The sequence below is a fragment of the Symphalangus syndactylus genome, chromosome 19 (genome assembly GCF_028878055.3).
Source record: "Symphalangus syndactylus isolate Jambi chromosome 19, NHGRI_mSymSyn1-v2.1_pri, whole genome shotgun sequence".
NCBI lineage: Eukaryota > Metazoa > Chordata > Mammalia > Primates > Hylobatidae > Symphalangus > Symphalangus syndactylus.
In genome coordinates, this window is record NC_072434.2 from 75,660,951 (window position 1) to 75,803,758 (window position 142,808).

Consider the following 142,808-nt stretch of genomic DNA (forward strand, 5'->3'; position numbering starts at 1 on the left):
GCTGAGATCGTGCCATTGTACTCCAGCCTGGGTGACAAGAGCAAAACTCTATCTCAAAATAAAATAATAATAATATATATATGTGTGTGTGTGTGTGTGTTCTTTAAAAAAATGGATGGTTGTGTCTGTACTGAACATGTACAGACTTTTTTTGTTACCATTTCTTAAACAATACAGTCTAACAACTATTTACATAGCATTTACATTGTGTTAGGTGTTATAAGTAATCTAGAGATGACTTAGAGTATATGGGAGGATGTGCATAGGTTATATGCAAATATTGTGCCATTTTATATCTGGGACTTGAGCATCTGTGAATTTTGGTATCTTCAAGGGGGTCCCGGAAGTGCTGGATGATATGGTAAATCTATGTTTAATTTTTCGAGAAACCACCATACTGTTTCCATAGTGGCTGCATCATTTAAAATTCCCACCAACAGTGCACCAGAGTTCCAATTAATCCACATCCTCACCGATGCTTGTTATTTTCTGAGGTTTTGTTTTTATATAGTAGCCAACCTAATGGGTATGAGGTGGCATCTCATTGTGGTTTTGATTTGCATTTCCTGAATGATTATTGATATTGAGCATTTTAAAAATTTCTGTATTGCTCATTTGTATATTTTCTTTGAATAAATGTCTATTCAAGTCTATTGTGCATTTTTAAGTGAGTCTGGTATTTTTTGTTGGGTTTTAGGAATTCTTTATATACTCTAGATATTAACCCTTTGTCAGATATATGATTTGTAAGTATTGTCTCCCGTGCCATTGATTGCCTTTTCATTCTGTTGATTGTGTCCTTTGATACATAGAAGTTGTACATTTTAGTATAGTCCATTTTTTCTGTTTTTTTCTTTTGTTGCTTATACTTTTGGTGTCATAGTCAAGAAATCATTGCTAAATCCAATGTCATGAAGCTGTTCCCCTATGTTTTTTTCTAGGAGTTTTATAGTTTTAGGTGTTATGTTTAGGCCTTTAATCCAATTTTGAGTTAATTTTTGTATATGTGGTAGAGTAAGGATCCAACTTCATTGTTTTGCATGTAGACATTCAGTTTTCTCAGCACTGCTTGTTGAAAAGACAGTCCATTCTCCCCTTTGAATGGCCTTGGCACCTTTGTTGAAAATCATCTGACCATCTATGCGAGGGTTTGTTTCTGAGCTCCCTGGTCTATTTTAGTTGTCTGTAAGTTGATCTTTCTGCAGGTGCTACACTATTTCGATTACTGTATAGTAAATTTTGAAATTAGAAAATTTAAGACCTTCAACTTTGTTCTTTTTCAAGATTGTTTTGGCTATTTGGAGTCCCTTGAGTTTCCATATTAATTTTAGGATGAAGTTTTCTATGTCTGCAACAAAAACAACAACAAAATGTGGTCAGGCATGGTGGCTCATGCCTGTAATCCCAGCACTTTGGGAGGCCAAGGCAGGAGAATTTCTTGAAGCCAGGAGTTCAAAACTAGCCTGGGCAACATAGCAAGACTCCGTCTCTACCAAAAAAAAAAAAAAAAAGCCAGATGTGGTAGAGTCCAAGCACAGGACGACTTGAGCCTGGAAGTTCAAGGCTGCAGTGAGCTATGGTCAAGCCACTGCACTCTAGCCTGGGTGACAGAGTGATAACCTGTCTCAAAGAAAGAAGTTTCTAATGCCACTGGAATCATGATAGGGATTATTATTTAATGTGTAGATCACTTTGAGAAATATTGACATCTTAACAATATTGTCTTCCAATTCATGGACCTATTTTTCCATTTATTGGTGTCTTTAATTCCTTTCAGCAACGTTTTGTAGTTTGCAGTATACAAGTCTTCCACCTCCTCCTTGGTTCAATTAATTCTTAAGTATTTCTGTCTTTTTTATCCTTTTGTAAATGGAATTGTTTTCTTAATTTCCCTTTTGGACTGTTCATTGTTAGTGCATAGAAATGCAGGTGATTTTTACATCTTAATTTTGTATCCTGCAACTTTGTGAATTTGTTTATTAGTGCTAAAAGGTTTTTAGTGGAATCTTTAGGCCTTTCTACGTAAAAGATCACGTTGTCTGTGAAGAGAGATAATTTAACTTCCTTTTCAATTCAGATGCTTTTTGTTTATTTTTCTTGTCTAATTGTCCTGGCTAGGAATTTCAGAACTCTGTTAACTAGAAGTGATGAAAGTGAGTAAGCATCCCTGATTTGTTCCTGATCTTAAAGGAGAAGCTTTGCATCCTTCACCATTAAGAATGATACTAGCTGTGGGCATGTCATGTAAGGACTTCATCATGTTGAAGTAGTTTCCATCTCTTCCTACTTTATTTAGTGTTTTTGTCATGAAAGGGTGTTGAATTTTGTCACATGCATTTTCTGCATCAATTGAGGTGATTATGTGGTTTTTTCCTCTTTATTCTGTTAATGTGGTATATTACACTGATCGTTTTCATATGTCGAACCATCTTTACATTCCAGGAATACATTCTACTTGCTCGTGGGGTATAATCCTTTTAATGTATTGTTGAATTCTGTTTGCAAGTGTTTCACTGAGGAATAATACCAATTATTACAGATATAGAAATTGAACTCCAAAGAGATTTCCCCAAGGTCACTCATCTAGTAAGTGGTAAGAGTTGGGGTTCAAACCTAAGCCTGTCTGATCCCACAATCTGTGTCATTTTCAATATACCATGCTGTCTCGCATCACCCCACAGTGGGGTAAGGGAGCGAAGTGTGGCCTACTAACTTTATGACTTTAGAAGAAAAAGAAAAATGTAGCCATGCCTGAACCTCAGTTTGCTCATCTGAAAATAGGGATCAAAATGCCAGTTTTCCAGAGTTATTGTAATGTTTAGACAAGGTAAGGAATGTAGCACCCCTGGAACATCATGAGCTTTTCAAAAACTGTGGCACGGGTGGCCTTCAGCCCCATGTTGGGCCTCCAACCTCCAATGAAAGTTGCTCTGTGACCTTGGACAGAGGCTTCATGTGCAGCCTTTTGGCCAAACCAGTTATTTCTTTTCTCTGCTATAAATACTTGAGAACATAAGGTCTTCAATAAGTTGTCCTGTGGCTTTATTTCCTGGCCAACAGGGAAGTTTTCATTTCCTCTATGACTCATCTATTCCTTTTTGCATCTTTCCTCTAAATACCTCCAGCCAGTGACATTTCAAATATCCTTGCCCCTTGGCTTCCCTTCAGCAGCCTCAACTCATGTCCAGAATTCTTTCTCTTCCTTTTCTTCTTTTTACTTTTGCAAGCTTGATGACCAGAGTTTGGCTGGCTGAGATACCTAGTGTTCATAGGAGAATTTCCTTCCCTTCAGTGGAACATCCCCCTGCAGACCGTTTCCGGGCCCAGTGTGTAGACAGACTTCATAATGGTGGTGAGATTTCCCAAACAGCCTAAGGGGAAGAAAAGGAAGAAGAGAATGGCAAATTCCCCAATCCTACTCTTGGCTTTCTGGGTTACATGATCTTCCATTTAACAAGAACTTTTCCCTTTCCTGGGAAATGAGAAGTGCCATACAAAGCACGAATTCTGAGGATGCCCTCACTCTATTGCTTTGGGAACTGTGTGCTGTGTGCTGACCACAGGGAGCAAATCGTGAGTTTCTCTACAAGGGCTGCAGTCAGAACTGCTAATAAGCTGTACTTCATGTGAAGTACATCACAGACAACTGGGCTCCAAGAGCTAAAGTTTACTTAGTGCTTTTCACCCCAAAGGCCCAAAGCCCTCACTAAAGCTATAAATACCAGAATCACTTCATCTTTGAAACACAGCCAGAGTTCTAGGCCTTGCTTAAATAGCCTGGAGCCTGGACATACAAGGCATGTGTGTGTGGTGAAAGAGGCCCTTATGGATTTGCCGCTGCTGGAGGCCAAAGAGAAGGGTGAGTGGAATGTACTGGAATGTCTGGCAAACAGCAGAGGCAGACTCTGTGGCTAAGCTGCTTGGTGGGCCCTGTGGGGTTGAGTTTTAATCTCTGTCACATGTGGGACTGTAGGATACCTGCCCGCCCAGCCTCTGTAGCTGCCTTCACAGCCAGAAGAATTTGGCTTGGAAATAGGGACTCCCTTTGGCGAGATCTAGATCCAGAGAGAAGTCAGAGTGTGTATTCTCTTGCCCCCTTGAAGTTTGGGCATTCATACCACTGGTGTTTGCCCTGGCACCCTTCCAAGCTTGAGAGAGGCTTCTCTCCCTCCTAGACCACATCCCAGCCTCCCCTTTGTGTTCAGCAATGTGAGTGATGTGCATGTCCTGAGCAAGGTCGTAGGGCCGGCATTTCCTCTTGCTTATTCATCTATCACTAATTCATTCACTCATTCAATTACAGTTTTGAGGACCTACTATGTATAACACACACTGCTGGGCTCTGAGGATAGAACAGTGTGCAAGACTGACATGGTCTTCACCCTTAGCACTGTGCTTTCTGGCCAGGCAGCAAACCACAGAAAAGTAAATAAACAGAAGGTGAGAGAATTGCAGATTGTGAAAAGTTATTTCAAGAAAGGAAAAGAACCAAGGAAAATAGCAGTAAAGAGAAAGGACTGTGACACTTATATGGGTGGTCAGAGAAGGCTGCCCCAGCAGCCAGGTGGGTGATGTGCGTGGGTGGGGTGGGTGTGGGGAGCATTCTGGGGAGCAGGAACAACAAGTACAAGGGCAGAGTTTGGAAAGGGCTTAGTGTATTCTGGGAGCAGCAAGGAGGCCAGAAGGGCTGGAGCCAGTGAGCAAAGGGAAGAACATGAGATGGAGAGTCAGCAAGGGCTATGTCCTCACAGGATGCAACGCCCCTGGTAGGAAGCTGTTTATTAGAAGATCAAGGGGAAGCAATAGAAGAAATTGAAGCAGTGATTAAGAAGGATAGTTGTGTGTGTGTGTGCGTGTGTGTTGTGTGTGTGGTGTGTGTGTGTGTGTGTATTTTAAATCACTGTAGATCCAGGAATCCCATTACTGGGTATATATCAAAAGGAAATGAAATCAGCATGTCAAAGAGACATCTGTACCTTCACGTTTTTGCAGCATTATTCACCATAGCCAAGAGATGGGAATCAACCTAACTATCCATCAGATGAATAAAGAAAATATGGTATGAATAAAAGAAGAACAGATGAATAGATAAGATGAACAGATGAAGAGACAAATAGGTAAAGAAAGTGCAGAAGAAAATGGATAAAGAAAAAAATATATATATATATGCACACACAATACTATTCAGCCATAAAACAGAATGAAATCCTGTCATTTGCAGCAACATGGATGGAACTGGAAGCCATTATGTTGAGTGAAATAAGCCAGGCACAGAATGACAAACACCACATGATCTCACTCATATGTGGAATCAAAAAATGTTTATTTCACAGAAGTAGAGAGTAGAATAGTGGTTCCTACAGGCTGGGGAGGGCCGTGGGGAGAAGGGGACTGGGAGAAGTTGATCAACAGGTGTAGAGTTAGAGTTAGATGGAAGAATAAGTTCTGGTGTTCTATTACATGATATGGTAACTGGTGACTACAGCAAGTAACAAAGTAGTGTATATCTCAAGATAGCTAGAGGATAAGATTTTAAATGTTGTCACTACAAAGAACTGATAAGAGATTAAAGTGAGGAATATGGTAATTACCCCAATCTGATCATTATACAACGTATTCATGCAATGAAATACTACACTGTACCCTATAAAATGTACAATTAATATGTGTCAAATATAAACAAACAATTAATTATAAAAAATTTAAAATTGTAAAAATGTACTATAGCTGCTGAATGGAGAATGGATTAAGGGGGTAAGAGTTAAAAAGGGAAGATCAGCAAAAGAGAGTATTGGGATTGTCCAGGGGAAAGAGGATGATAGCCTGGACTAGAAGGGTGAGGGTGGAATTGGACTGATTAGAAATCAACTCGTGAACCAATAGGACTTGGTGGTGAATTGGAACACAAGGGAAGAGTGAGACATCCAAGGTAAGTGCTGGATATTTTACTTAAGCAACTGGGTAGTAGATGGTGCCACTTTCTGATACGGGAAAACCTAGGGGAAGGAATATATCTTAGCAAAACAGTGACTAGGGACATGGCAGCTTTGGGGAAGAAAAATGGGATTCAAGTCATCAGTGGCTTCCCCGGGTGGGTTCTTTACCCAACCCCACCCTTCCCTCCAGCCAGACAGGGTGTTTCCCTGTCCTTCAATGTACCTGGGCTAAGCTCTCCACCTTGAATGTGCTTCCCCTTCTTGCCCTCTCCTGAGAAGCCTCTTCCCTCCCTTCTTCACCACCCAATGTACCTTCCCTGCACTGTCTCTCCCGAGTGAGGAGGAAACCTATAGGTCCTTATGCATGTTGGTGTTGCCTTCCCTTGCTTCTCAACCTTCAGCTATCAGAACTCAGGCTAAACCATTCTGAGATCTGGCAGTGCAGGATGGAGAAGGAGGGAAAGAAACCAGGGCCAAGCTAACCCTATGTAGAAAAGTCTTCCCAAAGTACAATCACATGCAGAGTGCCTTAGGATCCCAATGGGTATGGAAAATTCCAGCCCTAGAACTGAGGAATCCAAACCAGTTGATGAAGCCAAGGTCAAGATGCAGCATCCTTGTGGATCTGAGTGACAGTCTTATTGGAAAAAGGACACTAGCTATCAGCCACATGGACAGGGGATGGGGTCCAACCCCAGAGGAAGAGGAAAAGGGACAAGCAAGAGCTGAACGGGGCCTATAGCTAGCATCATTATCAATGGTGAAAATTTGAAAGCTTCCCCTGTAAATTCAGGAACAAGACAAAAATGTCCATTCTCACTACCTCTGTTTAACACTGTACTGAAAGTCCTAGCCAGAGCAGTTGGACAAGAAAAAGAAATAAAAGGCATCCAAATTGGAAAGGAAGAAGTGAAATTATCTCTGTTTGCAGACAACATGACCTTATATGTAGAAAATCTTAAAGACTTCACCAAAAAAACTGTTAGAACTAATAAACAAATTCAGTAAAATTGCAGGATACAAAATCAACATACAAAAATTAGTAGTATTTTTATACACAATAATCAACTACCTGAAAAACATACCAAGAAAAAAATCCCACTTACAATAGCATCAAAAATTAAAATATTTAGAATAAATTTAACCAAAGGGATAAAAAAAATTATACACTGAAAACTATGAAGACACAAATAAATGGAAAGATATCCCATGTTCATGGATTGGAAGAATTAATGTCATTAAAATGTCCCAAAGTGATCTACAGATTCAATACAATTCTTATCAAAATGCCATTTTTCACAGAAATAGAAAAAAATTCTAAAATTCATGTGGAATCACAAATGATCCCAAATAGCCAAAGAAAGCAATCTTTATCAAAAAGAACAAAGCTGGAGGCATCACACTATCTGCTCTCAAAATCTACTGCAATGATATAGTATCCAAAAAAAGAATGGTACTGGTACAAATACAGACATGTAGACCAAAGGAATAGAGGACCCAGAAATAAATCTATGTGTTTACAGTCAACTGATCTTTGAGAAAGGTACCAAGAACACACAATGGAGAAAGGACAGTGTCTTCAATAAAGTGTTGGGAAAACCTGATATCCACATGCAGAGGAATAAAACTAGACTCTTATCTCACCCCATATACAAAAATCAACTCAAAATGGAATAAAGACTTAAAGGTAAGACTTGAAACTGTAAAACTACTAGAAGACAACATTGGGAAAAGCTTCTTAACATTGGCCTGCGCAAATATTTTTTTGGATATGACCCCAAACGCACAGGCAAGAAAAGCAAACATAGACAAATGGGACTGCATTAAACTAAAAAGCTTCAGCATAGCAAAGGAAATAATCAACAGAGTGAAGAGGCAGCCTACAGAATGAGAGAAAATATTTGTGAACCACATATATAATGAAGGGTTAATATCCAAAATATATAAGGAACTCAAACAACTCAATAGCAAAATACAATAGTAATAACCTGATTGTAAATAGGCAAATGATCTGAATAGATTTCTCTCAAAAGAAGACATATATATGGCCAACAAGTAAATGAAAAAATGCTAAACATTACAATCATCAAGGAAATGCAAATCAAAACCACAATGAGATATCATCTTACTCCAGTTATAATGGCTATTATCAAAAAGTCAAAAAATAGCAAATGTTAGCAAGGGTATGAAGAAAAGGAAACTCTTATGCACTGTTGGTGGGACTGTAAACTAGCACAGCCATTATGGAAAACAGTATAGAGATTCCTCAAAAAACTAGAAATAACCAGGTACAGTGGGTCACATCTGTAATCCTAGCACTTTGGAAGCCTGAGGCAGGAGGAATGCTTGAGGCCAGAAGCTGAAGATCCATCTAGGCAATATTGCAAGCCTCCATTTTTACAAAAAAAAAAAAAAACCTAAACTAAACTAAACTAAAAATAGAACTACCATATGATCCAGCCACACTACTGAGTATATATTCAAAGGAAATGAAATCAGTATGCTAAAGAAATATCTGTACTTCCAAGGCTGGGCGCGGTGGCTCATGCCTGTAATCCTAGCACTTTGGGAGGCCAAGGCGGCGGATCACCTGAGGTCAGGAGTTCGAGACTAGCCTGACCAACACGGAGAAACCCCATCTCTACTAAAAATACAAAATTAGCCGGGCATGGTTGCACATGCCTGTAATCCCAGCTACTAGACAGGCTGAGGCAGGAGAATCGCTTGAACCCAAGAGGAGGAGGTTGCAATGAGCCGAGATCGTGCCATTGCACTCCAGCCTGGGTAACAAGAGTGAAACTCTGTCTCAAAAAAAAAAAAAAAAGAGAAGAAAAAAGAAATATCTGCACTTCCATGTTTATTGCAGCACTATACACAATAGCCAAGATATAGAATCAACCTGTGTTCATCTACAGATGAATGAATAAAGCCTCCATCCCTGGGTCAGGGATTAAATGGACCATTCAGGCATTTTCCCAGGAACTTGACGTGACCCAGACCCTATTCCTTTATATATGGTGCTAGTTGCCATGCTCTCCCCTCACCCTGCCCACCGTCTCTTTCTCTCTTTCTACCTGACTCTTCATTCCTACCTCTCCTGACCCAGGGATGGAGGCTGCCCTCCTGATCATTGTGCTCTTCCCGCCCAGGAAAATGTTTGAACTTGTTTCCTATTGTGATGGTGTATTGATTTTATGCCTTCCATCTGAAGAACCAGGGGCTGTCCCTGGCTGGGTTTTCTCTGGGACACTGGGAGAACACAAGGTCAGGCTCCCAGCATGAGGGCAATAGTCAGGCATAAACTAGACACAGTTCGGACAAGAGCCACAAGGGCATCTGCCTGTATAAACACATTCCCCAAGTGAGGGACCCCCTTGGTTGCAGGTTGAACTAGGCATTAGGCTATTCACCAGGTAAAAGAAGGATCCCTCGAAAGGCACACAGTAAATACCCATGTTCAGCTCCCTTTCATTTCCTGTTAGGGCAGATTGCTAGCTGCTCTGGGACCAGAAGCCCAGTTTAGCTGGGAGCTGTCAAAACACCACCTCACACCATCTATTGTTCCGGGCAGCAACTTCCTATCATGGTCATGGCAACCATTTGAGGGAAATGACGAGCAGTCCCATTTCACAGATGTGGATGCTGAGACTCAGACAGGTTTTATAAATTTGCCTGGAAGTTCAAAGCTGTTATGTGGTAGAATCGGGAAAGAATCCCAGACATGTCACAGTTCAGTATCCACCCTTTCCACCATAGCTCCTCGCCTTGACCGAGCTGAGCTCAAAGCCCACTGTGTAGGCTGACGCTCATGGCGGCCTTGGGAACAGTTGAGCCAGGCAGCAGGCAACTCATCCTTCAACCTGCTCCATGGTCTTGGCACAATCTCCGCCCAGTTCCTTCTTCTGTGGTCTGCAGTGGGGGAGCCTATCAAAGCCCTGGGTCCTCCAACTCCTAAATCCTATCTACTGCCTTATAGCATAGAAAGGATACGCCAAGCACTTCGATAAGACTGCAGGACAAATTCCCACCCCAGAACCATCTCCCATGAGGCACGCTTCTGTCCTGCCTCAGTCCTTTGCATTCTTTCTTACGTCTACAGGAGCTATGTCTTATACCTCAGACTAGTGCTCTGTGCAATCTTTTACCTGACAGTGCATCTTAAAAATGATGACACGGATACAGCTTGCAGGGGTAGACAGAAGAGGTTTGTCCAGTGACACTATGGTTGCGAAGCTCTGCCCCAGACACCTAAATGGAGACTAGTTATGGATTCATCACTATAACCCCCACATTTTTGGTTCTCCTCTTTGCCTTATTGGGGACAGAATCTGAGAATGGCCCAGCTGTGCATTCTGACATTCACCACCCGCCTCCAACACTGTGCACTGGAAATTATGTCTACCTCCCACCCCTCTCTACTTCAACCCCCACCATTTCCTTTGAATCAGAGGCCGTTTGATGCTTTATGTATGTAAAATGTCTAGCATGTGTCTGGCACGTGGGTAAGCATTCAAAACCTGCTAGCCTAGTCCCTCTCTGTCCTATTCTAACATAAGTAGCAGGAAAGTAACTAGATCATATGGCAACAATATATCCCAGATTTTCTGGGACAACATCAAATTTAAATACAGTCATGCACCGCATAACGAGATCTCAGTCAATGACAGACCACATATACAATGGGGATCCCATGAGATTATAAAACCACATTTTAACTGTTCTTTTTCTATGGTTAGGTATGTTTAGATGCACAAATCCTTACCATTGTGCTACAGTCACCTACAATATTCAGTATAGTAATGTGCTGTACAGGTTTGTAGCCTAGGAGCACAGGCTGTAGGTAGCCTAGGGGAGTAGTAGGCTATACCATGGAGATTTGTGTAAGTACCCTTTATGATATTTACACAAAGACAAAAATCACCCAACAACACATTTTTTAGGACATATTCATATTGTTAACATGACACATGACAGTAATTTTATCTTTTTCAAAAAGGTATCATTTTCAATATATAATTATACGAAATTTAATTTCTAAAGGAAGATTTCTGCAGATATTGTGGCAGGCAGAATTCTAAGATGGCACCAAGAATTTCTGCTCCTTACTTCCTGTATATTCCCTGCCTAATCCCAGGCCTGTGTATATGATGGATTTTACGCTCATAATGAGGTTGTGTTATATGGCTCAGTTGACCGCAAAATAGGGAGATTTTCCAGGTGGGCCTGACCATATCACAGCAGCCTTTCAAGGCTGGGGGTTTTCTCTGGCTAGTTGCAGAAGAAGTCAGAGAGTCAAAGTCCAAGAAGGATTCAATGTGCCATTGCTGGATGGAAAATGAAGAGGGCCATGTGGTAAGGAATATAGGTAGCCTCTGGGAACTGAGAGCTGATCCAGACAAGAACACCACCTGATCAACACCTTGGTTTCAGCCTTGTAATACCCTGAACCCAGAGTCCAGCAACAGCCTACCAGGCTTTTGACTGACAGATCTGTGAGCTCACTGAGTATTTTAAGCTGCTAAATGTGTGATGATTTGTTACATAGCAAAACAAATGAATACAGGTGTAAAATAACTTATAAATAATATTCAATATTTTATTACATAAAATAAGTTCACCACTTTTAAGTGGCTAGCTCAATGAGTTTTAACAAATTTATTAGGTTGTGCAACCACTGTCTCAATCAAATATAAAGCATTGCCATCACTCCACAAGTTTCCTTGAGGGACACAAGGGGACTTTTGGAGTGATGGCCATCAGTTCTCTCCCTCAATCCCTGGTCCCTAAGCTACCTACCTATTTTCTGTTTCTATCCCTTTCTGCCTTTTCTAAACTCTATATAAGTGGAACACAGTGTATGTAACCTTTTGTGTCTGATTTCTTTCACTTCACATAATGCATTTGAGATTCATCTGTGTTGTTGCATGTGTGTGTTAGGCTATTCTTGCATTGCTATAAAGAAATACCTGAGACTGGGTAATTTATAAGAAAAACGGTTTGGCCAGGCACAGTGACTCATGCCTGTAATCACAGCACTTAGGGAGGCCTAAGTGGGCAGATTGCTTGAGATCTGGAGTTCAAGACCAGCCTGGCCAACATGGCAAAACCCCGTCTCTACAAAAAATGCAAAAATTAGCCAGGAGTGCTGGTGTGCATTTATAGTCCCAGCTACTTGGTGGGCTAGGGTGGGAGGATTGCTTGAGCCTGAGAGGTCAAGGCTGCAGTGAGCCATGTTCATGCCACTGTACTCCAGCCTGGGTGACAAAGTGTCTCAAAAAAAAGAGAAGAGGTTTAATTGGTTCACAGTTCTGCAGAGTGTACAGGAAACAGTGTCAGCATCTGCTTCTGGGGAGGCCTCAGGAAGCTTGTACTTGTGGCAGAAGGCAAAGCGGGAGAAGGCACTTCACATGTGAGAGCAGAAGCAAAAGAGAGTTGGGTCAGGGGCTGGGGAGGTGCCACACACTTTTAAATGACCAGATCTCTCAAGAACTCACTATCGTGAAGATAGCACCAAGCCATGAGGGTCCCACCCCCATGACCCAAACACTTCCCACTAGGCCCCACCTCTGGCACTGGGGATTACAATTCAACATGAGATTTGGGTGGGTACAAATATCCAAACTATATCATTCCATCCCTGCCACCTCCCAAATCTCATGTCCTTCTCACAATGCAGAATACAATCATGACTTCCCAATAGCCTCCCTAAGACTTAAGTAATTTAGCATGAATTCAAAAGTCAAAAGTCCAAATTCCAAAGTCTCATCTGAAGCAAGGCAAATCCCTTCCACCTATACGCCTGTAAAATCAAAAACAAATTCGTTACTTTGAAGATACAATGGGGGTACAGGCATTGAGTAAACATTCTGAAAGGGAGATATTGGCCAGAAGAAAGAGGCTATAGGCCCCACACAAGTTCAAAACCCAGAAGGGCAGTCATGAAATCTTAAAGATCCAAAATAATCTCCTTTGACTCCATGTCTCACATCCAGGGCACACTGGTACAAGGGGTGGGCTCCCAAGATCCTGGGCAGCTCTGTTCCTGTGGCTTTGCAAGGTTCAGTCCCTGTGGCTGCTCTCACAGGCTGTTGAGTGCCTGGGGCTTTTCCAGGTGCAGGGTGCAAGCTGCCAGTGGATCTACCATTCTGGGGTCTTAAGGATGGTGGCACCCTTCTCACAGCTCCGCTAAGCGGTACCCTGGTGGAGACTCTGTTGGGGGAGTTCCAACCCCACATTTCCTGTCTGCACTGCCCTAGTAGAGGTTCTCTGTGGGGGCTCCACCCTTGCAGCAGGCATCTGCCTGGGCACCCAGGCTTTTTCATATATCCCCTGGAATCTAGATAGAGGCTGCCAAGCCTCCTTAACTCCTGCATTCTGTGCACCTGCAGGCTTAACATCATGTGGAAGTCACCAAAGCTTATAGTTTGCATTCTCCAAAGTGGCAGTTTGAGCTGTACCTAGGCCCCTGCCCCTTTGTGCCCTGGATGGAGCTGGAGTGGCAGGGATGTGGGAAGCAGTGTCCTCAGGCTTCTTAGAGAAGCAGGGCCCTGAGTCTGGCCCATGAAATCATTCTTCCCTTACAGGGCTCTGGGCCTGGGAGGGGCTTCCCATTAAATCTCTGAAATGCCTTCTAGGCCTTTTTCCCATTGTCTTGGATATTAACACTTGGCTCCTTCTTAGTTATGCAAATATTTCTAAAAAGTGTTTGTTCCATGGCCTGCCTGTATTCCCCTCCCCAGAAAAGTCTTTTCCTTCTTTGCCACATGGCTAAGCTACAAATTTTCCAAACTTTTATGCTCTACTTCCTGTTTAAATATAAATTCCAACTTTAAGTCATTTCATTGCTCCCACATCTGAGCCCAAGCTGTTAGAAGCAGGCAGGCAAACTCTTGAATGTTTTGCTGCGTAGCAATTTCTTCCACCAGTTACCCTAAATCATCACTCTGAAGCTCAACTTTCCTCAGGTCCCTAGGGCATAAACATAATGCAGCCAAGCTCTTTGCTAAGGCATAACAAGGGGGGCCTTTACCCCAGTTCCCAATAAGTTCCTCATTTCCATCTGAGACCTCATCGACCTGGACTTCACTATCCATATCACTACCAGCATTTTGGTCACAACTACTTAATAAGTCTCTAGGAAGTTCCAAGCTTTTCTTACCTTCCTGTCTTCTTCTGAGCCCTCCAAACTCTTCCAACCTCTCCTGCTATCCAGTTCCAAAGTCGCTTCCACATTTTTATGTATTTTTATAGCAATGTCCCACTCCTCAGTACCAATTTTCTGTATTGGGTCATTCTAGCATTGCTATAAAGAAATACTTGAGACTGGGTTATTTTTAAAGAAAAGAGGTTTAGTTAGCTCATAGTTCTGCAGGCTTTACAGGAGGCATGGTGGTGGATCTGCTTGGCTTCTGGTGAAGCCTCAGTGAGCTTTGAATCATGGCAGAAGGTGAAGTGGGAGCAGGCATATCACAAGGCAAAATCAGGAGCAAGCACATGTGCTCATGTGTGAGAGAAAGAAAGAGAGAGGGAAAGAGAAAGAAAGAGAGATAGAGGGAAAGAGAAAGAGAGAGAGTGTGTGTGGGGAAAGGGGAGATGCGACACACTCTTAAATGACCAGATCTTGTGAGAACTCATTATCACAAAGATAGCACCAAGCCATGAGGAATCTGTCCCCATAATCCAGATACCACCCCCAGGCCCCACCTCCAGCACTGGGGATTACAATTCAACATGAGATTTGGGCTGGGACAATTATCTAAACTATATCAATGTGTCTGTAGTTCATTCTTTTATTGTGGAGTAGTATTTCATTGTCTTATTATAATTTGTTTATTCACCTGTTGATATATACTTGAATTGTTTCCAATTGTTGGCAATTATAAATAAATGCTCTGAGCATTTACATAAAAGTCTTTGGAGGCCAGGCGCGGTGGCTCACGCTTGTAATCCCAGCACTTTGGGAGGCCGAGGCGGGCAGATCACGAGGTCAGGAGATCGAGACCATGGTGAAACCCCGTCTCTACTAAAAATACAAAAAAATTAGCCTGGCGTGGTGGCGGGCGCCTGTAGTCCCAGCTACTCGGAGAGGCTGAGGCAGGAGAATGGCGTGAACCCGGGAGGCAGAGTTTGCAGTGAGCAGAGATTGTGCCACTGCACTCCAGCCTGGGTGACAGAGCGAGACTCTGTCTCAAAAAAAAAAAAAGTCTTTGGTGTGGATATCTAAGTAAATATGTAACTGTGAAATTGCTGGATTCTATGATGTTTGTGTTGTACTTACGAGAAACTGTCAAACTGTTTTCCAAAGTGACTGTTCCAATTTGCATTCCCATCAGAAAATTTTCTGTCTCACCAATTAATGGCCCAGCACACTTGAGCAGTTATTTAATCTTTTCCATCTCTTACATTCTCATTTATAAAGTGAGATTATCATAATCCCACTTTACAGGTCTGTTGTGATGATTAAATAATGAAAGATACAAATCAAGCACGAATCTCATCCCACAGACCTAGGGTTACAAGAAACGTAACTTTATTATTGTCTCTGCAGGTGAATTTAGCTTCTATTTCAGCCACCATTCTGCTAGATGATGGAAATTTATTAACAGCCAATTAAGTGTCTGGGTGATTTCCAGGCAAACCCTCAGCCCTCCCTCCTCACCCCCCTGCAGTAAACCTCAGTTCTAGAGTGTTTTCTGTTGTGAGAGCATGTGTCTGTGTAGGTGGACTAAGTATCTAGGTTCGTATCTAGGTACCTATCTAGGTTCCTGTCACTGTCACTGTCATCCTCACACACACTGACTTCTGCTGAGATAGCTGTTTTTCAGTCTGGCTTCTGGTCATATGGCTTTTATAGACCCTGACTAAAAGGCTGCTGTAGGTTTTCCAATTTTCTGGGCTAGGTCTGAGACACAGAAGAAAACATTCAGGTGCTTCTGGTGCACTTGTGGGGAGTACAGGGACCCAGCTGGGCTGCCCTGGCCTGCCTGTCTGAACACAATGTATAGCCACTTCAGGTCCTCCGTGAAGCTTGTAGCTTTTCAAGACTTGACTCTCTTCTTTCTCTCTGGTTCTACTATGACAATAAGAAATTATTTTTAAAAATTGAAACTATTTTGATTAATATATCAAAATATTATCCAGTTACATTATATAAATTATGTGCAAGTACTACTAGGTCATAATGTCTTTTTCTGGCATTCTTTCACTAAAGGCTTTAAAATCAATGTTCTTAACCCTTATCCTATAGACTGCATAAATATTTAAATGTATCTCTTTGTTTCCTTTGCTTTTTTAAAAAAAAAGCTTGCTCTCTGTTTTTTGCAAGTTCATTATTTCCATTTTTTTTTGCCTCTAGCCCTGATCATTGCTTTGAACATTAAGCTCCTCTAGAGCAGAGATTGTATTTTTTCTAGATATTATAGCCATTTCCTGATAGATGATTCTGATTGCTCTTCCAACTTCCCTTCTCACAAAAGACAAGCAGCTCACTCTCTCCACTATTCTCAAATACAGCCTGACACTCCAGCCAAAACAGTCTGCTTGCGGTTCACCTATTCACAAGTATCTGTTGAGAATCAGCCATTCAAGGGTAACCAAGTCCTGTATTATGGGGTCAAGGGGCAGAACATTTAAAAAGTAACAACACCTAATGTTTGTTGAGCACTATACATTGACTTTTCTAAATGTTTTACGTGTGTTATTTTATTGGGTAGTCCCAGCTCTTTGAGGTACGTACCTTTATTATCTCAGTTTTACAGATGAGAAATTCAAGTGGCTGAGAGGTTAAGCATCTTGCCAAAGTTTTCTCAGCTAGTAAGCAGTAGAGCCAGGATTCTAACCTATGTGGTCTGGCTTCCAAGCCAACACTCCCAACCACCGTGCAGAACTCAGGAGGTCTGTCAAGTTGCTACCAAACCTAAGGGCTCCTTATGTAGAAATCAGTCAAATGTGGTTGCTGGTTGCTGTTAGGAAACTGTAGTCACTGCACTTGAATAGTAATTTCCACATTATAAGTAACACTGCCGGCTAGTGAATTGGAAGGTGACGTGGTTCTCGGTGGTTTATAGCACGTTGCCATGTGAAAGGTGCCCTGTCTTGTGGCATGAGCGTTTTTTCCCTGGTGGTAGAGCCTTAACAGAGGAAAGGGCTGAATAAGGCTATCAGAGTTTGAAAGCACTTTTCATGCCCTGTTCCACAACTTGTGCTCTGATCTCTTATACTCACCAAGTAACAAGTAACTTGTTACCCCCAGTATAGCACTCTACAGTTTACAAACCTCGAGGGTTTGCTCTTTGTCTTAATATGAGAGGCCGTTGGAGTTACATGCACCATCGAGTGCAATCTAACATTGATTTCCTGTTCAAGAGAATACTGAGTGGAGAGAACAAAGGCATCATGGAGCCATGGCTCTTGCTGTGGTCGGGGAGAGGAAGCAGGAGCCCAGGGAAGGGAAGCAGATGGCTCATTAGAGTGGGTGGTTAGGATGAGAGCAAAGAGAGAAGTGGAGCTTAATGGACCAAAGTGGTCAAGCTATGAGGAGAAAATAGCATCCAAGAAGGACAAGGGCAAAACCAACGAAGAGTCAAGGTCAGAATTCAATAAAGAGAAGCTGGGGAGAAGAAATATTTCAATGTCGCAACAGAGGTGACTAAAGTGTCCAACTAAATAAGGGTGTTCCCCTAATTGTTTGAATAGGCCAATGAGTCAACCAATCTTATCCTTCTGAACTACCCCCTCATCTCCCCAGCTAGTTTTGGAATAGAAAGAGGGTGGAAGGGTGGTGGGGGGGTGGGGGAAGAAAGAGAGAAAGAAAGGAAGAAAAATAGGGAAAGGAAATTATATTTTTCCTAAGGGTAGAAGGGAGTTTTATTCATGAATGTAGCCAAGTCTCAGAAACATGCGTGGTTCTGAGATCTCAGGAGGGGTCTTCTCTTCTTTTTCTGCTTTTCTGCTTTATTCTTCACTCTCTGTTTCTTTTTCTTTTCTTTTTTTTTTCTTTTTCGGGACCACAACAGTTCCTTAACATCTGTGTTAGAAGCCCATCCAGATTCTTTCTCTGGTTTCCGATTCTACATTTCAGGAAGAAAAGACTCTGGCTGGCTCAGCCTAGTCAGTTGCCCACCCATGAACTAAACAATTGTGCCTAGATTTGGGATGAGGTTGTATTAGCACGGCTAGTAGAAACCTACCATGTGGGTCAGGGTTCTTTCTTCATTTTCATCATCTCCCAGGTCAACCCACGTTGCTGTGAGGATTAAATTAAATAATGGGGCCAGGCACAGTGGCTCACACGTATGATCCCAGCACTTTAGGAGGTCAAGGTGGGAGGATTGCTTGAGGCCAGGAATTCAAGACCAGCCTGAGCAATGCAGTAGGACCCCATCTCTATGAAACATGTTTAAAAAAAGAAAAATTGGCTGTGTATGCTGGCATGCACCTGTAGTCCTAGCTACTCTAGAGGCTGAGACAGGAAGATCCTTTGAGCCCAAGAGTTCAAGATTGCAGTGAGCCATAATCACAACATTGCACTCCAGCCTGGGCAATGAAGAGAGACCTTGTCTGAAATAAATAAAATAAAATATGTGAAGGGGTGCCATGAAAGTGTACAGCACTACTGCAATTCTTATAGCTGAAATATGCAACCAGAGGAAGTGCCAAAAATTGCTTTTGTGGTAATAGTATTAGTTTTCATGCATTACAAAGATATCCTGGGTATATAAAGAATCCTCTAAATTGAAATCAATTTTCTTCATCTGGGATTTGATTCTAAACTATTTGGTTTGCAAAAGACGCAGTGAGGCAAAAGCAGGCTTTCTAAGACCAGATCACCTGATCTGTACAGAAGATGAATCTCAGAATTAGAAGGGGGTGGTCATCACTTGGTATTCAGAAATTAAAACGAGGTTGTTAAGCACCAATCAAGGATGTTTGAAGGGAAAAGTGGCTAGATTTTAAGATTACTCAATAGAATGTGTTTTCTGGAAAAGAAGCCAATTACACACCCTGGGGAGAGTGCTTTATGTTGTTAGTTATAATTGTTCCTCATTAACTTTGCTGCAGAGACACTTTGGTACACTATGCCTAGATGTGGATATGGTCACTTTCTTTGGGTTAAATGCAAACTACTTTAAACCAGATGGCTTCTGGTCTGTAGATTTCTATTGAATTTCCTGAATTCACCTAAACTGTTAAAAAAAAAACTCAAAAAACTAAAAGAAAAAATATCGTAAGCTTTCATTTAAAAATTTGTTTTAGAGATTCTTATACTTGAGATTACAGCATCTGATTTTAGCTGATAAAGGCTTAAATTCCATTCTGCTTCATGCTTGAAATTCGAAGCGTTCTGAAAGGAATGCAGATGATTTACTTCTAACTTGCTGTGTTAGCTGGAGTAAATTATTTAACTGATCTGTGCTTTTTTTTGAGGAGAGTTACATTAGTCAGCCTCTTGAGTGTTTCTGGGACACTTAAGTGTCAAAACCATCCTGCAGTACATTATCCAAAGTAACTCATGGCAGAGTCTGTTTTTCTCTGCCTTGATAGCAGTAGATTGTGGAGTCTTAATTACTAATGTACTTTCCATGAGTCCAAGTGATGATAAGATGCACCATCAATTTAATAGGAAATTTTCAAAGCAACTGTAGGGAGAGCAGAAGTATGTATCAATTTGTAGTATGCTTTTTAATTTCAGCAACATTAAAATGTAAACATATATACATATTAAAATTGAGGAAATGTGGTGACGCCTAATTCCCAGAGTTGTTCTGAAAATTAAATAAGGTTCTCATTCCACATTGTTAAGTGTTACAATGCAAATATTATTACTTGCCTCACCCATCCCACAGCCCAGCCTTTAATAATATACTAGGGACTTGAAAAAAAATGGATATGTCATTCAATTTGGGGATCAAATTTTTTCATGAGTGTCATTTTTTAAATGGAGGATATGTTATTCGTTTGTTTTTTTTTTTTTTTTTTTAGACAGGGTCTCCCTCTGTCACCCAGGCTGGAGTGCAGTAGCGCAATCTTGGCTCACTGCAACCTCTGCCCCCTGGGGTTCAAGCAATTCTCGTGCCTCAGCCTCCCAAGTAGCTGGGAGCGTGTGCCACCATGCCTGTCTAATTTTTCTATTTTTAGTAGAGACAGGGTTTCGCCATATTGGCCAAGCTGGTCTCGAACTTCTGACCTCAAGTGATCCACCCGCCTCAGCCTTCCAAAGTGCTGGGATTACAGGCATGAGCCACGACATCCAGCCAAGGGATATGTCATTCTCAACAACAGCTAATACACAGAGACTCTAGAACCAGAAGGAATTTATTTTTTCTGAGACAGAGTCTTGCTCTGTTGCCCAGGCTGGAGTGCAGTGGCACCATCTTGCCTCACTGCAACCTCCACCTCCAAGGCTCAAGCAATTCTCCTGTCTCAGCCTCCTGAGTAGCTGGGACTACCAGCACCCGCCACCACGTCTGGCTAATTTTTGTGTGTTTTTTGTTTGTTCGTTTGTTTGTTTTGTTTTGTTTTGTTTTTTTGAGGCAGAGTCTCCCTCTGTCGCCCAGGCTGGAGTGCAGTGGTGCGATCTTGGCTCACTGCAAGCTCCACCTCCTAGGTTCACACCATTCTTCTGTCTCAGCCTCCCAAGTAGCTGGGACTACAGGTGCCCGCCACCACACCCGGCTAATTTTTTGTATTTTTAGTAGAGATGGGATTTCACTGTGCTAGCCAGGATGGTCTTGATCTCCTGACCTCTTGATCCACCTGCCTTGGCCTCTTAAAGTGCTAGGATTACAGGCGTGAGCCACCGCACCTGGCCAAATTTTTGTATTTTTAGTAGAGACAGGGTTTCACCATATTGGTCAGGCTGGTCTCGAACTCCTGACCTTGTGATCCAGCCGCCTCGACCTCCCAAAATGCTGGGATTACAGGCATGAGGCCCCAGAAAGAAATTTAAAGTTCAGTGAATTTTATCCCCAAAGTTTATAATAGGGAGAAACAGAGGTTCAGACAACTAAAATGACTTCTCTATATGCATATGGTTCATGGCACAGTTGAGACAGAAAGAGGACTTTTTATAGGTAATGTTGACAATTGTTAGTAATTATGATTATATACAGTGAAGCATTGAAGCTAGCTTTGTAACTTCAGTTCAGACAAAGGAGTGGTAGGATGCTAATCCCCCAAATGCACAATGTTTTAGCAAAAGTACAGTGCGAGGATAAGCTGATTTATGTCGTAGAATTGAGGTGGTGGGGATTGAGAGAGTGAAAGCTGTCAGAATCAAAATGGAGTCACTAATGTTAAAAAAAAAAAAAAGAAAAAAGAAAAAAGGCTCTGACAAATAGAGCCATGAAGGGAGAATTTTCATGCATAAATGCCTCGTAACAAAAACGACCACAAAAGACTCCAAAACCTACAACCTTGCACAGAGGCCATCACAACCCTACACCAAAAAATACTTCTATCAGGACATCTGCCCAGCAACTGCCTGTCCAGCCTTGAACTGGCATCACCCTTGTTATTGATATTTGTAGCCAAAGGTAATTATTTCAAAACAATTATGCAATCTTCCTCATTTTTTTCCCTTAAAAACCTCTGTCTTCTTTACCTCCCTGAATACACACAGAGTTTACTATGGCAAGCATCTTTCCATTGCGGTACTTTTTTCCCAAATAAACCTCTCTTCTTTTAGAGAGCCTGTCTCTTTGTTATGACAAGGTGACAAGAGTGCATGAGAAATGCATAGGTGTAGAATTCTGATGTACTAGATCACCTCCTCCCCGTGGAAAACAAAACTACACTCAGCCTGAGTGGAGGAGTGCTTGAACTGTAAGTCCTTCTGTACAGGAAAGGAGTCACACACCCCTCCAGGACGCCACCCCTACCCCCAAGCAGTTTGTTTTGGTCCAAAAATGACAAAGGAGACTGGACCTCAGCTATATGGCTAGTGGTCTGGGGCAGACCTGTTCACAGTAGAACCATAAGAGGTTACGACTTCCCTTGTGGTCACCAGGAGGCTGGGCTGAGCCGGCGTAAATGACGGCACTTGCTAGGGTCACAGAAATGCATCTTTAAGTGCATTCAATTACAGACCTACCCATACACTGCGTTTCTGACATGACCCTGTAGATTCCACAGCACATTTCTGGAAGGCTTATCTGAGAGTTGCAGGCAGGATCCAGCTCATTGTGGCTTTATCTACACAAGGCAGATGAGGACAAGGCTGTTACCATCTCCCATCTGTGGCTACTGATGCCTGGTTAAATAATTGTTCCAAGCCCCCTACCTGAGGGGAAGTAGAGTCAGGTCTCTTAATGGTGTGCAATGCTCTATCTGGCCTTAGCTTGGCCTGCTCTTCAACTTTGACACAAACTGGAAGCAAGCTGCAAAGCCGGACTAAAGATTCATAGGATTTTAAAACAGCCTGGCGTGGTGGCACAGGCCTGTAGTCCCAGCTACTTGGGAGGCTGAGGTAGGAGGATCGCTTGAGTCCAGGAGTTCGAGGCTGTAGTGAGCTATGATCGTGCCACTGCACTCCAGCCTGGGCGACCCAGCGAGACTCCAACCGCCGCCCCCACAACAAAAACAGAAAGTAGGAAACGCCGTCTGTATTTACAACTAGCTCGTTTAGTTCTCAGACATGAGTATTATGACAATATTCATTTGGCAGTTCAGGATCCGAGCGAGGGAAAGCCTAAGCGAGCTGCTGAGTGGGGCCAGTGGTCCCGGGGCGTCCTGACTTCCAAGGCTCTGGGCCTTCGTGCTGCGGCCAGGAGCGCCTCGCCACGCCCCTCCCCAGGGGTCCCCCTGCAGGGGTTCCTGTCCCCTAGGCACCGAGCCCCAAGCCCCGGGCGCAGGCTGCAGCTTCCGCCTGCCTGACCCCGCCAGCCTGCGCCTCCTCACCCGGGGACTAGCAGAAGCCTGGGCCCGCGCCTGGCGCTACGACTCCGGTCTTTAGTCTTTGTTTGGAGCACGGGAGAACCTGGGAACGGAGGGAGGCATGACTTCAATATTCATATCGTTGTTAAATAAACGATTTCCTAATTTGTATCTGTTTCATGCCAGCGTGAAACTTCTGTAGGCAGAGCCGGCTGCGCTGCCAGCATTTCCTTCTGCTGGTCCCCACCCACCTCTGCCTCCCCCACCTAGCGTTCCCTCGGCCGCAGCGGGGAAGAACAGCCAAGCAGACCAAACAGCCGGGGCCGCGGGTGGGAGGCTGTTCCCGCAGCTCGTGGCTGGCGTTGGAGAATGTGGAGATTTTCCCATTCATAAAAGGAACGTCCCCGTTTGCCGCCTTCCCTCCCGCCGCACACCGCCACATCCGCAGCGGGGTAGGGCTGGGTCTGCGGGCGCTGGGTTCCCAGGGGCCTACCCGGGCGCGCTCTCGCCTTTCTCAGGAAGCCCCATTTTGTGAGCGGCACCGCGTGTCCTCGCTCAGTCCGTGCACACAGTTGACCTGGAGCGCGGATGAGCACCCTTGGTTGAAACGAAGAGACAAAATGGCTTGTGGTTCAATTCATAAATAAAACCTCACCCTTGGACTTCAGGCTGCCCGACATTTTGGGACTTGGATTTTTTTTGCTTTATCATAGTTTTAGGAAGCGACTGTCAGGCCATGTTGCCTATCCATTTCTAAACGACTGGCTTTTTAGGATCCCGTTTTCACCCTTCTATGGCGGTGGGTTGGGGGTGGGGGGTGGAACTGGAGTGGCCCAGGGAGACGATGGCAGGGACGGGGCGGAGCAGGGCGTTGTACTAATTCAAGATGCAATCTCCATCCAAATAATGGATTGTTATTAACAATGATCCTCTCTGCAAAACCCTTAAAATTGCCCCTTGATTCCCTAGCAGCAAGAGGCGAGCCCTTATTCGCTGAGCTGAAGCCTCCTCCCCCCTCCTCCCCATTACTCTCTGCTCTGGAAATTACAACTCCTCGGCGCGCGGCGCGGGGAGGCAGCGGCAGCGGCGGGAGGGAGGCGGGGAGGGGATTCCCGAGCCAGCCGGGCGCTCGCCCTCCGCCGGCCGGCTGCAGCGTCTCGCGGCCAAGGTCAGAGGCGCCGCAGGAGCAGCAGCTGGGAACCAGGGAAGCGGGTCAATCCCGGCCGCAGGGAGGAAACCCCAGGGCGCAGTCAGCCGGCGTCCACAGCCGCCGAGGAGGAGGGTGAGCGGCTGTCTCCGGGCCAGTCGATTCCCGCCGAGGTGGCCGCGGCCCCAGCGACCCGGCGGGTGGCGGCCCAGGGGTCGGCGAGCGGGCAGCTGGAGCCCCACCTTCGGCTCCCGGGCGCTGTCCGCCGCCTCGTGGTGCTGATCCCAGCCCCACGGCTGAGCGGCCTTCGCACCTGCCTGCTCACCTCGCGATCACCCGGATAAGGAGCTGGGCGGGGGCAGAAGGGTGGCCTCGGGGTAGCCGCCCACCGGAGCCAGGGGCTGAAGCAGCGAGCGCACAGCAGCCCGGCCGCTGGTCCTGGGGTGGAGAGGAGGCGCGCGCTGCAGCCGGCGGCGGCGCTGGTGCTGACTCATCACCTAAAGCTCCTCGCAGGCCACCGCGAGGGCAGCCGACCGGCTCCGGACTCTGGATGCAGGTTGAAGCCGCTGGTGCGGGAGCCCCGCGGGCAGGAGGTGAGGACCCCCGCCCTTCTCTCGCCCCCCAATCATCTTAGGGCGGTGGCTACAGGACAGAGAGAGGGGCGTGCCCCTCGGCTGTGAAGTGGGCATGCCCGTGTGATGCCCCCGCCCGCCATCTCACCGGGGCGCACCACGCTGGTCCTCCTCCGCCAGTCTCCCGAGCTCCGGCCATTCATCCCCAGCGCAGAGCAGCGTGGGCAGCAGGCGCCGCGATGGAGGAAGAGCTGAAGTGTCCCGTGTGCGGCTCTCTGTTTCGGGAGCCTATCATTCTGCCCTGTTCCCACAATGTCTGCCTGCCTTGCGCTCGCACCATCGCGGTGCAGACCCCGGACGGTGAGCAGCACCTGCCCCAGCCGCTCCTGCTTTCCCGGGGCTCCGGGCTGCCGGCGGGCGCCGCCGCCGCTGCCTCTCTGGAGCACGACGCTGCGGCGGGCCCGGCTTGCAGCGGTGCAGGCGGGAGTGCAGCTGGCGGCCTCGGCGGCGGTGCGGGAGGTGGCGGAGACCACGCGGACAAGCTCAGCTTGTACAGCGAGACAGACAGCGGCTACGGGTCCTACACCCCGAGCCTCAAGTCCCCCAACGGGGTTCGAGTGCTGCCCATGGTGCCCGCACCACCCGGCTCCTCGGCTGCGGCGGCTCGGGGTGCTGCCTGCTCCTCGCTGTCCTCGTCTTCGAGCTCCATCACGTGCCCTCAGTGCCACCGCAGCGCCTCCCTGGACCACCGCGGCCTGCGCGGCTTCCAGCGCAACCGGCTGCTCGAGGCCATCGTGCAGCGGTACCAGCAGGGCCGCGGGGCCGTGCCGGGTGCGTCTGCAGCCGCGGCGGTGGCCATCTGCCAGCTATGCGACCGCACCCCGCCAGAGCCAGCAGCCACGCTCTGCGAGCAGTGCGACGTCCTCTACTGCTCTGCCTGCCAGCTCAAGTGCCATCCATCCCGGGGACCCTTCGCCAAGCATCGCCTGGTGCAGCCGCCGCCGCCGCCGCCAGCGCCCGCCGAGGCAGCCTCCCGGCCCACTGGCGCCGCCCAGGGCGCCCCCAGCGGAGGCGGCGGCTGCAAGAGCCCGGGAGGCGCGGGGGCCGGGGCGACTGGGGGCAGCACGGCCCGCAAGTTCCCCACGTGTCCCGAGCATGAAATGGAGAACTACAGCATGTACTGCGTGAGCTGTCGAACCCCGGTGTGTTATCTGTGCCTGGAGGAGGGCCGGCACGCCAAGCACGAGGTGAAGCCGCTGGGGGCCATGTGGAAGCAGCACAAGGTGAGCCCGCGGGACGCGGGAGTGCAGGTGCCAGGGAAGAGGGTACGAGGAGAAAGGCTCTTGGCCTCTCCCTTGGAGAGCTAGCAGAAAGTCGGTCAGAGGGTCAAGCAGGAATTACCTCACTCATTAGCCATTCATTCCATCAGATAGTCATTTGACAAACACGTAAGGGACTCCCGGTACTTTGGACTGGATGCTGGAGATGGGAAGGGTATGGAAAGATGACTTATTAGGTCCCCACCCACCTGAGGTTTTAGGATTTATGTAGGCACAGGGCACGCAAAACGCAGACACAGAGCTCTTTTACTCCCAACGTCTGACTAATAAGTTACCTTGATGGTCCCTTTTCAGTTAAGGCATGCAGGATCTTCTTTTCCCCTCTGCCACTCTCAGCAACTTATGGCTGGCCATGTGTCCTTGTATCTGATACTGCGAGAAAGAGAGGAGCCATCAAAATCTGGTCAGGTCCTTGATCAGACCCCAAGTCAAGACTAGAGTTGGTTTTTCTAACATTCACCTACATTTCCCATCCAAAGGCCAAAGATGAGCAATTGGACTCACTTCCCCAGAGGTCAGTGAACTAGGCCTGGCAGAGTTAGAATCTTGTGGGAAGGACCCCTAACCGCCTCTGGAACTTCAGACACCAATTATTCCTTGTAGTCTTACCAGTAAACTCTCACTGCAGAAGCAACAGGTCTCCACACAGCCCAGCCAGAAATATATATTTGAATTGAGGAGGAAAATAAAGTAATTGGCCAAGGCTATCCAACTGGAAACAAGCAAAAAGTGAGCACAGATGAGAGGAAGAGACTAAGAGACTAACCATTCCTATATAGATTTGTTGTTCATATATAGTTACTCTATAGTATTATCTGCTATAATGAGCATATGTTATTATAATTTAACATTTTAGAATAAAAGATTAGAAAAAACAAATGTGAAACCCTTTAGGAATCCACCTTTAAGAGGAGAATTTGCATAATACATAGAAAAAAAGATAAATATGTAGTCAAATCCTTAGTTCTAGAGCAGCAGTTCTCAACTGTGTCCAATTTTCACCCCTTACCCCAACCCCTCCCCAACATTTGGCAATGTCTGGGGACATTTTTAGTTATCACACCTAGAAGGTGCCACTGGAATCTAGTGGATAGAGGCCAGGGAAGTTGATAAACATTCTACAGTGCAGAGGAAAACTCCCGGAAACAATTATCCAGCCCCAAACGTCAACAGTGCTCTGGAGAGAAACGCTGCTCTATAGTTAGTTACACAGACCTGTATCTAAATCTTAGGACTTGTAATTTACTAGCTGTATGAGTCTAGGCACAATTTAAAACGCATTGGAAAAAATTACCAAACTTAGACAATTGTGGTAAGGATTAAGTATATTACTATATGTTTAGCCTCTAGCACAGCACCTTAAATATAATTGATAAATAACATTAAATGTTACTGCTTATCGTATAGTCCTAATACTTAAAACCAGTGAATTTGCAAAAAGCTACAGGGCAGTAGCAAAGAGTGCTTATTTGGCCTTATTGACTTGGTTAGCTGGAGAAAACATGAGCTGGCAACTTTTGGTAGTGTTTATGCTGAGTCCTGAAATAGCTTGGAGCTGAATCAGAATTGTTGCCTTGAATTAGTTATCATTCATATGATATTTTGTTGCATATTGCTTCACAGTAATTGGAGCTATCTTGCTTATTTCATCTTTTAAGTGAATAAACGTCATTTTACAAATAAAGAAATTATTTGTAAAAAGGGCTGTGACCAATTACCAAGACAAGAAGTACAGATTCCAAATCTCACATTCAGATTTCACAAACTGCTAAATCTTCACAGCTTAGAGAGCCAAAACTAATTCTGAATGTTGCCACTCAGATGTTCAGAATTAGTGAAGAGTGGAAACCAAAGAGAGTTGAGATGAGAATTTGCAATTGTAAGAGAAATTAAGTGTCTTACATAGAAAAGTGAGTTGGATAATGAGCTATGGTTTAATGAACTAAGGTTATACAGGAAAAATCATTGGTCATCCCTGGCTTGGTGTCAACCGCAGTTTTATAAAATTTCTATCCTCAGCCAACAATGCAAAGTTATGAGGAAATCTGGGAAGCACATGTGATATCTGTCCCCTACAGTGGGCAGTGTAAACTGTGGGAATATGACTATGCAGGATCTCAATTTTGTGACATCCTCCTAAATCCAGAAGGAACACTACGAGATACTTTTGTGAACACCTGTTTTCAAGAATGAATAGAAGTGCTGCTGTTCTTCTTCAGCAGCTGCTGTTGATTTCTACAGAAAGGGGAATTACTGAGTGCTTATTATGAGCATTTCACCTGGGGGCTGGCAATCAAAAGAAACGATAAATGGGAGAGCCCTGGTCGAACACTGTTGGTCTTGCTTTGTGGCTGGGCATCTAGATCAGCATGTATGCTGTGAGGGTGGCTACTTTTGAAAGACAAACTAGAACATTCCATTAAGACTCCCACTGTTGGCAATTTAAGTTTTTCAGTAAAACATGAAGTCTCTGGATTTTGTTGTTGTTATTGTTATCTAAAAATCTCAGAATCTTGACAAAGCTTCATTGCATCACCAGAACTAGAATTGGGACAGCAACATTTCTCTAACATTCCTGTGATTAAAGAAGCCATCATCAAAGCCTTGCTTTAATTTTTCTCTGGCGTTACTGCAGCTTGCCTTCTGATTAGTGATTCTTTTTTTTTGTTTTTTGGAGATGAGACATATATGTGACACTGAAACCTATTTTAAAATAAGATTATCACCTTTTAAAAGCAGTGTAAAAAACTTGAGGTTTTGGCTAAACACATTTCTGTATGAATTTCTTGGGAGAGCATTAACTGTTTCAAAGAGCTTCTGATGTGAAGATGGGATAGGGAAGGGTAACTGTACAGGAGAGCTTTTGGTTTTTTGCTTCTTGATTATGAAAATCTGTTTTTCCTGAAGCTGGAGGAAAGGGTTACTGTGTACCACAGCCCTTTCCTAGTGTGACATGCCACAGAATGTCAACACCTATAACTCCTAACTCAGGGAGAACTCTGACCTGCTGGGTGCAGATGGCCAGCTCTGAATTAAACTGGGTAGGAGTTGATTCCCAAGTTGAGGTTAGAGAATAATTCTTTTTTCTTTATAGCTAAGCTCTTCTTCTGGAGTTCTTTGAGAGCCATGGTAAATAGAAGAGCCTTAGAAGCAAATCTCACTGATACTCCAGGAGTACTATTCCCACCGAGTCAGCGCCTCACAGCAGCAAGGGAGAGGGCGTGGCCTGGAAAGCTCAGGAAAGACAGGACTTTTGATCACTCGAATGTCTTTTTTTTTTTTTTTTAAGAGATAGGGTCTTACTACATTGCCCAGTCTTGTCTCCACCTCCTGGCCTTAAGTGATCTTCCTGCCTTGGCTTCCCAAAGTGCTAGAGTTACAGGTGTGGGCCACTGCACCCAGCCAACTCCCACGTCTTAAGGCTCTGCCAAAGGGCAGGTGGCTTCTCAGCCTGCTGTCTTACCTTATTTTGTAAAAAGGGTATGTTAGGCTTTAAAGGCTCAGAGGAAACACCTCTTCTATTAAAAGGGATAATACATACATGACAAAGAACATGTAGTCATAGTTGCACTGTGATCACAGATAAAAATATTTTAATATTTGTAATTTTTTTTTAAATATTTTGAGATAGGGTCTCTCTCTGTTGCCCAGACTGGAGTGCAGTGCTGCAATCACAACCCACTGTAGCCTCAACTTCCTGGGCTCAAGTGATCCTCCCACCTCAGCCTCCCAAGTAGCTGGGACTACAGGCACAACCCACCACCATGCCTGGCTAATTTTAAATTTTTTTGTAGAAATGAGGTCTTGCTCAGTTGGCCAGGCTGGTCTCAGTTGAACTTCTGGCCTCAAGCAATCCTCCCACCTTGGCCTCCCAAAGCCTGGGATCATGCCTGTAGGTGTGAGCGACTGCACCTGACCAACGTACATCATTTCTGACGGCTGCCTGCCATTTCATCATAGGCATTTATGTTTTATTTCATTAACACCTTAATACTGAATTTGGGTTGCTTTCTGTCTTTTGCTGTTACAAATATTTTGCTTGTTAAATCTATGCCTACACTCTTAATTATTTCCTCAGGTTACATTCCTAGATATGGAATTGCTATGTCAAAGGATACCTGACTTTAAGATATCTAATTAATGTTTCCAAATTACCTTTCATAAAGATGACACCTACTTTCTTTTTTAATAACAAAATTATGTAAACAATTAAAAATTCACAGCCGGGCGCGGTGGCTCACGCCTGTAATCCCAGCACTTTGGGAGGTCAAGGCGGGCGGATCACGAGGTCAGGAGATCGAGACCATCCTGGCTAACATGGTGAAACCCCGTCTCTACTAAAAATACAAAAAATTAGCAGGGCGAGGTGGCAGGCGCCTGTAGTCCCAGCTACAAGGGAGGCTGAGGCAGGAGAATGGCGTGAACCCCCGGGGGCGGAGCCTGCAGTGAGCCGAGATCGTGCCACTGCACTCCAGCCTGGGTGAAAGAGCGAGACTCCGTCTCAAAAAAAAAAAAAAAAAAAAAAAAAAAAAAAAAAAAAAAAAAAAAAAAAATTCACTTGGATAGAGACCACAGGAGAAATGATAAGGTGGATTGTCTTCTTTCTAGTAATTATTGTTTGTTATTTTCTAGCAAACAATATTTTTTTGTTAGAACTATTTTTAAGAAGAAGATGACGTGTATCTAGATTTTCATATTTTTAACTACTAGTTAGGGATCTTCCCTCAACAATTGATTTAACATGTACAGATATTGCTCACTATGACCTCTTGGATTTTAAGGTCCATAAAAAGACAAGGCCTTGGAGGCCCACCTAAGGCATTTTTGGGTGGGGTTGGGTGGGCAAAAAGAGTTAGGTAGGGAGAAGTGTTTGGTAAAAACTTTCCAGGGGGCCTGAAGTCTACAACTCTATGGCTGATGATTGTACACTTGCCACCAACTTTAAGCAGAGCGTTCGGAGTCCAAACTGAGAAGAGTCCGCCAGGGCTCTCAGAGCATGTGGCACGGAAATATGCTCATTCTCATTCTGAGTGGAAGCCATAGATTTTTTTTTTTAATTTTTATTTGTTGAGACAGAGTCTTGCTGTATTACCCAGGGTGGAGTACAATGGTGCTATCTCAGCTCACTGCAACCTCTGCCTCCCGGGTTCAAGCAATTCTGCCTCAGCCTCCCCAGTAGCTGGGATTACAGGCATGTGCCACCATACCCAGCTAATTTTTTGTATTTTTAGTAGAGACAGAGTTTTGCCATGCTGGCCAGTCTGGTCTTGAACCCCTGACCTCAAGTGATCCATCCTCCTTGGCCTTCCAAACTGATGGGATTACAAGTGTGAGCCACTGAGCCAGCCTTTGATTTTCTTTTCTTTTCAGACAGCGTTTCTGCTCTTGTTGCCCAGACTGGAGTTCAGTGGTGCACCTTGTCAGTTCACTGCAACCTCTGCCTCCTGGGTTCAAGCGATTCTCCTGCCTCAGCCTCCAAGTAGCTGGAATTACAGGCATGCACCACCACGCCTGGTCAATTTTTGTATTTTTAGTAGAGACAGGGTTTCTCCATGTTGGTCAGGCTGGTCTCAATCTCCTGACCCCAGTTGATCTACCCGCCTTGGCCTCCCAAAGTGCTGGGATTACAGGCATGCGACACCACACCTGCCCCGAAACCTAAATTTTTGAGAAGTTGAATCTTTTACCAACTCTGAAGTTCTGGGAAAAGAAGTGCTTAGGCTGGCTTCTCTCCTATCTGCCCCAGACTGGCAGAACCAATGGCAAGAACCAATGGCAAATCTGCTCAGAGCCCTGGGGAGATGAGCTGACTCCCCTAACTAGAGGCTGCAGCACTTCACACCATCTCTGTGCCAACATTACCACTGTCTTCAAGCCACCTTGGCTGTAGCCCTACCCTATGCTTAGATTTAATTCCAAGTAGGTCGGTAATTCAGGGACCCTTATGTTACCCCTTTAAAATGTTTTTTTTTTTCCTTTCTCTCTCTTTTTTTTTTTTTTTTTTTTTTTTTTGAGACAGAGTTTCACTCTTGTTGCCCAGGCTGGAGTGCAGTGGTGCAATCTTGGCTCACTGCAACCTCCGCCTCCTGGGTTCAAGAGATTCTCCCGCTGCAGCCTCCTGAGTAGCTGGGATTACAGGCATGTACCACCACGCCCAGCTAATTTTTTATTTTTAGTAGAGATGGGGTTTCCCCATGTTGGTCAAGCTGGTCTCAAACTCCCGACCTGAGGTGATCCACCCACCTCTGCCTCCCAAAGTGCTGGGATTACAGATATGAGCCACCACGCCCAGTCTTTTTTTCTTTTTAATATGCTTTCCTTGTCACACACATCTAGGAAACAAAAAATGGGTTTGAGAAAAGAAGGCAAGAATCCACAAACTTGAGTTGCTTTATCTTCTCTTTGAAGGCTATTTATGTAGAGAAATATAAGAGTTTAAAAGTTGAAGACAACCTCATAGGCTGCGAATGAACAATCCTCCTGTCACTATTCATGAATATATTTCATAATGTTTGCTGTGGTGGTCACTGGGTCGTTAAGGTATTGTTACATTTTTAGCCTGCAATGGAAGGGCTTTTATGCCAGTAGACATTCATAGTGGTGGAGCTTACATGTAGAAGTCAACAATATAGAGTGTTCTAGATGGGAGGAATCTCTTAATTCCTGAAACAGACCAGGGAAAGGGTCAGCAAACTGTGGCCCACTCCCTGTTTTCATAAATAAAGTTTTATTGAAACACGGCCACACTCATTTATTTACTATTGCCAATGGTTGCTTTTGGCCATATTTGCTTTTGGAAGAGTTGAGTGGTTGCAACAGAGATGATGTGGTCTGTAAAACTGAAAGTATTTACTATCTGGCCCTTAATAGAAAATAATTTGCTCTCCTTTAGATTGCAACCTCATTGGTTGCAATGTAAGTGTGTTCCTCCACCCTGCAACATCAGCATCAACCTGGGAGCTCATTGAAAATGCAGAATTTTGAATCTCAAACAGTCCTGCTGACTCAGGATTTGTATTTTAGCAAGATTCTAGGTGATTTGCATGTACATTGAAGTTTGAAATACCCTAATGGGACTGCTTTTAGAGCTCCAGGGTGCTAGGCCCATGACTTTCACTGCAAGTCATCTGAGAAGTGGATGTGTCTCCTCTAGGGGGTCTGAGAGCTTTGAACTAGAGTCTTATTTAATTACTCTGGGCACCAGTCGGGATCTTTAGGTTACACAAACTCTGGATACTGGGAAACCATATGATGCTCAAAGCCACTTGGCCCAGAGATGGGCAGGAATCTCTAAGGGGTGGGAAGTGTCTGCAAATCTGTATGAGTCCTCTTGAGTTAGAGCAGAGGGGCCTGAGGAGAAAGAAATTCTGGAGAAATGCTTTCTGCTGCTTTCCTGGGATTGAAAAGAAACCTACTTAGCTGTTTGTACCTTGGGTTTCATATTAGTTTGTGTCTCAGTTGTTCTCTAAATCAGCAAAGAGAATGCTTTATCCACTCTTTAGCCATTTTCGGTGGGGGTGCTGCCCAGGTAGTGGTGGAGGTTATGACAATCATAACCAGGGAACCTCAGGAATAGCAGAGAATCCAGACAGACATTGGGAGGGGGCTTTAGCAAATTTCTTCCTCCCGCTTTGGAATTTCCTTTTGCGAAGTTCTTGATGGGAAACTGAGGGTTTTAAAATGTTTATTTTCTAGGGTCTGCTGTTTTCTAACAGAGATTATGAGTCACAACCTCCTCATTTTGCAGATGAGGAAACTTGAAAAGAAGGGGCTTGCTAAACTTGTGCGGCAAGTTGTGAAATGATTTTGCAAAAAACAAGTCTGGGCATGGTAGTTGATGCCTGTGATCCCAGCAGAGGTGGGCGAATTGCTTGAGGCTAAGAGTTTGAGACTAGACTAGCCAACAGAGAGAGACTGCTTCTCTATAAAAAATAAAAGCATTAGCCAAGCATGGTGACACGTGCCTGTAGTCCCAGCTACTCAGGAGGCTGAGGCAGAGGGAATGCTTGAGCCCAGGCTGTGATGTGCTGTGATTGCACCACTGCCCTCTAGCCTGGGCAACAGAGCAAGACCCCAACTCTAAAAACAAACAAACAAACAAAAAAACAAAAACGGCCCCCTTTATTGCTCCTCACTGTACATTTTGAATAACTGTAAAAATGCAACAGAATGCTGTATGTATATTTGAACAAAAACAGATGCCTATGGCATCAGCTGAAGAGTAGTTATGCATAGAAGAAATAAAGCGTTAGCTGATAGCTATTTTTAAAAGTAGGGGGAACAGAGATGGAGCACAACCTCTCATTCAACTGGAATGGGGCAGCAGGAAAAGGGAATCGAAGGTGGGGACGGGATGGGGGAGCTTCAGTGTCCTGTTTGGGACAAATAAGGCAAGATTTTGGGGGCCAGAAGAGATGTGAGAGAGATCACTAGCATTCCCTCTCTATTTTACGTATGGCTACAGTGGCTACAGAAAGGAGATGTGGTGTGGAGGAGAGAGAGGGTGCAAAAGGATTCACAAGGACAGGGCATGGTGAGCTGGGTTCTGGGAATCGGGAGTGTGGATGAGGCCTCAGCGACAGACGTATCAGACAGGATGTGGACACCTGCCAGCACTCACTCCAGAAGGAGAGGCTGAGCTTTAGTCACATGACATCTAAAAAAATCTGTCCAGACGGCACATAGTTGTAAAAAATTAGGTCAAGGTTGTGTTAGGAAATTTAGACACATACTTGTATTTACTCAATCTCCCAATCCTTATAGTTTGATTCTGGGTGATATCTATAAAACCAGGAAACTAGTGAACTATGAATACTCAGAAACAACAAGCCTCCTAAAATGAAGAAATGAGACTTTCCCTCACTCGATAAATTATTTGTTGCCTTATGGTTGGCTTTACCTATCAGCTGAGCTGTGTACCCACAACTAAAAGTCATCTCTAGCACTTACTATAACGTAAATACTGATGCTGTCTCTTGACCATTGCATCCTTTTTCTGAGCTGATGCTGCTAATGATTATTTCACCTTCAATTCACCTAATTACTCATTCAGTCAATAAGGACATCTTGAATGCCTATATATCATATCAGACACAGTTCTAAACACTGAGGCCACTGATGGAATTTTCTTTCCTCAAAGAACATAAGTCTAGTCACAAGAGAAAGAAAATTGACAAGTAAATGAACAAATAAATAAGCTGGATAGTGATAAATACCAAGGTGGAAATAAAAACAATGTGATAAAAAATACTTAGGCAGGGCCAGACACAGTGTCCCATGCCTATAATCCTAACGATTTGGGAGGCTGAGGCAGGAGGATTGCTTGAGGCCAGGAGTTCAAAACCAGCCAGGGTAACATAACGAGACCTTGTCTGTATTCTAAAATACCAATAGTACTTAGGCAGACCTCTTTGGCAGGAAAGTTGAAAAGCAATCACCGAGGAGGATGTATTCAAGCTAAGACTTGAAGACTGGGAAAGAACCAGCCTTGCATGATTCTGAAGGCAGCACATTTCACAGAGAAGACAAGGTTCAAGAACCAGGGTCAGGTGACGCCTGGTGTGTTTAAACGACAGAAATGGGCCAGTGTGCTTGGGGCATAATGAAACAGATGAATAAGGGGCAGAAGCAGAGAGCTAGGCAGAGAGGCAAAAGGGTACAGGGCCTGGCGGGCCATGCAGAACAGGTTGAATTTAATAGTAAGTGCTATGGGTAGCCACCAGAAGGATTTAAGCTGGGGTGTGATGTTTCTTTTCTAAAAGAGCTCTCTGATGGAGGTTTGGAAAATGGATAGTAGGGGGACAAGAGTGGAGGCAGGATGTGTAATTAGAAGCTGTTGCAGCAGTTTGGGCTATAAATATGGGGACTTGAATTGGGAGAGAGGCAGCAGAAATGGAGAGAGGCTTATGCATTCGTATCCTGCTGGGGGTTCTCTGAGCTTGGACTTTTGTTTTGGTGTCTTCTATTATTTTTGGAAAATTTTTGTGTACTATCTCTTCAGAAAATTCTCCTGCTCTATCCTCTCTCTTTCTCTTTCTCTCTCTCATCCTTCCAGAATTCCAATAACACGTATATTAGATTGCTTGCTATTGTCACACAGTTCTTGGATGATCTGTTCTTTTTTCTTTTGTCTTATTTTCTTTTTTTTTTTTTCTGTTTAGAGACAGGGTCTCATTGTGTTTCCCAGGCTGGAGTGCAGTGGCACAATCATAGTTCACTGCAGCCTTGAACTCCTAGGTTCAAACAATCCTCCTGCCTCAGCCTTCCAAGTAGCTAGGACTATAGGCACATGCCATCCTGCCCAGCAAATTTGTTAATTTTTTTTTTTTTTTTTTGTAGAGGTTGCATTTTGCTATGTTGCCTAGGCTGGTCTCGATCTCCTGGCCTCAAATGTCTCCCACCTTAGCCTCCCAAAGTGTTGGGATTATAGACATAAGCCACCATGTCCAGCCTTTTATTTTACTTTTAGTCTTTTTTCTTTAATCATTCTTTTTGTTTCTTTGTGTTACAGTTTGGGTAACTTCTATTAACTTCCATTTCACTGGTTATTTTTTAGGCTGTGGCAAGTCTACTGATTAGCCCCCTTCCCTCTCCCTTCTCCGTCTCCACTCTGCATCTTCTCAGAACTCCTGCCCTTTCCCCAACAGTCAGGACCCTCTAATGCTATGGGCCTGTGTCTCTTTTCTCTATCTTACCCAGGAAGAAAGAGTTTTTTCATTTCCCTTCCCTCAGCTACTAGAGGTCCTTGCTGTGCTCTGGGAGGTTGTTTTTCTTTCTTTTTAAGTTATGCTTTCTTGAAATTTATAAACCCTTGCAAACTGCCTTATGCCCTTTTTGAAACTAATAGATGCAATAAACAAATAAGAAGTCTACTTGAATACAACCAAAGAGAGCTAGGATCCTCTGGAAAGTCTCATTAAGATAGTCCCCTAGTTGTGAGCAGTGCTGCAGTCACTGTTAGAAAAACTGAATGCTGCTTGGAAATATTTGGATCAAGAAACAGAGATCTTCTCGGTCCTTCAGCCACGCTACTGCTCCCTGCCAGTCCCACACAATAAAGAGAACTTTGCCTGGTGTAGACAGTGCAGCCATTCATCATATTTCACGTTTCATGTGAATGTCACCACACACCATCAGCTTGCTGGGAGGGCGTGAGTTTTACCTCTCACATTGGTTTCCTTCATTGAACTGTCTGCAGCTATCAGTGATGAGTGTTTGTCCTGCACACAGTCTTGTCTCCCCAGCAGGGTTCTACACCTGTAACCTACTGGGAATATGAAGATTCACAGAAGGGGATATCAGGGCACACCAAAGGCAAGAAGACCCTGCTGGGGGATCTCAGGAAGTGTGAGGGGTCTGAGTTTTTAGCCTACTTACAAGCCAACAAATTAGCCTGCCAGAGTTTCATGGGTGCAGTCAGAAGACATTAGGCTCCTAATTCAGAGATGGAGAACAGTTTATTACTCACAGCAACAGCAGGAGCCAGAACATCCACATGTTGGGCCAGTTCCCATAAGGGATGTGAAGAGGGCTAGATCATGGCACCTGCACACTCAGCCGGCTGCGTTACAGGAGAGGAGCCTTGAGCTTAGCAAACCCCAATCTTTTTACAAAGGGCAGTAAACAGCAGCCCGTTGCTCCCAAGGGAGATATCATCTCTATCTTCCAAGGTTGTCCTCATCCTTAGAAACATAGCCCAGAACAAAGAGCAGTCAGTGTCTCACTTGCAAGATGTGGAGAAACACCAGAAACCCATGGAAAATTATCTTCCACCAGGAGAATTAAGTCAAAATTCAAATAGATCCTTGAGTGATTCCTGCCATTTGGGCCTCATGTGCATTGTGGGTAACTTCCTGAGCCTCCTCTGGTTTGCAAAATATCTTCTTTCAATTGGGGGCCACAGGTCTCAGGGCATCTGGGCAAAACAAGGAGGATCTGTGTTGTCATCTCTCAGGCTTCTTACACCTTTGGGGTTTGCTGGGTGTCATGGGATGGTGGAATATGGGACCCAGGTAAAGTTTCCCAGTTAAAGCTGTTCAATTAAGGCGACTTTCATTCCTGAGTCCATCTGTGTCCCTTCCAGGATGTGAAGGAGAAATGTCATCTTGTGGCTTTCCATATTATCCAGTCAAAACAATCCACTGGTTAAGCATTCTTTGAGTGCCTCCTGTAATCCATGGCCTCTGCTGCAGACACACATAAAACAGGCCACAAGACAGCTCACAGCCTGCTGCAGGAGATCATCGTACAGCCAACCTGATGTATATACGCCTGATATGAAAAGTGGAATAAGTGCCCTCCTTGTAACGTGAATAAACGGATAGGGGAAGAGTGAAGAGAAGGCAGTGAATTTCCCCTGGAAATTAGGAAGGGGAAGAGGGAAAGAGTGTGGGGAGACTGAAGATAAGATGATGCTTGAGCTGGGGTCATGGATGGTGAGTAGGTTCATTAGTCAGGAAAGACAGAAAAACTTAGCCATACATCATTGCATGAGGCGTTAAAGAAGATGTTTAAAATATAGTTCCTGTTCAAACAGCCAATTGATTATCTGCTGGTAGAGTGCAAGGGATTCATCCATATTTACACAAAGCAGGGAAACATTGACGAATATGATGCCATGTCTAATAAAAATGAAGGAAATCAGACTACCAGTCCTTTGAGTATCTGAGCTAACATACTGGATCTGGAGACAATGGGGGAAAAGGATGGGATAAATAGATTCAGAAGCCAAATTTAAGGGGACATCTAACTTGGCAGGCAAAAAAGGATTAAACTTTAGCCTCATTTAAATTTCAGTGAAGAACAGGAATAGCCAGGCTATAATCTTTTTGAAGTTTCTTGTAAATTTCAGTCATTTTACCCTGTTTGCCAGTAAAATCTGGCAAAAAAAAAAAAAAAAACCTTTCAAACATCTCAATTTTCTCAGCTAAGTTAAGGAGTTAGAGATGGGGAGAGAGGGATAAAAACAAAAGAAGTGAGGAAACCGTAACATAAGAGATTCCCAGGAGGAAAAGGGCAGTGATATGGACTTACTTTAAAAGAAGGCTAATTTTGGCCATTTAAATGGACAGGAGGGCTCACCTCACCACTTATGCACAAGAAATCAAGAACAACACCGGAGCACAAATAATTGGTGCTAAAATATGTGGAACCATCCTTAGGTATGAATGAGCATGGAGCAGAGAGTAGAGAGATGGGAGTTGAGTTGGGTTTCAAAGGATTGGAAGGATGGGGTAGGGGGTGCCTAATTTGATGACAGAGAGAAAGCTCTAAGACAAATTCTCATCAGACACGTATTGTCACAGAACTAATTCTATTGTTACAAGAGACCGGAGCTGGCCTGATGCTAAAGAAACAGTTTGGTTACCAGGCAATGAAAACCTCCCCTGGCTTGGCTCAGCAAATGGTCTTGATACATTGGCAAAGTCAGGAGTCTGGTCCTGGGGCTTCATGCATCAGACATCCCATCCCAGGCTTGTTCTTGGTGCTAACCCAGCATGAGCTGATTACTTTCTGGTCTCTAGCCTTTCTTCACGGAAGTGTGACTTGCTGTGCCCAATTACACTTTCCTGCCAAATGGGATATTCTTACAGTCTCCATGGGCATTTTTACTAATAACTCCACACAGTTTTAAAAATAAAATTCCATCTTGATTAGACTTTTACACCCATCAATGTGTCTTGCAGCTAACAGAAACTTCCAGGATCTCTTTCCTTTTAAGACCAGCTTTATACGTCATATGCATAAATAACACTATATTTCAAACACTTTGAGAACAAGGACTGTGTCTTATTTATCTTTGTAATCCCGGTACCCATCAGAGCATCTGACACCCAGTCAAGCACAAGAAACATCTATTTAATAAATGAATAGGACTTAACACTAAAATGCATTCTAATATCCATGCCGTAAATTATGATTTCGGAGCAGTCCCTATTAACTATTTGTTGAATCATAGAATAGAATGATTCATAAAGGAAGGGTCATTCCTGGGGACAGTATGGAAAAGGAGAAGAGGAGGAATTATGCATTTTCCAGGGCCCCATATTGAAAAGAGCCATCCATGCTCATTAGCATGGCTCTCCCCTCCCTCTTTACATGTGGTAATCATGTGAGAAACAGTCGGCTGAGTTCGTGACATGAAGAAAACTAGCTGGGAAATGTTGGCGTGACTTTTCCCAGATGTTAGCACTGCTTCAACTTTTGAGAGAACACACTGAGTGTAAGTTTACTAGACTGATATTACTAAAATCATTGGTGCTATAGAGGCAAGAGAATATGGGGAATAAGAAAGCTAGTTGCAAGCCAGCAATCCTAAAACTCTTCCCCTTGCCATGGACTGACGGCATATTAAATGAGATAATGCATTTTAAGGAATTAACAGTGTACACCACATATGCGTGTTCAATAAAAGAAAGCCACTATTATCGTCACGATTATTATTGAGCGTCAAGGCTGAGAATGCTGTGAAAGGAGGGAATTGCTTTCCTGTGCAAGGCTGGGCACAAAACTATCTTAGTCACGGTGTCCTCTTGGGGTAGGGCTAAGAAGCAGCGTTTAACCTAATTGAGCTCACTGGCCCTTTGGCAAAGCCACTTCCCCTCCTCACACTGAACGGGTGCCTAGAAAGTTCTATTCTGGAATCGCTTGGACCACCTTTCTGCTCCATCATTGGCTGATATAATGGAAAGGTGATTGGAATTTAAATAAAAATTCTGGGTTCCATTTGGAGCTATACGTCTTTGGATATGTTTCTTAACCGCTCTCAGCCAGTTTCCTTATACACAAAATGCTGGTGTAAGAATGAAGTCAGATGAGGTTAGTAAAAGGTTCCTATTACACCTTCGGGGCACTCAGTTTATTCCTGAAAATATGAGAAATTTGGCCTGCTTCCCCTGTGTCCTAAAGAGCCCAATACCCATTTTTATGATGTGGAGAAAGAGTATATGCAGTATGATTTTCTGTGAATATATATGTAAGGGTATGTATTAGGAGGTAAAGCTGTGCATAATGTATTTGTTTGTTAAGGCTTCCATCACAAATTACCACAAGCTGGGTAGCTTAAAACAACAGACGTTTCTTGTCTCACAGTTCTGGAGGTTAGAAGTCCAAAATCAAGGTGTCAGCAGGGCAGTCAGTGTTCCCTCTGAAGGCACCAGGAAGGACCTGCCCCAGGCCTCTGTCCCAGCTTGTGGTGGCTCCTTGGCTTGTGGCAGCAGAAGTCTAATCTCACATGGCGTTCTCCCTGTGTGCATGCGTGTCTGTGTTCGAATGTCTCTTCTTTGTAACGACACCAGTCATAATGGATTAGAGCCCATTCTACTCCAGTGCGACCCCCACCTTAACTAATTACATCTGTAATGGCCCTATTGGCAAACAGGGAAGCATTCTGAGGTCCGGTGAGGGGTTAGGATTTCAACATGTGACTCTTTGTGGAACACATTTCAGCCTATAACACACAAAAACATTAATTAATTGGTTAATGTTACAGTGGTCGTTAACCCATTTATGCCTGAGGTTGCAATTTTTTGAATTTTTGCAATCAGACCTTGGTGATGACCTTGAACAGTAGGATATGAATAACCCCCACAAGCTTAGCATTCCAATAATGGAACACTAGGCATAAATGGATTTGGGTGCAACAACGAAACAAGAAGAGAGCTGGCAATTGAAAGAAAATTGAAAGTTACTAACTCAGGTAGGTTAAGCCCATTGTTTCCTCATACTCTGTGAACATATTCAGCCAGATTGTGCTCCTCTGAAGCTAGCAGAGAAGTGGGGAATTTTAGATTCCAGGTGTGAGTTGGGGAGAAGGAAGATTTAAGGTAGGGGAGGGGCAGTGTGGTGCTGATTAGAGGGCACTGGGTAGGGTCCTGCAGACTGGGCAAAGAGTAGGAGAAGGGATGGAGGAGAGATGGCAGGGTTATAATGAGAAGTGTTATCATTGCAGCAGGACATTGCCCTAATGCTTAAATGTCCTGAGGTGTTTGAGGGAAAGAGCTTTGCTTTCCACTGAACGATCTACCTTAGAGATTATCCTATGTGTCAACAAATATAGAAATACATTGGCATTTTAATGGGTGCTGAGTATTCAGTTATGTGGATATTGCATCATTTATATTAATCACTATTCCTGAACATTTAGGCTGTTCACAAATTTTAACTATTTTTTAAATGTAGTGACCATTCTTGTATATACATCTTTGCATTCTTGTCCTATTGTCTCTTTAAGATAAAATTCTATAAAACATTCTCTAATTAAGAAAAAACACCATGGATTGATTTCTTACTTCTCTGTAAATATATGAACCCAGGATCCTGTCTTTAAGAACAATTTCATTCTTACCTCCCTCCCAGCATGCTAGTCTCCCTCTCCTGCACCCCCCTCTCAGATACTGTTCTACCCTAAGTCATATCTGGATGCTCCTGCCAAACCTATTGCATTGAAGATGGCAGCCTGGAGCGTGGAGGAAGGGGGTGATGGTGGAGAAGGAGTTGGATGAATCAAGGGAAGGAAGAAAAAAGTCGCATGTGTTAATATGCTATTTATTTTTAATTGCCACAGCTTAGGTAGGCAATACAATCCCTAACATATGCACTCTGTAGGAAGAGTAAGAACTGGCCCCAGAGCACAGAGCTAGTAAGTAAAGCCAAGGTCTATCTGAATGCAGAGGCCATTTTTGCTAGATTTTATCATTTGTTCAAATGTTTTCTGCTGTCCCTCTGGGAGAATTATACTTCTTGTCCCATCACTGTGAGGCTGGGCCCTCTAACTTGCTTGGGTCAATGAAATGTGAGTGGGACGGATAGTGCCACCTCTCAGGAGAAGGTTTTTTTGTTTGTTTGTTTGAGATGGAGTCTCACTCTGTTGCCAGGCTAGAGTGCAGTGGTGCGATCTTGGCTGACTACAACCTCTGCCTTGCAGGTTCGTGCGATTCTCCTGCCTCAGCCTCCCGAGTAGCTGGGACTACAGGCACGCACCACCATGTCCAGCTAATTTTTGTATTTTTAGTAAAGATGAGGTTTTACCATATTGGCCAGGATGGTCTCGATGTCTTGACCTCATGATCCGCCCTCTTCGGCCTCCCAAAGTGCTGGGATTATAGGCTTGAGTCACTGTGCCTGGCCAGGAGAAGGCTTAAGAGCAAGCGTGTGTTTGGGCTGTAGCTCCTTTTCTTCTGCTATGAGTCTACTATGCCTCAAATGAGAAGCTCCTTCAGCTTGAATCCCGAAATGCAGAGTATGGGAAACATAGCTGCAGGTGACCTGCAATGGGCACTCAGTGTCAGCAAGAAGTAAACTTTTGTGGTTGGAAGCTTCCAAGTTGGGGGGTGGTGTTTGTTACTGCAGCGTCACTAGCCTAAGCTGTCTGATACAACCATTCTCTGTCCATTTCACTATCTTTCCTCTCTCTTCTGAGCCTTGCCCTGGTCGTTGGCCAAAATGTTTCTATCCTTTCCTTTGGTCACAGAAAAATGAGAAAAAAGAAAAAAACTTTAAAAATCCAGCAGTGTCCTCTACTAGGTCCATATTTAGACTTCTTTTTAGACTTGATTTTTTTGGTGGCTTTTTTTGCTTGATTCCCTGAGCTGTAGAGAGGTAGACATTCCCACCATACATTCAAATCCTGGAATAGGGCCCACTATCCAGAGTGAATAAACACTGTTTTACTGACAATCTGCTTTTCCTTTGAACTTCTTTTCTCTATTCTGAACCTTTTTTCTGGATAGTTTGATTTGGCTTAAAATCTATTTCTTCTGCTATAATTCAAAATGGTAGAAACATAAGCTCAGCACTTCTGGAGCCTGTTCTAAAGGGATGGTTTGAGATATTTAGCATACTTCCGGAGCATGTTATCCTCATATCTTCACATGGCTGGTGACAAATGAGGGCCTTGCTCTAGTAGGTTACCCCAAAGTGTAAGAAGTGAAATCGTGTGACTGTTCTGATATAATATTTCATATCAGGTACAAAGCTAAAGTGGAGCTCTGGTCCTTGCTTCTGATCCTTGGTTCATTTTAGAAACTTCCCTGTCATGTTGTCCAATTAAAAACTAATTTACTTATTCAACAAATATTTATGGGACATACACTGGTAGCCCATGCAAAGATGAAACAAGCAAGGTCTCATCTCCCAGGACGGCACAATTTAGTGAAGGAAGAAGTAAATGTTCTCAGCTGTCCAGGAGGGTAAGGTGGGAGGATCGCTTGGGGCCAGGAGTTTCAAACCAGCCTGGGAAACACAATGAGACCCTGTCCTAAAAAACAAATAAAAAAAATAATAAATACACGATGACAGTAGAATGGAAAGAGATCCACATCTCGTTGGCACAGGGAGCCAGAAAAAGGACATCTCAACAGGATTTGAAGGGGGAGGCTGCACAATCCAGCATAAGGAAGGGACACTTGAGCTGAGGTTTGGACGACCATGGGGCACGGGTGCAGCAATGGGAAAGGGCACATCCAGCAGATGAATGGCAAGGGCACAGGCACAGAGGCACACAGCAGCTTGGCAGGTCGTGTGAAGGTGGCTTGCGTCTTGAGGGTGGGTTCCAGCTCTACCTCTGCCTGCCCACTTCAGCAGGAACTGACAAGCCCAGGTCCAAGGGGAGGCATGGATTTCCCAATTACTCTGGGGCTGGCTCCTGTACACGTGAGCTTTCGAAGGTCATTTGGCACTCACTGACCGCCTTGTCAGAGGAAGAAGACCCCATGTGCCTGCAGATATAGCTAATGACCGGAAGTCAGTTTCTGGCAGTACTGCCCATCAGCCCTGCCTCTTTTATTTTGACTGCAGCATTAAGTTCTAGCTAAGAAAATTTGGTTGGTGGCTCTGACGTATCAATCCTGGCAACTTAAAATTCACTGTTAATGAGCTAGGCTGCTCCTCCCTGCAAGCCTCAGGGCAGGAGCTCATGGGGAACTCCTAAGCAGTCAGGATTTTGGGAGTCAGAGTCTGAAGCTGAGTTGTGGAAGGGATAAAGAAGAGACCTCTCATCATCACCATCTCCACAAGCATGGACTATACCAAGGCTCAGCATGAATCACTAATTATAGCATAGCTGTCTTTGCGTTTGTTGGGCATCCTAACCACTAAATCAGCTAGAGTCCTTTGCTGCAAGCTAACTTGAATCAAAAGGAATTTATCCGAAAAACAGGCCAGGCAGAGTGGCTCACACCTGTAATCTCAACGCTTTGGGAGGTTGAGGCAAGAGGATCACTTGAGGCCAGGAATTTGAGACCTACCTGGGCAACACAGCAAAACCTCATCTCTACAAAAAGTAAAAATAATAAAATATAAAAATTACTTGGGCGTGGTGGCACGTGCCCAACATCCTAGCTACTTGGGAGGCTGAGGCGTGGAGGATCACTTGAGCCCAGGTGTTTAAGGCTGCAGTGCTTCATGATGGCACCACTGCACTCCAGACTGGACAACAAAGTGAGACCCCCATCCCTCCCTCCCAACAAAAAGCAAAAAATACTGCTCTTTTCTTAAGTACTCATAGAATCAATAGGAACTTTGAGAGCCAGGTTTGAAACTGTAACAACAGGGAGCACGTAGATAGCATTGAGTATGTGCCAGGTGCATTTTACATTTATTAACTCACCTCATCCTCACGATAGCTCTGTTAGGTACTTACTGCTATTACCTGCCTTTTGCATTTGAGGAAAATGGGGGCAGGGAGAGTAAGCGACTCACCTAATGTCACAGAGTCAGTGAGCTGGGATTCAAACCCAGGCATTCTGGCTCCCAAGGCTTCCCCAAGTGTGAAGAAGCAGCATGCACAGGAATACTCTAATAGCAGGGGTCTGCTCAGGGAACTATGGAACAAACACCCATCTTTCCAGGTCTCTTTGTCTGTTTGTTCAATTTTGAATTCCAAGGAGTTATCATCCTGCTGGCCTAGAATAGGGTGTTAACAAATCCACTGAAAAGGAATGTTTTTAAAAAGAGACTTTATTCCAACCAGCAGTTTGCCAACCGGAGAGACTCAGCCTTCAGTATAAAACAAAGGTGTGTCTGCCAGAACAAAGAGAAGGGTTATCTTGCATAGAAAAAGTTTCTGCTTAGATTCTAATTCCAGTTCCCATTGCATCTGAGGGATGCAAGCTGGTTCAGTTCTGATTTGTTGATGTTAAAGTTGACCACAGGTCACATTTCATTGGTCAGGTTCAGGTGGCAGAATGAGGACTTCAGCAGCAGTTGATTCTGGCAGTGTGAGCAGAAACAGACAGCTAAGAAGGCCCCAACATTGAGCTACTGTTCGGCTTGCACAGGGCATGTAGGGAACCTGCAATAGGCAAATGGCTTTCAGCGCCACTCAGAATTCAGACCCGGATATCCCCTCAGGATCCATCTCGGAGGGCTGGCTCTCTCAGGGTTCACACAGGCATGTGCCTACCCCTTGTCAGGGTGAAGGCAGTGGTACTGGAGTCCTAATTCCAGCCCTACCAGGCTGTACTCAGTGGAGAAAAGGCAACCTCTCAAAGCAAAATTGGGATACTGTTATAGAGGATAATGGAAGGTCAACGGCAGGAAAACAATGGTCCCTGCAGCTGTCGGGGAAGCTGTCTCTGGGGTTCTCATTCTACCCAGAACCACCGTGATAGTGTGCCAGTCCCTGAACCCAGGGCCTTCCGTGCACACCGTCATTAAACCTTGAGGCAGGCCTTTGGGGTGGGTATCATTATCCCAATTCACACGCGAGGACACGAAGTCTCACAGAGGGCAAGAAACTAAGTCACTTAAAATTAGGGTTTGAATTCAGGGCCCAACCCTGAAGCCCAGCTCTTAGGGTTGCTGGGTAAACACCCAGCAGTGCTCCTGAATGAGTGGCCGGCAGGTCGGGGAGGGTCAGCTTATTCTGCTCGCAGGGCCTAGGCGAGTGTGGAGCTGAGCTGGTGCCTGGACTTCCAGAGAGCGGGGCACCTCGGTCACCATCTGCTAGCTCCTAAATCCGAGTTGCTGGCTCAATGGGGAATGTGTGTTGTCTGGCCAGCCAGCCTGTACTCCACGGCATCCATTCCCATACCTTCCACCCTTCTCAGGATTCCCAGAGCGTTTATCTGAAAACTCCCTGTGAGAAAGGAGTCTCCCCTCACCCCTGGACCAGCTCTCCCTCCCACCCTCCTACACTGGAGGGATCTGAGAAAAGAAAAGGAAGGAAAGTCAGAAGGGAGAATGGCTCTTGTTTTCCTCATCTGAAGTGGGGAAGAACCTAAAACAGCCCAAACAAGTGGAACCCAGGAGCTCCCATCACGGCGGGACCCCCAGGAAGTCTGTGTTCCGGCCTCCAGTGCAGGACCAGGGAGTGAGCTGGGATGAACAGGCAGCGAGGGGAGGCCACATCGAGAGTGAGAATTGGGATCCCTAGTAGGAGACATAGAGGATGCCTTGGGCTGCAGCACTGGGACCTTTGCCTAGGGGAGCCCAGACGCGTCCTGCCCTTTTGCATCTCCCCAGAGCACACGGCACGAAATCCGTGAATTCAGAAGACACTATTGAGTGCCCGTTCTGCACAGGCTCTGTACTAGGGACACAAAGATGATTGAACAGCTCACTCTGGAAGTCCTGCTCTAGTGAGGGACACAGTCAAGTAGATAAGTAACTAAGATCTCAGACAGATGGTGGCGAGTGCCACAGTCGGAGGTATGCGAGAGGTGATGGCAGAACAGAGAAGACGGACCACACAAGTTCATGGAGTCTGGGGGGAAGACTTCATGGAAAAGGAGGATTTGAGCTGGACATGGGCAAGCTGAGCTAGAATTTGAGCTGAGATGAGTGTGATAAACGGCGGTGACAGCCGGGACAAGGGCTCATAACTAGGGGAGAAGAGAAGGAGGTGGGTCTTCTGGAAGATAGGTGCTTGGGTTGCAGATTATCCCAGGGGAAAAGAAGGGGATGTTCCCCATGAACAGAACTCACCTCTCTCCTGATAGGCGGCCGGCAGACGCTTGTTGAATGAATACATCAGTGAATGGATGAAGGGCTTGACAGCCAGGCTGAGGCGCTCCCTGTTTGTTCTGCATGAATCACAGCAGTGGAAACCTTGAGCCCAAAGGGCCAGAAGGAGAGACAAGAGTACATTCTGGCAAAAGCAGGATTTCTTCCTGAAGGAGGAGCACATCTCTAGTCGGAACAGGACAGATAGGGCCTGCCCTGGATTCCTGGTTTCAGCAGCACATCTGTGGACCTCCTTTTAGTCCCTCTGTATTCATTTGCTAGGGTTGCCAGAACAAAGTACCACAAACTGGGTGGTTTAGAACAACAGAAATATATCGTCTCACAGTTCTGGAAGCCAGAAGACTGAAATCAAGGTGTCGGCAGGGCTATGCTGCCCCTGAAGGCTCTGGGAAGGACCTGCCCTGGCCTCTCTCCTAGCTCCTCGTAGATCTTTGGCAGCATAACTCCAATCTTCACGTGGTGTTTTCCCTAGCACCTGTCTGTCTCTATGTCCAAATCTCCCCTCTTCATAAGGACACCAGTCCTGTTGGATTAGGGCCCACCCTAATGACCTCATTCTAACTGAATCACCTCTTCAAGTACAGTCACATTCTAAGGTGCTGGGGGTTAGGACTTCAATGTCTAAATTTTGGGGGACACAATTCAGTCCATCGCCCTTCCCCTGAGGCTGGTCCAGGGTACAGGCTTGCATTGAGCAGTATCTCCAATCGTGTGAAAATGCCAGGCAGCCTTCCCCAGCCCAGCACCCCAGAGGCCTAAGATGAAAGCTTGGATGATGGGAAGGTGCTTCTCAGGCTGTCTGGGCAGCTTTCATCATCCTGCTAGAGGAAGGGGACTGCTTTACCCTCACATCCCATGACATCCACGGCTGCCTCATCAGCAAGGCTAATGAGGATGCCCATCTCACAAGCATATGGATCTCGACCAGGAGATCAATCTAAGTCTAAAAACAGAAAGCTGAAAACTTCCCAAGCAATGGTGTGAAGTCATAGCTGTGTTAGTTGTTGGATCCCTCTTTATATTTCACCTGGGAAGACAGAGTTTAAGAAGAGGAAGGAAAATAGCCACATTTAAGCAACAAGGGGGAAGAAAGAAGATGCAGGGAAAAGACCTGCCTCCATTGGCCCCAGGCTCCCCAAGTGGGGCGTAGGATTTCAGGATAAAAGGAGAAGGAGGTCACCTGCCCAGCGGAGGAGTGTACCTCAGTGGTATCCGTGCCTCTCTCAGGAGGTGCTTAGAAGTCAATTTCTCTGATTACCCAGGAGCCTCTACCTTTTAATTTTTAAAAAAATGAGTCCTTTACATTTTTCATTTATTTCTACTGTTCTGTCAACAGATGAGGGCATTTTTAACTTATTAGGCATTATTATCAGCCACAGGTTAAAAAAAAAACAACAATACCTTAGCACTGAGGGGCAGATAAAAAGGTGAGAGAAATCCCCTGTGGTCCATTTCACAACCTCTTTTGTGCACACTGATGGTGTGAAACTCTCAGTGAAGCTTTGATTCCTGTTTTAACACACACCCCGTCTCTACTGTCTCCCAAGTGGGGCATCAAACTGCAGGAGGCCGGGTAAGAAAGGCAGGCAGAAGGAAGCCAAGTGGCTGGGTAGCCAGAGGGACAGCGGGCAAGCGCTCTCTGATCCACCTCAGGCACAAAGGAGCTGCTGTAGTGCTTCTGGAGAGAGACCCAGGCAGGCAGATGCTTGGTTAGGCTGTGGGAACAAGAAAGTAGCTCAGCACTCCAGAGGCCTAAGATGAAAGCTTGGCTGATGGGAAGTGACAGGAGTGAATCTATGGGATCTCCCTTCCTAGAGAAAAGCAAGTCCTATTCTTTCCTGTTCTCTCCCAGAGGAGAGCTGACTGCACTTCCCTGCCCTGCCAATCCATTTTTGCTTCCTACGCTGTCCCACTCTCACAGAGACATCTTTGTGAGAGCATGATCTATGACTGTATCCACATAATCCCTTCCACCCCACCATCACATTGGGACCCGTGTTACATGGCGCCATATTGCTATTCAAGGCAGTCTTGGTTGCTTCTGCCTCCCCCAAACACCTTGCTCTGTGTGGGACAGGAGCAGGAGGAGGTGGTGGTCAGTGTCTTATCCTCCCACATGTGTTCCCTGCAGTGCTGGGACAAAGCCCAGACTGATGGCAACGTTGCTTTATCAACATTCGCAAAGTGGCTGTGGAGGCTTCCAACACAGCTGCACATTTGAAATCCTAATGAGCTGGAGAGTGGAGCTTGGGTCTGACGAAACCATCATTGGCAGACAGGCAACCCTGCCCAAGCACACAGTATGCCAGGGGCAGGTGTCCCCTGGAGAATAAAGATGCAGCTGGAAGATGGTGGGTGGTCTCAGCCCAGCAGCCCTGCCTCTGAGGGATTTTAATGGGAAATTAGGTTTTGTCCTCCTTCCATGTTGGTTGAATATCCAAAGGGCAGTGCAATGGAGTGCAAAGAGCATCGGCTTTGGATTCAGAAAAATCTGGGTTTGAGTCCTGGCTACACTACTTACTAGCTGTGTGACTTTGGGCAAATTACTTCCCCTCTCTGAGCCTATGCCCTCTTCTGTAAAATGGTGTTAATATGGCACCTCCTTGTTAGGTTATGAGGAATCAACTAAATTTGGCATGTAAAGACCTCAGCACTTAGTAAGTTGTCAATTGTTATTGTTATTGCTATTAATGGGAAGTCACCAGTTGCTGTTGATCATGTCCCACCACAGGAGAGGAGAGGCTGTCAAGTCCAGGTTGTGACTGGGTTCAGGCAGTCAGAGCTTTGCCCTGTGGCACAAAAATGACATTGTTCTCCACAAGATCCACTTTTCTGGCCTCAGCGGGTGGATCTGTGTCTGGTGGATATTGGTTCTGTGATGGATCTTGTCCTGAGAACTGCCTCATGGGCCCGGTACAAAGCTGACGATCCAGGTAGAAACAAACTCTCAATCAGGCACCATTTATAGTGGGTCCTGTGTACTAGCCTCCAGGCTCTGAGCTGGGGATGCGACACTGGATAAATCCGACATGACTTCATTGAGTGCACAGTCCTCTGAGCAGCAGACATTGAACAGTTCTGTGACCACATGTGAGATGAGGTTTTTAAAAATGATAAATTTAATTGCCAGTCATAGCAGGCTCAATGATGGCCTCCAAGGACAATGTCCATATCTTTATTCTTGGAACCCGTGAATGTTACCTTACATAGCGAAAGGGCTTTGCAAATGTGATAAATGTGATGAAGTTAAGCATCTTGAGATGGGGAGATTGTCCTGCTTTAACCTCACAATCATTGTGGGTCCAATGTCACCACAAATGTCCTTGTAAGAGGGAGACAGGAGGATCAGAGTTAGTCACAGGAGATGAGGATGGAAGCAAGATGTCTTAGTCTTCAGGATGCTGTAACAAAATACCATAGACACAGGGGTTGATAACTGTACTTCCTACAGTTCTGGAGGCTAGGAAGTCCAGGATCAGTGCCTAGCAGATTTGGTGCCTGGCAGGACATTTTCTTGATTCATAGATGGCACCTTCTCACTGTGTCCTCACTCTGGGGCCTGTTTTATAAGGGTTCTAATCCCCTTCATGGGGGCTCCACCCTCATGACCTCACCACCTCCCAAAGTCCCCACTGCCTGATACCACCTCTCCTGGGGTTAGGATTCAACATATGAATTTGGGGGAGACGCAAGCATTCAGACCATAGCACATGAGGTTGAACAATGCCAGGAAGGGGCCACAAGCCAAGGAATGTGGGTGACCTCTAGAAGCCAGAAAAGGCACCGAAGAGGATTCTCCCTTAGAGCCTCCAGAAGGAACCAGCCCTGCCCATACCTTGATTTTAGGCTTGTAAGACACATTTTGAACTTCTGACCTCTAGGACCATAAGATGATAAATTTGTGTTGATTTAGGCCATGAAGTTTATGGCAACTTGTCACAGCAGCGATAAGAAACCAAAGTCCCATAGGACCCCATGACAGAGTAAGCCTGGGGATTCAGGGAAAGGCAGATCCTCCAAGAGAGTTCTCTTCTTTTGCAACAGCCCTAGATGAAGGCAGTGGTGGCACCTTCAAAGAGATCTAGTCTGTATTGACAGAGTCGTGGCAGCAGGCTCCATGTAGGGGTTCTGAGAATTGGATGTGGCTTGATGCACTGAACAGAACACTGGATGAGCACCTGGAGAGCCCCATTCCAATCCCAGCTCTCCTCCTTACTGGCTTAGTGACACAAACACAGGGAGCTGCAGGGACAGGAGCTGATCTTCTGAGCTGCTTTGCCTCAGGGGACCTCCCCCCAACTCTGGGTCACAGCCACTGCAGAGAAAGGCTGCCCAGATCAACCCCTGGCTCCTAGTTCTTCTGCCAATGACCCCTTCTGTTTCTGGGGGGTCCCCTTCAGCCTGTGGCCCCCGGCCTAACATACCAGGGGCTGCCACCCAGCATTGCTCCCTTTGTAGCCAATGCTGAGCTGGCTCCTCCCTAAGTGGACTTCTACCCAGGGGCGTGCCCTCTCCTCTGTGCCCTTACCGTCAATCCTTCAGGCTGCATGGAGCAAAGTCTCTGTGGCCTGGATCCTCAGGGCGGGAGACTGGATCCTGGGAGTGGACTGGGAGCAGGGAAGCCGGTGGGGTTGGGGAATCCAGGAGGTCTGGCTGCCACTATTTCATGGGAGAGGGGTCTGCCCAAGTCTCCCTCTCAGGACCCTCCTTTGTCCTATTCTTTCCCCACTTCCAGGGTCTCCACATGCTCACCTCCTCCCTCTCCCATCCCTGTGAGTCACCTCCAGTGACTCCGTGGGTCACACCTTGTTTCCAGTCTCCAGGTCTGTTGCTGCATCTGCCTCAATCGCAGGGTGATCAAGGCTCCTCACCATGTTTCTGAGCCTCAGTTTAGGCCGGATGCTAGGGAAGTTACATTTATTCATCATCATTTTTTTTTAAGAGACAAGGTTTCACTCTGTCACCCAGGCTGGAGCGCAGTGGTACAATCAAAGCTCAGTGCAGCCTCAAACTTCTGGGCTCAAGCAATCCTTCCACCTCAGCCTCCTGAATAGCTGGGACTACAGGTGTGTGCCACGACACTCAGCTAATTTTTGTATTTTTTGTAGAGACAGGGGTCTTGCTGTGTTGCTTAGGCTGGTCTAGAACTCCTGGGCTCAAGTGATCCTCCCACCTGGGCCTCCCAAAGTGCTGGGTTTACAGGCATGAGCCACTGCGCCCAGCCTGGAAGTTATCTTTATTCTGGTTACTGGGCTCTTGGAGCCTAGGCCTGGCCATTGAGAGAAGACTAGAAAACAAAGCCGCTCTCCGCAGACTGAGCAAGGGGTGTTGAGATGGTGGGTGGGGGTCTTCCCTAGCTGTTGGCAGGTTGCTCAGTAAAGGGGGAGAGCAGGGCAGAGGAACCCTCTGGTGTGCAATAGAGACAGGGCATCAGGAGCGCGGGGCATCAGAAGCCCCATCCAGTGTGACTAAATGTGAACCAGGTCAGTGGCGGCAGTTAACCTAGAAATAGTTAACACCCAGAAGTCATGAAAAGCGGGTCAGTCCCCAGAGTAGGGTCAGACTGCTGGTGCCGGGACCATGTGGGGCTCCACGCCCTAGAAACAGTGGGTTCAGAGTGACCACATGGCCATTTTAATTATGCCCGGTGTGGGAGAGGATTGAGACTTGAATATCTTGGGGAGCTAGTCAGACAAAAATCTAGAGCAAAATCAATTCACTGACACAAATATTTACGGAGCACATTCTACGTGTCGGGTACTATGCTGCCTACCATGTGGCACTCCAACTCTGCTCAGGGCAGAGATCGCCAGGGTGCAGTGGGGCAGCACGGCAGGGAGCTAATGCAGCTTTCCTGGGCCACCCATCTTCAGAGAGTGAGAGGCCAGGCAAGGTGACTCAGGCCTGTAATCCCAGTGCTTCAGGAGGCTGAGGCAGGAGGATCACTTGAGGCCAGGTTTTTGAGGCTGCAGTGAGCTACGATTGTGCCACTGCACTACAGCCTGGGTGGCAGAGAAAGCTCTCCAGATCTCCATCTGTCTCTCTCTCTCTCTCTCTCTCTCACTTTTCCCTCTCCCTGTCTCTCTCTCTCTCTCTCTGTCTTTGATACAGGGTCTCACCCTGGGCTCGAGTGATCCTCCTGCCTCAGCCTCCTGAAGCACTGGGATTACAGGCCTGAGTCACCTTGCCTGGCCTCTCACTCTCTGAAGATGAGACTAGCTGAGACTAGAGGCACACGCCACCACACCTGGCTAATTTTTAAATTTTTGTAGAGATGACATCTCACTATATTACCCAGTCTGGTTGTACTCATATGTTGCCCAGGCTGGTCTCAAACTCCTGGGTTCAAGCAATCCTCCCACCCCGGCCTCCCAAAGTCCTGGGATTACAGGCATGAGCCACTGCTCCAGACCTCCATCTCTTAAAAAAAATAAATCATTTGTTCTTTCACTCCAAAAACCTTTGCTCCTTTTCCACTACAGTTATCAGGTGAGATTTCCACAATGCTATTCCCTGAGTGAGGAGAAACGACTTGTGGTCATTCACACACAAAGGACTGGGTTGAAGAAAAGGACCAGTGTGTGCTTATGAGGACATCCCTCGACAGCAGCTAGCCCTCACACTGCCCACTTTGGCTCTTCCATGGCTGCAGACCAGGGCACAGGGCCCTCACATGGCTGAGCACACAGCAGGCCCCAATGTGGCTTGCACTGAGGTGACCTCACCAAGGGGGCATCAAAAAGCAGTGGAGGGAAAAATTAGATGGCAAGTCTGATGGACCTGGAAGCAGTGTCTGCTGAACTGTGAGACTGTCCCCCTTTCGGCCAGGCATTAGCCTGCGGTCACGGGTCTCCTTCAAAACCACTCTGTTTTTGGGCTCCTTGCCAAGCTCCTTGGTCTTCTTGCCAAGCAGGAAGCAGGTCAGCAGGCTCTGGGGAGGGCTGGGCTCCTGGAAGGCTGGCGCTGGCTGGGGCAGAGCAGTTCTGGCCCCTGGTACTGGGCAGATGGTGTGTGACCCTAACTACCCTGCCTCTCAGGCAGAAGCAAGCTTGCTGAGTTCCTCCAGGAAGGTGCTAGCTGCAGTGATGAATCTGCAGGGATCTAGCCCACTCTTTGCGTGCACCTCTAGTCAAGCAATTGTTTTGCTTTTTATTCAGCCAGGGAGCATTCTTTGAGCTCCTACTTTGTGCAGCACAGTGGGATAGAAATATAGAGACAAAAGACAAAGTCTTTCCACTGAGGACTGTATGATGAGTGGGAGGTGCTATGAACTGAATGTTTGTGTCCCTTCCAGATTCAAACGTTGATGCCTAAATCTTCAATGTGCTGATATTAGGAGGTGGAGCCTTTGGGAGGTAATTAGGTTTAGATGTGCTCAGAGCCCCCTCTGATAGAATTAATGCCCTTAAAAAAAGAGAAAGAGACACCTGAGCTCTCTCTCAAGCTCTGTCTCTCTCTCTCTCCTCTTGGTGCACACACCAAGGAAAATCCATGCATCTTAGTCCATTTGCATTGCTATAAAGGAATATCTGAGTCTGGGTCATTTATAAAGAAAGGTGGTTTATGGGGCTCATGGTTCTGCAGGCTGTACAAGAAGCATGGCCCCAGCATCTGCTTCTGGTGAGGGCCTCAGAAAGTTTCCACTCACGGTGGAAGGCAAAGGGGAGCAGGCATCACATGGCAAGAGAGGAATCGAGAGAGAGAGGAGGGAGCTTCCAGGCTCTGTTTAACAACCAGTTCTCATGGGGACTAATACAGTGAGAAGCCGCTAAGGAGGAGTGGAGGACGGTAGCAAGACATTCATGCGGATCTGCCCCTGTGACCAAACACCTCCCACTAGGCCCCACCTCCAACACTGGGGATCAAATTTCAACACCAGATTTGTTGTGGCCAAAAATACTATATCCAAACATGAGACCATGTGAGGACCTAACCCAGAAGAGGGCCCTCACCCAGAACCAACCGCACTGGCATGCGGATCTCAGACTTCCAGCCTCCAGAACTCTGAGAAATCCATGTTTGTGGTTGAAGCCCCAGGTCTGTGTGTTCTGTTGCTGCAGCCTGAGCTGACCAAGAGAGGAAGGGCCAGCCACAGCCCCAGGGGGCCCATGCTTTGGGTGGGTGTCTTGGGGAGGGGTTGCTATTCTTTCCCTGTCCCTGATAATCAACTTCAACTTGAAAACCCCTGTCATTAAAGATACCCTCCAGGGCCTGTGAATGATGCTGACACTTCAGCCTCCTTTTGAGGGTGAGTATCCTGGGATGGGTGGAGTTCTCCCGGGCTCTGCACCCCACTAAGGATGTGGCAAAATTAAGGCTGTCAAGGCAGAAATAATTCGATAAACGTTCATTGGAAGCCAAGTGTGAGGCTCAACTGGGGAAGACACACCAACAAAGCTGGGCATGTTCCAGAGCCTGTCGCAGGTTGCAAGGCTTATCTAGAAAGTGTAGGGGAAGCGAGAGCTCCTCCTACCAGACTCCTTTTCCATTGATGGCTGCAACACAGAGGTTACGTTCATTGGCTACAGATGACAGCATACAGGCTAACATTCCATGTGCAAGACGATCAGTAAAACTTTGTGATTCAGAAACAAATGTGTCATTTTTATTTTGAGACAGTCTCACTCTGTCACCTAGGTTGGAGCACAGTATCATAGTCATAACTCATTGTAATCTCAACCTCCTGGACTCAAGCCATCCTCCTGACCCAGCCTCCTGAGTAGCTGGGACTACAAGCACACACCACCATGCCCAGCTAATTTTTAAAAATTTTTTATAGAGAGAGGGTGAGGATGAGGGAGGAAAGCGGGGCTGGGGGTTGCGGCAGGGAGGCCTCTCTGTGTCGCCCAGGCTGGTCTTGAACTCTTGGCCTCAAGCAATTCTCCTGCCTCTGCCTCTGAGTAGCTGGAATTACAGGCATGAGCTACCCCACCTGGCTTCAGTGTCCTTTTTGATGTCAGTAGGTTATGTATTAATCAGTATGTCAACAGTTTGAAGAACTCACAGTAAGATTTGAAGGCCTCAGGATAAGAGCCTTTTCTCAGAGACAGGATGTAAGCCATGAATCACGAGGCCTTTCCCAGGTGGTTAATCTGGAAGCCTGCCAAATGTGACCTGTAGGTTATCAGATGGGTGTCAAACCTGTGCTCTCCAGGACTAGCCACTGGCTAATCACACATGGCAGTTGCAACTTACCCTAAATAATATGAAAAGTCCAGCTCCTCAGTCACATTAGCTACTTCAAGTGCTCAGTACCCACAGGCAGCTAGTGGCTACCATCAGGGACAGAGCAGACCTGGGACGCTTCTGCCATCACTGTACATTCTATGGGATGTTTCACTGCCTAGGTGCTGGCAACAGATGGTGGTACACTGTGGGCCAGCTATGGAGGGGAGAGCCTAAACCCACTGAGGTGGGGCTGGGGGTGGTGAGGCTCATGGTGTAGGAAAAAGCTTCTTCGAGGAGCTGCACCTCCGCCGATCCTCAGCCTGAGGCTCCTGCTCTCTGAGCAGACAGCCTAGACCTTGACCTCTCCTTGCGTGCCGGTGCTCCTGGGGACCGGGCCCCCTTCCTTGTCTTTCCACCTACCCCCTGTGTCTTTTTGTGGGCTTCCTTTGCCATCTTCCCCATAGGTTTTCAGCGGAGGCTGCACTTGCACAGTCCAGGGGATCTCAAACTGCATCAGAACCCCCTGGAGGGCTTGGTAAACCGCAGACTCCAGGGCTTCACCCACCACCTCTGATCAGCAGATCTGGGGTGCAGCCAGAGACGGTGCACTTCAACAAATCGCCCAGTGATGCTGATGTTGCTGGTCTAGAACCACACTTTGACAGCCGTTTGTGTGGTCTAAAGAATCCCATTCACTGATTCATGCATTCAACAAATATTTATTGAATGCCACCACGTGCAGGCTCCTCTTCCAGTGCCAGGATAAGCTGTGAGCCACCCAGAAAAGCCCTTGTCCTTCATTCTAGGACATGAAGATGGACAGCAAACAAGTTTTCTAGGTTGGGTGGTGATGACTGTTAGGAGGAAGAAAAAGCCAGGGGAAGGTGAGGGGGCTATTGCACAAGGTCGTGAGGAAAGTCCTCACTGACACAGTGACGTCTGAGCAGAGACCTGGGAGGGGACTTGGGGGAGAAGGAGACCCTGGACCTTCTGACTCTGCTTTGTTCTATCCTCAGCTTTTTAATGTGGAAAATGAAAGTCATGTTAAAAGTCAAGGTCACAGTCCGGACAGGCGTGATGGCTCACACCTGTAATCCCAGCAATTTGGGAGGCCAAGGTGGGAGGATCACTTGAGGCCAGGAATTTGAGACCAGCCTGGGCAACACAGCCTCCGAGACACCATCTCTACTAAAAAATGCAATAATTAGCTGGAGGCTGATTCGGGAGGATCACTTGAGCCTGAGAAGTTGAGGCTGCAGTGAGTCATGATTGAGCCACTGCACTCTAGCCTGGGCAACAGAGTGAGACCTTGTCTCAAAAAAAAAAAAAAAAATCAAGGTCACAGTCTACTCAATAGCTAGGTTTTAAAGACAAATTCAATTGTGTGTGTACGTGGTTCATTACAAAGAAGCCTGGTGCCAAAAGCCATAGAGTTAAGCTCAGCTTGCAGTTTCACCCTTGGGCCACAGCAATGGATCCTTGTGCTTCAGAAGCCTCTGCTGGCCACATCCCTCTCTGCAGGGTGAGGAGTCCCCAGGGCTAAGGGTACTAGCCTGTGTGTCCCTTTAGAGGATGCCCTAGGATTACCAGTCCATACACCTAGTCCAGTTCCAGGACCCACAGCCCCCTTCCTGTCCATCCCTCAGGGCAGACCAGGCCCCAGGGTTTGCACCCCAGGCCAGGAGATGACTGTGTAGGGATGGGGTGGACGGAACTTGACCTGGGGTCTGGAATGTCCATATAAGCGTGTACTGATGATGGATAGAGGGGGCCAGGCCAAGCCAAGGACTCTATTTATCTTCTTGTCTTGGGCTCTGCAAACATCAGGGGCAGACCTGTTTGCTTCAACCCATTAGTTGAGTGCTCCTTACCTCTATCCAGCTTTGGAGATGAGAAAGGAGAGTGTAGGCCAATCTACCACTGTTGGAAAAATAAACAAATGTTGTAGAGATCATGGATCAGTGGTGGTCCTTTCATCAAGGAGAACAGCAGATGTGCGGGATCAGTCCTATCCCCTCTTATAAACATAAGCTTTTATGATGAAGTGCAAATTTTCTGTGCCTTTCATGACTAATTTTTCTTTTCAACATGTGATATCTTTTTCAGGCACAACTATCTCAGGCCTTAAATGGAGTTTCGGATAAGGCAAAGGAAGCAAAGGAGTTTCTGGTTCAGCTAAAGAACATATTGCAGCAGATCCAGGTGAGCACATCTCTGGCATAGGGAGAAATACTCAGTGTGGAAAGTTTGCACGTTGTGCATCATATTAAGAAGAAATGGGCCAGGCGCAGTGGCTCACGCCTGTAATCCCAGCACTTTGGGAGGCCGAGGTGGGCAGATCACCTGAGGTAGGGAGTTTGAGACCAGCCTCACCAACATGGAGAAACCTGTCTCTACTAAAAATACAAAAATTAGCCGGGCGTGGTGGCACATGCCTGTAATCCCGGCTACTCTGTAGTCTGAGGCAGGAGAATCGCTTGAACCCAGGAGGCAGAGGTTGCAATGAGCTGAGATCGTGCCATTGCACTCCAGCTTGGGCAACAAGAGCAAAAGTCTGTGTCAAAGAAAAAAAAAGAAGAAGAAGAAGAAGGAAGAGGGGGAGGAGGAGGAGGAAGGGGAGGAGGAGGAGGAGGAAGGGGAGGGGGAGGAGGGGGAGGAGGGGGAGGAGGGGGAGGAGGGGGAGGAGGGGGAGGAGGGGGAGGAGGGGGAGGAGGGGAGGAGGGGGAGGAGGGGAGGAGGGGGAGGAGGGGAGGAGGAGGAGGAGGAAGGGGAGGGGGAGGAGGAGAAGAAGAAGAAGAGGAGGAGGAGGAAGAGGAAGAAGAAGAAGAAGAGGAAGAAAAAAGAAGAAAAAGGAAGAAGAAGAAGAAGAAGAAGAAGAAGAAGAAGAAGAAGAAGAAGAAGAAGAAGAAGAAGAAGAAGAAGAAGAAGAAGAAGAAGAAGAAGGGGAGGAGGAGGAAGAAGAGAAAAGTCTTGTAGTGAGCATTTTCTCAGTGATGGACATTAGGAGAGTTATGTGTCCTACCCTATAGCCTTGGGTGCTGAAAGTATCAGATACTCAACTTAATGGCACGCATGTGACACCTGATACAGGAAAGGACTTTTACACAGAGCCAGTTAGAGAGAGCTGGAAAGATGTGATTTAGCACTCTACATGCCATGTCGTCCTATGTGGCATCTGTATGTGGTGCTTTTGTGGCCGAATATGCCCATGTCATCAATGCATCAAAATATAAATGCATCATTTTCTAAATAAATGTGTTTACTGAACTCTTATGCTGTGTCATGTACTGAGCCCAGCACAAGATACAAAGATCAATGAGGCACCATCTGTGGCCTCACGGTCTGTCTATAGGGGAGAACGTGCACACACAGGTGCTCCTGTGGGAATGTGCACACGTAGAGGAACTGCTCATAAGATGAGAACCCCATAAAGCATTAACATATCTGGAGGAATAAGAGGGACTGAGGGCCCTTGAATTCTTTTTTTTTTTTTTTTTTTTTTGAGACAGAGTCTCGCTCTGTCGCCCAGGCTGTAGTCAATGGCACGATCTTGGCTCACCGCAACCTCTGCCTCCCGGGTTCAAGCGATTCTTCTGCCTCAGCCCCCTGAGTAGCTGGGATTACAGGCATGTGCCCCCACACCCAGCTAATTTTGTATTTTTAGTGGAGACGGGGTTTCTCCATGTTGGTCAGGCTGGTCTCAAACTCCGGACCTCGGGTGATCCACCCGCCTTGGCCTCCCAAAGTTCTGGGATTACAGACGTGAGCCACCGTGCCGGGCCTGTTCTATTACTTTAAACACACATACACACACACACACACACACACACAATGTATGAGATTATGCTGTGAACAATGTGTATCCTGCCTTTTTTCTTTCTTAACAGTCTCTCATGAGCATTTTCCCATGGCATTAAAAATGCCCTATGAACAAGATTTGAATAACTACAGAATATTCTGCCATATGGCTGTGCTGAGATTCATAGTACCTGCCTTAATTCATATAAATATTGTCTCTAATTTAACAACATTATAGAGAAATCTAGGATGAACTTCTCTGAAATATATCTTTGTCTATAGCACTCACCAGATTTTAGCATCTTCCCCCCTAAAACTCTCTGCTTCTTCCCAACCAACCCCCGACCTCTGCCAGGAAAACGGACTGGACTACGAAGCCTGCCTGGTTGCTCAGTGTGATGCCCTTGTGGATGCTTTAACTCGTCAGAAAGCCAAGCTGCTCACCAAGGTGACTAAAGAGAGGGAACACAAGTTGAAGGTAGGTACCTGGGGGACTGACACATTGAATCCCTGCCACATCCTCTGCACCCAGCATGGGGTGGAGCACACAGTAGGCACTGGGTAAATATCAGCTAAGTGAGTGAATGAATGAGCTAATGAATGAATGAGGCAAGGAAGAGATGCACCAGCTGGTTCAGTTACATTCATGTGACCTGACAGAGACCAATCAATATGCCCTGCATCTTGAGGGTTTCAAGTCAGAAGTCCACCCTCTCCCTCCCTGTTTCTATCTAAGCGACTATTCTTGTTCTCATTTGCAGAGCAGAAGTGACCAATGACAGTGACTAGCCCTGACCCTATTCCTGTCTCCAGCTCTGTTCCCTTCTTCAGGTTCTCTCTGATATCTCATGTACTCAACAGTCAGCAATAACATACACAGCCAGTTCCCACCAAGGGAAGACGAGGCTCTCTCCTCACATCATGCTGAGTCCCTAACTCAGCCAGGCACCCATGAACTCTCTGAGTTGATGACGGGCTGTCACTGTCTGAGGAGCTCCATCTATTCTAGAGACATTTCATAACTGGACTAGAAAATATGACTGTCAAGAAAAGGAGAAATGCATGCTGGAGATGATCCCATGATTCATAAGTGAGGGGGCGAAGACCATCGCATTACCCAGGGCCCCTGAGAGGTCGGAAGCCAGCCAAGAAGCTGGTCACTGATTGTATGGAGAGTTCCAGGTTATGTTGTTTCTCTGCATGACTATCATGAGTTTAGAAAGGTTTCTGTGTTGGGTGTTGTAGCCCTGCTTGTTGGGAAGTGAGTCCACTTATCTCCCAGCAAAGAGGACACATGGAGCTTAGCAGCAGAACCGAGAGAGAAGCTGGTGCAAGGTGGTCCAGGCCAGCGCCGCCTCTTCCAGGCTGTATTGGCACTAGTTCTCTGACTCTCGCAGTGGCCTGCCTGCTCTTCCTCTCATGAGACAGTTACTTAGAGGAGTCTTTCCATTGCAGATGGTTTGGGACCAGATCAATCACTGCACATTGAAGCTGCGTCAGTCCACCGGACTGATGGAGTACTGCCTGGAGGTGATCAAGGAGAACGACCCCTCCGGGTTCTTACAGGTGAGCCTGCCCCTGGAAGACACCAGGTGGGCTTCCTCCAACTGCCCCACTGTTCCCCAAATCAGCCCAAGTTCTAGGCAAGATCGTTTCATGGCTTGAATTGAGTCGATTCTCCTTCGCTCAATGATTCCAGAAGACCTAGGCTCTCACCTTGGCTCTGACTCTCACTAGATGCACTAGATGTGACCTAATTTTGCAGCATGCATGAAATGAGGTGGCGAGATGATGTCATCTCTCGGGCTGAAATGCCTCACTGCAACATTTTCCTCACAAATGGGAAAGGACAGTCTTGCCAAACAAGCTGGACAGATTGCACCGGAAGAAGCAAGTAGCAGAATCCACATGGCCCATTATCTCAATGTGCAGAGTCCTGCAGGCCTGGCTGGTGACCAGCTGCCTACAGAGACAGTGCAATCTTCTCGAGGCCATCTCTCCTGCATTCAGGCTGACTCAGGGTCATAAGTATCTCTCAGGAACGTGGCAGTGATTCAGCCTCTGTCGGTGGGGAAAATGATGAATCCCTTTGATTATTTCGTAAGAAAGATACACAAGATCCTGGCTCAACAGGGACACGTCCAGATGTCTGATAAGCAGGACTTTCCAGCAAAGGGGAGCAGAACCATGGGTGTGATGCAGTCAAGTTTGGAGCAGAAGTTGCAGAACAACTCAGAGGAAACACACGGGCAGGGGGGCAGGGGCAGATGTGGGCTTCAAAACTTTAGGGGTGTGGAATATGCTTTCTTTAGACAATGGGGCAAACTGCTAGTATGTTTCACTTTGCAAAGTACTAGATCTAGGAAAACAGAACTAATGAAGGATGCATTTGTATATTTAAAAAGCATCTTGTATTTCTCAATAGTGTTTGCTACAATCTCTTTAAGCAGCAAGTGCTTCTTTTCATTTCATGTGATTATGAAATACGATTGAAACAATATTTCAACTCATTTTTAGACAGGCTGTGCTGGGTGGGCAGGAGTCATTTAATCTCTGCCATGGCTCGAGAGCACAGCCCTTTTCTGTCTCTGAGTCCCATAGAGACAAAGCCCCTACCTCTTCCTCACCCCTGGCTGCACAATTTTTCCTTTGCAAAGCAAAATTTTAAACGCTTTGCTCCCCTTTAAGATCTCAGATGCTCTGATCAAGCGCGTCCAGGTGTCTCAGGAGCAGTGGGTCAAAGGCGCCCTGGAGCCGAAAGTGTCTGCGGAGTTTGATCTGACTTTGGACAGCGAGCCGCTGCTGCAGGCCATCCACCAGCTGGACTTCATTCAGATGAAATGTAGGGGTGAGCCGTGGTTGGCCCCAGTTCAGTCAGTGCTTCTTTCAAAAGAGGCATGCAGTCTGAGGGGGCAGCTCGGTGCCATAGGGAGACCTGTGATGCACGGAGTGTGGCAGGGTGGGAGAGTAGGAACACCAGAGTCATGGACCTAGGTTCAAGTTCCAGCTCAGCCCCTGACAGCCATGGGGCTGGGGTGAGAAGCACCAGTCAGAATCTGAGGCTTCCCATTTGTGAAAAAACAATCATTTGTTCAACAACCATCATTTGTTCATTCAGAAGTGCTTGGGGAGTGTCTACCATGTGCCAGGCACTATTCCACGTGCTCAAGATGCAGTTGAACAAGTCTACCAACTCACAAGATTGGGCTTACACTCTCGAGAAGGCAATAGACACTAAACAAATGTATAATAGAATGTTGGATGGTGGCAGGTGCTATGAAGAGGAATCAGAGGAAGGGGCAGCAGTAGACGCCATGGGGTGAGATTTGAGGTGAGGAGGAGGAAGTGGTGGCACAGGAGGAGGAGGTGGAGGAGGTAGTCATGGAGGAGGAGGAGGAAGAGGTAGTGGAGGAGGAGGACATAGTGGAGGAGGAGAAGAAGGAGGAGGTAGAAAAGGAGGAGGTGGTGGCTGAGATAGTGGAGGAGGAGGAGGAGGTAATGGTGGAAGAGGAGATGGAGGAGGAGGAGGAAGAGGTAGCAGAGGAGGAGGAGGTAGTGGAGAAGGAGGAGGTAGAAGAGGAGGAGGTGGTGGCTGAGACAGTGGAGGAGGAGGAGGAAGTAATGGTGGAAGAGGAGATGGAGGAGGAGGAGGTGGAGGAGGTAGTGGTGGTGGTGGTGGTAGAGGAGGAGGAGGAGGAGGAGAAGAAGGAGGGAGAATAATCTAGGCGAAGAGTTTTGCAGGCAGCAGAGGGATAGCAAGTCCAAAGTCCCTGAGGCAAGAATCAGTTTTCTCTGTCCCAAGAGCAAGAAGGTCAGAGGTGAGAGCAGAATGAGCAAGGTGGGTTCAGAGACCCTAGGGGGTTAAGTAAAGTTTGCATAACTTGCCCCATTATGAAATCAGCAAATGCTGGCCAGTACCAGAGTCCTGCTCTGCATGCTGCCCCTCCACAGATGTCAAGGGAGGGGAAATAAAGCTCTTTGGTTTTTGTGGGCTGAGGGCCACACTTGCAGAATCTGTGAACTCAGGAAGTCCTTACCTGCAGAATTTGTGGCCATTTTAAACTAAAGAAGGAAGTCTCTCTCACATTGCCATGCTCACTCCCACACAGTTTGCACCTCCAGTAAGGTCTGGAAAGGCCGTTTGCCCCAGGTGTAAATGGCACGCAGTGCTGAGAAGCAGGAGGAGCCTGGCAGAGTGGAGGAGCTGCAGTGGAAGAGAGAGGTCCCCTTGGAAAGTGGGGGTGTGGAGGGGGGGACTTAGGGCCAGTCCAGATGCTGCGCCTAGCTGGATGTGGTCACTGGACTGGTCAGGGGTAACTGGACTGGATGGGGTCACTGACTGCTCAGGGTTCAGAGAGGAAGCGGGAGAGCAGAGTAACAGGGCCCAGGGGATGGAGCGAGGACTCCTACTGGCTCATTAACTGAGGGTGGGAGTCAGGCTGTGCTCAGCCGGTCCCGTGCCCGAATTCTTGGAACCAAATTGAAATATGTACTTTTAACAAAACCAGTGTTTCAATTTTCCCTTAAAAAAAAAAAAGGTCAAAGTGGACTCTATCGACTTTTAAAATCTCTTGAGCCTGAATAGAGCTAGCAAATTTGTAAACTTCTCCCACTCTCACCTTAATAGCACTTCTGATACAAGTGATTCAAATCCTTAGTTCTTTAGGTTGACTGTCCAATACTCAAGACTTGCTTCTGTTGCCTGGATCTTGTCCCCTGACCTTTTAAATGCTTCCAGCCAAAGGTTTAAAGGCATGTCCCCTCACCTTCCCAGTTCCAGGCATGATCTGCAGGCTGGCTGCCACTTAGCTGTGGGCCCTGCAGAGAGGATCCCTAGGGGCTTGTGCCACGCACAGGAGCACAGGGAGCCCAGACTCTGTTGGAACTGTTTATGGGTTCCTCATGAGTCTGAGTCAAAACCAGTGGTTCTCAGTGGGCAGATGGGAAAGAGGACATCCTTCCTTAGGGCCATAGGCTCAGAGGGGTGAGGCCATGTGCCACGGCCCCCTGAGATTCCAGGAAGGACAACCCCTAGGTTTGAGAAGTGCAGGTCACCTGTGCTTGGCTTCATCCCCAGCCCACCTGGAGACTGACTCCTTGGCGTCTGGGAGTGACTACAGGGTGGCCAGGGAGGGAATTTAGCCTGGCTGTCCTCCGGGGGCCAGGACCCCTGGCACAGGGTGGGGTGGGGGACCGGGCTGGGGCCCTCGGAGGGCTTCTTGCGCTAACTCGTGCGTGTCCCCCTCGCAGTGCCACCCGTCCCCCTACTGCAGCTGGAGAAATGCTGCACCCGTAACAACAGCGTCACGCTGGCCTGGAGGATGCCACCCTTCACCCACAGCCCCGTGGACGGTTACATCCTGGAGCTGGACGACGGCGCCGGGGGGCAGTTCCGGGTGAGGGCTTGCTGCTTATTTGGCGGGGGTTGAGGGTACAAATGCAGAGGCAGGAGTGGCTCCCACTGCCCCAAACTCTGGTTCAGCCCATGCGGACATTGTGTTGCCATCCTGAGGGGACGCTGGCCAAAAGGATAAGGAGGGCTGGCTAGCCTGGGCTCACGGAGATGGGGCTTCCCTCCCAAGGACTAAGTCTGGGAGGACTGACACAGGCGTGGGGCTGGAGGAGAACTCAGAGAAGGTGTTTCCTGCACCCACCTCCTTTTCCGTTTACCCCTAGCCCCTCACACAGCAACACATTCCCTCAACGGGTTTTATCACACCTTGTCTTGTCTGATCCTCTAATTATTTCACCCGGCTCTGTCTTTTCTTGGGAGGTATCATTTCTGGAGACGAGGAAGCATTGTCTGACCCTCATATACCTGGCAAGGTGCTGGGCATATAGAGGATGCTGGATAAATGGTTGTTGAATTGGGACAACATTCTACAGTCATGTCCCTGCTGATAGACTATCATGGGGGCATTAAAGGTTCTTAGTGAGCCAGAAATGCGTCTTCTACTCCCCCATCTGCTAGAGACCCTGGAGGAGGACTCCACCCTAAACCAGCCCTAATAGAGCACTACCTCGAGATTTCATTTCGTGACATTCAGGCAGACATGAATGCCAGGGAGCACAAACTCTGGGCCTTCTCAGATCTCCTGGTTCCTAGCCCAGAGAAGATTAAATAAACACTCATTCTAACAAACCAGTGCAATCATAACAACCCTCACATCTCTTCTCCTGGGAAGTTGCACCCATTTAACAAACCTTGCTGAAGGTCAACATTCCGTTAGTTTCTCTCAAAGAGATGTACATATGTGTCATTTTACTTTGTGTTTGAAAAATACAGGAATGTAAGAATTAGGGAAATAATTGCAGCACTTCCTTGGGAATTACTGAGTCCCATGTGAATATGGGCCAGTTAGGGAGATAAGATGAGGTAGCTCGAGCCAGGTCACTGAGTGCAGACCCCAGTCACTCCTGTTGTGCAAATGAGCCAAGAACTGAAAGAGCTCGTCCACCAGAAACCAAGAGGACAGCCAGTATTTTTGAAATGGGAAGAAAGAAAAGGCTGTTTGGAAATATTAAAAGAAGTAGCCACAGAGCTCAAAAATGGTCCCTCCTCTTTGAGACATGGCCACTAACAAAAGCTAGACCCAAGGGCTAGGGTTTATAAGGAAGAGGGTCTTATAGTGGGAAAAGTATGGATGTTGCATGTAGACAGACCTGGATTTGAGCTGTGGCTCCTATATGGATTAGCTGTGATCTTAGACCACATTATTTAATTAATAGAAAATAATGACATGAGAGAGGCAAAAGGCTATGCATTTTGGGGGTTGAATAGGACAAAGGTAACTTTGAAGAGAATGGGGAACAAGGTCAATCTTTAGAAAAGTATCTTTGGGGGCCAGGCACGGTGGCTCACACCTGTAATCCCAGCACTTTGGGAGGCCAAGGCGGGTGGATCACTTGAGGTCAGGAGTTTGAGACCAGCCTGGTCAACATGGTGAAACCTCATCTCTACTTAAAATACAAAAATTACCCGGGCATGGTGGCGGATGCCTGTTGTCCCAGCTACTCTGGGGGCTGAGGCACAAGGATCACTTGAACTTGGAAGGCAGAGATTGTAGTAAGTCAAGATCACACCACTGCACTCCAGCCTGGGTGACAGAGTGCAACTCTGTCTCAAGAAAAAGAAAAAGAAAAAAGAAAAAGAAAAGAAAGAAAGAAAAGAAAAGTATCTTTGGGGCCAGATGCAGAAATGTCTCACCCTTTGGAAAGACCAGGAAAACAGCAGCTCCAGGAGGGCTAAGGAGTGGAAGATGCCAGCCTCAGGGGTGGGAGGAGACAAAGGAGTGGATGTGCCCTGTGGCTCAATAGTCTTGTTGACCAGGTGGTAGACCTTGGCAGAGTCAGGATGTTCCTGGTCAGTATCCTGGCTGCTGCAGACCTGGGAAGCCTGCCTCACCAGGACCCCATCGCGCCTCACCGCCTCACAGGCAGAGGGGCTGGGCAGCCAGTAGTAAGGCATTCATGCCCAAGTTGGTCAAGTTCTGTGAGCCAGCCATGACTGAATGTAATTTCCCTTTTTAATAACTTCTATTTGGGTAAGTATTTTTTTAAAAAATTTTTTGGCTGGGCGTGGTAGCTCATGCCTGTAATCCCAGCACTTTGGGAGGCCAAGGCAGGAGGATCACCTAAGGTCAGGAGTTCGAGACCAGTCTGGCCAACATAGAGGGAAACCCCATCTCTACAAAAAAAAAAAATATATATATATATATATATATATATAAAATTAGCTGGGCATGGTGGTGCACGCTTGTAGTTCCAGCTACTTGGGAGGCTGAGGCAGGAGAATCACTTGAACTCGGGAGGCAGAGGTTGCGGTAAGCCAAGATCACGCCACTCCACCCCAGCCTGGCAACAGAGCAAGACTCTGTCCCTCAAAAAAATAAAAACAAAAATTGTTTAGCAATGGAGCCCTGCAGTGTTGCCCAAGCTGGACTCAAGCGGTGCTCCCACCTCAGCCTCCTGAGTAGCTGGGACTACAGGCCACCACACCTGGCATCAGCACTTTTAACGTCAATGTGTTTCCGGAAGCCATTTGCTAAGAGGAGTTTTCCAAATGCTAGAGGAGCCTGGTGAGCAGCATTGCTCTCTTTCAGGAAGTGTACGTCGGTAAGGAGACTTTGTGTACCATCGACGGTCTTCACTTCAACAGCACCTACAATGCCCGAGTCAAAGCTTTCAACTCTTCTGGTGTTGGGCCTTACAGTAAAACTGTCGTCCTGCAGACATCCGATGGTGAGCATCGGGATCTCTTAGTGGGAAGAACAGATTCATCATTTTATCCAGTGACAACCAGACAGCCACTTGCAGCAGCTATGATGACGGGGTGGGGGTGGGGGTGGTGCTGGGCACAGCTGGGTTCTCCAAGGGCGTGCCCTTCTGGGACCATAGGCGGGCTCCCAAAGGACAAAGATTGACTCCTAGGGCCAACCCACATTTCATCCCGTGGACCAGGGGAAAGGATGAGCTGCTGAAGATGGAGGAGGGAGGAAGTGCAGGGCTGGAGGGGCCGGTTGAGGTGCATACGCCTCACCCGGCTCTGCACACACAGCTCCTTGCTGGACCCACGTGGCCTACAAGCCACGAAAGAAACATTCATTTACCCTATTGTGCTGGACTAAATGTGAAGTAGCTGAGGGAGGCTAAACTTCTCCCACTTCTCAAGGGCCGAGGAGTGAGTAGGACAGTCCCAGACAAGAAAACTCCACGATAGATGCAGTGGGCCCACACCAGTCCCTACATTTGAGCCTTTCTCACAGCGGAAAAGCGCCCTTTAATCCCCAGCATCAGAGCTCACATCCAGTGGCTTATACACCTACCTGCAGCCTTTTAGGTCTTGGGCAACAACAGCATGTTGATATTAATTCAGTGGAATTTTGATCATCTGAGGTCTTAGCAGGGAGCGATGAGAGAAATAGGAATCACATTCCAAAGAGAGTTCTGCTCCCCCAGGCGTGGCCCAGCCCAGGCTACAGAGGCAGTTTCCAGCTCCCACCGCCTCCAAGAAGAGGACAAATCCCGCATTCATTGTTATCGTTTAGTCCAGTCCACACGTCCTCTGACTGCCACAGCTGGATGGTCTCCTAGAGGCAGGGAGGAGTAGGAGCAGGAGCAGATGCTGGTGTCAAAAGGCCCAGCCAGGGACACTTTTCTGAAAATGGTGCCACCTGCAGATTCACTTTGTACACCCCTGGAGGAGAGCTCGCTAGCTTCTGCCTCTAGACTCTCCTGCCTGGAGATGAGCGGTCCTTGCCCTGTGCATTGTGGTCATGACTTTAGAGTAAGGGCCTCACTTCTGACAACCTGGGGGGTTGGGGAGCAAAAGGGGGCACCACCTGATGGGCTGCAAAATGGAGAATTGAGCTGTGTGATTTTGGCCACATCGCTTCACCTCTCTGTGTCTCAAATCTCCTACCCACGAGGGGGCTCATCAATATCTATTTCCTCCTGTACTTTTTTTTTTTTTTTTTTGAGACGAAGTCCCACTCTGCTTCCCAGGCTGGAGTGCAATGGCGCAATCTTGGCTCACTGCAACCTCTGCCACCCTGTTCAAGTGATTGTCCTGCCTCAGCCTCCTGAGTAGCTGGGACTACAGGTGCCCGCCGCCATGTCCAGTGAATTTTTTTTTTTTTTTAGACGGAGTCTCGCTGTGTCGCCCAGGCTGGAGCGCAGTGGCGTGATCTTGGCTCACTGCAAGCTCTGCCTCCCGGGTTCACACCATTCTCCTGCCTCAGCCTCCCGAGTAGCTGGGACTACAGGTGCCCGCCACCACGCCCGGCTAATTTTTTTGTATTTTTAGTAGAGACGGGGTTTCACTGTGTTAGCCAGGATGGTCTCAATCTCCTGTCCTCGTGATCCTCCCGCCTCAGCCTCCCAAAGTGCTGGGATTACAGGTGTGAGCCACCACGCCCGGCCGCGAATTTTTGTATTTTTAGTAGAGATGGAGTTTCACCATGCTGGCCACGCTGGTCTCAAACCCCTGACCTGAGGTGATCCACCCACCTCAGCTTCCCAAAGTGCTGGGATTACAGGCGTGGACCACTGCACCCAGACTATTTCCTCCTGTACTTCTAACTGTGAGCGTTTGGAAGGGCTTTAGAAACCAAGACCAGGAAATGCATCTAGATTTGAGGCTTTGAGGCCTGAAAATCCTTGGCAAGGCCGGGCTCGTAGGGCTGGCAACTTGGGTGAACACAGAGCAGGGAGTGTGTGTGAGTGTGTGCATGTGTGTACATTTGTGTGTGTGCACGTGTGTGGTGATCATACAGGAAAGACCCTTCACTTCTGGGTGCCGACTTTCTAACAGAAGCGAGTGTGTTTGTGTCTCTGAGCCGGTTACGAACTACCAGCAAACTCCATCCCCTGACCCTGCTCCTCTCACCTCCCTCCTTTTTAGTGGCCTGGTTCACGTTTGACCCCAACTCTGGGCATCGGGACATCATTTTATCTAACGACAACCAGACGGCCACCTGCAGCAGCTATGATGACCGGGTGGTGCTGGGCACAGCTGCATTCTCCAAGGGCGTGCACTACTGGGAGCTGCACGTGGACCGGTACGACAACCACCCAGACCCCGCCTTCGGGGTGGCCAGGGCCAGCGTGGTCAAGGACATGATGCTGGGCAAGGATGACAAGGCCTGGGCCATGTATGTGGACAACAACCGCAGCTGGTTCATGCACTGCAACTCCCACACCAACAGGTGCGATTGGGCCCCCTCCTGCCTCCTGTGGACATGGGTTGTTTGGGAACGAGGGTCCTGAAGACCAGTGTCCCTTCTGCTGTCCCTAAAGCCAGCAGGAATTGGGAGGAGGTATTTTCAGCCACTTTGGTCTCCATTTTCTAGCAGGCTTTGACTCTGCCCACGTAGAACTGGCCTGCAGCCCAGATAAGGGTATGTTATGGTGACTCTCACAGCACCCGCACAGATGGGTCTCCCAAGTTACCCAGCGGGCCACACAGTGGTCCTCTGCTGGGATATGGAGCTCGTAGTTTTCTTTCTGGTCCGGCTTCACTTTCCTTTTCAACTGTCAACCCAAGCTTGAGTCACTGTAGGGTGTTAATGGGCACCACTGGGGCTGGTGTCCTCACAGCTGTGACCGGGTCATTGCCACTAACTTGCCTGCAGTGATCCTAGCCACAGCCCTGGTCTCATGTGGGCTTGAGCCTCGGCAGGGCTGGGCCCTTGACAGGGCAGTAGCAGAGGGCATGGCCGGGGTGCTCACTACCAATGAGTCTGCCAAGGGTGCCCACAGCTGTGGCTTTGCCCTGAGACTGGCCCCGGGAATAGGGTCACCAGCATGGACACAGGAGACTCAGGTCCCGGCCTGTGAAACTACTGGGGCCTCTGTTAGGAGGGCAGACGGGGATGGGTCCACCAGGGCTGCCCCTGAGGTCGGGGCTTCTCCAGGGTGCCTTGGTCTCTCTCCTCAGACACAGAGAAGGCAGTGCCCCCCCCAACACACCTGCACCATAGCTCTGGACTCTTTCTCCTCTCCCAGGGATTTTGTGCTCACACCTGGCCAGCATGTGGGGATGGACATAGGGGTGAAGAATCCCCAAGGCCAGAAATGGAGAGTTGCAAGTTGCAGCCACCTGAAGCCACCTCCTTGCTATGGAGACTTGCTCCTGGTCTGCTAAGGGCCGTCTCCCCAGCAGGAAGGGGTGAGGAACTTCAAGAGCTGACCTTGGCTTCGCTGGGCCCCAGCCCCAAGCAAAATTGACCTGGAGGCTCTCAGTGCTCTGGGCCCACCTGCAGCTCCTATAACAGCCCCTGGGGCACCTTCCCGCAAAGGAAGGACCAGCTTCTTCTTTCTCAGGGAAGCCACGTCTAATCTGGGCTAGGGACTTGCCTGAGGGCCCTCAGGACCCCGTCTGCTTGCCTGTTTGCTTGTAGGCAGGGCCCCTTCTCTCCTGAGTCCCGGGGAAGAGGCAGGCAGCTCTGTCCCTCTGCCCGGACCCTGCAGGCTGGCCATTCTCCCTCCCACCCACAAGAGTGGCCAAGTCCAGGCCCATCAGCTCCGTCTCTGCTTGCTTAAGCCAAACTGGCACCCAGATACCCTGTTTGCTGGCAGGAGTAATAACAAGAAGCATTTATCAAGCCCTTACTTGTGCTCAATGCTGTAGGAAGCACTCAATGTATCTGAGCTCATTTAATCCTTGCAAAAGTACTATTATTGTTGCCATTTTACAGATTATAAAACTGGGGCTTAGGCTGGAATGGTGGCTCGAACCTGCAATCCCAGCACTTAAGGAGGCCAAGGCAGAAGGATTCCTTGAGCCCAGGAGTTTGAGACCAGCCTGGGCAACTTAGTGAGACCCTGTCTCTATAAATAATAGTAATTTTAAAAATTAGCCAGGCATGGTGCTGTGTACCTGTAGTTCCAGCTACTTGGGAGGCTGAGGCAGGAGGATCACTTGAGCCCAGGAGTTTAAGACCAGCCTGGGCAACATAGTGAGACCCTCCTCTCTGCAAAAAAAAAATTAAAAAGCCTGGGCTTAGGAAGGTCAGACAATGGCTCAGGTCACGTGGCCAGTTGATACTGTCAGGGTTGAGCCCAGGACCCTAGCCTTGGTTTGTGTGGTGCAGACTCCCCAGCTCTCCCGGCCATTGGCCACCACACCCCTCCCAAGGGCTGCGGAGCACTTCTTGGGCCTTTGCTGTCTTTGACGGCCCCTTGGTGCCACCTCAGTAAGAAAAGCAGAAGGGAAGTGGGGTCATGAGAAGGTAGAGAGAATCTGCCCCTGTCTGCATGTCCTCCCACCCTCGGATGTGGATCAGGTAGGGTAAGCGCTGTCTGGGAGGAAGCCGAGGCAGCCGGGAAGTTGGACCCCAGTGCTGACTGGGCCTGAGGCTTTGCTTAGGTCGGACTCATTCCTGCACTTCCCGTGGGTCACTATCGCCACCCGATGGTCAGTGTCCAAATAGCACCAACAGTGCACTTTTAGTTCCCTTCTCCTACCTGCCGGATCCCGCCCCGGGCACCCTCGGGGAAACCCTGCCCTCTCCGGAAACACCAGTCTGGGCCGCCCACCAAGTCCTCCTCGGGACTTCCTGTCGTGAATCCTTCTCACTGCTCACCTTCCCTCTGCCCTACCAGCAGCGTCCAGTAGATCAACTCATTCTCAATCTGGAAGGACAAACATGGTTTTCTTAGCAGAGTGGCGCTGCTAAGGTTAAGGCTAAGACCTCAGCCCTGAGTGGGTGCGATGGCTCAAACCTGTCATCTCAGCTACTCAGGAGGCTGAGGCAGGAGGATCCCTTGAGCCCAGGAGTCCAAGACCAGCCTGGGCAACATAGTGAGGCCCTCATCTCTATAAAATATTTTGAAAATTAGCCGGGCATGGTGTGTGCCCGTAGTCCCAGCTATTCTGAAGGCTGAGGTGGGAGGATCCATTGAGCGCAAGGGTTCCAGGCAACAGTGAGCCATGATTGCACCACTGCCTGGGCCACAGGGAGAAACAGCCACTCAAAAACAGTAAACCACCTCAGGGAAGGGAAGGAGAGTCTGCAGGATTTGGCCCATGGGAGAAGACGTGGTCAGCCAAGCCCCCCTTGGGAGCATGTTCCTTACTTTTATTATAGATTCACTTCCACCAAGTGGATGTGAATTCTTACCACCTACGAAGTACGACATTGCCAACACTGATCAAGAGCACAATGGACATTCTCAGCGTTCCGCTATTGGTCACCTGTGGGATGGTGACTCCAACAGAGGATTGCAACTTCAGCACCCCTCTGCCTGCCATACGCTGCTTTTTGAGGGACCCTAGGATGTTTCTGGGAAGATGAGCCAATGTAGGGTGGGGGCCTTTCAAAATTTCCTGAAGGCCTGGATGTCCACATCTTCATCGACCTCAGCATCCTCACTTGCCTAAAACAGAAAAGGGCACCAAGTCAGTTATTTTCTTTGGCAGGAAAAGGTCCCTTTCTTACCCATTCTCCATGCTCCACAGTTTCAAATGGGACCTTCTCATCAAAACCCGAATTTTCTAGTGTGCAGATCCCAGATGCTGTCAGAAAGAGGGGATTGAACAGCCTGGGGTGTTCCTCTAGGGGAGTCTTCATCATGGCCTGTTAACAAAGTGTGCCCACTGTGAGAGAAAGCTCATGTGCCCAGGAGAGCACCCCACCACCACCTTGGGGGCTATGTTTAAGTGAGGTTGTTCCCAGCATCCTATATATAATTTTCTTGGCTGGGTATGGTGGCTCATGCCTGTAACCCCAGCACTTTGGGAGTCCAAAATGGGAAGATCGCTTGAGCCTAGGAGTTCAAGACCAGCCTGGGTAACATAGTGAGACTCCTATCTCTACAAAAAACACAAACAAAAATTAGCTGGGTCTCATGTCATGCGCCTGTAGTCCCAGCTACTCGGGAGGCTAGGGTGGGAGGATCCCTTGAGCCTGGGAGGGCGAGGCTGTTGTGCACCGAGATGGCGTCACTGCACTCCAGCCTAGGTGACAGAGTGAGACAGTGTCTCTAAATAAGTAAATAATTCTCCTGAGTTATCACCTACATCCCAGGCTGGGTGTGGTGATGGTCTTCCTGGGGACTCTCTTCCCAGGACGGAAGGCGGCGTGTGCAAGGGGGCCACCGTGGGCGTGCTGCTGGATCTGAATAAGCATACCCTCACCTTCTTCATCAACGGGCAGCAGCAGGGCCCCACAGCCTTCAGCCACGTGGATGGGGTCTTCATGCCAGCCCTCAGCCTCAACCGCAATGTGCAGGTACACACCTCCCCGGGGCCGGACCTGGTCTGGATGCTCCCCACTGTTTGCCACAGGTCTCTGCATTGCCTTTGGGCAGAGTGGGCCATAAAGAAGCTGACCACAGAGCCTTCCCAGATAGAGCTTATCAGCTGGCCTGCCTTGGACATTTCCTGGAAGCACTCCATTCTGACTTGTTCACTTGAGACACCCAGGGGCCCTAAGGTGGCAGCTTCTGGAGACACAGACCTCAGGACTGAGCTCAGTCCCTGGGGAGTGCTGGTAGCTCAGGAGGCCTGAAACAGAGAGACAAGAATGAGAGCCCAGGAGGGTGTGAGGAAGGGAGAAACACGGAGGTGCCATCCTTCGTCTTAGTAGAGTCCTCCTCCCCTTGGGATGGAGAGTTGGAGTGCAGGGAGGCAAGGTCCTGTTTTGTGGCCCCGAATATTGAGGAGTCTACATCAATCCCTGATTGATTGATTCGATCCTCTACTCATTTGCAAAAGGGATTTGTGGCAACCTAAAAGATGGGCTTATGGCCGGGCACGGTGGCTTACGCCTGTAATCCCAGCACTTTGGGAGACCAAGGGGGGCGGATCACGAGGTCAGGAGATCGAGACCATCCTGGCTAACACGGTGAAACCCCGTCTCTACTAAAAATACAAAAAAAAAAAAAAAAAATAGCCAGGCATGGTGGCGGGTGCCTGTAGTCCCAGCTACTCGGGAGGCTGAGGCAGGAGAATGGTGTGAACCCGGGAGGCGGAGCTTCCAGTGAGCCGAGATCGCACCACTGCACTCCAGCCTGGGTGACAGAGCGAGACTCCGTCTCAAAAAAAAAAAAAAAAAAAAGATAGGCTTGGCCCGGCATGGTGGCTCATGCCTGTAACTCCAGTACTTTGGGAGGCCATGGCAGGGGAATCGCTTGAGCCCAGAAGTTTGAGACCATCTGGGGAACTAGCAAGGCACCATCTCTACCAATGAACAAATAAGCTTTTTTTAATCCAAAAAATAAAAGGTTGGCTATAATTCCTCACAGTTAATAGAATGGGTTTAATAGGAAAGGAAAGAAGGTCATGGCTAGAAAGTAGACACAAATATGTAACCACGGGAGCCAGTGCATGAGAGCCGTGCTCCTGTGACAGCGTCTACTTTGCCCAGCTCTGGCAGCTCTGGCAAAATGAGGAGCCAGTCAGTTGGGTGATTCTTATTATGAGGAAAGAGGTGCAAACCAACATAGCCTTTAATTAGGGATATTGGGGGACGTAATTGTCAACAGTCTACAGCAGCCCTGAGCTGTTGCATGGATGGCCCTGGAGCCAGCAGGGGATCCTGCCGGTGTCTGCGGTGCTGTCACAGCACTCAGGGTCCTTGCAGCAGCCTCTCCCACCCTCACTTCCCCTGTCTTCTTTTCAGGTCACCCTGCACACAGGATTGGAAGTGCCGACTAACCTGGGGCGGCCAAAGCTGTCAGGCAATTAGCCCCACTCCAGCTGGGCACTGCACCTGTGACAGTGACATTCACAGGCAAAACGCCCACCATTCTCACTAAGCTCAAATAACCCACAAAAGCAGGATACGCAAGTCATGGGTGCAACCTGGCAGCATGGAGTGTCACAGAAACACATTTTCTTGGGGACGCAGGGAATGGGTCCACGGGCCGTGCTCACAGCTGCCACTGTCAGTGGCAAAGGCAGGTACGTGTGTCACCCTCATTCCACCTAGACATTACGAACACTCCCCAAGAAGGACCTTTCTCAAGGGAGTCAGCATGCGGGCTTCATGTCTATGTTTCCTGCCATCTGTTTTCAAAGCTTGTCTTTTTTTGGAGGGAGAGGAAGGTAGACTTTGAGACTGGCCTCCTGAGAGCGGCAGTCAGGAGCTGCGCTGTAATCCCATGCCCCGGGTGTTGGCCCTCCGTGGGGACCCCGCCTCCTCAGAGTCCCGAAGATTGCAGATTCTCATCATGCTGAGAAAGTTATCTTCTAGCTTCTTGGTCCTAGAGTCTTTAGTAGCACCTGCCACTTGCAGACCCAATGCAGGATTGATAGAAAGGGACATTAATCATTCATGCTTGACTTTTGCCTCTCTCACTGAAGTGTTGAGAGCCTTTCAAAATGGCTTCCTTTATTAATCAGCCAATTGTGTTCTCTCTCTCTCTCTTTTCCTCCTTCCTTCATTTCTTCTCCCTCCCTCCTTCTCTCTCTCTCTCTTCTCTCTCTCCTTCCCTCCCTCCTTTGCTCTCTCTTTCTTCCTTTCCTCCTTCTCTCTCTTATTTTCCTCCATCCCTGCCTCTTTCTTCCCTCTTTCCCTCTCTTTCCCTCCCTCCTTCTCTCTCTCTCTCTCTCACACACACACACACACACACACACTCGGCTCCACCAATTTTAGAATGGCAGTCTACTAAAATTAATTCACGCAGTTCTTAGTTCTTAAATCCACGTGAAAACACAAGAATTTTAACTATGTCGTAAGTATTTGCCTGTTGGTGGCTCCTTTCTGAAACTGGCAGCCCAAGAAGTTAATTGAAAATGCATCCAGATTGCTCTTCTGAGCTGAACCACTCTCAGACTCATAAGCATTTAAGATGGGAGACCCTGGGAAAGCCTGTCCTAGTCAGTCCACCCTATTGTCATTATGAAAGCATCATGAACACAAGTGGCCCCTGTGGCAGGCCGGCACAGCTCTGCCCTGATGTGGTTGGCGGGATCTCTGGGGAAGGCAGAAATAGAAGGGCAGTATCAGGTACCTCGTCTCCCAGCTTCCTACTGTAAGACTGGGTGTGCCGAGTCTGACTTGCCAGGGTGGGACTCTGGAAACACCAGGCTTCTCCCTTGAGATCCACATTGATTCATCCACACCTCTCAGAGACAGCTCACGGCAGGGGTTCTGAGCCTGCCAGGCTCTTGTTCCCAGGGAACCCTTCCTCTCCTCCCTCCTCTCATCTTCCCAGTCACCTGCCACCTCCAGCTCCACCTGGTAGTAGCATTTCTCTCTCCTTTTAAAAAGAATATATTTTGTCAAGCATTTTATTTCTGAGGCTGAGAAGTGACTTGTCAATTTGCTGGACTGGATTTTTATAAAACTCGCCTCATTCACCGGCACCAACTGTGCGTCCTTGGTTCTGCCTTCCTGTTCAGACACCACGCCTGCTTTCTGAGTAAGTGCCTGCCAGAGCCATGCAGGTACCCCCCCCCCCCCGCCTCCACTCAGCAGGCCCGACAATCCTACCTCAAAGCTCATGCTCTTGGTCTGCAAGGCTGCTTGGTCTGCGGTCTCTGCAGATGTGGCTGGCAAGGCCAGCTGCCCCGTCTCCAGGAGCTGCTCGGTGCTGTGTTGCAGTCTCTGCTGCAAAGCCTGGGAGCTATCTGCTTCGTGGAAGTCTAGGTCTTGCCTCTTCCTTGTCATCTCACCAAGCGGTTTCTGGCTCTCCTCCTCCCATCCCAGAGCCCCGTCCAGAGCCCTTGGTGGTAACACACAAGACCTGGGACCCTGTGTCCTTGCCCGCACCGCTGCCTCTGTCTCCCATATCCCTGCAGCTTCATCCTTAGCCATAGCTCTGGGTGGCCTTGGCTTGGAGCATGGAGAAGATCCTTAAAGATTGAGGATGAAGAGGAGCCACCACTTTCCTGGGGCCAAGGAAGCTGTCAGCTTTGGGAAGTGTCTAGCTCTCTTCTGAAAACAAACAGGCCTGAACCCTGCCCCCGGAATGAGATCGGGCTACGCAGGGCTGCCTGGTGACAGCAGCTTCTCACAGGGGATCCCCGGGGAAGGCTGTGGAGCCTCCACCATCACCACAGCCCAGGTCACCAGGTAGCCCCAGCTCAGTGGAAGAATCGCCCATCATTGGAGCACGAGCTGCCTGGGGCTACCCTGAACCTAACCCCTTTGAGGGAGCAGCATCCAGGTCAGGAGAGAAGTGGAAAGTGCAGGAGGGAAATGCCCACAAATTCAGTGGCCTCTTTCAGAAAAAAATTCCCTGAAGTCCAGAGAGGTGCAGCCAGGACTCCCTCCTCCCCACTGCCACCCTGAGCTTGGGGGCTGGGAATCTCCCTTTTCTGACTCCTCCAGGAGCCCAGAAGCAATACGGCCGATGCCAGGGACAGTATCTAGCTCTCCTTCACAGACACCTCTCCTGTCTTCAGCACAAAACACCTTCAGTGTTCTGACTTCAAAGAGAAGGGCAGGTCCGTGCCACACGCTTGTGTTTTTGAGGGATCAGAAAAGTGAAGAAGGAACTTATCAATTCCTCACGGCCAGGAAGGTCCCGGGTTTCAGAGTAGAGATGACAGACAGGTCATGGAATTCTCATCCACCATCAAATTCCATAACACGTTACATCATGGTGGCACATTTGTACATATATATAAATGATATCAAGATGAGGCTTTTGTTGGGCTGGCTGAGGAGTAACTTGGTGTAAATCTATCCAGCAGTTTCAGTGAAAAAGGAATTCAAAGTAGTTTAAAAATGTCGAGTTCCATTGCATTGTAAATAGTGCCTCTGTAATGTGGTTCTGCAGTTGTTCTTTGCTAGTGAGCAAGTTTGGTCAAAGTGTATGCCTTTTCCTTTTAAAATTAATCTCTTCCGAAAATATCCACTAGCACCTCACTGCATACATAGCATCCCAGCTCCTAATTCAAAGCAGGGGAAGGTATTTCCCCAAAGCCTGCTTTTCCCCTCTCTGTTCTCCTTGGGAAAATAATGATTCCAATTAAAGAGGACACCAGTAATACTGACCCACAAGGTAACTGACCTAAAAACTATAAAACTGTATATAGTTCCAGGCTGCATCTTCAGCCTGATGTGTATTTTGTAGTTGCAACAGCACCCGAGGTGCCCTATGGCCCACCAAGTTTGAGGAGGGCGGTGCTTTCCGGACTGAGCCTGGGCAGGCACTGTGGAGCTCACCAAGAGAGCTGGGGGCAGGCCCACCCTCCTCTTTGCGCCCTTTCTCTCCCTCTTGGTGCCCCTGCCCTCCGCCCCACCACAGCACTCTCAGGAAAGGATCAGAATGCAGGATCTTTGTGTATTTCTTCCAGGGATATTTGCATTTAAGCCTTAATTCTCATTGCAAGCGAAAGGCTTGGTCCCCTGGGCAGGCACGTTTCAGCACCGGTGGGCAGCTGGTTCAGTGTCAAGGAGGCTGCTGCTGGTCCCATGGCCACCTGCTGGCTGTGAGGTAGTGAGGGAGGGTCAATCCTTAGGGGGAGTCAACATGTGAATGCTAAAGAACACTGCTGCACAGCCTGTGGGGTGGCGCCAGGGTTTCTCAACCTCTACTGACATTTTGTGGTAGGTCCTGTACTCTGTAGGATGTTTAGCAACATGCCTGGTATCTACCCATCATCTGCCAGTAGCAACCCCCAGGTTAGATGTGACAACCAAAAGTATCTGTAGACATTACTAGATATCTCCTGGGGGCCTCCACAAGTTGAGAACCACCAGGTTATGCCAGTGGTTTGTCATGCGTGGATCTGCAGAGGGACTGTGGCGCTCCGGCTGCATTGTTCCATAGAAAGCCTATATGTGACAAAGCTGCCGGCCTTTATCTTGATACCCAAGCCCAGGATTTTCCATGCGTCTTCAGGGGGCAGGTAGGGGAAAATGGGGTGAGCCACCTCCAACAGATGCCAACCTGTTGGGTCTCGAATTTTTATTCAGTGAAGATGCCCCCTGCCCACTCCCCACTTCCTACAAAGCAAAACTCGTTACCTTTGTTTTCCTTGGCCACATTTTACTGGAAGCAACAGGAACTTCTTAACGGGTTTGTGGCCCTCAGTTGGTTTTTTAAAAAATCTAACAGATGTTACTGGCAAATATTCAAGATGGTGATGCTGGAAAATTTCAGGACTTTTCTTTTGCAAGTGAGCCAGTAGCTGCATTTGTTGACTGCATTCTTTGGCAGTTCCTCCCGGAAGATCAAAGGACCCTGTATCTTTAACCGTATCTAGGCTGTAAAAATATGAGGGCAGGTTTCAGGCAGGATGTATTGATCAGACACCAAGTTCAGCCATCAGTTACTTCCCTCTTTTAACCTGGCTTTAATAGTGATTCATGGTATGAGTGGGGGCCAATCTCTTATCCTTTCTGTGCCTCAGTATCCCCACCTGAAATGGGACTAGTCATACTAACCTACCTCCTCTGGTGTATTGTGAGGATTATATAATAACATTTTTAAAGAAAGAAAGTGCAGTCTTTCATCTCTGGCATCTAAGCTAATGATTCCCATTCAGTGAATCAAACCTTGGAGCGGGGGTTCCAGTGTTCTCTGACCAGTGTCTTCCATCCAAGCCTCCTTGTGACCAGGGCAAGGAGCTGCCTGGCCTCCAGCGGGTAAAATAGACCTTTAAGACAGGTTTCCTATGACCATAGAAAGTAACACCCCATATGTTTCCATTCCTGGCGAGGCCTGTTTGAACGGCGCTCTGTGTGAGTGCTGTGAACAGGCTGCCTGTCAGCAGTCTCACTGGGAGGCCTCAAGGCCTCTGTGTGCAGAAGCCCCTTTAAACCAAGGAAGGACACTAACCCAGGCCTCTGCCTTCTTTGTTACCTAAGTTCTGGTATCTAAGGGGTCTCTCGATTCATAGCTTGTCTCCTTTGTTTCGAGGGGTCTCTGCAGTGTGAGTGGGTTTGAAATCCAGTGTGGATAGCGCGAAGAGATGCAACTGAGCCGAAATTTTGAAGGCTGGTTGGGCTAGTGGGTCATCATTCACTTTCAGATGACTGATAACCACTGGGACTGCTGGGGCTTCACCAGCACGAGCTATGCAGGTTGGGGGAGGCCCTGGCTTTTTCAGTGATTGACGTTGACATCAATCAGGAGCTGGGAGTTGAGACCTCCAGGGAAGTCTCTTCTGGAGCCATCGCATTTCTCTCAAGGAGATCAGTCCTGGGGAAGGCCTAGGGATTTGTGGGCTGGTGATGCGGGCACTGCAGACCAGGCCAGGCCCTCGGGTAAGGCTCTGAGGAGAGGCCAAAACCAGGCTTCAGGTTCGGGAAGGTGACTGCTTGCAACTGCAGTAGCAGGAACGTGTCAGGTGCTTACTGGGTGAGACCCAGCCCGGGAAGCCTCTCCAACTCCTCCTGGCCCTGGAAACCAGACATCCAGAGCCCCAGGCTTTCTCGGCACCCAGAGGAAGTGGGGAGCGGGCAAAGCAGAAAACGTTCAATGCATGATGTAGGATTGCTGCCTCGGCACTAAGCTGTTGTATTAAGCATGAGAGGTGTTTGTTTAACGTTGGCAAAGGGATTTAACAAGAAACAAAAAGCTTTGTGTCCTTGTTTTGACCATTAACAGAACTTCCATTTTCTTGCCTTTCTTTATCCCCATTTCTCCTCCTCCCTCCCCTTCCCCCATCGCACCCACTTTCGGTCACTCATTGTTGGTATTTGGTGGCAGCTCTTGGTCCTGTTGCTGTGGATGTTCCACTGAAAACACAGGGGGTAGGGGGGTGGTAAGGAAAGCAACTTTTTTCTAATTTTTGTATTGGTATCCACAAGCGTTTGTATTTTTTGAATTGCAAACACTGTGTTTTCTGGTCTTTGGGGGTTGGTTGAACTTTCTGTATTACCTTTTTGGAAAACCTGAGTTTTACCACAGTCTTAAGCAGATTTGAAATAAATTCTTTTGACACTGCCAACAACAGAAAGACAAGGTGTGGTCTGTAATTCCTGCTCTGCAGTCAGGTCTGCCTTTTTCCCAACTGGCCCTGACTGCCCACCAGACAGGACAGAGGCTACAGGAGGGGGGGCCACATGGTCTCTTCCCCAGTGGGGCTGGGCATTACTAAGTAGCAGGGTCAATATGGTTCTGCTTCGCGTGCCCAGGAAATCTCAGGGTGATTACACATGACTCTAAACTAGGCTGGGTGCTGTGGCTCACGCCTGTAATCCCAGAACTTTGGGAGGCCAAGGCAGGCAGATCACTTGAGGCCAGGAGTTTGAGACCAGCCTGGGCAACATGGTGAAACTCCGTCTCTGGCCGGGCACGGTGGCTCACGCTTGTAATCCCAGCACTTTGGGAGGCCGAGGCGGGCGGATCACGAGGTCAGGAGATCGAGACCATGGTGAAACCCCGTCTCTACTAAAAATACAAAAAATTAGCCGGGCGTGGTGGCGGGCGCCTGTAGTCCCAGCTACTCGGAGAGGCTGAGGCAGGAGAATGGCGTGAACCCGGGAGGCGGAGCTTGCAGTGAGCCGAGATCGCGCCACTGCACTCCAGCCTGGGCGACAGAGCAAGACTCTGTCTCAAAAAAAAAAAAAAAAAAAAAAAAAAAAAAGAAACTCCGTCTCTACCAAAAATACAAAAATTAGCCACCTGTAGTCCCAGCTACTCAGGAGGCTGAGGAGGGAGGATCGCTGGAGCCCAGGAAGTCAAGGCTGTAGTGAGCCGTGATTGTGCCACTGCACTCCAGCCCACATGACAGAGCAAGACCCTGTGTTAAAAATAAAAAAATAGCCACGCAGGGTGGCTCATGCCTGTAATCTCAGCACTTTGGGAGGCTGAGTCGGGTGGATCACCTGAGGTCAGGAGTTCGAGACCAGCCTGGCCAACATGGTGAAACCCCATCTCTACTAAAAAAATACAAAAATTAGCCGGGTGTGGTAGCACATGCCTGTAATCCCAGCCACTTGGGACCTGAGGCAGGAGAATTGCTTCAACCCGAGAGGCGGAGGTTGCAGTGAGCCGAAATCGTGCCATTGCACTCCAGCCTGGGCAACAAAAGAGAAACTCCCTCTCAAAAAATATAAAAATAAAAAATAAAATAAAATTTAAAAAAAAAAACAGAAGACCTGACCACAAACAGTAGGAAGGTCATAAAATTCATTTTTACAAGAAGGAATAGGGCTGGAGATACATAACAGTTACCATGTGGTTAAGGTCAATCCATGAGTGCAAAGTGGATCATGGGTTCCACGTAGAGATCTGCGGAAAACATCCCAACGAACCCGTGAGCATCAAGGAGACTCACCTGCCCCTTCGGCTACACAGACCGAGGCCAGACATGCCTGACCTGAGCTCTGTCCTTTGCTGCTTTCTCACCTCGTGATCCTCAAGAGCAGCTGTCTCACATGGCCCCTGACAGCCCCTAACACCAGTTACTTATGGGATTACCGAATGGGCTCAGCTGAGTAGGCGGCAGATGCAGCGATTAGAGAGCAAATGTTTCTTAGGGCAAGCTCTTAGGATCAACACTCATGGAGGCCCAGGGAAGGAAGCAGGATTGGATGGAGGGAGATAAGGAGCTGCACGGAACCAGTAAAGGCCTCGGCTAACTCAACTCTGGAGTTGTCCTGACTTGGGATGAGAGGACTGGGCTTTAACACCCTCCCGTGGATCATTCATTGACTGTGGGTTCCCCCAGCAAGGGGATGAGGCAGTCCCTGCAGAGGGCTGACAGCTGAGGCCTGTTTTCCCTAACCACTCTCAGCAGCTGAGGGAATAAGTCCTTCACCCACGAAAGGGAATCTAGTGGGACATTACAGTGCCCACCATAACCCACCACAGTGCCAGGTCTGTGTTTCACATAGTGTGTGTGGAGAGAAGCTCTTCCAGAATTCCACTGAGACATGCTTATAAGAGGGAGATGAGCGTGGTGGCTCGCACCTGGGCACAGTGGCTCACACCTGTAATCCCAGCATTTTGGGAGGCCAAGGCGGGAGGACTGCTGGAGGCCAGGAGTTTGAGATCGGCCTGGGTAACATAGAAAGACCCTGTCTCAACTAAAAACTTAGCCAGGCATGGTGGTGGCTCATGCCTGTAGGTCCCAGCTACTCAGGAGGTGGAGGTGGGAGGATTGCTTCAGCCCAGGAGGTCAAGGCTGCAGTGAGCTCTCATCACACCACTGTATTCCAGCCTGGGTGACACAGCAAGACTCTATCTCTAGGAAAAAAAAAAAAAAAAAAAGAAAAAAAATAAGAGGAAGGTCAGTGGAACCAACTACATTCCCTGCCACTGTCACTGGCCTCAGAGCTGCAACTGCACTATCTGCCTCCTCTCTGAGACATTCCAGATTCCCCTCACCCTTGGTGAGTGTCTCTGCTGACCTTGGTAGCTTATCTGCTGGTGTGGTCCAGATGCTCATCCCTGGGGGGTCTGAGCCTTAGGTCACGGGGCCCCTCTCACTTCAGGATTGCTGAACTTGTCTGTTTACTATCAACACTGGGTAAGGTCAGTGTTCAGAGATGCCTGAGTGGATGGCCAGGGTGCAGACGGGCTCCTCCTGGCCTCTCTGTGTGACAGCAGCCTTGCTTCCTCTGGAGAGTCCTGGTCAGTCAGCCCTGCAAGGTGCTGGCTCTTCTTGCCCAGACAACAACCATAGCTAATGATTCAGTGGAATACTGTGTCCCCTGCGCCCCTCTTTGGGAAGCAGGGTCTCTAAGTCCACAGAATCAAGAATTGTGGGAGCAGGAATCCCAAGTTCCCCAAGTCACAGTCATTTCACTGGGGTGAAATGGGGACCCAGTCATTTCACTGGGTCCTTGGGAGTCACAGTCATTTCACTGGGACACAGCACCTTCTAAGTGTAATGGCTGTGTTTAGGGTGATTTAAGGCATATGCTGCACTCTGGCAGATGCCGCCTCCTCCTCACAGAGTGTCACCTCTGAGATGGTGCCTCAGCTGCACCTGCACCGGGCCTCCCACTTGTTCCACTAGACCAGCAGTTCAGGATCATGAGCCCTGGAACACGCGCCTGGTCTTGCACCTCCTTAGCTGCCAAATGGGTCCCTTGGTTGGAAGCAGTGTTGTCCTGTGGAACCGCCTGCCAGGTGACAAGCAAACACTCTGTATGCCCTTAGGCTACTGGAGCTGGCCGAGGCCCTGTGGGCAGGAAAAGAAAACCTATGACAGGAATAGGTATTTCCTCCCATCACCTTCCAGGCTAGCAAAGCTCTGACGTAGCCCACGTGGTCTCCTCAGGGGATGGTCCCTCCTCAGGGACTCGGCACTGGCTTCTGTCGTGGCAGTTTGCACATTCTGGCAGCAGCAGAAGCTGGATCTCTCTGAGTGAGAATAGAACAGTGCTGCTGACACAGGTGGGGCCCGAGTCAGCGGGAGCAGCATGTGCCGAGAGGGCGGAGGACCGGGCAGGTTTAGGAAATGAAAAATACACAGTTCAGGATGGAAGGAGTGTGAAGGTCAGGTTGTGAAGGCTTTTGAAGTCATTTTAAGGAATCTGACTGTGTGTGATGGGGAGTGAGGGGCCGCTGCAGGAGGACAGTGGCATGACCAGAGTCCCATTTAAGAGATCAACAGGAGGATTGTGGAGGCAGGTGCACTGGCTGGAGCCTGGGTACTGAGCCTAGGACTTTAGGAAGTCACGATCCTTGCAGAAGTACCACCATGGCCCAGGCTCTGTCAGACCTGCTGTCGCGCAAAGTTGGGTGGGCCCTGAGGCCATCTGCAGACCTACAGGATCAAGTACCACAGGCTGTATGGCCAAAACCTGGACGCCTGTGACATCCCACCCCAAGTGCCACTCCTCCCTCGGCCCACACCTGGGATCAGCTGGCAGAGCGGGAAAAGAGTGTGCTTCACTCCTAGGCCAGCTCAAGCCCAGCCTGGATGGCAGCTCTGTTCTATTCTCACTCAGACAGCAAAGTCAGCGTGGGCCCCACCCCCACCCCAGCATATGGGGCCCAGCCCAGGGCCTGAGTGCATAAATCAGTGAGCCAGCAGACTTTCAAGACTCAGCTCTGAGCTCTGGTTCAGAAAGGCTGTCCATACTCTCAGATAAGCTTAGTCGGCTTCAGTGCTACCAGGTCCTTTTTGTGTACATCCACATTATCACACACACTAGGGATGAGCATCTCCTCACGCCGGCACAACCTCTGACTTGTCATTGATGCTCAGTAAGGGATGTCTGAGTCCTCCTGAGGACTGGAGCCTGAGCCTGAAGGATAGATAGGTTTGGAACATAGGATTTTCACACCTGATGCCAACTGACCCTGTGGCTGGAAGTTCCATCATGGGCCTGGTCCTGTCAGACCTGCTGTTGCAAAGTTGGGTGGACCCTGAGGCCATCAATCGGGGAGAAGGGGAGCAGTCATCCTAACTGAGAAAACCCAGCAAATGATAACAGTGCAATTGCAATGTTGGGAGCAGCCAGGCCACCAGCTGGTGGGTGAAGGTGGTGGGCAGTGCTGGGAGGGTGTAAGAGGTGGTATTATGGAGTGGAACTTTGGTTTTTTTTCCTCTTAGGCTGGTAACAAGCAAATGCTTCCTTTCACCATTGGTCCAAACAAGGCAATAAATGATTAAGGTAAGAGTTTCCACAGTTACTGTAATGATGTTTTTCTACTTTGTCAGCAGAGGAATTGGGCTCTGCAGCCATGTCCTGGCAAATTCAGCTCATCCTAAGACTAAGGTTCTGGAGGCATCCCCGTCCAGCCCCTTCACCTCATGCAACCCTGGCCAGCCACTGTGCTAATGTAGCGTGCCCCACAGAGCACGTTGGACCGAGCCATGCAGATGCATATGGCTGGAAAGCAACCCCCACCCAGGGGAAAATGCTAGCATAAAGGAGGCAGAGAGTGCAAGTGCATGTTTGCCCTGGACGCTGAGACCCTGATCCTTTCCCCGGATGGCTACTGCGAGAATCTTGGTCATGGCCCTGCCTTCCTTTGGATGCTCTTTTCATTGTCACTTTTCTCTGCTGCTGACCTTGCTAGGGGAAGCCTTATCAAACGGAAATAAGAGCATGGCCTGAAACTTGATCTTCAGTCCTTAAAGTACAGGTATGGTTTGTGCTTTTAGCCCCTAAACCTCTGTTTCCAGAGCACCCAGTGGTCAAAAACCTGTTCCTTAAATATTTACAGGTAAATTAAAAAGTAGCCAGACATGGTGGTTTGTGCCTGTAGTCCTAGCTACTCAGAAGGCTGAGGCAGGAGGATCACTTGAGCCCAGGAGTTCAAGTCCAGCCTGGGCAACATATCAAGACCATCTTGTCTCAAAAAAAAATTTTTTAAGTGAAAATAAAAACAAGCTTAGTAATTTACACTTGGAATTTGTATGCCATTCCAAAATGGACTACCCTGGGGCTGTGGTCAACAGTCAGGCCAAGTGCTCAGTTGTCTTGAGCCATGATGGCTCATGGGAAGTAGCTGTCCCTTCGTCTCCAATGCTAAAGACGAGGAGTTAAACTAATCTAGGAGCCATTCTCATGGGTCATTTCTAGCTCCTGAGATTTTTCCTAGTGCTTTCTGTCATGTTTGAGATCTTCTACACCTTTTTAAAATTACTTAGAGCCAAAATATATATCCTGATGAATAATGCCTTTCAAAATAAACCTGGGAAACAAACCACTCATTCCAGTTTTGCTGGCACTATCCCAAACATTTTGCAGTTCCTCATTTGTCAGTGTCTTCACAGACAACATAAAGTCACATAACAAAGTGAGCCATTTATACCTGATTTTTGGACCAAAACATTATCATTTACTAGGCTAGGATCAGTTTTTTGGCAATTGAAAAAAAAAAAAAAGGCCAGCCAGGCACAGTGGCTATAATTCCACCTATAATTCCAGCACTTTGGGAGGCCAAGGCAGGAGGACAGCTTGAGCCCAGGAGTTTAAGACCAGCCTAAGCACTATGGCAAGATGCAGTCCCTACAAAACATTTTTTTTTTTTTTTCTGAGGAGTCTCACTGTTGCCCAGGCTGGAGTGCAGTGGCGCGACCTCGGCTCACTGCACGCTCTGCCTCCCAGGTTCACGCCATTCTCCCGCCTCAGCCTCCTGAGTAGCTGGGACTACAGGCGCCCGCCACCACGCCCGGCTAATTTTTTGTATTTTTAATAGAGATGGGGTTTCACCGTGTTAGCCAGGATGGTCTCGATCTCCTGACCTCATGATCCGCCCGCCTCGGCCTCCCAAAGTGTGGGGATTACAAGCGTGAGCCACCGCGCTCGGCCTACAAAACATCTTTTAAATTAGCTGGGCATGGTGGCATATGCCTTTAGTCCCAACTACTCTGGAGACTGAGGCAAGAGAATCACTTGAGCCCAAGAGTTCGAGGCCACAGTGAGTTATGATCGTGCTAGGGCACTGCAGCCTGGGTGACAGATCAAGGCCTTGTCTCTAAAAAACTGAAAAAACAGGCCGAGCGTGGTAGCTCATGTCTGTAATCCCAGCACTTTGGGAGGCCGAGGCAGGCAGATGGCCTGAGCTCAGGAGTTCAAGACCAGCCTGGGCAACATGGTGAAACCCTGTCTCTACTAAAATACAAAAAATTAGCTGGGTGTGGCAGTGTGCGCCTGTTGTCCCAGCTACTCGGGAGGCTGAGGCAGGAGAATTGCTTGAACCCAGGAGGTGGAGGTTGCAGTGAGCTGAGATCGTGCCATTGCACTCCAGCCTGGGCGACAGAGTGAGACTCCGTCTCAAAAAACAAACAAAAAAAAAAATTGAAAAAACGGAAATTTTTAAAAGCCCAAATTGTCACCATTATCGAAGACCTTTTTTAATGTGCTACAAGCTTTGAGAAGTTGCTGTCACTTTAAGCAAGGGCAGTATCATTAAAAACATATATATGGCTGCAAAGGTGATGACGACTCTGATAGAAATAACATTCACTTAAATGTGGGCACAAAAGTATGAGTTAAAACCATCTGTTATTTAACAGTCACAGGCACGTATACTACAAACATATTTTATTTATATAACTTCTTACAAAGTAGATTTTGTACACATGGTAGGCTAAAAATTAAAACTGCTTTTCCACAAAACCTATAAATTACTAGATTCTTGGTTCTTTCATGATATCATAACATTAAATCATTAAAAAATTATAAGGCAATTTAATGTAAACTACTAGCATTTACAAAACAGTAAAGTTATAAAAAAAATGTATCACAAGCAAATGCACCAAATACCAGTGAACATGAAACAGGAGTGAAGTTTGCTGGAGAACATTAAAAAACACTTTTCAGTGGGTTCACTTCACATCCATGCTGCACTGGGCCTGACGCATACAGCACCATGAAGCAGACACTTCGGCAACTAGAAATGTTACTTCTGTTTGACTTTTTTTCTAAAATGAAAAAGCAGTCTGTGAAATGTGTGGTAAGAACGATCTATCTAGAGTCGCACAGGGTCCAGGGCCACTGCAGTTGACTCAGTTGTTCCCATCCTCGTTTTATCTGATAAAGTACTTCATTTGGCCACTCTGGAGGAATTTATTTTCTTGATATCAACTGGGCTCAGAATCAGTGTTCCATTTTTGAATTTTCCAACCTGTCCAATCCGTCCATTTGACAAAATACTGGGAGCGGACTTCTTCTTTTTGGATTTCCTACATTTAAAGTAAGAGAAAGGTACTATAAATAGTTAAGCTTACCAACAAGCATCCAGTACCACCAACCAGGCCACTGCAGTCTGGCCTGCAAACTCCTGGTCGCCTGCCATGCACACCCCCCACCCCACTACGCCTTCCTGTGGTCCCTGAAACATGCTACTGCCTTCCTGCCTCAGGGCCCTTGCACTGGTTTCTTCTGCGAGGAATGTTCTGCTACCAGCTCTTTCCAGGCTGCCCCTCTTCTTTGTTCAGTTCTCAGCTCTGATGTCACCTCCTCAGACTAATTTCCCAGCTCACCCTCTCCCTGTGGTTTTCTTTCACAATGCTCTCTTTCAGCCTCTCTACAATACTTGCCAGTACCTGATATCATCTTACTTATCCATTTGTATGTTTTGGGGTGTTTCTCTCCCTACAATGAAGCTCCTCAAGGGCAGGGATATCTTTAGTGTGATTACAGCTGTACACCAATACCTAAGGCACCCACATGCCTGGCACAAAGAGGCATTCAACAGATACAGATCGGTGGCCAGAACAAATGACCATTTTACAGCACGTACAAGTGCACTAGGAGCCCAAGAAAACAGGCTAAGACAAAAAGAGTCCATTCTGAAACAGTAACTCAAAGACATAGAAAAAGGCACTTGAACAAAAGCTAAGAAACAAGTACAAAGCAACAAAGTCAACATCCCTTATTCATAATTACGGTGCTCTATCTTACGTGGTATGTCAAAGAGCAGGCAATACAGACCCAGACTATGCTGCTGTAGCAGCACTCTTAGAAGTCTTTTCTTGGAAATGTAAACTGCAGCTTTTCCACTAGTCACTTAAGAGTGTCGGTGAAAAGTGGGAGATTGGAGAAACTTCCTGATTTAGTTCTCAGGCAGTTGTTTGATCTTGGGCAATTTACTAAATCCTACTTTGATGAGGATAAATGAGACAGTGAAGCGCTCTAATGGGCTAGCAACACCACATACATTCAAGGCATCCTTTTCAGAACTAATCAGTACGTTCATCCAGATTGTCAACCCCAGGGCCTGATAAAATCACTCACCTGTCCTCCTGTCCTTTCCTCTTCTTTTTCTTGAAAATATCTGTTTCTTGGGCCTGATTTCAGAATTTAAGATCATATACATATTAGTAATGGATAATGGGATTCAAACAAAAGGCAAGAGGTTTGTGACCAAAAGTCATTGAGATACCATTTTTAATATTTCTTTCAAGTAGGCATATTAAACATAACAGTCCCAAAGTTTTACCCTAAAACGCTTTCAACAATGTGAAAGGCTGGGCCTGGCGTGGTGGCTCATGCCTATATAGTCCTAGCACTCCAGGAAGCCAAGGTGGGAGGATCACTTGATCCCAGGAGTTCAAGACCAGCCTGGGCAACACAGCAAGATCCTGTCTCAGTTAGAAAGAAAAAGAAAAAAGAATGTGAATGGCTATTCCAGGTAAGACTAAGTCTTACACTGAAAACTCAAATCTTCCATTTTAGGTGAAAGGTAGAATGTGTAACATCTATTCCCCTTGTGGTTTTTCATAGGCCCTTGTGTTGTATACAAGGTTATACAACGTAAAATGCAAAAAAAAAAAAAAAAAAAAAAACCAAACAAACTATAGAAGAAAGATCAAAGTAGCCTGCATTATTGGAACAGGATTGCTACAGTTTGGATATTTGACCCTCCAAACCTCAGGTTGAAATTTGATCCCAACATTAGAGATGGGACCTAGTGGGAGGTGTTTCGGTCATGGCAATGTATCCCTCATGAATGGCTTGGTGCTGTCCTCATGGTAATGAGTGAGTTCTCCCTCTGTTACTTCCCACTTCCCATGAGAGCTGTTTGTTAAAAAGAGCCCGGCACCTCTCCCCACTGCTGCTTCGCTCTTTCATGTCTCGCTTTTGCCATGTGATCTCTGCCTTCCCTGATGAGCGGAAGCAGCTTCAGATGCTCACCGGAGGCCGAGCAGATGCCAGTGCTATGCTTCCCGTGCAGTCTGCAGAACCATGCTCCAAATCAGCCTCCTTTCTTTATAAATTACACAACATCAGGCATTCCTTTACAGCAACACAAACGGACTAAGACAAGGAGTTTGCTATTTCAAAGCAAACCTTGCATGTAAGTATGCCAGATTACTTGGCTGGTATTACTAAACAGAGCTAACTCGAAGAAGTGGAGAGCATGGGATCCTTTAACTTTAACTCTGGTGCCTTCATTGCTCTCCAAGCAGCAGCTTCCGGCATTCCACTGTGGCAAAGAGCATCCACCTTCCCATTCTAGTTGAATAAAGGACAGACCATCACACCTACCAGTCTCTTTTCTTCTTCCTTTGCTGCCTTTTTTTCTTTAATTTGCTCCTGTAAAACCTTGTAATTCACATAACTCTTTTTAGGAGGCTGTAACGAAAGAACAAGGAAACAAACCATCATATTTTATTCTGCAAAAATGTTCCAGTGTCCCTTGCCCTGACTTGCTCTTGGCTTTCCTTGCTCTTGCTTTTTTTGCATGCTGTCTGGCGATGAAAGGTAGCAGCAGCCCCTCACCTTAGCGCCCAGCATAATGGCACGTTCCTGTTCCAGGATTCTCTCCTTTCCTTTTCCGTAACCCGTGATCCCAAACCGGTGCACTTCTAAACGAGCCTGCGACACAAAGCACAATCAGACGCAAGTGCATTTCAACAACTCCAAAGGAAAAAACATATTGCCAGAAGTAATGCATTTCAGATCCACCGCTCTGTAATAACAGCGCATAGGAATAATAACTCCACTGTCATGTGGTCAAAGGAGCTCTATGGAGGCTCTCCTACCATACACCATCTCTCACAACATCTTTCTCCTGTTTTTTTCCTTTGAGACAGGGTCTTGCTCTGTTACCTCCCAGGATGGAGTACAGTTAAAAAGAGGCATGATCATGTCTCACTGCAGCCTTGACCTCCTGGGCACGTGATCTCCTGCCTCAGCCTCCCGAGTAGCTAGGACTATAGGCACGCACCACCACACCCAGCTAATTCTTAAAAAATGTTTTATAGAGAATAGGTCTCACTATGTTGCCCAGACTGGCCTTAAACTCCTAGGCTCAAGTGATCCTCCCACCTCAGCCTCCCAAAGTGCTGGGATTACAGGTATGAGCCACCATGTCTGGCCCTCGCCCATGGTTTTGTTTTTTTTTTTTTTTTTGAGACAGAGTCTCGCTCTGTCGCCCAGGCTGGAACACAGTGGCACGATCTCAGCTCACTGCAAGCTCTGCCTCCCGGGTTCACGCCATTCTCCTGCCTCAGCCTCCCGAGTAGCTGGGACTACAGGTACCCGCCACCATGCCCAGCTAATTTTTTGTATTTTTTAGTAGAGACGGGGTTTCACCGAGTTAGCCAGGATGGTCTTGATCTCCTGACCTCGTGATCCACCCGCCTCGGCCTCCCAAACTGCTGGGATTACAGGCATGAGCCACTGTGCCCGGCCCTCTCCCATGTTTAATTTGAACAGCTGATACAAAGAATTATCTCTGCACAAAGTAATAACAGAGCCAGGATTCAATGCAGAGCTCTGTAGTTAAGAGCTTTAGATGCTCTCTAAAACAAGCCATTGTCCATAAAGGCAATAATTTCAACTGAAAAATACCCTCCAAACACACCCACTCACACTTAGAAACCATTTATCACAGCAGCTTCAAACATAGATCCATGGTTTTAGAAGGAAGAGAAAAAGTCAGCAATACCCACTCTTAGTAGTTGAATTACTTCTTCTTGTCTTTTTTCTTACGTGTTTTTTAAAACGTTACAACCACAGAATATACAGATCCCCATACTTACCATTGTATCAGTGGCGTTGTAGTCACAAAACCATCATGTATTAAATGAGTATAAAATATTCAATCAAGTGAGTACAGACCAGGCGTGGTGGCTCACGCATGTAATCCCAGCACTTTGGGAGGACGAGCCAGGTAGATCACTTGAGGTCAGGAGTTCAAAACCAGCCTGACCAACATGGTGAAACCCTACCTCTATGAAAAATACAAAAATTAGCTCGGTGTGGTGGCACACGCCTGTAATCCCAGCTACTCGGGAGACTGAAGTCGGAGGATCACTTGAACCCAGGAGCCGGAGGCTGCAGTGAGCCAAGATCCTGCCACTGCACTCCAGCCTGGGTGACAAAGGGAGACTCTGCCTCAAAAAAAAAAAAAAAGTGAATGCAGTATGATTTGCTTAACCATTTTCCCAACTTTTAGACATGTAAAATATTCATTTTAGATATTATAAAACTGTTAATTTTGGCCGAGTGCAGTGGCTCACACCCAGCACTTTGGGAGGCCGAGATGGGTGATCACCTGAGGTCAATAGTTCGAGACCGGCCTGGCTAACGTGGGGAAACCCCATCTCTAGTAAAAATACAAAAAAATTAGCCGGGTGTGGTGGCAGGCACTTGTAATGCCAGCTGCTCAGGAGGCTAAGGCAGGAGAATCACTTACACCCAAGAGGCAGAGGTTGCAGTGAGCCGAGATGGCACCATTGCACTCAAGCCTGGGCAACAAGAGTGAAACTCTGTCTCAAAACAAAAACTGTTAATTTTTATAATACCTAACATTTATACTACATAGTTCGCATGTTATGTTATAAACTTATAATAAATTTAATATAAACATACATTTATAAACAAATATTGTAAATAAAGTTAATTATAAATAATTTAACAATCTCAAAGTACATACCTTTTCTAGATTAAATTCTTGTATATCCACATCTCTCTCCAAAACATTAGGATTAGCCTGCTGAGAGAAAAAATTCTTATTTAGATCATCTGTTACTATATCATTATAGTATCTATCACCAAAAGAGTAGACATGTTTTAAGGAATCTGAAAGTGACCCTCTCACACCCACTAGACTGGCTACTATCCAAAAACCAGAAAATAACAAGTGTTGGCAAGGATGTACAGAAACTGGAACCCATGTCCTATATTGGTGGGAATGTTTTACCATGTGGTATAGGGATTGGGGAAAACAATTATGATGGTCCCTCAAAAATTAAAAAATAGAATTATCATACGATCTGACAATTCCTCTTCTGGGCATATACCCAAAAGAACTTGAAGAGATATTTATACACCTACGTTCATAGCAGCATTATTCATAATAAACGCAGAAGCAACTCAAATGTCCAACAACAGATGAACAGATACTTTTGAGTGTGGCATATACACATGCTGGAATATTCCACAGCCTGAAAAAAGAAGGAACTCCTAACCCATGATACAACATGGATGAACCTTGAAGACATGAGGCTAAGTGAAATAAGCCAGTCACACAAGGGTACGTGCATGATTTCATTTTATGAAATACCCAAAGGAGTGAAAAATTCACATAGACAGAATGGTGGCTGCCAGAGGCTGAAGGGAGAGGAATGGGGAGTTGGTGTTTAATGGGTATAGAGCATCAGCATCGGTTCGGCAAGCTGAGAAGAGTGCTGAAGATGGATGGTAATGAGGGCGGCACAACACCGTGAATGAGCTTAACACCACTGAACTGCACACTTAAAAATGGTTAAAATGGCCAATTGTACATTCATGTATATTTTACCACAATTAAAAAATTGGAAAACAGAAAGAAACCTTGAAACTGGCCCAGATGGCTAAATGTCAAAAGTAATACAAGCATGTTGCTCAAAATCCTAATGAACAAGTAACAGAAGAAAAAGGGAGACAATACTTTTTAGGGTCTCAAAGCTTATAAAAGTAATGATGAGAAACTGAGAAAAAAAGGAAAGCTGGTAAGAGGGCAATGCCTAAATCTCACATATCACATACAGAAAATTCTGCCTGGTGGGAGGGTTTAGAAAAGGATGCCTGTGAGCAGGAATTTTAGAGGGTAAAACTTTAGAGGGTAAAATTTACAGGGTAAAACTGCTCTATATTCAAGTAATTCTTTCTTTCTCCCCTCTCATCTGGCCACTAGAATAATGGGCTAAACAGTTCTTTCAGAAACATCAGATTCCTAGCATGGCAGAGATTTGGTTTATAATTCCTAGTAGAAAATGATGTTGCTGCAAATGCCCCCAAAATACGTGACTCGTTATATCACCCTATCCCCTGACCTACCTGCCAAGAGGTGCCTATCACAACGGCACCATGTGCCATTGTCCACCAATGGTGGTAGTCTACCCTGCAACTACACCGTCCACAAGGCAGCCACAATGGAGTCCACTCGCTCTCTCCTTCTCCAAACGGGAGCTGTGCTTCTGCTTAGCCTGGTTCCTCATCCCCCACCCCAGCCCCCACCACTGTATTTAAGGTGTGTGGGTTCAGACAGTCAGTCAACTGCATGTTTTCATAGATGATGGCTTCTGAGTCCCTATGAAATGACTCTTCAGATGATGAGGAATTCTGCACTTAATTTACAGGGGGGTTATTAAGATATAACAGGATAAAGTGTAGTAAGTGTGTGGCACGGGGTCCAAAAAACAGCAAGGCTTACCCAATGCTCTTATTCCTAATGGATCTACTGACCATACCATCAGCAGCATCACGGGCAACCACTGTCACACTGGACACTGACTGGCTCTCCATGGGCTTGGGGTGCTGATGGTAACAGAGGACGGGACAGCAGAGGACCACTGTCAGGGTCCAGGCGTATGGCCTAGCTCTGTGCTATTAATCACAACAGATGCACTTTCCATTTACTTTATCTTCCTTCCTGGCTTAAGATTTTCTCCAAACCTGTCTCCCACTTGGCTGACAGCATCAAGTGCCTTAACTGAGACCACAGGCATAGCATGGAGGACTCTGTGTGAGCCACTTCCATTTTATCTACCCCAGAAAGTGTTATTCCTATTCCATGACTGGAAAAAATTCCACATTTACTTTGAAGTCACGATATCTTTTCCACTGCCATGCACATCTAATCTATTTACTATGACCATATCTAAGCCCTAAAAAAAACAAACAAAACCCTGTATACCATTCCCAGATCTCCAAGATCCCCTAAGATATTTACCGCCTTTTCTAAACATTTAAGTAATTCCTCTCTTCCCTCCTATCTGCTCCACTGAAGTAATGGCTAAATCAACTTTCTAAGTTGAACATTTCTTTTTTCTCTTTTTTTTTTTTTTTGAGATGGGGTCTCACTCTGTCGCCAGGCTGGAGTGCAGTGGCGCAAGGCACGTCAGATTTCTAGCAATACTGGAAATGTTATAGATGTTTTTGGCCGATCTGTTACTAGAGATTAGCATGAGCATGGAGCAATTTAAAGAGGATTTCGGCACAGTAATAAAATTCTTGGCCAACTGTATGATAGCTACTATGAGGCTGAAACCCCTGGGCCCTGGAAAGAGACCAGCCTACAAAAGAGAGGAGCAATGTCAGGCCTCTCCTAGTCCCTGCTGTCCCCATCAGCAGCCACAGAGAATACCTAATCCCCTGCACCTTGGCTGTGGGGACACCGGGGCCGAGAGGCCGACTAGACCAAGGGGAGGAGAGAGTCCCTTGGCGGTAAGCTCTAGCACAGACACAGATACCTCGGTGTCCTCATCCCTCTTTAAACAGTTCACCACAAACGTCTTAGTTTTGTAGCTATTGATGGCTTTTTGAGAAAGGGTCTGAGGTCTAGATCTGTGCATGTATCAAACACAAATTTTTGGGGGAAAAAATTCTTGGCTCATTATTTCATAGCTTCTGAGTCCCTATTAGCATGACCTAGCACTGTCTAATTTTCATTTTTATTCATAGCTTGAAAATCCCTTCAGTACATTATTCATAATACATGACCTGACTCAGAAACCATCAGTGGTCTCCTCGGTTTTCTTTCCCCCCATATTCTCTGCAGTAGGAGGCATTACTGCCCATAGGCAATACTGGGTCCTCCTCTACTTCCAGGCACACAGGCGACTCATGCTTCCCTGTCTACTTGATGCTAGGAATGCCTAGGTGGCTTTCCCTGGCCAAAGAAACATGAGCAGAGTTGGGGAATGCCTACTTCCACATGGAACCCTTAAGAGCCCTTCATTAACTCCCCTTTCCTTTATTAAAGCAACTAACAACCCTCCAGATGGTGGCACCCCATCATCCTGGGTCCCTAGATGAGGATGGTGTGGCACAGGAGACCTGTCTCTGCAAATCTTGATGGCAATGTAACATGAGAAAAATTAACTTTTGTCTTTTAAACCACTGGGATGTAAGGACTATTTGTTATCAAATCACAGCCTAACCTATCCCAACTAATCTAGCCTTACTATTCCACAAGGCAGAGGGATATGTATGGAGATTTTGAGAACTTATATGCTGGGCAGGGAAGAAGGAAGAAAAGCTAGAAAAAGAAACAACGGTTTGGAAGAAAAGTGAGAGATGAAGTCAGGCAGTCCACCAGACTCAGCGAACCTGTCTATGGGGTGATTTAGGTATTTTCTCTTATACAGCTTAGATTTTCTTTCTTTTTTAATCTATTAGTTGAAGTGCCCAACCAACCTGTCTCCAATTAGAGAGAGAGTAGCCCGGTAAACAAACGCTTTTTTAAAAATGCAGACAGCTCTATGAATATTAAGAAGTTTGTTCACACCTTGATGAGTCTAAATTACTTCAGCTAGGTTACTTTCTTCCTAACACCCATCTGACACTGATTTACTCAGGAAGAGGAAGTCTGGCATAAAAGTAAGAAGCGGCACTGGAGTATGGAGGATTTCCGGGTGGAGCACCATGCAGTGGGCTACATCCACATTGCAGGGCAGTATGGGAGCCGCAAGGATTTGGGGAATGATCAAAGCTATCTGACTATAACTTGCGAGAAATGTCTCTGCGTCTGGCGATGGCTCAGAGTCAGTGTACTTGTGTCACTCAAAGGACAAAGAGCAGAGCCTAACCTCACCTATGCTCTCTCTAGTATAGCAGTTAAGTATACAGTGTTGAAGCCAGAAAGCCTGGGGTCTGAACCCGACCTTTGGCACTTACTTCAGCTCCCTAATCCTTTATCTGGCATCCTTAGGGTCAGGTTCCAGCTTTAAAATTCAGAAGTCTTTACATTTTAAAAAGGCAAAACTGAATATACTGAATATTATAGACCACTTCCAGTAGGGTCCAAGGCAGTAATCCATAATTAAACACATTAATATTTCTGTGGCAATATCGATAAATATTCACACCAAATGAGATAAACAAATTTTTTTTTTTTTTTGAGTCAGAGTCTTGCTCTGTTGCCCAGGCTGGAGTGTAGTGGCGCAATCGCCGCTCACTGTAACCTCTGCCTACCAGGTTCAAGCGATTCTCCTGCCTCAGCCTCCTGAGTAGCTGGGACTACAGGCACATGCCACCACACCCGGCTAATTTTTGTATTTTTAGTAGAGACAGGGTTTCACCACATTGGCCAGGCTGGTCTTGAACTCCTGACCTTGTGATCCGCCTGCCTCAGCCTCCCAAAGTGCTGGGATTACAGGCATGAGCCACCGTGCCCGGCCGAACAAAAATGATTTTTAAAAGCTTCATCAGGTTTTTCTGCCAAATAAATTTGCAACAATCTTAAAAGAAAAGGGATCAATCAAATTGTGGTTTCCAGAGCTCTGGGTGTTTGGAATTGCAGATATGGGGCTGCGAGGTTAATGTTTAACTACAGGCAAGTAACTTAACCTCTTATAAGTCTCAAGCTCCTCTGCAAAATGAAGACAGGTCCCAGGAATTGTGAGGATCGAGACCATAAATGAGTTAATGAACATAAATAAACACTCAGTACACCCCCAATAAATATTAGCAATTCGCTATATGCTCGGGGCAGCCTCCATGTACCTCAGTTTCAGGATGCAAAGGTCCCTTCTGATCTACAGAACACTATTCTATTATGTTTCTTATCTCTTTCTTATCTGAGGCCACAAAGGAGGCTAAGGTTCCTGAAACAGGGGCAGTGAATGATTCACGTTAAGATGGCCCAATGCCAGCTGTGGAGAAATGGCAGTGACACAGCTCTAAGGGCTGAGCAACACACAGATGTGTTAAGCTACATCTGACACTTTCATTGCTTAAAAGACTTAAAAGACTGCCTTACAGGCAGTCTTGCACCTATGAAGGAGTAGGTTTGCCCATTCATTTTTTTGAGATCACTAGTCCAGGCCACGCTATTTTGAACCTGGACCACTGCAACAAACCCCTAAATCGGTTTCCTCATGCCTCTTGCTATTGCTCCCTTATAATCCATTCACCATACTGGAGCTACAGTGATCTTTTTAAAATTTAAATCAGATCACCTCATGCCCTTGCATGAAATTCTTTGGTGGCTTCTCATGTACTTAAGACTAAAGTCCCAAGGCTCACTAGTGCCTATGAGACCTGGCAAGGGCTGGTCTCAGCCTGTCTCTCTTGTATCAGCACCAACCATTCTCCCTTCTGTCCTAGTCCTGCTAGACTTCTTCCAGCTCCTTGAACACACCAGGCCTCTTCATACCCCACGGTGTTAGCAAGGCTGTTTTCTCCCTCCTTGGCTCACTCTTCCCTGCCCCATTCACCAGCACCATTTAATACAGCATTAGCCTGAATGTTACCTTCTGAGAGACCTCCCTGACCACTATATCTAGACCAGGTTCTGCATGGTACTCCAGGACCCTATTTGTTTATAATTCTTTCTAATTATATTATATTGCTCGACTCCAAAGTAAACTGTATAGTATACTCCATAAAGGCAAAGCACTATTATCTTCTTCACTGCTCCATCTGCAAGGTCTGCAGACAGCAGGCACCCAGTGATTGGTGGAATAAATGGAGGAAGAATATGTGATCTCTTACTATTTCCAGCCAAATTACTTGTATAGTCACTACATTAAAAATGGGACATGGGCCGGATGCAGTGGCTCACGTCTGTAATCCCAGCACTTTGGGAGGCCAAGGAGGGCAGATCATGAGGTCGAGATCGAGACCATCCTGGCCAACATGGTGAAACCCCGTCTCTACTAAAAATACAAAAGTTAGCTGGGCATGGTTGTGTGCGCCTGTAGTCCCAGCTACTCAGGAGGCTGAGGGAGGAGAATAGCTTGAACCCAGGAGGCGGAGGTTGTAGTGAGCTGAGATCGGGCCACTGCACTCCAGTCTGGTGACAGAGCAAGACTCCATATCAAAAAAAAAAAAAAAAAAAAAAAGGGACGTGATGGCTGGGCACAGTGGCTCTCACACCTGTAATCCCAGTGCTTTGGGAGGCCAAGGCAAAAGGACTTCTTGAGACCAGTGGTTCAAGACCAAGCCTGGGCAATAAAACAAGACCCCAACTCTACAAAAAATTTTAAAATGAGCCAGGCATAGTGGTGTGCCCTATAGTCTTAGCTACTTGGGAGGCTGAGGCAGGAGGACAGCTTGAGCCCAGGAATTGGAGGCTGCAGTGAGCTATGATCACACCACTGCACTCCAGCAGGAGTGACAGTGACACCCTGTCTCTAAACATAAAAATATATATAAATGGTGGCCAAGTTCCGAGATGAACCCATGAAAACCTGCTTCAATGCACAATGTAGCTTAATCATAGAATTTATAGCACAAGTTCTGGAAAAGTAGGGTCATTTCCTGGGTCTAGGCAGGGCCAGCTGGATTGTTGTCCAACTCAACATCCCCTTCTTCCTTTCCCATGCTCTCTAAAAATGACCAGCTGATGCTACGATTGGTCATGGAGGTTATCATTACCCATCATATATTTTTGCCACCCGTGTCTGTTTAACTGTCCTACAATGGCTTAGAAGATTTTAGAGAATGAGGGCACAACTATGCCATGTTACACAAACTCAGCACAGATGGTGTATTCCAATTAGCACCAGCTGGCTGACTACCCTTTTACTTGGCATACCCAGGATATGACATAAGAACTAGCATTATATTTACGTGTATTTATTTCTACACTGCAATGTCAACATTCTGAGGTCGTTTTACAGATGTATGTGTTTTTAATGTGTCCACATTCTGTTTCCTTAACCAGACACACTCACATTTCAAAGGACACATTTAAAAAAAAAAAAAAAAAAAAAAAGAGGGAAAGGGCAGAGCAGCAATGACAAATGAAAATTTTCATTAAGGTCAGGAAGTTCAAAACGTACAGTGAGCTGAGGCTCCTGAGAAAAGCCAACTAGAATGCATTAGGGCTCGCTTGGAAGGGGAAGCAAAAGACAATCTGACAGACTGCCACAGATGTTCTATTATTAAGCAACAGGGAAATGCAGACTCATTCAATCCCAACTCTTCTGTCTTTTCTATTAAAAAGAAAACTTTCCATTCCAGAAAGAAGAACATGAGGGAATATAAGAGGAAACTGAAGTCTGAGACATTTGAAGAAACAAGAAAGGGTGCCTAAATGCTTTATGTTAGTTGAAGTCTTCAAATGCTGAATTATATTGCAAAGCACTGCTCTCCAAACTTTTTCATATCATGACACATACAGAAAATACCAGTATTTGTAGGGTACTGGGGTACTGGGAGATGGCTAGCTTCGGGGCTCTGGTTGCCCCAAACACCAAGGGAATCCATTTCTTGACCCTCCCATAACTGTTCCCAGAGCCTTATATTTGGAACATAAGAGTTAAGAAGCTTATCTAGAATCCTAAAATAAAGGTAGACATGGTTACAGATTCACTAACAATTTTTTTTTTTTGGAGACAGAGTCTCGCTCTGTCACCCAGGCTGGAGTGCAGTGACACAATCACAGCCCACTGCAGCCTTGACTTCCTGAGCTCAAGCAATCCTCTGGCCTCGGCCTCCCAAAGTGCTGGGATTACTGGCATGAGCCACCACGCTCAGCCTGCAGAATGCACTAACGATCTTTGCGGAAGAGATGCCAGTGAGCTTGACATGAAATGCTACCAGAATTTTAGAAAAGATTATACAGATGGTTTTTAAAACCATAAAGATGTGGCAAACACTGGACACTAACATACATTTATACATTCATAAAGAACAATGGAAGCCAAACTATCTTTGTAGCGGGTAGAATTGTGGCCTCTAAAAACATATGGCCATGTCCTACTCCTTTTCAGAACCCGTGAATATGATCTTACTTAGAGAAGGATCTTTATAGTATAACTAAACATCTCAAGAGGAGACCATCCCAGATTCAGGGTGGGCCTAAAGCAAAGAGAAAGGCAGAGGGAAACATGTGACTCAGGGACACAGGGATGAAAACCACATTAAGACGGAGGCAGAGATTATAGTTATGCAACCACAAGCCAAGGAAACTGTTAGAGCTACCTTCTGGTCAGAGGCAAAGGATTCTCCCCCACAGCCCTCAGAGGGAGCATGGCCCTGTCAACACTTTGATTTTGGACTTCTGGACTACAGAACTGTAAGAGAATACATTTATGTTGGTTTAAGTCACCATGTTTGTGGTAATTTGTTATAGCGGGCTTAGAAACTAATACGTACAATCCTCACTTCTTTGTTGATAGACAAAGGTTTGCAGGACATGGGGGATGTTACAGAAATGGAATAGCAATGAGTTTGTCAAAGCCATTATGATATTCTTGTGAATAGATAAATTAAAAACATTTGGGGCCAGGCGCAGTGGCTCACGCCTGTAGTCCCAGCATTTTGGGAGGCCGAGGCAGGCGGATCATGAGGTCAGGAGGTCAAGACCATCCTGGCTAACACAGTGAAACGCTGTCTCTACTAAAAACACAAAAAACTAGCCGGGCATGGTGGCAGGCACCTGTAGTCCCAGCTACTTGGGAGGCTGAGGCAGAAGAATGGCGTGAGGGACGTGGAGCTTGCAAAGAGCCAAGATCGCGCCATTGCACTCCAGCCTGGGCGACAGAACGAGACTCCATCTCAAAAAAAAAAAAATTAAAAACATTTGGAGGAGCAACCACACCTCCCTTGAGGACTGAATTTTGGGTCAGATTTACAAGCTCAGTCTGAAAAAGATTACTGCTCAGAAAAATCAAATTGCTTTTCCACCAGCATTGCTTTTCCTCGAGAGCAAGAATTTCTATATATTTTGTTCACTGCTATATCCCAGTGCCTACAATTGTCGCTAGCACATAACAGGAATGCCAGGAAGAGTTGCTGCAAGGGTTAACTCAGCAGGCCTGTGTTTATCAAACCCTGCACATTCCCAAGAAAGTCCTATTTTCATGACTGGCAGTTGGCTGGCTCCTGAGAATTGAGCAATTAGAATATTCTGCCTGATCAGTGTTTTTGCATACCTGAGGTCTTGAGCCACTGCTGTACCAAGTTTTCCCAGACAGTTTATACTAGCAATGTGATGGTGAATACCTGCTTTTCACTGGAGGTTTAGAACTTGAATAACTAAGGTCAGTCTGTAGGCCTACATGACTGATAAGGGCCATATGCTGAGTCTTGGGTCCTGTGAGTCCTTTTGGCAAATCTGCAGGCCTGAGGATAGTCAGGCATTCCTGCCACAGTCTAAAGAGCTATTCACCTAGTACTACAATATCAGGGGGTTCACCACGTATATATAAGCTAACCAACTCATTACCTTTGTGCTCTTGTTATGATCTGGCGTCAATTTTCTTTTTTTATTTCTGCTGTGAAATTCTACCACTTCTACTTGCTCCCTATTGTTCTTTAGGGAAGAGGGAGGAACTGCAGCAGCAAGGATCTCTGGTCCTGTGGGGGTCCCAGCAGGAGCACAATGCTGCTCTTCTCTAAGTTCCTTGAAGAAGCTCGAAGCACTCTTCCTCTGGCCTCTTATGAGAGAACCAGGTAGGGGAGATGGCTCTGCTGCCAAGGCTGCTGCAGCCTCCACATCTCTCTTCTTGTTTTCCCTTTTCTTTATGATCTTCTTCTGTTCTGTTTCACCTTCTGTACCTCCTGTTTGTTCAAACACAAGAAGGAAAATAAATATTTTCAGTCTTAGCTACCATCAATATCAAATCATATGAATGTACTTGTACATATTCCAGGGCTATATGCACCTAGAAGCACACACAAAGAAATAAACTATTTGTTTTCCTTCAAATAAGTGTATTTGCAAAATGCAGAGAATCCAAAATGTAGTCATCTTTTCCTAGGTAACTATATTTATGTCTTTGACCCTTATTAGCACAATCACTTTAGTCCCCACCTTGGTTCTTACTCAAAGTGTCATCACAGCAATAGTTCCCAGGGCTGGTAATCCCAATTGGCTTTATACTAAAAATATCAGGCACTGCAGCCACTGTTTCTTTTTAACACTTTCTGGGTTACAGGAACATGGAATAGTCTTCCTATTTTCTTTCAGTTAGGAATTAAGATGAACCTAAGACAACTGGCTCAATTTGAATGCCTTTGTTTTCTATTAATTCCTCTTTCTATATTTCACTTGTTCAAGCTCTGACCAGTCACCTGAAAGTTCTAACCAGAATCCTAGGCATCCTTACTCGCATGCATTACAAATACCACAGAGCTCTCTAAATTACCAGCTGTTGATTTATGCTTGCTACTATTTGCTTAATCTTTTATACAATAAACATTTAAGAGCCAACGAAACTTTGGCATTAAGGATATAAACATGAATAGACACATTCAATGCCTTCAGAGCTCCTACCATGATTTCCAGCCTGTGTTGACATAAACTATATTATTTTGCAGAATAGTCTTTTCCTCTAGATTTTAAACTTCTCAAGGTCAGAGACTAAGTCTTCTCTGTCCTCCAATATGTCCAAGGGCACAGAAATGCTAGTTAATACAAGCATGGGGTCTGGGACCAGAATCACAACCCAGGCTCTGCAAAAATTACCAGTCAGACAACCTGCATCAGGTTTCATGAACCTCTAGTACTTGTTTCTACATTTGCAATCATGGATTTATGACAGTGTCTATTTCATGAAGTTGAAAATTAAATGAGCAAATACACGAAAAGCATGTGCTATATGGCAAGTTCTCAATAGTTTTAACTATTATGCCTGTTTAGGTGAACTTAGAATTTTGAGCAGTCGTTCCAAAATAAAAATAGCTTTTAAAATATCATGCTGTAAATTTAAGAAATGTGTGTTGTCCTGAAATCTAATGATTTTCTTTGGTGCATGTGCAAAGGGTGTCACCTTCTCCCAAGCAAGCTCTTCAGAGTATGACGCACTGTCTTCCTACTGACATGCCATGAGACTTTAATAGGCTCTTTTATTTTCCTTTTCCCCCATCAAGATAAAGAACGGAGAGTAAAAGATCAGCGCACTTGTTTGAAAAAAAAAACAAGTCGTGAAAAGGACAACTCGCCAAGGACTATGATGTCTCTGGAGAGGGACACACTTGGATGAAGCTGGTGTATTATCCAACAGGCCTGAGGCCCCAGAGCGAAATGACACTATCGCACCAGGGTCAGGCAGGTCTTGGGGGTGGCACGGGGAAAGGGGACTTCCCAGAGCTCAAGAAAACGTGGAAAAGTGGGCTACTTTTAAATCGGAAAGCCTTGGTGCTTCCTACAAGCAAGTACGATGGTCCCCACACTTGGGGACGAGTTGGAAGGTTTGATGAATAACTCAGCAGAGCCCGGTCGAGGGGTGACTTCCGATGGAGAAATGGGTTCACTACTGGAACCAGGTGGGACGAAGTTAAGGGTGCTTGACATGCAAGAACCTTTAGCCTCAAAGCAGAGGCCAACCCAGGACGGGCCACACAGGAGACCCACGTTCCTCAAATCTGCTCTCCACGTGGGCTCCTGGGACCCCGCACTCACCAAAGTCGTAAAGGTTCTGGAGCAGAGCGTCAAGAAGTGTCGGAGAAGTGGGAGGCGTGGCAGACCCCGGCCCTTGCTCCTGCGACATTGCGGGGTCAGCCGAGGAATCAACCCTCATTCTGCCGCGCTGCACCCCCGCTTCCGGGTTCCGCGACTGCGCGCATGCGCCCCAGAGCCCTGCGCGGCTTCCGTCCTGGCTAAGATGGCGGCGCCCGGGATCCAGTGTAGCGGCTGCAGAGGGTGCCGCCGCCCTAGGCGAAGTAGGGCCGTGCTGAGCGAAAGAACCGCCCCCAGCAGCAGCACCACCACTGCTTAGCAAAGAATCCCAGACCCCGCCCGGGAAGGCAGCCGCACCATGGAGTCTTCTAGTTCATCTAACTCTTATTTCTCCGTTGGCCCAACCAGTCCCAGCGCTGTCGTGCTCCTCTACTCGGTAGGCGCCCAGGGAAAAGAGGCCTAGAGCGGAGCCGCGCAAGATAGTACTCCTTTCTCCCAGTCCTTATTTTTCCGGCCCACGACCCTTGCCCAGAAGAGCTGGCCCCTAGGCTCCCAAGGAGGGGGTAGTTGGTTGGATTGGTTTCCAGGACAACAGTGTATCGCTCTGTGTCTGTGTGTGCATGCTTTTGGAAGTTTCTACGGATTATGGTTCCTTTGGTTCCTTTCTACTTGTTCCTTCTCTTTCTCTCTATCAGGCCCTGGGCCTTCAGAAAGCTACTGGACACGAGAATGAGGGATGAGAATTGGGGTCTCCCCATCTCTAGCGAGGGCGTGTCGAGCTACCTTTTGGGCAAACCTGAGAAACCTGCGGGTCTGGCCCGCCCTGAGATAGCCTGTGGCTCCGCACCCCGCCCTGTGCTGCTGTTATAGTCCTGGGAATAAAGCACTTGGCTTGTATGTGGGAATAGAGTTTTAAACACTTGAGGAAAATTTAGAACTTCTAGACATTTTTATTGCCTGTTCTTGTCTTCCAGTCATTATTGTACCTTTTCCACAAATCATTTTGGAGGACAGCCAGCGCCACCCAGCTTCTCTGCCGCTTCCTTTTTTTTCCTCCAACCCCCTCTTCCTCTCTTGGTTTTAACGGGTCTTTTTTGCTGGCAGATGTTGGTCACCCACGATTTTCATGAAGAAATTATGAGATGGGAGCTTTATAGCCTTCAGGATTGCACAGTCCTGGGGCGGCTGGTTTGGTTTTTGTTTGTTTCTTGTTGTTTTTAACCACTAAATGAGTTTTTAGCTACTTTAGGAGGAAATGAAAGAATTCATTTTAAAAGCATATTAGCATATCCTGGTGATTAGTGTCCAATTTTGGCTTAAATGTAGTGTTCATTTGTGCAGAAAGGTCTAAACAGGGATAACACAACAGAGCAAGATAATCACCCCAGTTTCGAAAGAGAATATGGGTTCCTTCAAATTGAGACACCAATATTCTTTGGAACATGGAGAAACTTCTGTTCCCTCTCTATCAAGACCTTTCGGTTTCTGATTGCTAACTGCCTATAAGGCTTATTATTTAAATCTATCTCTTCATTGATCTTATCATCCCCACAGTTCTGTGGTGGATATCAACTTTGTTTTCTGACTCTGCTACTCCAGAGCAGGCACGAAGGGAAGAGGGTTGCTGTGCAGATCCAGCTTTTAACATGTAGCTTTTTAAGGTCCCAACTGGTTTGTGAATTGGCTGGAATTTTCCTTTTGTACATTAAAGGAAGGAGTTGGTTTTGTTTCTTTTTTTGTTGTTGTTTTTTGTTTTTTTTTTTTTACTTCCCCTTTACCAACGGTTCTTTAATGAGACTTGAGTCCACTTTTTCATGTGAAAAACTATGGCAGTCGTATCTGAGCATTCTGTAGTTCTGATGCTGGACAGCAACCCTCTCTTTACTGGTAGTTCTCACTACTGTTTTGTGACTGGATAACCTTTACTTCCATGGTAACCTTACTTTTTCTTAGTACTTCAGGCTGTTTTTATTTCCCTAGCTACACTGTTATTGTGTAATACTCTGATCTAAAAGTAGCACTTTAGAAGCATAGAAGATACTGCTGATTGCAGCAAACATTAGGAATATATACAGTATCCTACTCATTATTCTCAGTTTCTAAGATATAGAAGTTACAGATCCAGGCTCTGCCTTTAAGGGCACAAAAAGTCATAAAAATAAACAAATAATTATAGTTAAGTATGATAAGGGCAATGATTGAAGCACGCACAGCGTGTTGTGGGAGAGACAAGAAGGGGCACCGGACCAGTTTGGGAACTTGGAGAAGGTTTCTAAGAAAAGGTGATATCTGAGCTGATCTTCCTTTTTTCTTTTTTTTTTTTTTGTTTTGTTTTGTTTTGGAGACAGCCTTGCTGTGTTGCCAGGCTGGAGAACAGTGGCTCGATCTTGGTTCACTGCAACCTCCATCTCCGGGGCTCAAGCAATTCTCCTGCCTCAGCCTCCCAAGTAGCTGGGATTTTAGGCACACGCCACCACACCCTGCTAATGTTTGTATTTTTAGTAAAGACAAGGTCTCACCGTGTTGGTCAGGCTGGTCTTGAACTCCTGACCTCAAGTGATCTACTCACCTCCCAAAGTGCTGGAATTACAGGCATGTGCCACTGCGCGTGGCCTGAGCTGAGTTTTTGAGCTATGAATGGCAGATGAGGGAGAGGAAAACTGTCCTAGACATTGATGTAAAAAAACTACTCCCTTGCATATTTGGGGTTAGAATTAGTTAGTTAGATTTGCGTGGAAGAAAGGAGACATGAGAAACAAAGTAAGGAAGTAGGCAGATATTTCCTAAAGAAATTATGTGTGTCATGTTTACATATCCTTAGGGATAAAATCTTAACTTTATGGGAGATCTTAATGTTACATATATGTGTGTGTGTATACACATATATGTATATATAAAAATATATATGTGTATATGTATTTTTTTTTTTGACATGGTGTCTCACTCTCACCCAGGCTGGAGTGTAATGGCACGATCTTGGCTCACTGCAACCTCCATCCATCTCCAGGGTTCAAGGGATTCTCCTGTCTCAACATCCCAAGTAGCTGGGCTTACAGTTGCCTGCCACCACACCCAGCTAATTTTTGTATTTTTAGTAGAGTCGGAGTTTCACCATGTTGGCCAGGCTGGTGTCGAACTCCTGGTCTCAAGTGATCCACCTGCCTTGGCCTTTGAAAGTACATTTATATTTTTGAAAGTCTGAGAAGACTGTAGGTTTCTGGTGTGATTATCTGTATAGGTAACCTGTTTTGCCTAAGTAGAGACTGTAGGAAGAGAATCAGGTTGGGGAGGGAATCTGATGCATAAAAGTGGAGATCAGTTAGAATGCTATTGCAGTAATCCAGAGAAGTAATGAAGCAGTAACAGTGAGCCCGGAAAGAAGGGAAATTGATGAATTTGTGTGATATTTAGGACAGTAAATTATCAGCCTTTGGAACCATTTGAATGTGGTGGCTAAGGAAAATAGCATAATCTGAAGTTCACTGTTGGGTTTCTATGATTTGGCAACTGGGCAGATGATGATGCCTTTCATTGATAAGAAATATGGGGAGAGGAGCAGGTTTGGTCAGGGTAATAGAATTCAGTTTGGGGTATGTTCAGTTTGTGATGTAAGAGAGAAATATAATGATTTTTAACTTGTGGATTATCATGTTATGGGCCAGATACATTCCATGGTGTTTGGAAGAGATCCAAGTAGAGTTAGAAATATGGTGCCAGAGCAAGAGAGGGAATCTGGCCTAAATGTATAGATTTTTCAGCAAGTAGGTTGTATCTGTAGCCATCAGTGAACCTGAAATCATTCAGTGAGACCCTAGAATGAAAAGAAGACTGAGGATGGGTAACCACTGGTGTGCCATAATCCAGATGATGACTTCCTGTTAAAGTCCAAGTGAAAGATCCAGATGCCTTACAGTGTCCCACAAGACTGTACATGATCTCTTAACTGCTATTGCTCTGACTTTACTAATCTTCTTGTTCACTGGGCTTTAGCCACCCTGGCCTTCTGTTTCTCAGACAGTAAACATGCTCTTCCCTTGAATGCTCATAGTCCCTTCTGTGTGGCATGCTATGTCTTCTCTGAAGTTTTATTGCTGGCTCTTTGTATTATTGAGGTCCCAACTCAAATATCACTTCCTCAGAGAGGCCTTCCACAACCATTGAATCTAAAACAGCTCTCCAATCACTATTCCTCATTAGTTGCCTAATTTTCTTTTTTTTTTTTTTAATTTTTGGCTTTCTAATTAATTATTTTTAGAGCCAGGATCTCGCTCTGTCACCTAGGGTGGAGTGCAGTGGCACAATCATAGCTCACTGTGACCTCCAACTCTTAAGCTCAAGTGATCCTCCCTCCTCAACCTCCTAGTAGCTAGGACTGTAGGCGCATACCACCACGCCTGACTGATTTTTTTTTATTTTGTATAGAGACAGGGCCTCAATATGTTGCCAACCTGGTCTCAAACTTCTGGTCTCAAGCAATTGACCCTCTTGCCTTGGCCTCCCGAATCACTGGGATTATAGGGTGAGCCACCATCCCCTGACCCCAGCTTTATTTTCCTTATATTCTCTTTCCAGTGGTGTGCTACAGCAGTCTTCTATTGGCTTGCAAGAGCTGATTGTTAAATTTTCATGAAGTTTGTGAGCCCATTCTTAAAACACAGCCATTATTAAAAATTAAATAGCCAGGCACTGTGGCTCACGCCTGTAATCCCAGCACTTTGGGAGGCTGAAGCGGGCAGATCACCTGAGGTCGGGAGTTCGCAACCAGCCTGACCAACATGGAGAAACCCCGTCTCTACTAAAGACACAAAATTAGCTGGGCATGGTGGCGCATGCCTGTAATCCCAGCTACTCGGGAGGCTGAGGCAGGAGAATCACTTGAACCTGGGAGGCGGAGGTTGCAGTGAGCTGAGATTGTGCCATTGCACTCCAGCCTGGGCAACAAGAGTGAAACTCTGTCTCAAAAAAAAAATTAAATATTAAATTATATAAATTTATGATTAAATCCTGTTTTTAAAAAAGGTAATAATACTGAAAACTTAGCATTTTCTCATTATTATACTATTACCTGTGCTCTTGAGATTATTTGTCTATCGTGCTGGAAGGTGGAGATCCTGTATAACTGTGTGCTACTGCTCATTTCTCCCCAGCTTTGCGTTTGCTGGGGTCAGATTGGTAGCTTTAAATCTGCCCTGGTGGGAGCGTATATCCCACAAAAACTGACAAATGCTATAACTCAGAGCTCTCCCATATCAAGCGTTAAATGGTTAAACATTGACCAACATACTACTGGTGGTATCACTAAATGAATTTACCTTGTTTATTTGTTGTCTGTCTTTCCATAACGACATGTAGGCTCTCAGTGCAGTCCCTGCCTGCCTTGTTCATGCTGTATTCACAGCCTGTAAAACAGTGCCTGGTACACTGTGAGCTCTCAGTCACTATCTGTTGAATGAATGGATACTCCAAAGCGGTTAAAAGAGAGGTATAAGAAAGGCCTATTTCACTAGCAATAGGGAGAGGCCTGCTCTACTAAGTAAGATGGGGGAGAGAGAGTTCCCCTAAGGCTTACTTGGGTTCTTCTTTGTGTTATGTTCCTGAGTGAGTAGCCATGTAAATTTGCTTACTTAATGATAGTAAAAACTTCTTAAGCATGGTATAGGGAAGGCCAATAATGAGCAGGAACACTCAACCCTAGCTGCACATAGGAATCACTTGGAGTATTTTTAAAAAGAATTCTGACAGCTAAGCAACACTCACAGACCAAATTAATCAGAAATCTCTAGAGGTGGAACCTGAATATCAGTATTTATTTTGAAGTGCCCCCAGGTTATTTTAATGTGCAGCCTGAGTTAAAAACTACTGGATTCGGCTGGGCGCGGTGGCTCACTCCTGTAATCCCCACACTTTGGGAGGCCTAGGCAGGTGGATCACGAGGTCAGGAGATCAAGACCATCCTGGCTAACATGGTGAAACCTCGTCTCTACTAAAAATACAAAAAAGTAGCCGGGCATGGTGGCGGGCACCTGTAGTCCCAGCTGCTCGGGAGGCTGAGGCAGGAGAATGGCATGAACCCGGGAGGTGGAGCTTGCAGTGAGCCGAGATTGTGCCACTGCACTCCAGCCTGGGTGACAGAGAGAGACTCCATCTCAAAAAAAAAAAAAAAAAAAAAAAAACCCCGCTTGAGTCGACATTGAGTAAGGGCCAGAATGGGGAGATTTGAGCCTTATACTATGAATACTGAAGAGCCATCATCGACAGCGTTCAAAAAGTGACTTCATTCTGTAATTTATTTTTTCATTCTACAGTGGCTTGACTTCCTACTAGAAACTGGGAGTATAGAAATATATAGGACACCTTATCTACCAGATAAGAAGTTCACAGTCGGCTGGGCGTGGTGGCTCAGGCTTGTAATCCCAGCACTTGGGGAGGCCGAGGCGGGCGGATCACGAGGTCAGGAGATTGAGACCACGGTGAAACCCCGTCTCTACTAAAAATACAAAAAATTAGCCGGGCGTGGTGGCAGGTACCTGTAGTCCCAGCTACTCGGAGAGGCTGAGGCAGGAGAATGGCGTGAACCCGGGAGGCGGAGCTTGCAGTGAGCCGAGATTGCGCCACTGCACTCCAGCCTGGGCAACAGAGCGAGACTCCGTCTCAAAAAAAAAAAAAAAAGAAGTTCACAGTCTTGTAAGGCAGGCACTAAATACAAGTTTAATGAAGTGTTTTAGAGACCATCTTGAAAATCCAATTATTGAGGGTTCAGTAAAGACTGAAAGGAAAGGATGACCTATTCAATCTAGGTAAAGGGGAGAACCAGAATATGGGACACAGAAGAGGTAAACACAAGCTCTGGTTCATGGCTGAGTATTTCCCAGGTGAACAGTGCGGAAGGAGCATTTGTAAATGCCCCTCTCAATAACTAGTACCACAATCCACCTTGTTCTTCATAAAAGAGACTGTCTCTCTCTTGATCACCACTGTATCCTCAGCACATACCACAGTGTCAAGCACATAGGCATTCAAATATTTGAGAATGAATGCTATTCTGTAGAGGGTGCAACTTGAACAGAGATCTGGGAACACATAGTTTGTTTAGGGAACTGCAGGTCTTGGCATAGCTGGACTCTTGGATTAAGAGGAATGGTCATGAGGCAGGAGGTGGGGGTCATGAAGAGCCTGGGGTCATATGCTAAGACAGGTGGACTTGATGTAAGTCCACCTTGCAAGTAACAGAACCACAGAAGGATTGTAGATGATCATATTTGGCAAGCTTTTTCAAAGTATACATGCCTGCTAGTTTCCCTTAGGGGTTCTTATCCTGAAGACTCCCTCGCTCCCATACATGTCTATGTTTATATATGTACAGTTGACCTTTGAACAACATGGGAGTTGGGGCACCAACCCTCTGCACAGTCGAAAATTCACAAATAACTTTTGACTCTCCAAAAATTTCATTAGTAGTAACCTACTGTTGACCTAGCTGATAACATAAGCAATTCATTAAGGCTTATTTTATATGTTATGTGTATTATGTACTGTATTCTTAATAAAGTATGCTAGAGAAAAGAAAATGTTACTAAGAAAATCATAAGAAAGAGAAAATATATTTACTATTCATCAAGTGGCAGTGGATTGTCATTAATCCACTTCATCCTCGTCACTTCACATTGAGTAGGCTGAGGAAGAGGAGAGGTTGGATTTGCCCTCTCAGGAGTGGCAGAAGCAGAAAATCCTCATATAGGCCAGACGTGGTGGTTCACACCTGTAATCCAGCGCTTTGGGAGGCCGAGGTGGGAAGATAATTTGAGCTCAGGAGTTTGAGACCAGCATGGGCAACATAGCGAGACCCCCGTCTCTATTGAAAGAAAAAAAAACTTAAATTTAAAAATCCTCGTGTAAGTAGACCTGTGCAGTTCAAATGTGTGTTGTTTAAGGGTCAACTACGTATACATATAAACACACACACACAAACACACACAGAGTCATATGATGCATAACAATGTTTTAGTCAATATATGATGGTGGTCCCATAAGATTATAATATTGTATTTTTGCTGTATCCTTTTTGTCTTTATATGTGTAAATACGTACCATTGTGTTACAATCGCTTATAGCATTCAGTACAGTAATATGCTGTACAGGTTTGTAGCCTAGGAGCAATAGGCTAACCACTATAATATATATAGCCTAGGTATGTAGTAGGCCCTACCATCTGAGTTTGTGTAAACACACTGTGATGTTTGCACAATGCTGAAATTGCCTACCAATGCATTTCTCAGAGAATATCTCTGTTGTTAAGCAGTGCATGACTGTATATGTGTATACGTATATCCCCAGCTGATTCTGATCCTTTTCTCCTTCGACTCCCAGGACCACTAAATGGGAAGTTCTTGTTTTTAAGCCCTAAAATTATATAATGGTAGTTGGCTGCAGTCTATAGAGCTCAAACTGATACAACTATATATTTATTAATGAGAAATGTGGGATTTGAGAAGGTTTTCCAGCCTTATAAGCAAGAGTATTTATTACAAGGATTGCAACTTTACATGAGAACTCCAACAGTGAAAAGACCTTTCCTTCATATAGTCTCTCTATATATGGACATAAAAATGTTCATGTTTGCATGTTTCACCTGCCACCCTTTTATAAACTCCTCATAAATGCTATTTGCTTCCACTTATATTCTTATGCCAAATTGTGGTCTCAGTTAACATTCTGTATTTTCTTCTATTACCTCAACATTTCGTCTTTCAGTTATTGAGTTCAGTTATTGACCAATTTTGCTATATTCCACATACAACCAGATGTTGGAAATACAAAGAGGAAATGAACTTTCCTATATTCGAGATGATTTCATTTTAGCAGGGAGACAGACATGCAAACAATTACAGTGTTGTGGGATACATACCATAATAGATGCAGATAGTAGGAAAAGAAGTGACAGGGAAAATATGAATGATTCCATCCGGGACTCTGGGAGAGCTTTCATAGAAGAGTGGTGCCTAAGCCTCTAAAGCATTTAGAATGCACCTAACACTTTAGTGTCAGCACATATGACAAGTGTCCTGACTCTTTGTAAGCAATTATACATGGTTAGCTATAATTATTATCATTACTACCGCTTTTGTAATCAGAAAAGTACTTTTTAAAAAATTAACAATTCAGAAGTCATTGGTAGACTTGTAAAGACAGTTTCAGGGGCTGGTTGGATAGAAGCTGAATGGCAGGGGCCGAATAAGAAATAAAAAATTTGTCACAGGCCAAACACAATAGCTCACACCTGTAATCCCAGCACTTTGGGAGGCCGAGGCAGGAGGATTGCTTGAGCCAGGAGTTTGAGACCAGCCTGGGCAACAGAGCAAGACTGTACCTCTTTATTATTATTATTATTATTATATTTTATTTTGTAGAGATGGGGTCTTGCTATGTTGCCCAGGCTGGCCTTGAATGCCTAGCTTCAAGCAATCCTGTTTGAAGTGCAGAGGATTGAGATTAGCCTCCCAAAGTGCTGGAATTATAGGCATGAGCCACCACACCCAGCCAAGACTCTCTGTCTCTACAAAAAAAATTAAGAATTAGCTGGGCTTGGTGGTATGCATTTGTAATCCTAGCTACTCGAGAGGCTGAGGCAGGAGGGAGGATTGCTTTAGGAGTTCAAGGCTGTAGTGAGCTATGTAAAAGTGTCACTGTACTCCAGCCTGAGCAAGAGAATGAGCTCTTGTCTTAAAGAAAAGAAAGTTATCATAGCAGTATACTGCTCAATAGTACCTTTTATTGGAGCGCTTGTTTCTGGAATGATTTTTCCTTTTGTTTGCACCCATATGGTTTTGTTTTATTTTATATAATTTGGGTTTCAAATGTGTGTTTTAATGTAATTTTTAAAGCTAAGTAGAGGCAAACGAAACAAGTTTGTCAGTGTGGCAGATGAAACCATGTAAAGTTGATCAGATTACTCTAGGGCTTAATGTCTCATCTTTGCTGTCTTCATTAAATTTCACAAAGAGATACTGGCAATGATAGCAATCAGAAATATAATAAAATATTATGATAACTCAGTATCAATTTATTGATCCTAATTTTCTTTACATCTCTTTTTCTTACTATATGAAAATCTAACATCAGAACACTCTGCTCCTGTTCATATGTCATAGAGTAAAATTTTGTCAAAGATGAAACCTTACCAATGTAGTCTTTAATCTGTCCTGATTTATTTTACAGTATGTGCTCATTACTTTCTTTCCTTATCCACAGAAGGAGCTCAAAAAGTGGGATGAGTTTGAAGATATTTTAGAAGAGAGGAGGCATGTCAGTGACTTGAAATTTGCAATGAAATGCTACACACCTCTTGTCTATAAGGGAATTACTCCGTGTAAACCAATTGATATTAAATGTAGTGTTCTCAATTCTGAGGAGATTCATTATGTCATTAAACAGGTAAGTGATTCCCTCTTCAATCATGGCCAGATTTGTTCATTGTCAACAAGTTCTTGATTCTATAACTTATTTTGCTATCTTTAATATATCCTTTTAGGCTGAGCTGTATTCATCACATTTATCAAATACTTACTGTATCCGTGTGTGTTAGCCTTTTGCTAGACACTAGACTAGAGGTCTAACAGTGAGCGAGTTGAGCATAAGTGAAATATGTCGTCTGGGCATAAATGAAATACGATGCGAGACATGCTAGTGGGAGCCCAGTGTGCAGGGATGCTAATTAATTATAGGGGCAACTCATTTGGTGTAGGCAGTCAAGGAAGTGACTTTTTTAATGAGGCCTAAAAGGTAATTAGAGATTTTGCAGGTGAAGTGGGGAAAGAGTATTCAAGCCAAACAAATAACTTATTCCCGTGGTTTTCAAACCTCCACATTAGCATTACCCAGGGAGCTTTTCAAAATCCCCATATCATCCCCATGCCAATTAAATAAAAATGCCAGGGAAGGGAATATCAGTAGTTTTTATAGAAGCCCAGGTGATTCCAAAGTATAGCAAAGTTTGGGAGCCACTGGCTTATTTTAAGGACCGAAGCCATGAAAAGACTTGTACTTTTCTCTTGGAGAAGCTATCAGTTTTCTCTGGTAGGAGATAGGTTGAGCCTATTCCATTAAGTGCATTTAAGTTTCCTCATCAATTAGATGCTAACAACAGTGGTTCTCAACACTGGCTTCCCCTTAGAATCACCTGTAGAACTTTTGCAAAAAGTTTACTTTCACTGTACTGAAACTAGTTCAGTATGACTAGACCAAAGGGCAAAGAAGGGATGATAATAAGAAATAAGCCTAGAGAGGTAAGAGGGTCATGTTGTGAAGGACTTTGTAAACCATGTTGGATTGTATTTTATCCTAGTACAGTGCAAAGATGTTGAAAGGTTTCAAGATACAGTGTGACACAATCGGCTAATATTTTAGAAAAACCATTCTGCTAAAACTAGACAGGAGGTCTGCTTGTAATGCTCTTGGAATAATCCCTTTGTGCAGTCATAGTTGCCTAGACTAGGGAGTGGTTGTAGAAACAGAGAAATGGACAGATTTAAGGGATTTGAGAGGTGGGGTCTACTTCATTTATGACCAGTTGGGTGTAGGAATGGAAGGAAAAGAAAGAATCAAGGATGATAAAGCCATTCACTGAAATAGGGAACTTAAGAGGGAACCAGTTTGGGAGGGAAGCTTAAGTTCTGTTATAGCTGTGTGATTTGAAGACATCAAAAGGAAGGTATTTGGTGGGCAGGAGCTTCCTGATCGCTAGCCCTCCACGTCCTATCACCTAGGTGCTTGTATGGTCATAGGCCCACAGGTGGATAAATGGATGCATTGCAGCCGTTGCTGGCCTGGGGCTTGGTCCCGCCCAGATCCTCTTCATAGCTTTGGGAGTGTGGCATGGAATGACTGGCCTCATTTTTGCTAGCAGCAGTCTCCTATTGCTCCATGCCCTCATTTTTTTCCTGGTCAGAAGAGAAAATGTTCCTAAGAAATTCCTCTAAGGACTGTGCTGTCTCCTTTTTTTTTTCTTTTGGTCCTCTGTAAATGTCTTAAAGGAAAACAAGCATGCATGCAACTAGTGTGTTCTTGTAAGGAGGGTGAACTCATTCAGAATTGCAGTATTCTTGCTTGATGTTGGTTACCAAATGTTAACATTTGGCGCTGCTTCTTTATTCATGTAGATTGTGGCTCACTCTCATCTTCCCCGTAGACAGAACTGACTCCGTTCATGTTTAAGGCCTCTCCCTGACTTTGCCTGTTACCTCCAGTTTTTTTTTTTATTTTGTTTTGTTTTGTTTTTTTTGAGACGGAGTCTTACTCTGTTGCCCGAGCTGGAGTGCAGTGGCACGATCTCGGCTCACTGCAAGCTCCGCCGCCTGGGTTCACACCACTCTCCTGCCTCAGCCTCCCAAGTAGCTGGGACTACAGGCGCCAGCCACCACGCCCAGCTAATTTTTTGTATTTTTTAGTAGAGACGGGTTTCACCATGTTAGCCAGGATGTTCTCGATCTCCTGATCTTGTGATCTGCTTGCCTCGGCCTCCCAAAGTGCTGGGATTACAGGTGTGAGCCACTGCACCCAGCCTACCTCCAGTTTTTACTAGAGATGTCTTCAGTCTTGTCTTTAGGAGTATTGCTCCAGACTTCAAGTTATACCATATTTGTTCTGCAACTTCCTCTCTGACCTCTTGGAATCTGCTCTGGTTTCTAATTAGTGAAGAAGAAAGACAGTTGTCAAGCTTTAAATTTGCCTCTCATGCTCTAAGGCTGACCTGTAGAGATCTTGCTTTTTTAACTTTTAACTGGAGTTTGTTCAGGTTTGTGGCCTTGGGAACATTTTTATCTCTGCTCTCCGTTTTCTTGATTTGGACATATGAGCTGTGCTCCTAATCCTTTGTTTTTATTGGCCTTTCATATCCTGGAGAAGCTATCAGTTTTATCAGGTTGGGCCTATTTCATAAATGAAGTCAAGTTTCCTCATTAATTAGATGCTAACAACAGCAGTTCTTCCTTATAGAAGCACTTGGAGAACTTTTGCAAAAGTTACTATTATTATCTACTAGGAGCTAAACTCCATGAAGGCAAGAATTCCTGTCTCTTTTTTCACTGCCATATTCCCAGTGCCTAACACATAGTAGACATTCAATCAAGATTTGTTGCAAGTTTTTAAAAATGAGGCCATGGTCCCATCTACAGAGATTCTGATTTAACTGGTCTGGGATAGGACCCAGGCATCTCTCTCTCTCCTGAGTAGCTGAGATTACAGGCGCCTGCCACCACACCCGGCTAATTTTTGTATTTTTAGTAGAGACAGGGTTTCACCATGTTGGCCAGGCTGGTCTTGAACTCCTGACCTCAGGTGATCTGCCCACCTCGGCCTCCCAAAGTGCTGGATTACAGGCATGAGCCACCACGCCCAGCCTTTCTTCTGCTTTTTTTTAAAGCTCCTCAAATAATTCTAATGCACACTCAGGTTAAGTGTTACCAATTTAAAAGATCTTATTCAGGCCAGTGTTTCTCTGACTTGGCTGTGCTGCTGAGAAAAATCACATAAACTAAGATAGATTGGAATCGTACAAATTCATAATTAGGCAGCACAACTGGGCCTTCCATATTCCCCAGTAATTCTGTTTCCCTAGTGAACTGTTTTTCATTCTCCAAAATGACAGTTTTAGCAGCCCCACTCTCCTTGAACTTCCAACCCTGCCTCCTCCTCTTACTCTCAGCAGATGGTTTTTCTTCCTGTGTCACAAAGAAAAAAAAATTTTTTTTTTTTTGAGACGGAGTCTCGCTCTGTCACCCAGGCTGGAAGGCAGTGGCGCGATCTCGGCCCACTGCAAGCTCCACCTCCTGGGTTCACACCATCCTCCTGCCTCAGCCTCCCTAGTAGCTGGGACTACAGGCATCCGCCACCATGCCCAGTCAATTTTTTTTTTTGTATTTTTAGTAGAGACGGGGTTTCACCGTGTTACTCAGGATGGTCTTGATCTCCTGACCTCGTGATCCACCCGCCTTGGCCTCCCAAAGTGCTGGGATTACAGGTGTGAGCCACTGCGTCCGGCCAAAAAAAAAAAATTTTTTTTTTTTTGAGACAGAGTCTCCCTCTGTCTCCCAGATTGGAGTGCAGTGCACAATCTCGGTTCACTGCAATCTCCACCTCCCAGGTTCAAACAATTCTCCTGCCTCAGCCTCCCAAGTAGCTGGGATTACAGGCATCCACCACTGCGCCTGGCTAATTTTTTGTATTTTCAGTAGAGATGGGGTCTCACCATGTTGGCCAGGCTGGTCTTGAACTCCTGACCTCAGGTAATCCGCCCACCTCGGCCTCCCAAAGCACTGGGATTACAGGTGCGAGCCACTGCCCCCGACCACAAAGAAAATTTAAACTATTATTAGTGCTCTCTCAGCTTCCTGTGATCAGATCTACCAATTTACCTGCATCCAGTACTCATTATTTTCTCCTGTTAAAATAGAAGGAACCCCTTCTCCTGTTTGAGTTTAATGCCTACCCTATTCCTTTGTTCTAAATTCCACCCTCTCCCTCATCCTCAGGAACTTTGCTCTCCTGACTATCCCTTCATATTTCTTCAACTACTTCTTTATTAGCTCTTCTCCCATCAGCATTTAGCATATTTACTTCTCTCCCAGCTTAAATAGACCTACATGCTTTAACCCCATGCCTTCTCTAGTTACTGCCTGTGTCTTTCTTCCTGCACCTCTACCTCTCTCCTCCTCTTTTAAGAAACTGATGGGGGGTTTTTTGTTTTGTTTTATTCTTTAGAGAGAGGATCTCTCTGTCACCCAGGCTGGAGTACAGTGGCATGATCATAGCTCACTGTAACCTTGAACTCCTGGGCTCAAGCAATCTTCCTGCCCCAGCCTCCTAAGTAGCTTGGACCACAGACATGTGTCACCATGCCCAGCTTTTTTTGTTTTATTTTTTTTAATTTTTTTGTAGAGACAGGATCTCGCTATGTTGCCCAGGCTGAGCTTGAACTGCTGGCCTCAAGCGATCCTCCTGCCTTGGCCTCCTAAAGTGCTGGGATTACAGGTGTGAGACACTGTACCTGGCTCAGAATTGGCCATGTTGTCCATGCTTACCATCACACCTCCTCACCCTTCATTTAGTACTCACCTTGCTGGAATCCAGTTTCTCATCCGCTATCATGGCTCTTTCTGAGGTTGTAAATGACCTCCTTATGGGTAAATTCTACCTGTTTCAAAGCTGTAATAGTCGTTGGCTCTTGCTCTTTCTCCTTTCTTCCCATGACACCATACCATCACCCTAAGCCCCATATCTTTTTAATCATTCCTCACTTGCTTTTATGGGCTTTTCCTTTGCCTGTCTCTTTAAATGATGGAATTCATCAGGATTTTATTCCAGCCTCTGGTTTTATTCTATGCAGTCACTGGGCGGTTTTATTAATTGCCAGAATTTTAAGTACCTTCCTTATGCTGACATCTCCCTATTATAAATAAGAACATAATAAGAACATAGATAAATAATATCTATTCTTTCAGCCCCAGATCTCTTTTGAGTTTCATGTATCTGTTTTTATATGTCTACTAGAATATCCACTTGGAAATTCCAAAGCACCTCGAATTCAAGATGTGTAAGTCAAACTCTTTACCCCTCCCACCCCTACCCCTGAGCCAGGTGTCTAAGATATATTACCTCCTACCCCCACCCAGTTTTCTCTGTCTCCAGGAATGGACCCTCCATGCACTGGTTGACCAAACCACCACAAATCTGGATGCCATCTTCAACTTCTTGCTTTTCTTTCATACACTGTCAGTCACTAAGACTGCTAATTTTCTCTCTTTTTTTTTTTTTTTTTTTTGAGAGGGAGTCTCACTCTGTTGCCCAGGCTGGAGTGCAGTGGCGCAATCTCGGCTCACTGCAAGTTCCGCCTCCCGGGTTCACACCATTGTCCTGCCTCGGCCTCCCGAGTAGCTGGGACTACAGGCAACCGCCACCACACCCGGCTAATTTTTTTGTATTTTTAGTAGAGACGGGGTTTCACCTTGTTAGCCAGGATGGGCTCGATCTCCTGTCCTCGTGATCCGCCCGCCTCAGCCTCCCAAAGTGCTGGGATTACAGGCATGAGCCACTGCACCCAGCCAATTTTCTCTCTTAAATGTCTCTTCCTGTCTATGTATTTCCACCTCTGCTGCCACCTTTCTAACTCAGTCTGCCTTTATCTCACAGAATACAATAGTAGCCATTGAAGGGGTCTTAGCCAAGGAAAGATGTGATTACTTTTGCATTTAAGAGATGTCTCAAGTTTATAATGTGGAGAAGAGACTGAAGAGTCAGAAAAATGAAGCAAGGAGTTAGTTATAAGACTATTGCTCATCTGTTAAGTCTTACATTAAGTTTCTGTGAAGGTGTATCTGCTGGGCAAATGAAAAGCCTAATTGCACAGAATAAGAAGTCAGGTTGTCCTCTGCTCTGCTGCAGTGACGGAGAAAGCATTTCCTTTAAGCAAGCCAGCCTGTTCACCTGTGTTGTTGATCTCTTCGTTTTGTTCTAATTCCCAAGGGTCTTGTCTTTCCTACCTGTCAGCCCTTTCCACTGGCTCAAGGTGGCATGAGGATTTTCCACCTATGGGAAAGTCCTCCCTTGGCCATGTATTCTGCCTTGTTTCCCTCTTTCCCTACTTTTCCTGCTTCTCAGAAGAGTGGGCTACATGTGGTGTCTTCCTTTTCCATTCAGGTCCCAATTTTAGCAGATTGCTGAAGCTTATCTGGTAAAGGTTACCATGGATCTCCAAGGGGCCCCTTCATTTCCACGTTGTCTTTTGCTATGTCTTTTATTGTTAGACACTCTCTTCTTCAGGATCATCTTACCTTGACTTCTGTGACATCTGGTTTTATTCTGTGACATCTCTTGTTAGATGTTCCTCATTGATCTCTTTCATAAGTTCTTCTGTCTGCCCCGTAAGTGTTTCTCAGAGTTGAACCTTCACACTTCTTACCTCCCTGCTGCTGTCTCCCTGGTCCATTTTATCCATCATTCTTATCATTTCACTTTCCATCTATAGCTTGGTGGTATCCAGTCAATAGCTCTAGCTGTTCCTAGATTATTGGGGTTCAGACTTTTTATCTCCAACTGTCCAGTTCTTTGCTGGACATCTAATCTGTATGTCCCACATACACCTCAGAATCTGTATAGCTAACTAATTCTTAGCCCCTGTACTCTACTGCCTTCCATCCCTAAGCTGTGGTGTCTATTTCAGGGATGGCCCCACCACCCATTCTGTTGCCCAAAACAAAACTGAACATCACCCTGCCCTGCCCTTCTCTTTGGCACCTGTCATTACCCTTGTTTGGCTCTGTACCATCTCTGGCTTGAACTATTTCCATAGGTTTACAGTTATACTTCCTTTCATGGCTGTGTTTCCTGAAATTCATCCCTCTTACCAATCCCTTGATTCCTCCATTTTCACTTGGTTCTGCCCTCTGCCCTTTCTTCCTATCCAGCTGTTGTTAGGATTATCTGAGTAGCTGTTTCACCAACATCCTTAATTCTCCTTTGCAATCTTTCCTTCCAGACTGACCAGGAAAAAAAGCAGCCTGGAATCTGCCAACTCACCTTCTCTGTTCCTATAACCAGGTGTCTGGCTGCTCCTGGGAGAGTGGGTGAGTTACACAGATCCACATTCTGCAGCTTCAGGATCCCTTCTTCCATCTGTCCCTTTTAGTCCAGTCTCAGAGATAAGGTGCCTGCTCTCCTGGTCACAGGTAGCCACACCCCTGTGATCTGGAAGCCATCCCGTCCAGCCTCTTCTGAGACCTTTGGCATGCATCTGCTACCTTCCCTCTATCTTCAGCCTTTCTCCCAGGGGACTTCTTCTATTTGGTCTGTAAACAGGTCCGAGGCTTTAACACCACTGAGCTGTATACTTAAAAATGGTTAAAATGGTATATTTTATGTTATATGTATTTAATGCAGTTTTTTGTTTGTTTGAGACAGAGTCTCGCTCTCTCGCCCAGGCTGGAGGCAGTGGCTCTATCTCGGCTCACTGCGAGCTCCGCCTCCCAGGTTCACGTCATTCTCCTGCCTCAGCCTCCCGAGTAGCTGAGACTACAGGCGCCCACCACCACGCCCGGCTAATTTTTTTTTTCTATTTTTTAGTAGAGATGGGGTTTCACCATGTTAGCCAGGATGGTCTCGATCTCCTGACCTCGTGATCCACCTGCCTCGGCCTCCCAAAATGCTGGGATTACAGGCATGAGCCACCGCGCCCAGCCAACACAATTTTTTGAACGTGGAATGCTAATTAATAAAAACAAAAAAAACAGATCCAGGACTTTTGCATCTGGGGAGAGCATTTTTTGCTTTAATTCATGTCCTCCCTTTACTTCTCATTCAAACTTTCTCATTATTCTGTGGCCACTGCCTTTAGTTCCGCAACAGTTCATTTAGTCTTCAGTCCATTCAGTATGAGTTCTCTTCTGACTATATTTATAAACTTTTTTTTTTTTTGGTACAATCACTGTTTCAGGTAACCTGAGTAAAACAAAGGAACACAGGTAAGAGGAAAGAGTTATCCCAGTTCCTCACTGTTAGCCCTGTTGAACTGAGCCCCCCAAAGGATAGGATATGCAGCAAGATAGAGATGGTGGTTGCACAACATTTGTGAACGTACTAAATACCACTGAATTGTTCACTTTAAAATGATTAATTTGGCCAGGCTTGGTGGCTCAGCCTGTAATCCCAGCAATTAGAGAGGCTGAGGCGGGTGGATCACCTGAGGTCGGGAGTTCAAGACCAGCCTGACCAACATGGAGAAACCCCATCTCTACTAAAAATACAAAATTAGCCGGGCATGGTGGCACATGCCTGTAATCCCAGCTACTCTGGAGGCTAAGGCAGGAGAATCGCTTGAACCTGGGAAGCAGAGATTGCGGTGAGCCGAGATCGCACCATTGTACTCCAGCCTGGGCAGCAAGAGCAAAACTCCATCTCAAAAAAAAAAAAAAAGATTAATTTTATAGTGTGTGAATTTCACCTCAATGAAAAAAAAGAATAAGATACTTCTTCACTACATGTAATTGGGGTGCCAACACCCATCCTCTGAGCTTCTGAGCTCATCCTAAAGCAAAGCACTCTCCTTTGGGAAGCATAAGGATTACTTATCCTTCAGACTTCATTTCAACGTGCTTGTTTAGGGGACAATGAAAATGGGCAAATCAGGGCTTCCTCAAGGATAGAAACCGACTTGCTCATCTCCAGGCCCTTGACAGTCCTAGCACACAGCAAACATTTTGTTTTCTTTACAAAAGAGCTAGAGGGCCATATGAATAAAATAAGTTCCATTGTGAGATCCTTTATTTCACTCATTATCCTTTGATAGTTTGGGGCTTTGTGTGCCTGTGACTTGATAGATCTGATGTAGTCTGAGTCAGTAATTTCAATGTGATCTTGTATATTACCTTGTAATAGCATTGAGCCATATGGTGGAGCGCTGCAGCAATACACTGAAAGAAGCCACTGTTTGCTAGGACACTAGACCATGGGCAGCCACTTATCTTAGAGAGTTTAGATGTAAACTTACTAACAAACCAAATGGAAAGGTGAAGTGTTTTCTTCCCTCTAAAATGCTATCCTAGAAAGCCATTTTTATTTTAATTTCTGGCCTTTAAACTTCTTTAAATAGGCTCATTTATCTACTATGACTGTGTTGGGAAGTTATGTCAATTTAAATTAAGAAGACACTATCTTTGAGTTATAGAAGATTAATCTATTTGGAACTAGTCATACTGGTTTGAGTAAAGCTTTCTGACTTTTTTGTTGTTGTTGTTAGAAATTATTCCTGCTTTTCTTTTCCTTTTAGCTTTCCAAGGAATCCCTTCAATCTGTGGATGTCCTCCGAGAGGAAGTTAGTGAGATTTTAGATGAAATGAGTCATAAACTGCGTCTTGGAGCCATTCGGTTTTTTGCCTTCACCCTGAGCAAAGTATTTAAACAGATTTTCTCGAAGGTGTGTGTAAATGAAGAAGGTATTCAGAAAGTGAGTATTGATTGTTAAAAAAAAAAAAAAAAAAAAAGTCTCATCTTAAAATTAAACAAACAAACAAAAAGAAACAGTCTCTTTTTCAACCCCTCACAATTTAATCAACTCAAGGACAGCTCACTTGGTCAATCAAAAGCCTAGGGCCTAATCATCAGGCCTCCAGTCTAGGCAGAAGAGGATGTGCATCTCTGAAGGTTGTTTTCTGTTTTTTTGTTTCCTTTTAACTGCAGACCTATAGGCTTCAGACTAACTTAGTCAAGTAAGACTTATAGACTAACTTAATGTCAGATATTCAGTAACGTTACAAAAGAAATACAAAGAATTCCTGTATATACTTCACCTAGATTCCCTTACAGCATTTCCTTTATCCTTTTCCTAATACTCTGCTGTGTTTTTCCTATAATTAAGGGCATTATCTTGTGGTACAAGTTCAAAATAAGGAAATTAACATTGATCCAATACTAGTAACACAGACCTGACTCACATTTCACCAGTTGTCCCAGTCATGTCCTGTCTAGCTAAACAAAATCTAGCTCATGTGTTGCACTAGAAATCCTAGAAAGTGTTCAACTTTCTTCTGTATCCACTTCCATATTAGACTCTTTTAATCTAAAATAATTCCTTAGTATTGTATTTGTGTTTCACGCTAATTTTTTTTTTTTAAAGAACAGGCTAATTATTTTGAAGTGTGAAATGGTTTGAATTTGAGTGATGTTATCTCAGTATTAGGCTTGGGTTGTGTACGTTTGCTAGGAACACCCCGGAAGCGATGCATTCTTCTCAGTGCATCGTGTCAGCAGTGCATGGTGCCTGTTGGTTTCATTACTGGAGATGTTTCACTTCCGTCAGTTGGTTATGGTTATGACTGCCAGATTTCTCTGCTATAAAGTTATTATTTTTTCCGTTTATAATTAATGAATATCTTGTGAAAAGACTCCTTGAAAATGGCTAAATACCCTGTTTTGCATCATACTTTACCTCGCTCATTTTTGCATCCACTGATGATTTTTGCCTGAATTAATTATTATGTTAATGATTGCCAAATGATGACTTTTCTAATTTCATAAAGAGCTTTCCTTATGAAGATTATTTTTACTTATTTGTGTTTTTTTTTCTTCTAGGAAAGCTCTTAACTTCACTTGCGTTCCTCCTCATGCTTTTTAATATTTTGTTTTAATTCAGTCATTTACTTTCCTGTCAAATATTTCTTCTTCCTCCTGACTGTTTTCGAGATTGCTGACTTACACCCTGAATCTGTCAGAGAATGTTAACAGTGTTTGGGACCAAGGGTGTTGGTGAGCCGTGTCTTAAGTGATGATCACAGATTACCTGGCCTCTGTTACATTTAGATTTCAAAAAAACAGATAACACATGGATACCAGTGAATCTTGAGATTGATGGCCTGAGGAGTATATTTGGAAACTCAAGTGATCCCTCCCAGCCACATGACACCCATTCACCCTGGCAGTGAGTCCAGCACATAGAGAAATACCATTCTTGTCACCTGGTCCTATGAATTTGTAGATTTTTTTTAATCTCTCCAAGAGAAGCTTTGTTTTCTGTTACTACAGCCAACCAATTCAATACAGTGGTTAACAGTTGGCTTTTTAAGTCAGACTGACTTGGGTTCCATTCACAGTCTACCATTTATTGGATGCATGACCATTTTACGAACAAGGAAGCTAAGGCTTAGACCTTGTTAATTATGTGGTATTAAACAAAGCATGTAAGATAACTGTGTATAAAATGAGGCTAATATAGTGCCCAACTAATATATGTTAGCGATCATCACTGTTATCATTATTCTGATCCATAAAAATTTACATTTTTAATATTCTTGCATTATGTAAAATTGTTTAACTAGAAACAGTACTTTTACCTTATCAGAGCAAATCGTTTATGTGTATGGTAGGAAGGCAGAAAAAGAGGATGGGTATTCCCTCTATACATAGACTTATTCTTCCGTTTTCTGATTTGAGATGTGATTTGATAACATGACAACTGAAATTATTCAAAATGTAACATTTACTTTCAAGCTACAAAGAGCCATCCAGGAGCATCCTGTTGTTCTGCTGCCTAGTCATCGAAGTTACATTGACTTCCTCATGTTGTCTTTTCTTCTATACAACTATGATTTGCCTGTGCCAGTCATAGCAGCAGGAATGGGTATGTATTGTTTTTCTATTTCTTTAACTGTAAAAATTAAAAAGTTCACTGGCATATTCTAGCAGTACTGAGGTATTTGAAGATGATGATGAAAATAGCCTCTCCTCCTTTATTCCAGTCCTAGCACTGAATAACTTGAGTTATGTCCTTTGTCCCGTGTTTTACTGTGCCTGAACAGACATCTGCAGGAGTTCATGCACACAGGGTTCTTTGGTGTAGGCTTAAAAAATGAGACTGTACTACTTACAGGTATTACCTGCCTTTTTTATTTGATAATATATTAATGGCTACCTCTCTAGGCAATAAATAGATCTGACTTTTTAAAGTTTATTTATAATTGTGATAAAATACATATAACATCAAATTTACCATCTAAGTCATCTTCAAAAATATAGTTTAGTGGCATTAAGTACATTTACATTGTTGTACTATCAACACTATCCATCTCCAGAACTCTTCATCTTGCAAAACTGAAATGGTACCCATTAAACACACTCCCCATTCTACCCTCCCACTGACCCTGGGCAATCAGCATTCTACATTCTGTCTCTGTGAACTTAACTACTCTAGATACTTGATATAAGTGGAATCATACAGTACTTGTCCTTTTGTGACTGGCATATTTCAGTTAACAGAATGCCCTCAAGGTTCATCCATGTTGCAGCACGCGTCAGAATTTCCTTCCTTTTTGAAGTTGGAAATGCATCTGCTCAAGACCCTGCTTTCCATATATATATATATGTACATATATATATATGTATCTCTATCTATATATATACACACAAAAATGGTGTATATAGAATTGCTGGGTCTTGTGGTAATTTGTTTTCATTTTTTGAGGAACCACCATACTGTCTTCCATAGCAGCTGTACCATTTTGCATTCCCACCAACAGTGCACAACAGTTCCAGTTTTTCGGCCGGGCGCGGTGGCTCACACCTGTAATCCCAGCACTTTGAGAGGCAGAGGCGGGCGGATCACGAGGTCAGGAGATCGAGACCGTCCTGGCTAACACGGTGAAACCCCGTCTCTACTAAAAATACAAAAAATTAGCCGGGCGAGGTGGCGGGCGCCTGTAGTCCCAGCTACGCGGGAGGCTGAGGCAGGAGAATGGCGTGAACCCCGGGGGGCAGAGCCTGCAGTGAGCTGAGATCACGCCACTGCACTCCAGCCTGGGTGAAAGAGCGAGACTCCGTCTCAAAAAAAAAAAAAAAAAAAAGAGTTCCAGTTTTTCTACATCCTTGCCAACACCTGTTATTTTCTGATATTTGTTATAATAATTTTAATGAGTGTGGAGTGGTTTCTCCTTGTAGTTTTGATTTGCATTTCCCTAACAATTAGTGATGCTGAGCATCTTTTTTGTGTGCTTATTGGCCATTTGTATATCTTTGGAGAAATGTCTATTCAAGTCCATTGCCTATTTTTTTAATTAGGTTGTTTCAGGGTTTTTTTGTTGAGTTGTAGGAATTGTTTCTACATCCGGGATATTTACCCCTTATCAGACAGATGATTTGCAAATATCGTCTTCCATTTCATGGGTTACCTTTTCACTCTCTGATTGTGTTCTTTGATGCGTGGAAGTTTTTAATTTTGATGTAGTCCAGTTAATCTATTTGTTTCTTTGGTTCCCTGTGCTTTTGGTATCAGATCCAAGAAATCATTGCCAAATCCAAGGTCATGAAGCTTTTCCCTTATGATTTACCCTAAGAGTTTTGTGGTTTCAGGTCTTACATTAATTTTAATAGCTATATAATATTCAGCAATGTGGATATTTCATAATTTAGTAGTTTTGCTGTTATAAACAATGTCATAATACATTTTTATATTAGTGCTTTTATTCCTGTAAGATCGATTCCTAAGAGTAGGATTGCTAAGGTATATAAGTTGTTTATCCACTCCCTTTTAGGGTAGCCAGGAAAGCCGGGATTCAAGTATACACGTCTGTTAATAAATGCAGTGAATGATAAGGTTAAAACTGCCAAGAACTTAAGCACTTTAAAAGCGTTTTCATCTGAACAAACTTGTGAGAAAGTTATTTGAAAATTAGGGGAAATGAAGAGAAAGACTATTTTAAAAATGCTGGTAGCAATCTTCCTTTCTTACAAGATTTGCCTTATTTAATCTCTTCCAACAAAAGTAGGTTGATATTTTTTCCTGATAGGAAAAAGATGAGAGCGGGTTTGGCCTGGCTGTCCAGAGCATGAAGGGCACATATTGGTCTGTTGTCAGGCTCAGCAGCATGGCTGACTAAAGAAATTGGCATCATGACATTGTCATGTTGCTCTGCTGTTGCCCCTGGTCTCTAGCTGGCCTACTTGTAAATGGAGTGGTGCATGGAGAAGCACAAGGTAACCTCCCAGTGAGCACCTGGCCCACAGAATCCCTTCTTTTCTATAATTCTATTAGGTATCTCTTACGTATTTTAATGTCAAAGTATAATAATATCATAGGGATATCTTACATTTATGAAATCTTTCTTAATAATGTTTGAGTTTAGGCCAGAACACAGTGGCTTATGCCTGTAATCCCAGTACTTTGGGAGGCCGAGGCAGGAGGACTGTTTGAGGCCAGGAAGTTTGCAACCAGCCTGGCCAACATAGCAAGACCCTGTCTCATAAAATAAAATAATAAAATATAAATGAAAAATAAGAATGTTTAAGTTTAGATCTTTATAGAATATTTCAAGATCTACAAATAAATATTATCCCCTCTTTTTTAGACTTCCTGGGAATGAAAATGGTTGGTGAGCTACTACGAATGTCGGGTGCCTTTTTCATGCGGCGTACCTTTGGTGGCAATAAACTCTACTGGGCTGTGTTCTCTGAATATGTAAAAACTATGTTACGGGTAAATGCAAATAATTCCCAAGTACTCTTAAGCTGTATTTTCTTCACTGATGTTTGCTCATTTAAACTCTTAACTTTTGAATAGAACACTTAGCTATTTCACTTTCCCTCAAGAACTGCTTGTAACCTCAGCAATTGGTTTCATCTGTGTGACTCTCTTGTATAATTTTCGCTGTAAGCTGTGTTTGTTCAGGAAGCTTGGGAGGGAGCTTGGGAAAAGGAATCGAAAGAAGCATTTAACATTTTGAGAGTAGGCAATGGGTTTTGTGTTTTGTTTGTTTTCTCTTTGAAGAATGGTTATGCTCCTGTTGAATTTTTCCTCGAAGGGACAAGAAGCCGCTCTGCCAAGACATTGACTCCTAAATTTGGTAGGTCACTACAGATTAAAAGGAAAAATACAAACCCAAAGACATCAGCTGCTGTATAAAACTTGACACTTTATTTAACAAGATACTCTTTTCAAGTGTAAATGTGTAACTGTTGATGTTTACGGGATTAGTGTATAATGTATGCTTTTAGTATTTTCTGTTTATGTGCCCATGTTTGCTCTGCTCTTCAATATGTTGATGAAGCATTTCTCCCTGTGTTTTGCAGGTCTTCTGAATATTGTGATGGAGCCATTTTTTAAAAGAGAAGTTTTTGATACCTACCTAGTCCCAATTAGTATCAGTTATGATAAGATCTTGGAAGAAACTCTTTATGTGTATGAGCTTCTAGGGGTTCCTAAACCAAAAGAATCTACAACTGTACGTGAGCTTGATTTTAGCTTAAATGAGAGAATGTGCTGACTGACATATCAACTAATTTCTAAACTTACTGCTTTTCTTCCCCCCTGTTATGGTACTATTAGGGGTTGTTGAAAGCCAGAAGGATTCTCTCTGAAAATTTTGGAAGCATCCATGTGTATTTTGGAGATCCTGTGTCGCTTCGATCTTTGGCAGCTGGGAGGATGAGTCGGAGCTCATATAACTTGGTTCCAAGGTGTGACCTGTGTTTTAATAACTGTCTTAGAAATGAGGATTAAAATCCAAAGGTGTGAGTTGCAATTCTGGAGTTGACCACTTCTCTTGGTTTCTTAAGATCACAGAGAAAATGGTCAGAAATGCTGTTATCATTCCGTTTTCATCAGTGGAAACCTTCAATTAAAGAAGAATTATGTGTTTGTCCCAAAAAAATGATGAGCTGTAAGATATGTATGTCAAATATGCAAAATCAGACAATGATCATGTTTCTCAAGGGAACTAAAGTGGGAAGAAATAATGCCATTATTAACAAGTATGTGTGCAGGAATTGTTGAGCACTATTGGTAGGCTAGCCAAAGTATGTACTATTATTTTTGACCCTAGAAAGAATTGCATAATGGTAATGAATGGGAGTGAGTCCTTAGTCTCAAGAAGGTTATAGTTTTATAGGCAAGAAAATATATTAGGTTCTTTCAGGATACAGAACACAGATATACATTTGAGTATTCTTAATTAGGCAAAATATACCTGGACAAGTAAGGGAGACAAACCATCTGCCCCTCCAGGCCTCATGTGCCTGCAACATCATTTGTAACTTACCTGTAGCTTGAGCAGTTTCCCAGCAGCTACATTAGTCATCACAGAAGCTTATGTTAGTTTTTTTCCTGACACAGGCTTTCTCTCTTTAGATCTCAAATTGGTTTGGCCGGTTATTACCTAGTACAGGGCACCCTTACTGGCTACATCTTTCACGTTAAGCCACCTGTGTGGCAATTTTTAGGTCATGTGTGTATCTCTGCTCCAGCCAGCTCTGTGTAGGCCTTATTGTACTATTCAAAGTTTGGTAATCCGTGCATGAAGTCAGACAAACTGAATGGTACCCATTCAGTATAAAATGCTTATTATATAATCTGATAAATGTGTTCCACAATGGAGATATGTTCAGTGCACTATGGATTCTGAAAAGACAGTAATTCAGTCTACTGGGGCAGGCATCCATTCTCAGGGAAATGATGTATCCTATTTAGGAAGCAACAAAAGTTGTTTGCCTGGAACCAGGAATAATAGGACCCTGGACCCTTCAGTATTTTTACCACCTCTCAAGAGCATATTCCAGAAATGTATGGTCAGATTACACTATAGTAAAGCAAAGGAATACTGTTTGCACCTGACCTGAGAGAATTCAGTTGGCAAAAAGTATGAGAAGCCTTCTAAAAGGTCAGTCTTTTTCCATCCCCATTTGTGTAAGTAACAGAACTGTAATTTGTTGCTCTATGCTCTTCCTTTTAGATACATTCCTCAGAAACAGTCCGAGGACATGCATGCCTTTGTCACTGAAGTTGCCTACAAAATGGAGCTTCTGCAAATTGAAAACATGGTTTTGAGCCCCTGGACCCTAATAGTTGCTCTTCTGCTTCAGAACCGGCCATCCATGGACTTTGATGCTCTGGTGGAAAAGACTTTATGGCTAAAAGGCTTAACCCAGGCATTTGGAGGGTTTCTCACTTGGCCCGGTATGTAGGTAGGACATATGTGTTGAGAATGCTTGCTTAATTTGGAAGAGTTATAACTTGGACCTGAAAAATCTATAGAGGACTTGAGCAAAGGATTGCTCAGAAAGAGAAAGGACAGGCCGGGCACAGTGGTTCACACCTGTAATCCCAGCACTTTGGGAGGCCGAGGCGGGTGGATCATGAGGTCAGGAGATTGAGACCATTCTGGCCAACATGGTGAAACCCTGTCTCTACTAAAAAATAGAAAAAATTAACCGGGCGTGGTGGTAGGCGCCTGTAGTCCCAGCTACTCAGGAGGCTGAGGCAGGAGAATGGCGTGAACCCGGGAAGTGGAGCTTGCAGTGAGCCGAGATGCCACTGCACTCTAGCCTAGGCGACAGAGCGAGACTCCATCTCAAAAAAAAAAAAAAGAGAAAGGACACCAAATCTGTTTTTATCACTATAAGACACAGTGAACACAGCACGTTGATTATTTGAGAATAATTGTTTACATGTCATTTCCCACTACGAGACTAAATATCTTGAGGACTAGAATACCATTTCCTTGGCACCTATTACAGCAGAAAATAAAGTCATGAATTCTAGCCAGGCATGGTGGTACACACCTATAATCCCAGCTACTTGGGAGGCTGAGGTGGGAGGATCACTTGAGCCCAGGCGTTCGAGACCAGCCTCAGTAACATGGTGAGACCCCATCTCTAAAATAAAAAAGGCCGGGCGTGGTGGCGCACACCTGTAATCCCAGCACTTTGGGAGGCTGAGGCGGGTGGATCACAAGGTCAGCAGTTCCAGACCAGCCTGACCAACATGGTGAAACTCCGTCTCTACTAAAAACACAAAAATTACCTGGGCATGAAAATTAGCATGCACCTGTAATCCCAGCTACTTGGGAGGCTGAGGCAGGAAAATTGCTTGAACCTGGGAGGCAGAGATTGCAGTGAGCCAAGATTGCGCCACTGCACTCCAGCCTGGGCGACAGAGCGAGACTCTGTCTCAAAAAAAAAAAAAAAAAAACTGTACAGGCTACAGTTGGAAATGTTTTTTTTAAGACCAGATAATTATTTGAAGTCAAGTACCTACTGTTCTTTGATCAGCCCAATACTGAATACCTCCTCTGTGCTGGGTACTACCAGGGATATGGAGATGAACAAGATGCCATCCCCGTCCTGGAGGTTTCCCTGGGTTGCAGAGGGCAGGGTGGGTGGGTAATGTGTAAACAAGTTGTGAGGGTTCAGTGAACAGAGACAAGGAGCAACATGTGTGCTGCAGAGGGTTCCTGAGAGTGCTGCAGAGGAAAGGGACCATACTCAGGAAGACTTCACAGAAGCGACTTTTGAACCCTTCAGGAAGACCAGGAGAGGAGCCTCGCCAAGGCAGGGATGAGGAATGCAAGATGGCAGGCTTGGGCCCCAGGGATTCATCAGTGATGTTAAAATGTTGGCCCAGATGGGAGATGGGGGGTAGAAGGAAAATAAAGATGGATTTCCCTGCCCCCTCCCCACCATCCACCACCAGAAGACTGGAGGTATAGAAACAGGTTAGGAGGCCGCTCTGTCCCAATGAGAAATGCAGAATGCCTGAGATGCCTGAGCCACAGCAGTGGAAGCACTCACGTGATAGCCAAGAGATGAGGAGGATTTACTGATAAAAATGCCAGTCACCAAGAGAGAGACAAATCAGACATCTTTTCTCAGTGCTGTGATGGTCTGGTAGGAGGCAAAGGACGTGTTAATTATGATACAAGGTAGCAAGTGTTGGATGTCATGAGAAATAACTAAAAGGGCTCAGACCCATCATTGTTTGGCCCAGGAACATATGAAAACATAGGTACTTCTTTTTCTAAAGTGTTTTGCTTTTTCAAGATGGGATAAATGCCATGACTAATCCATAGCTAAGAGTATCTGTTCAGTATCACTACAGTTCTGTTCCTTTTTTCTTTTTTTATGCAGATTACCCCACATTCCTAAGCATGTTCATATCTCAAGCTTTTTTTTTTTTTTTTTTTTTTTTTTGAGACGGAGTCTCTCTCTGTCGCCCAGGCTGGAGTGCAGTGGCGCAATCTCGGCTCACTGCAAGCTCCGCCTCCCAGGTTCACGCCATTCTCCTGCCTCAGCCTCTCCGAGTAGCTGGGACTACAGGCGCCCACCACCACGCCCGGCTAATTTTTTGTATTTTTAGTAGAGACGGAGTTTCACCGTGGTCTCGATCTCCTGACCTCGTGATCCGCCCGCCTCGGCCTCCCAAAGTGCTGGGATTACAAGCGTGGGCCACCGCGCCCGGCCGATATCTCAAGCTTTTTATGATTATTTCACATAAAATATTATTCAATTGAGCAAGCTGAGACAAGGCAAGTTGGTCAAGAATGAATGTGATCAAGTCCAGGAGGAAGCCATACCTCTCACTTGTCTCTGCCTTGAAGCAGTAGCAGAACTTGCCACCCAGCTTGAGCAGTGTGCCATTGCCAGCCAGCTCTTTGGCTCAGGTTAACCGTAGAATAATTTTCCGTGCTGAGAATATTTGTTAAATATCACCATCTCTTCATTATGCTTCTGTAATTCTACCTGCCTGGCGGCTGTCTGCAGGCCAATATGTCAGGTGATAAGCTACCAAGAACTGCCATGGATCTGCCTCTTTAGTTATCTTTGATTTGGGGAAAACTGCAAAGTGGTATTTTTACCATCTTGGTATGGGTCTAAGCAAGGGGTGTGTGTGCATGTGTGTGTGTGTGTTGTATCTTTTAATGTATTCATAAACTAATCCTGGGCCTTTTTGTCATACTATTCTTACATTCCCGTGCATGTGACTTTCCAGTTATGTAACTTGCTGTTACAAAACTTTAGATTCCCTTGGTTCCTGAAGTACACAGAAGTGGTGTTCATTTTCAGAGTAGAAACTGATGTGCCTTTCAGAATGGCTGACAAATTTGGGGTAAGAAAGTATGTTACATGTCCTTAGAGAGAAAGAATTGATTTATGAAATAGTACTTTTAAAATTTTCTTCACATTTGATATCATTACCGTAATTGTTAGACACTAAAACCTGTCACTTGAAAATGAGCATCTGTCACGTTACATTAATAACGTTAATGCACACTAGGCCCAAGACTCCCTGCAGTGACCCGTCTTGTTTGAATGAATTGTCTTTTGTGTGTAGATAATAAACCTGCTGAAGAAGTTGTCCAGGCCAGCATTCTTCTGCATTCCAACATTGCCAGCCTTGTCAAAGACCAGGTGATTCTGAAAGTGGACTCTGGAGACTCAGAAGTGGTTGATGGACTTATTTTCCAGCACATCACTCTCCTCATGTGCTCAGCTTATAGGAACCAGCTGCTCAACATTTTTGTCCGTCCATCCTTAGTAGCAATAGCATTGCAGATGACACCAGGGTTCAGGAAAGGTAATTTTCAGGAATACAGTCTTGACTTTTAGAAGAGGTCTGGCCATTCCATTCCATTTAGCGAGCCACATTTGAAGCCTTGTAATGTTCAGCCTCACCCCAGTGAAGAGTAGGCCTATCACTGAGAAAAAGTTAGCTTTGTTCCCCAAATACTTGTTCATCTGCTTAGAATTTTGGAATTGGGAGGACCTGGAAATAATCTAAACCTTTCCTTTTATAAATATGGAAAATGAGGCCTAGAAAGTTGCATAATTACTGAGAGAAGGATCTGGCATTTGAGTACAGTTCTCCACTTCCTGGTCTGCGGCACTGTTTCTGCTGTGCCAGCTCCCTGATCCAGCAAAGGCAGGTGGGCAGTTGGGCAGTCAGCAGTAGATGAGTACTCCCGAGATGCACGATCTCATTCTAATTGCATTAGGAGTATAAAAATGAGTACAGTACAGGTCATATTCACAGGAGCCTGTAGTCAAGGCCAGGGGGTTCTGTCAAGGCCCCATGTTAGAATTACTAGGGGAGTGAGCCCCACCCCAAAGTTTCTTCAGTTGACCTGGGGTATGGGCCAGCCATTGGTGTTTGGTTTTGGTTTTGGTTTTGGCTTTTCAAAGCTCCACAGTGATTCTAAGGAAAAGTGCTACAGATACAATAAAGATACCAGGAAATATGAATATAGAGGGAAATTAAGAAATCAGTACCTTTCCTTCCCTACTAGGGAGCCATGGGGTAGGGAAAAATGAAGTGTCCTGGCCCCTAGGGACTGTGATGTCTCGCTGAGTAGAAGCCTGGTTGTAGGTTAGAGTCAATCATTTAAAAACTATGCGAGGACTGGGCGCAGTGGCTCAGGCCTGTAATCCCAGCACTTTGGTAGGCCAAGGTAGGAGGATCACGATGTCAGGAGTTCGAGTCCAACCAGACCAACATGGTGAAACCCCGTCTCTATTAAAATACAAAAATTAGCTGGGTGTGGCAGCGGGTGCCTGTAATCCCAGCTATTTGGGAGGCTGAGGCTGGAGAATCGCTTGACCCCAGGAGATGGAGGTTGCAGTGAGCCAAGATTGCGCCATTGCACGCCAGCCTGGGTGACAGAGCGAGACTCCATCTCAAAAAACAAACAAAACAAAACAAACTATGCTAGACCGTAGTTTGCTCTGTGGGTAAGATTTGGGTTTAATTTAGCTTCCCTCAGGGGACTTAATTCTTGTCCCTGTTACGTGAATAAAATATGCCTTTGAAATACATTTTGTGATAGTAAGGACTTCCTGATACTCCCTTAAAGTTTAAAGGGCAATGTTGTAATTTTACATAATGAATTTATTTCCAGAGGAAGTCTACAGTTGCTTTCGCTTCCTACGTGATGTTTTTGCAGATGAGTTCATCTTCCTTCCAGGAAACACACTAAAGGTAAAGTGCTTACAACAAAGAGCAAGTATGTTTGCAGTGTGAGTTCTAGAAATGTTAGGGGTGAATTCACAGATGTGTCTCAGGCAGTGTGCCATCCCTTTCTTCAAGGCAAAGTGGGGCAGACTTCAAGAGAAACTGGAGTGCTCACAGTTCAGCAGACTCTAGTTTGATTCTTGATCAAGTTTAATTAATAACTTAGGGATTGTCTGGTGAGAGGAGAGTCATTCTTTGAACTATCAGTGTGGCCATTGCAACTAAACTAACTTTATATTAGTAAACGTTTAAAAATCAGCACACAGCCGGGCGCAGTGGCTCATGCCTGTAATCCCAGCACTTTGGGAGGCCAAGGTGGGCGGATCATGAGGTCAGGAGATCGAGACCATCCTGGCCAACATGGTGAAACCCTGTCTCTACTAAAAATACAAAAATTAGCTGGGCGTGGTGGCGTGTGCCTATAGTCCCAGCTACTCAGGAGGCTGAGGCAGGAGAATCACTTGAACCCGGGAGGTGGAGGTTGCTGTGAGCCAGGATCGTGCCACTGCATTCCAGCCTGGTGACAGAGCAAGACTCCATCTCAAAAAAAAAAACACAACAAAATCAGCACACATTTTCCTGTTAGCAGGTTGTTAGAATGAGTCACCCAGGCAAGTGCCTTTTACTTTGAGAGTAGCGAGTGGTGGTCCTGCCTGGTCTAGACAGCTGAGGAGTCATCAGGCTCACAGAGCTGGACTGCTGCTTGGTTGAAGTGGGAAGTGACGGAGTAGATGAGAGGCATGCTAGGTTTTTGTGTGCTCTAAGGATAAGAGGTTTGATTCTGTAGGGAGTGGAACAGGAGTGCTGGAAATTTTTAACCATAGCATAATTCTAAGTATTTTTAGGACTTGCTTTATGTATTTCCTATTTAAATTAAGGAGTGGTTCTGCAAAGTGAAAGAAAATCCATCACCCAGGTTGTGATTTGTAAGGCTCAGAAATGTGTGTTTGAAAACATTTTGAATGTAGAACAGACGCTTATCTGGCTACTATCTCACAACCAGAATTGTTCTGGAAGTTGGGGAAACAGCTGGTATTCTGTTGTCTGAGAGCATGTGGCTGCATATATTGAGATAGGCAGTGTATCCATTAACTTAGATGAGGGGGTACATGTATTCAGATGGGCACGGTACCCATTAACCTAGATGAACATTATGGCTTCCTCTTCCCCTCTAGGACTTTGAAGAAGGCTGTTACCTGCTTTGTAAAAGTGAAGCCATACAAGTGACTACGAAAGACATCCTAGTTACAGAGAAAGGAAATACTGTGTTAGAATTTTTAATAGGACTCTTTAAACCTTTTGTGGAAAGCTATCAGGTATGTAAATTTGGCAAGTTCTCCTTCATGCCCCTCATATCAAATATAATAAGACATTCTCGCCGGGCGCGGTGGCTCACGCTTGTAATCCCAGCACTTTGGGAGGCTGAGGCGGGCGGATCACGAGGTCAGGAGATCGAGACCACGGTGAAACCCCGTCTCTACTAAAAATACAAAAAATTAGCCGGGCGTGGTGGCGGGCGCCTGTAGTCCCAGCTACTCGGAGAGGCTGAGGCAGGAGAATGGCGTGAACCCGGGAGGCGGAGCTTGCAGTGAGTCGAGATTGCGCCACTGCACTCCAGCCTGGGCGACAGAGCAAGACTCCGTCTCAAAAAAAAAAAAAAAAAAAAAAAAGAAAGAAAAAAAAAAAGACATTCTCACCCTGTGCTTATTTCCAGTCTGAAGGGCAGGTATCTTCCCCAGGCAAATGGAAGAAGGAGAGAGAGTGATTAATACGATCAGTGATCTCACCTCACCAGTGAGACCTTGCTTCCCGCATTCAGGAGGAAGCTTGGTTCATTACAGACCCAAGAGGACAACAGCTTAGTGATGCCATGGTCACAGTATTCACAGGACCACAATTACACCCAAGCATCATCTGTCATACTGTGTCTCATGTCTTAACGAGGCCTTCATGTCAGTTAATATGTAACCTCGAGGTTTGATATATACCAGGCACTCGGTAAAGGCAAGACTTGAGTGATACATAAAATCAGTTACAGATTACCAGATGTTTATGTTGGAAAGAAAAAGTTCAAGTGCAAGTTCTGAAAGCGTTTGTCAGAGCTCTTGGGAGTAGTTAGAGAGAGGGGATGGTATGTTGCCCAGCAGGAATTGTGCCAGGACTCAGCGGGAGAGAAAGAGTCTGAAACATAAACTGTAGGAAGGACTTCCACATGTTTGAGAGAAGAGGATGCTGTGACTCGGCTCTGTTTATATAATACATGCACTGGCTCTGGGCACCTGGACCCACTTCCTAGTGCTTGTGGTCCGTGAAATAACTCACTCAGCCTCCATGTACAAAGTCTAGCACTTAATGAGCATTTGATAAATGCTAGTTCTACCCTTAATCACCTTTCTGCAGTAGAAATTATCAAGTATTTTAGGGCACGGTACTTTGTTAGGTGCATTTAGAGAAAAAAAGCAAAGTTATTAAAATCTGACCCCTGTCTTCCCAAGTATCATAAGAGATACGAAGCTGATGGTAATTAACTTGTACCCCTTGAAGTGAGAAATTATACTTTAATAAATGTCATGATTATTTTAAACCTTTTTCTAATTGTAAAATGTAAACTCAAAGCAGATGCCCTAAAAATTCTTTGGTTTTTCTGTGCTCATTCCTTGGAGGGTCTTTATGCTGCTCTGTTGTGATATGTCCTTCTCTTAAGAGGGGCAATGTAAAGTTATTTACTATTGTACTGAACTTGGCTATCCTTTTTCTCTTTCTGTTCCCCTCATCCTTCCTCTTAAAATCAGATAATTTGCAAGTACCTTTTGAGTGAAGAAGAGGACCACTTCCGTGAGGAACAGTACTTGGCTGCAGTCAGAAAATTCACAAGTCAGCTTCTCGATCAAGGTCAGTCACTACTCTGTGGGTGCTGATTTCTTTTAGTTGAGAGTAAAAACTGGTCAACTAACTCTTCCTCACCCCCGATTTTAGGTACCTCTCAGTGTTACGATGTATTATCTTCTGATGTGCAGAAAAATGCCTTAGCAGCCTGTGTGAGACTCGGAGTAGTGGAGAAGAAGAAGATGTAAGTACTGTACAAGATCCCATGAGTGCTCA

The 142,808-nt window shown here is 45.7% G+C and overlaps 3 protein-coding genes across 13 annotated transcripts in view; 2 read left to right on the plus strand and 1 right to left on the minus strand.

The window, feature by feature from the left end:
* Positions 1-19,536: 19,536 nt before the first annotated feature.
* Positions 19,537-83,156, plus strand: TRIM67 (tripartite motif containing 67). 7 transcript variants are annotated; one of them, XM_055234212.2, is made up of 12 exons: positions 19,537-24,887; positions 25,008-25,516; positions 25,583-25,810; positions 59,105-59,200; positions 61,152-61,274; positions 62,252-62,362; positions 63,485-63,644; positions 66,047-66,192; positions 68,899-69,037; positions 71,199-71,502; positions 75,366-75,528; positions 76,921-83,156. In XM_055234212.2, exons 1-12 carry the CDS (start codon positions 24,767-24,769, stop codon positions 76,984-76,986), a joined length of 2,166 nt encoding a protein of 721 aa, XP_055090187.1. In that variant the 5' UTR covers positions 19,537-24,766; the 3' UTR covers positions 76,987-83,156. The 7 variants fall into 7 exon arrangements, with proteins under 7 accessions (XP_055090187.1, XP_055090188.1, XP_055090185.1 ...); XM_055234213.2 differs by having other exon boundaries at positions 19,537-24,906; positions 25,015-25,563; positions 25,651-25,810; positions 63,485-63,638; positions 76,921-83,150; XM_055234210.2 differs by having other exon boundaries at positions 19,537-25,810.
* Positions 83,157-90,138: 6,982 nt separating this feature from the next.
* Positions 90,139-107,577, minus strand: C19H1orf131 (chromosome 19 C1orf131 homolog). 2 transcript variants are annotated; one of them, XM_055234497.2, is made up of 7 exons: positions 107,402-107,577; positions 105,224-105,558; positions 95,498-95,557; positions 93,337-93,432; positions 93,103-93,189; positions 91,849-91,901; positions 90,139-90,794 (listed from the first exon to the last, which is right to left on the minus strand). In XM_055234497.2, the coding sequence occupies exons 1-7, from the start codon at positions 107,517-107,519 to the stop codon at positions 90,656-90,658; spliced, it is 888 nt and encodes a 295-aa protein (XP_055090472.1). In that variant the 5' UTR covers positions 107,520-107,577; the 3' UTR covers positions 90,139-90,655. The 2 variants fall into 2 exon arrangements, with proteins under 2 accessions (XP_055090472.1, XP_055090473.1); XM_055234498.2 differs by having other exon boundaries at positions 95,498-95,554; positions 107,402-107,557.
* GNPAT (glyceronephosphate O-acyltransferase) overlaps positions 107,518-142,808 on the plus strand; it is a 37,551-nt gene continuing 2,260 nt past the window's right edge. Inside the window, exons 1-14 of one of the 4 annotated variants that reach the window (XM_055234487.2) lie at positions 107,518-107,834; positions 117,647-117,829; positions 127,212-127,388; positions 129,428-129,557; positions 132,277-132,404; positions 132,696-132,771; positions 132,998-133,149; positions 133,254-133,384; positions 134,656-134,879; positions 138,033-138,275; positions 139,594-139,673; positions 140,882-141,022; positions 142,499-142,598; positions 142,683-142,776. In XM_055234487.2, the coding sequence (XP_055090462.1) occupies positions 107,757-107,834; positions 117,647-117,829; positions 127,212-127,388; positions 129,428-129,557; positions 132,277-132,404; positions 132,696-132,771; positions 132,998-133,149; positions 133,254-133,384; positions 134,656-134,879; positions 138,033-138,275; positions 139,594-139,673; positions 140,882-141,022; positions 142,499-142,598; positions 142,683-142,776 (1,937 nt within the window). In that variant the 5' untranslated portion in view covers positions 107,518-107,756. Of the gene's footprint in view, positions 107,835-117,646; positions 117,830-124,925; positions 125,014-127,211; positions 127,389-129,427; positions 129,558-132,276; positions 132,405-132,695; positions 132,772-132,997; positions 133,150-133,253; positions 133,385-134,655; positions 134,880-138,032; positions 138,276-139,593; positions 139,674-140,881; positions 141,023-142,498; positions 142,599-142,682; positions 142,777-142,808 lie in introns of those variants that run through there. The other 3 variants (XM_063614010.1, XM_055234490.2, XM_055234489.2) reach the window with 3 other exon arrangements.

Coding starts and splice junctions, on each gene's coding strand:
- TRIM67 (XM_055234210.2), top strand. CDS start 24,767: ATGGAGGAAGAGCTGAAGTGTCCCGTGTGCGGCTCTCTGTTTCGGGAG. Junction 25,811..59,104: donor CCATGTGGAAGCAGCACAAG/GTGAGCCCGCGG, acceptor TATCTTTTTCAG/GCACAACTATCTCAGGCCTT. Junction 71,503..75,365: donor TGCAACTCCCACACCAACAG/GTGCGATTGGGC, acceptor CTCTCTTCCCAG/GACGGAAGGCGGCGTGTGCA.
- C19H1orf131 (XM_055234497.2), bottom strand. CDS start 107,519: ATGAGGGTTGATTCCTCGGCTGACCCCGCAATGTCGCAGGAGCAAGGG. Junction 105,559..107,401: donor CCAGAACCTTTACGACTTTG/GTGAGTGCGGGG, acceptor TTGAACAAACAG/GAGGTACAGAAGGTGAAACA. Junction 93,190..93,336: donor CCATTATGCTGGGCGCTAAG/GTGAGGGGCTGC, acceptor CTTTCGTTACAG/CCTCCTAAAAAGAGTTATGT.